A 121,896-nucleotide genomic window follows, 5' to 3' on the forward strand; every position below is an offset into this window, starting at 1 on the left:
TGTTTTGCACTGAACTGTCTAAAAGTTTAATCATCTGATTATTCGACCTCTGATATATTTATCAAACCCCGCTGGAAAATTTCATTCTATTACTTGTAAAACTACTTGTTCAGGCACTCATGGTCAGAGAGTATTGCTAGCTCTACTGGTAGGGAAACTGAGGCACAAGGACCCTAACTGAGATCCCATATGCTCTTGGCACAAGGCAACCAGATCACATGGCAAGAACACAACGTGTTTACTGCAGCAGAAATGCCTGCACAGTTTTCAAGGCCCAAAAGCAATCTAAGGTCTGAGTGTTCAGTTTTGATAGTACTTCTGCTGTGTCATGGCAAATATGCCTTATGCCAAGGGAAGGAGAAAACAGCCCAAACTAAAAGGAAGTGGTGTAGCCATTGCTTTTGTGTAGTAAATTGCTACTCTGGCCATCACGCCATGGAAGTGAGAGACATTTAATGCCATCTTTATTTTGTGATTGCATTTACTATGTGATGAAATACTTTTGGGTTTGTGTCATCACTGTTGTGTTAATTTGGCTGCAGTAATCATTCTCAATTATGGAGTGTAGAGTCATTTCCCAAGACGTGCAAACAGCTTCACGTGAGCTCTTCATATTTTCTGCGGTGGATAATGAATGAGTCAGCATAGTTAACTGCCACAAAAATTAAAAAAATACCAATTGGTTTTAAGTAATATAAATTGTTTTTTAAAAGCTGTTTAAATGATTTTGTTCTTGTTTACACTGGCTGAACATCTCATATGGAGTGTTCAGGGTGTTAATACAAATATGAAACAAGCAATGTGGGTGTGAGTAATGTAAGATTAATTATTATAAAGTTAATAGAATTGAAACCAGTGGAAATAGTGAGCACTGGAATTACATGGTTTAGACTCTAGTTCATCTGACAAATATTAACTCTTTGACTGAGTGCCGATAAAAGTTTCTATACCGACATCTATAGTCACACAAGCAAACCACACAACTTGATAATGAAAAGCATCATCATTTAGCTTTTTATTCCTCTATTAAATAAAACTGCCAATTAGATACCATTTTGCTATGAAGGCTTCTACATATGCTTGTCAATTTTAGTTTAGTGCAGTGATTCTCAAACTTTTTATGCTCAAGGCACACCTTGGAAAATGACAAGTCTTAGGTTTCACTCTTTCTTTTTTTTAACTACAGAAAAAACAATAGAGCAATGTTTGTGTTGCAAAGAACTCAGACCACAAAAAGCCAGAATGTTTTTGACACTATGGATTCCTATTTAAAATTTCTGGGTTTACCTTGTGACTCAGATGTAGGTGTTTGCATAACTAACTGCTAGTATTTTGTGGCACTCTGCATCACCTTTAAAAGGATCTCATGACACCTTGATTGAGAATCAGTGGCTTAGTAGCAGGATGCACATGTAATACAAAACAAAAGCATGCTTTAGGTACTGGTACATCAAGAGAGGAGTATTGTGTAATGGAATCCACTAACACAATTCCTTTTACAGAGCAGGTGAGCGCAGGAAAGTTGGGCTTTGTGAAAGTTTCAGAAAGATCAGGAATTATTTACTGCACCTGGTCTGGTGGCACTTGTATTGATTTGTGACAATATGCAGCTTGTAGAACAGAGTATCCTTTTAAGTGGAATTTCAGCATTTGACATTTTGAGAGGCTAGTTTAATACTTTAAAATCTTCATTGTTTATGATAGTCTGTTACAGGCTTGACATTGCTGAACAGTAGAAAAAACTAAGTTCCTTTTCCCCCTTTATCTATTAACTTTAACTGAAAAGGCTAAGTCCAGAATATGGAAAACAATGAGGGTAGAGAGAAAGTAAGCAGAGTTGGGTGGATCTGGGCAGGAAGAGGGTTGGATGAGGAAAACTAACACTATAGCATGGCGGAAGGAAGGTAGAACCCAGTCTCCATCTGCTGATCTCTCAGCCTTTCCCAGGCTTATCTGCTGTTACTGCTTCAGTTCCCCTAGCGGAGTTGCTGAAAGGCCTTGTCACACCTTACACTGTAAGCCGCACAAATGTTGATCAGTGTTAGTGCTGGCTCAAGTTTGGTCACGCGTTCAGGCCAGCACAGACCTGGAGGACTGAAAGGTAAGAATCCAACCCCCCCATTCCAGGCTTTGCCTCTGCCTGCTGGGGCTCTCTGAGTTCTCCCCTGCCCCTAGAGCTCCCTCCCACCCCTTGGGTTCTCCCCTGTCCCCTTTTTCCCCCCCAGGGTTTCCCCCTATCCTCTTCTTCACTTGTGGCTGCCCCTGCTGCCTGTCCTGGGAAGCAGGCATGGAAGGGTTTGCCTGTCTGGCTGGCAGCTGCTGGTCATCTCTGGGCTGAGCCCACCCAGAGAGCAGCAGTGGAGAGGGCAGCAGCTGGGCAGGCAGGTTAATCCTGACCTCCCTGCTCTCCAAGAGACAGAACGGGCAGCCACAAGTAAGAGGGGAGCAGGGATCTGGGGTGTTGGGGAGGAGGGACAGTGGGCCTGATCCAGGTCAGCGAGGAGGTGTAGCTAGAGTGGCTACACCTTAGTGTAACACAAGCTGGATAACACAGATCAGCCATAATCCTGCCCTGGAGCAGCATAACTTTGAGATTCATAACAAGTGCTAGAAACTAGTTTCAGGAGTTAAGTGCTCCAGGAGCCACCCAAAAGTACCATGTAACAAGGCCCCAAGTGCCTAGTGGAAATGAAGCAGCAATGCTATCTTTCTGGAGGGAGGGACTGGGACCCCTACCCCAGATCCCTGGTTCACAGCTCTGGTCTCATCAACCTCATTTCCCATGCATTAATCATCTTCTCTCTCCAGATCTTTTTTCTTTTTATCTTTAGCCCTGAAAGCTTTTATCTTTGGCCCTGAAAACTTCTCCTGTACCATTCCTACATGCACTGGCTTCGCCCTATGGCCCAGCCTGCTTCTCTGCATTCAGAGAAAATCTGAAGTTATGTTCATCACCTTGCGGTTAGCATTGTCTCATCCCATGGTTTCTTATTTTGTTTTTTGGCCAGAATATCTGCATGTGAGGACTTACAAGTGGCCAGACAGTGGAATGACAAGCTTAAAGATACTGTTTTAATCAAAAATCACTCCCAGCTGACTCTGGTAGATTTGGGGAATTTATGAGCCTATTGACCATCCAGTACTGACAGGTAATATACTGTTCTGCTTTACATAGTCTATCAACATTAGGAAAATAGCATGCTGGTGGCACCATCCCTCCTCAGCTGGTGGTGGAAAGAGTGTCAGTGTGAATGCAGACATTTAATGATTCCTGTGTATCTTCCTGTCCAGGAGAGTTGGACCCAGTCCTTTGAAGGGCACAGCCTAAAAAGACAGAGGAGAGACAAGATACAATAAAGTGATTAGTGGTGAGGGCTCCACAGCTTGTTGTTAAAGACACTTAGCACATCTGGTAAACACCAGATTCCTCCCCAAACATTTAACTCTCATCTTCTTCCCACTAAGCCCTCCCCATGTATCTGAGCTGCTCACTTGAAAGAAATGAGTAGAAAGGAGTTAGTCAGCTGGCTTCTTGGATGTATAGCAAATGAAAGGGGGCCTTCAAGTGGGATTTCAAGGGTCACAGCTTTGTGCTCTGTCTTTAGCACTATTGCGGAGAGCCTGCAATGGATCTGCTATCAGGCAGGATTGAGCATGCGTTTTGCTAACATTTATGTCATTTGGTCTATCCATGCTGGTGCCAGTTTTCAGCACCCTTTGAGGTAGGAGAATGGTCCTGTTGGCAATTCATAGATGCTAGGGTCGGAAAGGACCTCAACAGATCATCGAGTTTGACCCCCTGCCTAGGCAGGAAAGAGTGCCTGGGTCAGATGAAACCTAAATTCTCCTGGGTCCAATTCTCCTGGTCTTCAAGTTAAACTAAGCACCCAAAACTAGACTATATTCCATTACGCAATAATTTTGAAGCAGAAATCAAATAACAAGGTAGCTGAACAATTTAAAAGAAGTTGGCAATAAGGCTCTAAACCATCTTAGGATTCTCTCCTGCTCCCATTGAGATCAACACACAAACTTCCCTGTACTTTAAAAACCAACTGAGCTTCTAAAACATTGCTTCTTCCTCTTCCAAAGAAAAAGAATACACTTGTATGCTATATTGAACTCTTGTACTGTACTTTAAATGCATGAGTACTCCCTTAAGATGACTGAAATCATAGAAATGTTTTTATCACCATGTCCTGCAAAAGATAATAGTCTAGGATGGGGGCAGCAACCTACAGCCCATGGGCCACATCCAGCCTGTGGAGCCAGATGGCCACAAGTCTCTCTCATTGTTTACTTGGACCCTTAGTCCAAGTAAACAATGGCCATTTCTTTCATTGCCATGAAAGAGGCCCAGAAATTATACCTCATATTATCAGTGTGATAAAGTTTCGTAGAGTGTGACAGGGTAGGAAGAAATATAACAGCGTTTCAACCCCGTCCTCCTGTGAGCTCGCTTCAGAGCCTCAACTGATCCACGAGTACATTCAGTTCAAACCGGGCTTCCCATATGTGGCTCAGTCGTTTCCCGAGCTATCTAATGAAATCAATGTGTCCTTAACTGACCAGCGTGATCAGAGGGGGGATGTGGTGTTGACTTTTTCAAACTTTTACTATCCTTTGTACAAAGAGATGCAGAATAAAGGGTGATATGTAAGGAGCAAAATGTATAGGCACCAAAGGCTCAACCTGTGACTGACCAACACTGAACAGTATTAATTTCACTCTTCATTAACAATCTATTCACTGAATACACTGAGGATAAAGTAGGACAGGTCGGAAATGAGAGAACAGTGACCAGCACATTCTCAGTGAAGGCGCCCTGGCCTTCTGGTATGAATTGTTTCATACCAGAAACTGCATGGAGCTTGTGTCCTACGAAAACTAGGACACATTGTTAGGCTTATTTTTCTGCAGGCTCCAATAACATTATTTAAGAAATCTTAGTCTGGGAGGAAGGATAAGGAGAGAGCAGAAGAACGAGAGCTTGACTTCTTTCCAAAGGATGCTGGTGCATTTTTTAAAATTGCATCACTCATACTAATGTTTCTACGTACGCTTAATGGACTTTAGATTGTGTATTGCTGGCTTGTGTAGAGAGACGTGTAATGGAGCAGTCATCCTAAGAATTCAGTTTTAGGCTCCAATCCTACAAATATGCAAGTGTTTAAGCATCCTGCTAAAACTTTAGCTTAAAATAGAAATAAATTCAGAATCTCTGCAAATCATGCTGTTTGCTTACCTGGTGCTTTACTCGGGCAAGTAAAAGGCAAGGCACAGTTTAATTGGTTATTCAGTTTCCTTCCAGGTTTTCATGCAGAGCACACAGCTGCAGGGTTTGAGTTTCACCCAGTGCAGGTAGATATCTGTATGACTATTATTTCATATTACACATACTTGAGTAGCATCAAACAGCTCCTCTGCGGACTGGAGTCCTACTGTGCAAAGCATGTAAAAATCCAGATTAGAGACAACCCCTGCCCTGAATAATCAGAATCCAAATAAACTGTTTCCATGTAATATTTTTAAACTCTCGTGTCATAGCTATCGGTGTTTAGGTTTTGTAAAGCTTTTCTTTTTGTGCACTTCAAGCTGGGAACTCAACAGGCTGAGTAACTGCTCTAACTGGATGGATTTTGTATCTCACCCATCATTATAGGATCTAGTGATAATGTCCAGACCGAGCAAAAGAAACCAGCTGAATGAAGGTGTAATTTGGGGACAAAGAGGGTGTTCTGTCTTGCTAGATACGAAAGGCTATTTTCACGTCGCAGGACCTAGTGGAGTTCACAGCCCCATCTCACCCCAGGTAGCATCGTACCGGGGAAGTTAGAGATAAGAATAGGATTAGGACAGGCCAGCTAGGACGCTACCTAAACCAGTCAGTAGGAAATGCTGACTAAAGGGACGTGCGTTAGGGAGGGATCCAGGTTGCAGCCGTATTGGTCTAAAGGAAAAAGCAATCAGGACTTGTGGTAGACGCGTTATCTTTTACCCAGGAGAACTTTTCCAGTCTTTTCTCCAATGCCCCATGAAGGGTGTTTGTCCCGGAAACCTTGCAATTAAAGATTTTTTTTTTTTTGCAAAAATCTAGCTGGTCTAATAAAAGAGATCAGCTCTACCACCAGTCCTGATTGCTTTGGGGAGGTGAGCACCTTCCCCTGGCCTGAACCCACTCAGGATCCTCTTAGGCTGAGACTTGTAAACTGCTATAAGTGATGGGAAACCGGTTCAAAAATGGACCGCAACAGTTCAGTGAGCATCAACTGCTTTCAAAATGGCTGAAACTAGTTTAAGATCCACTTGGAGGTGGGAGTAATCAGGGACCACTAGTGCCGGCCAGCGCTTCCCGCACTGCACAGTGGCAGTGCTGAGCGATGGGGGTGCGCTGCGGGGACTGAACGGGCCACGCGCTCCCCGCACGTCTGTCAACACCCCCCCCCCGGCGCGCGCGGCGCTGGGGCGCGCGGGGCGTTTCTGGCGGGAAGGAGCGGGCGCAGCGCGGGGGGCGGGGCCAGGCCGGGGGGCGGGGCCACGCGCTGCCCACGTCACTTGTTATGTCTCGGGCGGCGGGTCCGGGCCGCGCTGGGGGAGGAGCGCGCGGCGGTGGCGGCCGCCGGAGCGCGAGCAATCCGGGTCCGGGCGCTGACAGGTCCGGGGCCCCGCGCCGCGACCATGTGGCTGCGGCTGTTCTTCCTGCTGCTGTACTTCCTGGTGCTGTTCGTGCTGGCCCGCGTCTTCGAGGCCGTGGTGTGGTACGAGACTGGCTTCCTGGCCACGCAGCTCGTGGACCCGGTGACCCTGAGCTTCAAGAAGCTTAAGACGATCCTGGAGGGCCGCGGGCTGGGCTATTCGGGGCTGCCCGACAAGAAGGATGTGCGGGAGCTGGTGGAGAAGTCAGGTGAGGGCCCTGGCACCCCCCCCGGGACGGGGACGTCTTCCTCGGGCGGGTTCACCCTCCTTATTCCTCCCCCGGGTCTCACGATGCGCGCGCACCGTAAACTTAACGTTTTAAGCGTCGAAATCGGGGCTGCGTGAGTTCGGCCGGCGGGGTGGTTATGCTTTCCCCGCTGTAAGTGTCCGGACACCGGCGGGGCCGGGTCTGCGGCGAGTCGTAAGGCGACGTCCGAGCGGCGCGTGAATCCGTCACGCGTTCCCTCGGCGGTCCGAAGCGGTTGAGGCCGGCGCGGAAACAGTCATACGGCGACGTGGCACGTGTGTGCATGTGTACGCAGCGTGTCGAGAGTAGAGGCCTTCTCCGTTCGTTAGGCTGGTCGCTAAGTATAAGATTTGGCTGCGGGGCAGGGGAGTGTTTCCGAAACGTTGGCCGGAGTCACGATGGGGCGGCTGAGCGAGAAGGGTTCGGTCTTGCTTGCGCGGCGGGATGGATGCTGGCGGTGGTGTTTTCACGGCGTATCTTTTCGCCCACCCTGCACTTCTCTCTGGACTCCTGGCACAAAAGGTCTGCAAGCGAAGAAGACAAGTGACATGTGAAGCATGAGGAGAAAGGATTATTGTTTATTATTTTTAAATGCCACTTTGCCCTGAACCGAGCAGCTGGCGAGATGCCGGGGCGCGGTGGTTTTACAGAGCGGTACAGGAAGCCTGACCCCGAACACCGGGTAGTTTAGAAGGAGACGTGGAGATGTTCGTGCGAGAGGCTGAGGAAAGAGCGAATGAGGCTGGCACCTTCGAGGGGAGAGGGCGACGTGAGGTGCAGACCAGTAAGGAGATGCTGCCTTGGAACTGGGAGCGTGACACTTGGAAGTTAACGGGGTGGCCTGGATGTTGAGCCAGAAGAGGAGTTCGGAGGTGGGACTGGTGTGGTCAGTCACAGACGGGAAAGATAATCTTAACATCTGCTTTTCAAATGGATTGTCAAGGGGATGTTCGTGTAGGAAAGGAGGAGATTACTGCAGTCAAAATGGGCAGGAAGTGTTGAGCAGAAAGACTTGAATGGATGTTCTGATTTACTTAGTATAAAGAAAAGACCCAATTTTCATATACTTCAACACTAACTCCTTTCCTATGAATAGCTGATACCAGCAGTAATTTGCTTTTTTACTATTTATACCCTTTGTTTACTATCTTTTTTACTTGGTTGGCCTGCATGAAGAAACCCCATTGGTCAGGTTCTCTTTTGCTTCCTGTCACTTTCACTCTTTGGCGCTCATTCACTTTCATGATGTTGTAATATTTGGGTGGCAAACACTGCAGGAAAATGTTTAACTCCAAACAAACTGTTCAATGACTTTTTTTTTTCCAAATGTCATGGCAACACTTCTATTATTAATAAGCTTTGTAACATTTTTACTTAAATGTTTTTGGCCTCCAAATTATGTGATGGTATGTCTTAATAGCTTCTAAAATATCAAGAGTTTCTACTTTGATACTACATTTCTTAAATTCTGTAATAAGTCTTCTTTGGGAAAACATTTTTGAAGGGCAAGTTTCATAGAATAAATGCTATGACATTGTTAGCAATATGGTTTGCAGTCAGACACAATATGTGGAAAGGAAATGAGAGCAAAAGAAACAAGAAATAATTTTACATAAGTTGCCGAAGGAACTCAATTTGTGTTGTTCAGTTTGGAGTGCTTAGGAAATATTTACTGCTTTGTATATAAAAATCAATTTTTATAGTAGAATATTTTTACCTTAGAGTAGCTGTGTGAAATGGCTTTGGATTATTCCATTGTAAGCAAAATTCTAATTTTACAAAAATTGAATGTTATTGATTGGAATTCTTAAACCAGTGTAGATGGACAGGTTTAACAATTTTTGTTTTGAGTGATCTTTTGTAGACTGTAAAACTAAATTTCCTGTGTAGTAAAGGCTAAATCATTGAAAGCAAAATATGTCTTCCATTTTAGTTCTCTGAATTTCAGAAAATATAAGCAGGGATTTATAAAGCGGAGAACACATTCAATTGCTTTTCAATTGGTCCAGTTATATATAGTGAGTATGTCTAACCCAAAGAAGACTACATTTCTTCCCAGGTTGATTGACGACTAAAATGCACATATTTTTAAGTATAACTACATGTAAAATAATTTAGAATAAATTTGAAATTGGTTTTTAAGATGAAATGGTTGAGTTCAGTTTTATAAGATATAATTAACATTTTCACTAACTGACAAGAAAATGGTATTGACACCAGAATATTTTTGATTAACATGAGTTTTACCAGCTGCAGTTTAATTGGTTTTTTTCCCATCCATTCTTCAGGAGACCTCATGGAAGGAGAGCTTTATTCTGCTCTTAAGGAAGAAGAGGCCTCTGAATCCGTTTCAAGTACGAACTTCAGTGGTGAAATGCACTTCTATGAGCTTGTGGAAGACACAAAAGATGGTATCTGGCTGGTACAGGTACGGAAAATGTTTCCATTTTTTTTTTTTTTATCATGGCAGAAACGTGCTTCAGAGGAAAAGCTATTTTTAGAGACCAGTTCACCTGATAGCAGAAGTTAGAGTCTAAGAGTGTGAAGAGACTGTTTCTAATTTAGTGTGATAGGGGAAAATAGCCCAGGAAAATGCACCATGGTAATGGGCACTAGAGGGCTAACCTGGACAACTGCAGACAGGATAGGAAGCGACAAAGTTCCTTCGATCATTAAAATAAAAACCCTTTCTTTCTGTTTCTCTTGGTAAACTGGATACTGTAACATATGATCAGGAAATAATACTCCAGTAAATATTTGTTAGGCGTATGGACTGCCCTGGCACATTGTCAGGTGTTGGAAGGATTTCCTGTTGGATGTAAAGCCTTATATAACACCCCCAACAGGCATAATTAATATCCCAGCTCTTGCTGAGTTCCCCCTGCTGAATCAAGCTGCTGTGTTCAGGTTCCAAGCACTGGGCCCATGTGCTTTTCATGTTCCTTGTTCTGGGCAGGTTCCAACGCCAGCTTTCTCTCTTGGGTTTCATTGGCGCACTTTCTGCACAGTCTCTTTGCACGTTATAGAGATGAGATCTGGGGTCTATTTGGCTTAAACCACCAGGACCAAATGGCATACTCCAGAATTTAAGGAGACTTATGAACTTGGCATACTTCAGAGCTCCCTTTCCTAAAGCTCTCCTCCTGCAGATGCTGACTTAGTACTGCTCCATGGACATGTGCCAGTTGAAGCATGTAACATGGGGATTTTGCACAAGAGGGTCTAAAATTAATTACTTTTGACTTTAGACAGATCAAAAGATGTGCAGAGCCAAATAAAACTATAAAACACCTATCTTCCAGTAGGTGATCCATGGTTTAGCTGCCAGCCTGGACAGAATGGTTTCCTGGTCTGGCTGTCTTCTCTGTCCAGGGTATTTCTAATAGGAGACTATCAAGATTTATTGACCCTCCTTGTTAGCCCTGCATTATGTCTCCTTGGAATTTCCTTCAAAATGCAAACAGAAGGACAGTGAAGAATGCAGACTAGTCTTATAATCAAAATAGAGTTGATAATGATAAAAAAAAATCTATAAAAATTTGTGATCTCAAATGAACACTCATAAATTGTACATTCACAGATTCTCCACAGAGAGACAGCATTTGGAAATTAATTACTTAACCCTGACTAGCCAGGAAACACGCTCATGCTACTGCATACCGAAAAGCCCACTCAGGAACAGTTTAAGAGAATAATGTAGTTGATCATTGTCAATTTGCATTCTGAATTAAATTGCGACATTATTGAACAGACTACTTAATACGTTTAAAAATGTAGCTTGCTTCTTGCTATGGCTGATCAAACAGTAGCATGTGTTAGAAACCTATCATTCAAATGATGCTACTGTTTTTTGACTATTTGCCTGGCTATAGAGTTGATCACAATAACTGCAAAAATTGCTCAATAGATTGTTTGAATTGCAGTGGAATTGACTGAATAATTTATTAACTGAATACTATGTGCCCAGTGTTACAAAATAAAAGCAAGAGAAAGAGAGAGTATTTCAGTTTCATTCTTGGCTTCGCCCTTGATTCATTGATGCATCACTTCCAGAATTATTGTTTCTTCTTATCCTCATCCCCCCTGGGGTCCTCCTTATTTTCTACCCAGCAAGGTGTTCTCTACTTTCCTGGAAGTATTTTCTCAAGTTTCTTCTTTCTTATCCTATTTGTTCCTCCAAAATTTCTTCATACCATGCTTCTCTCTTCTCATAACTTACCTGATTGATTTCTCCTGCCATCTTCCTTCAACTGGCCACTCCCAGCCATAAATACACAAGGCTTGGAAATGTTAGCAAACAATTAATTAGCTAGAGCACTAAACCTAGACACAGACGATAATAAAGCTAGGGAATTCCCTGCCTATGCAAGGGAGAAACTCGCTTCTTTTTCCTTGCCATATCACCACCACCACTTACTGGGGCAGTCTGATAATGGCGGGTGAACTCAGTCGGTTTTGTAGGCATGACTGAGGAGCTTGTGAAGGAAAATACAGTCTTATCTCTACAGGTTTTTTTCCTCAATGAGTCTTTCCTGTGCGTGAATTATAGGATGGGAGAAAGTGCAAAGGGGTTAGTTAGATTCTGCCTGAAGCTTTTGGGTGGCAGTGGCTGGTTAATTTGATTGAAAATTCTACCTTGTGCGAATCAAAGAAAAAGGGGAATATATCCATTATTGTCTTGTACATTCACCCTGTAGGCGGATTTGCTATATTGTGTAGTGTCTGCAAATAAACATATGAAGAAGCTGATCAAAGTCAATACACACAGAAATGCCAGGTGCTTTATGGCTAGGCTCTTTGTTTAAGAGTTTATCGAAAAACAGAGCATCCAAGTTGTCTAGTAATCTGTGCATCCAGATAAGTAATCAGTGCCACTCTATGCAAAAAGTGCCCATTGCTACTGTAAGAAACTTTCTTGGGGGTCTCAGGCAGCATTCCTACCTTGTGCCTCTGCTTCTCACTTGCTACCTACTTTGATGGCATTTTGCCTTTGGCAAATGAGAGGGTCAAGGGGTTATGCATAGAGCTGAGGCCAGTGCTCTTTCCCTTATTGAGTGCTGCATGACATTCCTGCTTTCCCAGACTCTCTGCTACAGGTTTCTAGAACTTCCTTACCTCCAGTGATATACAAATAATTCCAGTATACATATGCTACACCATGACTGCTTACAGGCATAAAAAGCCAAAACAAAACACCACTTTACTTTAAGCTCCATGTGCCCTGGCACTGAGGCCAGCGCATGCCCAGAAGAGGCAGAGCGTTAGTTGGATCCAGCTCGCCCAACATCTGTATAGATCAGGCATTTCAGCGGGGCTTTTATGGCACTTCTATCTAAAGTTGATTCAATCAGCTATTAAATAGAAGTGCCACAAAGCCCTGCTGAAGCGCCCAATCTATACAGATGCTGTGGAGCCGGGTCAAACTAATGCACTGCTGCTTCTGGTAAAGCGGTGGGGGGAGGGGGGTTCCCCCATGTCTGTCAGTGCCCTATGTGGCTTCCAAAAATACAGTAAGGAATTTATATATTAGATTCTTCTTTAAATTACGTTGAATGTCAAACGTGTATAAAAGCAAATCATTCTGGTTAGTAGCAGTAAGATCTGGGCCTAACTACTGTTGTGCCATAAATAGTCAGATGGGCAATGCCATATCAAGTCTTTGACAGTGGCTACCGCTGAATTCGTCTGAGGAAGTTAAGAAATTTGCAGTATACCTGTACAGCACGATAATATGGAAATATCGCCATGGCTTCAGCACGTGATTAGTTCATTCCCTGGTAACAAAAGGACCATCGTTTTCATCCTGTGCAGTGCATTGTTGAACCATTTTATTCCTGTAACATGTTGACATTTCTTCTTATTCTAAGTTGAAGGCATGGCAGGGTGCCACCTTAAAGACTAACTTGTTCAGAGAGGCATAAGCTTTCATAGGCAACAGCTTATTTCATCAGATGTCATGAAGGAACTTGCGGAGAGGTGGGTTATTAAATAGAAAGGAGTAAAGTAATTTAATACAAACAAGGAAAGAGAAAGGAAAGGATGGAGGCTGGGGAGACTGCCAAGAGAGGCAAAGGAGGCTCGAAGAGGTCAAAAGGGAAAAGCAAAGCAGTTAACCAATTGAGGAATGTAAGGGTTATAAAAGCTATCCAGGTATGGAGAAAGAATCCAGAGTCTTTGCTGAGACCATACTGGACACAGTTCAACCTGTGGATGATTTCTTGTTCCATCATTTTGCATTCAAGTTAATTTTTGAAGTTACGGTATTTTGACTTTTGACCTGTCCTTTGAAGTGAACTGAATTGGCAAATTCTCACTCACATACTACCTCACCATTTAATTTAAAGGGTTAGAAACTAAACTCTGTTGCTGAAATCAAACAACTTTATCTACTGTAAGGCCTCTATCTGTACCAACTAATGCTGGAAACCTGTCTGATCTGATCTGCTAAAGAGGATATAATTTGGTTGCCACCTAGCTGGAGGATCATTTGTGAATTCCTATGGGCTGTGGGGATTGGCGTCACTGGTCTGGTAGGTGGCATTCTTCCAGCTGAGTAAGAACCGTAACAGTGTCCCAGTGCATCGTGTCAATAGACGCTGCATTGGAAGTGCTGCCTTGTGCCTAAGACACCATACTGAGTTTGACTGTTCAGTTATTGAAGATCAGCTGCCCTCTTCATAAATAGTATGTACACTAGCATGTGATGTCCTGGCCAAATTAAAATTAGAGAAATTAAGTCCTAGGGTTCCCTTGGCAGTTGCAGCTGAACTCAGTTTTTCCACATCTTTTATATGATACACACCCACGGTATGCACTGGATCAGAGGAACATTTTCAATTTGAATATTTTCAGTTCTAGGTATGTAAATATTTCATGTACTCGCCTATCCCTTCATTTTCCCTAGCGTTTTGTGGTGATGTTACTATTGTGCTCCCTGTTTTTTTTCTGTTTGTTGCTGTTTAAAAGCCTAACAATAAAATGAACAGTGGAACTGACTAGACACAAGAGGTGTCAAAACCAGTAAGGGCAATTCAGCACAGGTAATTTTTATTTAATGTTATAATAATCTCAGAACCTAATGTTACCAGTAACATATATCATCTAAAAGTCTTACTTTTCTATTTAGTGTCTCTTTTTAAACAGAGATGCTATTTCAGTAAAGATGATTAGATGGCAATACTCTGCACTGATCTACAAAATGCTTTACCTTCAATCTTCTAACGACTCAGGTCTCTGTTCATCCTTGATTTAAGTATTGTTTTAATTCAACATGCAGTACAATTTACCCTGTTTGTGATGCACTGAAAGGATTACTTACCATTAAAAATTGTTCAGGTAAATCCTGTTCTAATACCTGTAATAAATATCAACATACACCTAAGTCCCTTTCCTGCATCTTATTGTAATCTTTTTTTGTGCATCAAATGCACAGTAAATTTCTTTATCCTATATCTTTTAACTGCAGGAGTAAACAAAGAAAATGATAAAATAATATCAAGCTGACAAAGGTACTACAGTTAAATTAAAAAGCTGCTCCATCTTCAGGTGTCAACATTTGATCACTATTCTCAAGCCTTGCAGTGTTTGAAGATCTTCTGCTGTGAGCTAGCTTTGAAATTTAACGAGGCCAGATTTTGTTATAATGACCTGCAAAAACCCCCCACTTAAAATAGCTTGAAGGAGACCTGGCTTAAACCCAACAGAAGACATGAAACTTGCAAGTCGAGCTACCATCCTATTGTGCTTGGTAACGGAACAGGGTGTGATCTTTCTGTATTACAGAAGCTGCTCTGGAAAGTAGTAGTGTTTAGTTTTCTCAGATATCTTGACTTCTATCAAACCCTTCACCCACGATAGTTTTTGTGGGCTATTTCATGGAAGTCTTTTTAAAATATCTTTAAGATAAGGTAGTTGGCAAAGCAAGTGACAACTACATCAATAACATAATTTTAGAGAAGCTGTCACAATGTGTAAGCAACTGTTTGAGATGCCTTTGTGTTGGAGGGAGAGAGAGGTGGAAAACTCTTGTTAACATTGTCTGCTTTTCTAGGCATTTATTCACAGATGTTTGGGTCAGAAGGGACCACAGCAGAATGTTGAGTCCAACCCCCTGCCATGGGCAGAAAAGAGTGCTGGGGTCAGACAACCCCAGCCAGATGCCTATCCATCCTTCTCTTAAAAACCCCCCCAAGGTAGGGGAGAGCACCACCTCCCTTGGAAGCCCATTTCAGATTTTGGCAACCCTTACGGCAGGGGTGGGCAAAATGCGGCCCGCGTGCCAGATTTGGCCCGCCAGGCCATTCTGTCCGGGCTGCGGGGCCCTTAAAAAATTTAGAAAATTAATATTTATCTGCCCTTAGCTGTCTATCATGAGGCCCTCGATGGTTTGCCAAAACTCAGTAAGCAGCCCTCCGCCCAAAATAATTGCCCGCCCCTGCCTTACGGTAAAGAAGTTCTTCCTGATGTCTAACCTAAATCTGCTTTCCACCAGTTTGTGGCCATTGTTCCTGATTATTTTAAGGGGTGCCCTGGTCAACAGAGCATCTCCTATTCCTTGCTATCACCCCGCGCCCCCCCCCCCCCCCATGAATTCATAGGTGCCCACAAGATCACCTTCTCTTGCAGAGGCTGAAGAGATCCAGGGTCCTCAATCTCTCCTCGTAGGGCTTTGCCTAACTATTCGAATGACCCTCCTCTGAACCCTCTTGAGGTTGTCCACATACCACTTGAAGTGTGGTGCCCAAAATGACGCAGTACTCCAACTGCGGCCTGACCAGTGCTGCATAAAGGGGGTGCCTTGCTCATCTGCGTGGTATCTGCTCTTAAAAGTCTTGTGTTCCTTTAGTCCTGTAGCCATAACTAACTTAATAGAAGGATTTTGATTCATACCTTTGAGTGTCTTCAGTTGGCCTCATTTGAGAGTTTTCAGTCTAACCCAATGTCAGTGGAGGTGTTATAATGAAAAATCTATTATGCAACTACCTGTCAAAATCAACAAGATTTTGAGGTTATGGGCACTTGAACACATGACACCATTACCATGTACACGTGACACACATGTCACTTTGCATGGCTTAATGGCATCACACTGTACGTGTGCAGGAGTTTTGGGGGTTTTAAATGAGTTTGCATTGTTGCATACTACATCCTGATGTAGTTTAGTTTGCAATGATGTGATGCAGCTATTAGTCAGCTTGCCCTCCGGCTGCGAGAGAGGTGGTGGGTAAGCTCTGGAGAAAAAAAGGATCAGACCCCTTGCTGCTTCTGTCTTCAGCAGACACCTGCTGAAGGCAGAAGCAGCAAGGGACCGGATCCTTTTCTTCTTTTTTTTCAGCAGAGCCTGCCTGCCTCTACCACAGCCAGGGGGCAAGCTGCTACCAGGCTGAGCACCCTCTTAGCTGTGGAGGGCCCTGGTGCTTCCTTCTTCATCAGTGTTACCTGCCCGGGACTGCCCAAGCAGGCTGCTGGTGGGCTGGGTGCTGTCCCAGCTCAGGGTTGGGGAAGAGTTGGATCAGGTCGGGTGCTACCTCTGAGCTGGGGCAGCACCCAGTCTGCTAACAGCCCACCTGCCTGGCCCCAGGGGGTGCCGCCACTGGAGGGAAGGACTGGGGGCCCCTGCAGCTCAGGGGCTGCTTGGCCTGCTGGCAACTTGCCCCCCAGCCATAGGCAGGCTCCAGTGAACAAAAAAGATAGGGCCCCTTACCATAACAGTGATGGAAACCCCTAAATTGAAATGGGTTTCAGTTAAAAACCCACCATTTCAATTTAGGGGGCATAGAATGCAACCCTAAGTACTAAACCCCCATCACGTGTACAAGCGCCCTGTGTTACCATACTGTATGTTTCAACATCAATTGTATCTTACTTTTAAGTACTACCTTTAGACTAGACTTTTCTCTTTTTTTAAAACCATTTAATCAAGAATTCTAAACAGAAAGTATGGAAGCAATTAAGGTCCCAACACTTGCTTTAATTATGTTCTCTTCTTTCACAATTATCGGTTCACTAACCTAGTTTTTTGGTTTTTTTGTAAGTACTTTCAAGGTATTTATTACCTTAGTGTCAGTGCATTTTTTTTTCCATGCATTTGTTTCCACATTTCTCCCAACTTCAGTTGTGAAGTACTGGGACATGGAGGAAAAGTGGGCTGTGCCCAACATTTCATAGAAAGCATGGGGCAGAGCAAGGAACCAAATCCACTGTCTCTTGAGTTCCAAGTCAGTTCCCGACACAGTGGACTATTCTGTACCTCCGAGTCACCCTGTTTCTGTCACCAGTTCCTGTGTGCAAATAATGTCTTCTCTGTTGCATATGCTGATTACAGAGATTTTGACTCTGTAACCTCAGCTAAACCAGCTGCCCTGTATTTGGTGTAGATCACGCACAGAATCTGTAGTATGATACAGGATGTTGATTAGGTCTGTGTTTCTTTACCATGGATCCATTACTGTTACTGCATGAGAGGACCCAATGGGTTGCAAAAACTCTGCTGCACTAACTGCTACTGATGGTATTCTGCAGATTGCTAACAGGCAACAATAAATATCGTTAGGGCACTTACATTTTTTGCCGTGATCAGTAATGCAAACATTTATAAGATTAGCTTCAAGATCAGTCCATTTAGAAATTCTTTCAGTAACTTCCCACCAGTTTCATATTTCCTCTTTTCAGCACATACCATTCTTTTCTGTCATAAATAATAATTTCCTATGTGATACTGCATCACATGCTTTACTAAAGTTCAGAAAAATCTGCCCCATTTCCTTTGTCTAGAAAACAACGCCATGTTGCATCTTACTCCAGTTTGCATTCTGAATCCAATCCAGATTCTTGATTATTCTTTTCTTCAAAACTTGTTCTAAAGCCTTGCATATCTTACGGTCAGGTTAACTGGTCTATGTTTTGCCAGATTAGTTAGCCTTCCTGAAATATAGGAATTACATCAGTTTTACAGTCATAGGGTACAGCCTAAACACCATTTGCAAATCATTTCCAAATGATGGGATGAAGGTTATCCAATCTCTCTGATTTCAGCACATTAAGCTATTTGCATTTTGCTTCCTCAGAGCTCAGGTGTCGTCATTTTTTTGTCTCCATGCCCTCATGCCCATTAGTGATTCCTGCCCATATTCGGTATAATTTGTTCTGGTTTTCAATCAGAACAATCATTTTTACTAACTGAACCATTGGTAAGTTATCTTTAAACTCCACTACATCCTCACAGCACAGGGGCCCTACGTTGGTTCCTCAGAGGCTGGTTCTTCTGCTCAGGATCCTACCAGCTGCTAAGTTTAGGGGGAGTCAGGAAGGAATTTACCCTCTAGATCAGATTGGCTTGGTCTTTGTAGGGGGGGGGGGGTGTTTTTCTCTGCCCCTTGAAGCATGGTCCTGTTTCTTAACCTCTTCTGAGCATATATTAACCAACTACCTCCCTTGACTGTGCCATGTTGTAATGTGTTCTTGATGTTTGTGATTTTGTGCCTTCTGGTTGGTGGGAAGGTTTGAAATGGCAGTTTCTTGAGCAAATGATTGCCTGCAAATATAGGGAACTGGACTCAGTTGCTTAGGAGGCCCCTTCCAGGTCTGTGTTCCACTCCGTCTTTCCTTGTTTTCTTTTTATTTACGTGGCTGAAAACCCTTTTTCAGTATGTTTTAATTTCCTCTGTAAGGATTAACTCAGCTGGACTTCTGGCAGTTCTCTCTTGATTTCTCCATTTCTTGACCTGGAAGACACTGCTTTCTTTGCAAATCTGTCCTTTTGTGCTGTTCTTTGGCAAGCACTCTTCTTATTTTTAATATCCTTCTTGCAGCGACTATTCATCCATTTGGTTTGGGAGCCCTGTCTTAAGTGTTTCCCCAGCATTCCTCATAGTATTACAACCTTTAACTTAATGAAAGCCTAGGCCTCCTCCACATTCAAATCCCTGAGCTTCTCAGTTCAGTTGACTGTAATTTGTCAAACTTTATCCTTTGAAAATTGAAGACTACAGTTAGGAGTTGCCTTTTGTTTCTTTTTCCATTTAATTTAGATTGAATCAACTTTTAGTGATTCAATTCAAGGTTATTTTCTAGGACTCCTTCTGTAAGTATGATAGTGCTTACCAAAGGGGTCCTAGTTTTGGTGCGCTGAACTCCTTAGGCATCAAGGGGAATTTGCTGTGCGAAGGAAGGCCTTTTGGTGTAAGAGTTTTAAAAACAAAGAAAGCAAAGCAAAAGATCCAAGAAGTGTTAGCAAGACTTCATTTTGTAAAGCCATGTTAAATTTTTCTTTAACACAGAAATATTGTTGAGACTCCATCATTCAGAAGGTTTATCTGAGTACAGGTTAGACCAATGCTTTTTTGGCATGGTTTAGGTAGAGATGATTCAGCATGGAGTAGGGGGTTGAATTAAATTAGCTTCTGATGTTACTTTCTGCACCCAGTCTTCTCTCATTTGTCATAGAACCTTAATCATTACTGAATTGTGTTGGTTTACAAACATGAATAAATAACCTTGTCCTTTAGATAAGGTCATTTTATAACTGAGTGCCATTATTTTTAAGTGAAAAGTTAAGCCAGTGCAACAGTCAGATGACACTGAAACCTATGACTGTCCTGAGCTGGGGTCTTATTTTTTTGACAGTCTTAGTGAGTAACTGTTTAGTGCAATATGGAGTGGGAGAAGAGTCAAGTAGTGTTAATACACATTTATGTAATGTTAAAATACATTTCTATACTCTGACAGTGGAGTTTTCTTATGTGGTGGAAGAGTGTTTACGGCCGTTCCATCCTTAATTATATTCCAGCTGTGCTATTGTTTGTTCTTGGTATCTGTACGGTTACTTGGTAAACATGAATGGGGTTCAGTTGTATGACTTTGCTGAGGTGTTAGTTTAATATAAGGCCTGAAATCTAACAAATTGGATTTGCCAGTTTGACAGGTGCTAATAGCTGGCACAGGGATGGAGTTTACTTAGGATACCCCTCTTTAAGTTCAGAAACAAGTAGCTGACTAATTGTAATGCTAGGTTCTTCTCAGGTCAACTCCTACCTTGAATGGTATTTCTAAGGTCAAGAAGTTAGTGCCTTTAACCAATCAGCAGCTTATTAATTTACCAGAAATCATCTGATTTATAGACTTGTAGTAAACACATACCTAGGATCATTGGTGATGCGTAGGGGTTGCACGCGGGTGCACGATCGCTGCTGGCTGCCACTGGTCGGTGCTCACCACCGTCCTCCCCCGCCGCCAACGGCGCTGTGGCTGCCTGTGGGAGCTCCCCGCTTGCTGCCACCATGATTCTGCCGCCGACAGTGCTGCTGCTCTCGCCTGCGGGAGCTTGCCATGCCCCCCCAGCCTCCAGGGGCACGCGGCATTCATGCCTACGATCTTGCAAGTGACTGTTCTCTGGCATAACTGTTAGGCTAGGGACAGACATTCAAAAAGCCTGAGCTTGAACTGATTCAATCTTTGAATTGATTCAGTCTAACCTGCCTAGGTTGAACCGGTTTGCAACCACATAGACATTTTCTCTGGACTGAAGAAATGCAGGCACATGCCTGCAGTGGCTCAGGTTAGAAGCCCGGAGGGCACTAGAGCAGTCCAAATGTCCCTTTTCCAGTGCTGAGCTGAGGAAAGGGTGGCTAGGCCCCTGTAAGACGCTCTGATTAGGGAAAGGTGTAAACCCCCATCCTGCCTGCATCGTCCCAGGCTTTTCCCTGCTCACTGCTCAAGGGGCGGGAGTGTTGCCAGACCCCAGCCTGGACTCTGAGGCAAAGGGGGTGTGTGCAGTGCATGCATCTGTTGGTAATGAGGTTTCAGTCTCCCTCCCTGTTTCTTCATACTGTCTGCAAACCTGACAGGTGAGGGAGCCAGCAGGGGGCTGATAAGCAGCATTTATCAACCTATCAACAAAACAAAAGCCTCTCTCATTAGTTCAAGCTCTTCTTAAACAGCTTTTTCCAAGGAAGGAGCAGAGGAACATTACTAGCTGACCTGTTGATTTAGCTCCATAAAGCCCTAAGCAGACACTGTTCTGTTTGCCTGTCCCAATGAAATGGGAGACACAAACACAGACACCTCTCAGCAGTAGTTAGCATACCACATGCCTAATGTCCATGGGGCTGGGGTTTGTGCTGTGGGAGATGGGGGGGAGGGAAAGGGGGAGTCCTGCTTGAGCAGCAAGGTGGGGGGAGGGTGCAGGAGGAAGCCAGGCAGACGCTGCTGTGCGGAGCTCCAGCTAGGGAGCAAAGGGGCAGGGCCAGCCCTGTTCTCTGGAGCAGACAGCACAGCACAGGGCTGCAAAGCATGTGGGATGCTGGGAGACTCTGGTTTAAGTTAAACCAGGAAGGGGTCTGGGACAGACATTGCATAAACCAGTTTGACCCAGATCAGTTAAGTCTGATACTACATTCAACCAGGTTTATCTTAAACCAGTTTCAGCCATTTTGAATCTGGTTTTTGTGCACTGAACATCTGTTCTGTTACAGGTTTAAACCAGTTTCTAGTCACTTAAACCGGTGTATGTGTAATGTCTGTCCCTAGCCCTGGAGCGTGTTTATGACAAAGGACCCATTTATGTACAACCCTCCCTTACCTTTTAAGTCCTCTTTACTAATGTCTAAGGTAGGGGTGGGCAAAATGCAGCCCACCAGGCCATTCTATCCGGCCCATGGGGCCCCTAAAATATTTAGAAAATTAATATTTATCTGCCCTGGGCTGCCTGTGATGTGGCCCTCGATGGCTTGCCAAAACTCAGTAAGTGGCCCTCCGCCCAAAATAATTGCCCGCCCCTGGTCTAAGGCCTCTTTAAGAGAAGGCTGGATAGGCATCTGGCTGGGGTCACCTGACTCCAGCACTCTTTCCTGCCCAGGGCAGGGGGTCAAACTTGCCTATCTACTGGGGTCCCTTCTGACCCTAGCATCTAAGTTTCTCTAATTTTATCATTTCTAGTAACTCTTCAGGAGTAAGAATGCAAATGTTTCCAGGTGCCTTTCTGGTGTTTGCTTGTTGAAGTGGTTATTAAAGGGGCAAGTTTAAATCACTAGTGATATTTTAAGGGTTTGTTGTTTTTTATCTCATAGGAGAAGGAAGTTCCAGTAACTCAGCAAGCTGTTCCAAAATATTTTAAATTTGCAACTGATCCACCACACGTGTGTTCCTGATTCACTCCCATCTTCTATAGGGGAGCTGGGTGTTAATATTCTTGGCAGCAGTCTTTGTAGCTATGCCAGGATGAAGAGAGAGATTTCACCCATATGTATGTTGTGAGAGATTCTTGGCTACATGTTTCAGTCAAGTTCTATTTAGACAATCATAGCTTCTATTTGTGAGGGATTGTACAACCTCTTAGTTTATCTGGAGTTCCTTGTATAAAATGTCTTACAATTTTAATCTTTCTTGCTACTTTTAGTTTCTAAATGTTCCCTCGATTGGGGTACACAGAAATGGATAACTTTTTCTAGGGGCCAGCTGCTTATTATAGACAATGAAACCTCCGCCATGGACACCTGACAAATGACAGTTTGAAAGTGAAGTCCGGCAAATGCTTTAAAGTGGCAACGAGTCTGCTTGTAGAAGCATGTAAGGCATTTCTAAAATAAGCAGAATGGTGAAACTGCTACAGCTCATTGCTTGACGCATGATTGGTCGGGTCATTCAAAATTACCTGTCAGCAACAGACAAGCATTTTTCTCCTTGTAGACTGTTTGTATATACAATTCAGATGGCAAATGTTTAATACTTTGTACTTGCAGCCCTTTCATCTAAGTTGATCTGACCTCCAAATAAAACATCACTATGAATTATAATTCTCACATGGCAGAGGGGAAGCTGAGGCAGGGACTGATTTACCTAATATCATGGAACGAGTCACTAGCAGTTGAGAGCCATGTTTGTGGCAGTATCTACAGAACATTGTGTCCTTTGCAAGCTGTTGCAAATGGTCATCTTTATGGCTAATCTGGAGAAGAATAATTTAAACTGACCTGGGTCAATTTATTTGGGGAGGCTTTACTTTTTTATGGGGAAGAGGTAAAGTATGATGAACATCGGTGTAGTAAAAAACAACCTTTTTTTTGTACCTTGATTGCATTTTATGGACTTTTTCCCCCCCTAAACCTTCTGTAAAGCATTAGGAGTTTGGTACTTTAGCAACTAATTATTAATAAGCATGTTCTTGATGTGCATTTTTCTTGGCAGTAACCGTAATATTCTTATTATCAATATTACAGCTTCACTTGTCAAATCTAATTTTGCAGCTAGGGATAGACAAAATATTACAACAATACTCTTTATTTTCTCGGGGTGGGGGAACGCAACATTGAGGATAAAAAGGGATCTGTTTGGACACAAGTAAACGTCAGTTCTAGAAGAACAGATGATTTCTGTTTCTGACACTAAAGGTTCTTTCTTCTTTTTAACAATAGGTCATAGCAAATGACAGAAGCCCTCTGGTGGGTAAAGTCCATTGGGAAAAAATGGTGAAGAAAGTGTCAAGGTTTGGCATACGTACGGGCACTTTTAACTGCTCCAGTGATCCCAGGTATATTCTTTAAAGGATTATTTAAGTCCCTAGGATGTCTTAGCACAGTGGTATTCTTGCTGTAAAGCCTTCTGCTGTAAAGTTAGCCATTATAAAGGCTACTGTTTATCTCCATTAAAGTCTGTCCTGGGGTCCCCGTTTTTCACTGGCCCATTTGCAACAGTACTGAGCAAATAACGTGCTGCAGGTAACATCTTATTTTGCTCTCCCTGTCAACCTTGGTTTTAACTTCTTGATTTCCTGTGACTCTGAGCAATATCTGTGGACTTTGTGGGCAACATGGAGCGCAGGACCTGTGGATTACATCCACCGTTAATCACAGTGCATCCATTCCCTTAGCATCCCTACTCTGCCATTGTGGGAGAAAGGAAGAGGATACTGGGGTAGCTGGACCTGTAATCTGATCCAGTATGGGATTTCTAATGTTCTTACAGGTGGAAGAATACTAGTCTGTTAAAAAAGAAAAATCCATTCCATTATGTATGGACATCCATCACCCATAAAAGCATGGCTTCTCAAAGTATCAGAGAAGCATATGTTTAGGCCATGGTAGAATATAATACAGCAATGGAAAGAGACAGCTAAGTGAATATGTTCACTTTTCAGTCATTTCTAAAGTTAATGAAAATTGCACTTGCTTTCATCAAGGTTGATTTATACCTGTTTGAGAAATGTACTGGTCACGAGAATCTTTGGTTTGGTCTGAAAAGGTGGAACGTATGGCTGCAGCATTTTAACTTACTCTGATCCTCGCGAGTAGTATACTGCTGTGAGAGTGCATGCAGGATGTTGTTTCCTCCCAGCCTGAGGAATGTGTGTAGTCCCATATGTAAACAGGAGCACGCCCTTTGACAACATGCTTTCCTGTGGGGAAAATAGGCAGAAAGTAACCACAGCTCCTAAATGTAAAGGATGCTTTTATTTCCATTTACATGCGATCAAAACCCAGACAATTGAAAACAATTGTTACAGCTGCTTCCACAGTAGTGACTTCTGCGCTGTTGTAAAACCAATAAAATCCTTAAGTTGTAGCCACATCGTGTCACAGGCAAACTTGCCTTGAACTCCAGTGACAATGTATCACCTGTGCACGATCATTTTGTAGTCTGAATCCTAAATATCTACAGAGGTATAACATGAATTGCACTAATACATTCTTAGCCTGAATGTGCTTATGCAAACTAACATGTGACTCTTTACTTTTTTTAAACTTGGAGCATCTTAAAATATAGCACATTCCAGAGTATGGAATTCCTAACTAGTCTTCATAACCTACTCAAAAATGGTCTTTTAAATAAAATCTAAATTCATATACAACTGTTTCCAATTATTAGTTTGGATTTTTCTTTGTCTTGCTAAGTGTGAATGCTCATGAATAATTTTCATCAGGACGCTGCTATTTCCCACTAAGAGTACCCAGTGCTGCCATCAATTAAGTCGTCTTCTACTAATGGCATAATATGCCAAGGCTCTTTCCAAAAATAATAATGTTGCCTTTTTGATGGGAGCAATCTTATTTTCTTACTTGGGGAGTTAAAAAAAGATACAAAAAAATGATCCATGTGATAGAAAAAAGATTCTTTGGCTGGTGAATTTATGACTGCTCTTACCCCATTGCATGACTTGTAGTGTTTGGAAAGGGACAGCTTGTTGTCTGACTGTTCATAGCTTGTGTTATATTTGAAGATGGGTCTTGAAAAACTTACCAGACACCTGCTACCTGAAAAACTAAATTAAGTAATAGGAGGAAGTCTCAGAAACAACACTTTGTTCAGACAAGTCCTGCAGATGCTGGAAACAGGAAAGGATCTAGGATTTCTAGAGTGCTGTCATTAGATCCAAACTGGGAGTTCAGCCCCTTTTAATCTGTGACTTCCCAGATATGCGCTTAAAGACCAAATCTCTTGCCTTGTCCCAGCCTGCTGGAAAGTAAAGTCGGATTGTCTCCTACACCTTCAGCCAGAACTTCCTGGCAGATTGCCCCTGCTTTTCTCCCAGTCTGCTGCCAGCATCTTTTTAATTATCTCACTCTTCTGAATGGCTGCAGTTTCTGCCTCCTTGTACTCATGGCTTTGCCAACTAGCCAGAGTGTGAAATTAACATTCTTGTCTGTTTCGTGGCCTCCATAGGGTTTTTAAAAGCAGACCTAAAACAGACTAGAGTCTTGCTAATTTCACTCTGCCACTGCTTGACAAGACTATGAATAACAGAAGCACTGGAGAGGTTAGTCTGCAGACTCAGGAAAGAATTGCTGAAGCAGTTTATGTAGTAAAGGTTATCTTCACAACTGGAAGGGCTAGAAACTTAACAGTGTCTGTAATTAAAGCTTTCCACTGTAATGAATTGAAATCTTGCCATAAGAGCCCTGATCTTTGTATTACCCTGACCCCTGTGAGTATAATAAACTTGTAATTAGCACTCTTCCCTTCCAAGGTTTTACAAATTCATGTCCTTTTAGGCAGCATAGTAGTATATCAGTAGATGCTTGCTTTTTCCATTGATATAGAGTACTCTTGTTTCCCACTGACTTCTCTGAGTTTATTATTAGAGCTGCAAAGCTCTTTCAACCAGGCTTCCATTGAACATCTGAGGATTGGTATTGTAGAAATATGAAAGTGTAATCTTACTTGCTGCTTTCTTTTGTAGATACTGCAAGAGAAGAGGCTGGGTGAGATCCACATTAATTATGTCAGTCCCACAAACCAGCACCTCCAAGGGAAAAGTGATGCTGAAAGAATACAGTGGGCGCAGAATTGAAGTGGAGCACATTTTCAAATGGATCACAGCACATGCAGCTTCTCGCATTAAAACCATCTACAACTCGGAACATTTAAAGGAAGAGTGGAACAAAAGTGACCAGTATCGAGTGAAAATATACCTGTTTGCTAACCTTGACCAGCCTCCAGCATTCTTCTCTGCACTAAGTGTAAAGTTTACTGGAAGAGTTGAGTTTATTTTTGTGAATGTAGAAAACTGGGACAACAAAAGTTATATGGCAGAAATTGGGATCTACAAGACCCCATCTTATGTGCTTAGAACTCCGGAGGGAATTTACAGATATGGGAATAACACTGGTGAATTTATATCTCTGCGTGCCATGGATACATTCTTGCGCTCACTGCAGCCTGAAGTTAATGATTTATTTGTGTTGAGCTTAGTTTTGGTTAATCTGATGGCTTGGATGGACTTGTTTATCACACAGGGTGCTACCATAAAGCGCTTTGTGGTTCTTATTAGCACTTTAGGGACGTATAATTCTTTATTAATTATTTCCTGGCTCCCTGTGTTGGGTTTTTTGCAGCTACCTTACCTAGATAGCTTTTATGAGTATAGTTTAAAACTGTTCAGGTATTCTAATACAACTACTCTGGCTTCATGGGTAAGAGCTGACTGGATGTTCTACTCATCACACCCAGCCCTATTCCTCAGCACTTACCTTGGTCATGGTTTACTAATAGATTACTTTGAGAAAAAAAGAAGACGCAATAACAACAACGACGAAGTCAATGCCAACAATTTGGAATGGCTGTCAAGCCTGTGGGACTGGTATACCAGTTACTTGTTCCACCCCATCGCTTCTTTTCAACAATTCCCCTTCGAATCAGATTGGGATGAAGACCCAGATTTGTTCTTAGAGCGCTTAGCTTTCCCTGATCTCTGGCTTCACCCCCTAATACCCACAGATTATATAAAAAACTTACCCATGTGGAGGTTTAAATGCCTTGGCATCCATTCTGAAGAGGAGATGTTGGAAGCGTCTCCAGAAAGTGAAAGTGACTCTGAGAGCGAAAGCAAAGAGGTCTTCAGTAGTGAAAAGGAAGCCTCTGAGGACGACGAGCTAAACACAGTTCACAATCCCAGTGAAGGAAAGCCTCGGTGCAATGCTGACACCTGCTCATGTGCCAAGAAATATTGTCCTAACGAGCCATATGAAAGGAAAGCTCGGTCATATGGGTCATGTAGCTCTACAGAAAACATGGAGCCAGATTGGTCAGCTTGGCCCTCCAACATGTTGCACTGTACAGAATGCGTTGTATGTCTAGAGAATTTTGAAAATGGATGTCTCCTCATGGGTTTACCATGTGGCCATGTGTTTCATCAGAATTGCATTGTGATGTGGCTAGCTGGGGGGCGACACTGCTGCCCGGTTTGTAGGTGGGCTTCTTATAAGAAAAAGCAGCCATACACACATCAGCAGCCTTTGTCAAATGAGATCCCATCTTAGCTGTGTGCTAATGTCCTTTGTAAGCTTTCAGTATATTACTGCTTGCCTTTTAAATGTTAGTCACTTAAAGATTTTGTGGTTTGGAGTTTTAGTTTAAATGTTAGTGCAGTGAACGAAAATATACATGATGCTAATGTTAATGACAGAATCATTTGGTTGCCTTGTATGTTGAAACTGGATGCATACTTATTGTACAATAATTTTTTTCTTTACAATGTTTGGAAACTTACTGCTGTTTTTTGTAAGCACAAAAATCAAGCCTAAAACAAAAGCATATTCCAGCAAAAGTTTACAAGTTAGAATGTTGGGTGAACATTGGAATTCTAACCCGCGGTAATTGCTTAATTTTAAGTGTTTCTTATTTTAGAGTCTGTTCAGCACACCTCTGTTGAATAATGTATGTTCTATGACAGTACCATTTAAAAACAAATCCTTGAAATAAATTATTTTAAAAGGAGAAGGCTGCAGGTTTGTAATGTTAATTGTTTTGATAAATATCCTCTGTGTATGGTTGCAGATGTCTTGCCAGTTTGATTTATCTGTGAAGACAAATAAAAACGTAATACAATTTTTGTCTCTGTTGTATACGGAAGCAATGCAAAAACCCATTTAGTGCAACTGGTTATCTCATTCCAAACCATTTAAATGATTGTTTCAGGTGTGTGCAAGTCCCATGCATCATTTTTATGGTGTTGCTGGAATTCATTTTATTATTGCAGTGGCTCCCAAAGTATGTTAGGCACTTGCCAAGCAAAGGAAAACAGCATGTCCCTGGCTTGAAGTGTTCTCATTTGTAAGCATTTCTAAGCCCATGTTTTGTGTCTGTGTGCACTTCTGCTTAACCCAGTGATTCTCTGATTTGCTTTACCAACTACTTTGTTAATGGGAAATCTTCCCTTCAACCTGTCTCCCCTTAGGACCTTTCTTCTATGGACAGTCACAAAAAGTATAGAAGCTGTGGAGTTTAGTATAAGTACTGCTATGCCTACAGGGCAGAGTGCTATCCCTTAACAACTAAAGCAGCTTTTATGATACTGTTGTTTAAATACCAAGTTTGAAATGACAAAGTCCAGTCATTTCCTGGGGGAAGAGAGATGGCTGTTTTTAATACCATGAGAAAGTATGTTCTATACCTTTGTGATGCAGAGAACAGATGGAGATATTTGAATGATATTCTTCAAAATCATCTAGCTGAAAATCTAGTATGGAAATTTTTCAGCACAAAAGGTAATTGCTTAGGAAAATTTTATGAGCACGTGTAAAAAGAAGAAAGGGTTAGAATGTAAAGTGTTCTGCAAAGTTTACCTTGTACCTGCCATAATAGATGTTATAAAAGCAAATGACTTGTATTTGTTTTGCTTGTTCTCTGGTTCATAGCCTTATACATAGGATGGTGGCAGTTAAGCAGAGGTGAATGATGGGGAATGTGGATGCAGATCCTTTTGGATGCACTCCATCTCGTTTCCTTCCAAGCACCATTTACAGTGAATTTGGGTGTTCATTAGCTAATGGCTTATTTAATGGTGTTTTTTGTGTAGAAAATCAAATTTATAAAATGGATAAGTTTTAATGCTAGAAAGTAGTTTGCCTGGTGGATAATGCAGATACTAGAATATTTATCGGGGGCAGGGAACCTTTTTTAGTTATGTCTACTTTTTCCTCATTTCTATTCCCAGTCTTCAAACAATAACTGTTATAGTGAGGAACTGATGTCAACAGGGGATGACAGTAACTGTTTTACTTGCTAGGACGTATTTCCTCAGATATTTTCCCCTTCCTCTAGTTCGCACATCTACATATTTGTAATTCTGGCACCGGTCTTGTGGAGGAGTGCCCTGGTTGGGGTAAAGGAGTTACTTTGGCAATTCAGAGCGTTTGTATTTTAATTCCTGATTCAGTAAAGAACTCGGGTTTGTGATTAAGCACAAGGAAGCATCTAAGTCCAGGTGGTTTCAGGACATTCCAAGTTGAACTAGAATAGGGCTGTTGCTCTAAATTGAGGCCTCTGCAACCTGAAAATGGGGGGCCTAGAAACACCTGGGTGAAAATACATAGGAGACTGGCTAGTTTCTTGATCTTATATTAACAAATGTTTTTAGAAGCAGGACATTGGCTGCCGTGGTCCCCCTGCTTTTCCTGTGGCAGGTTAGGGTGTTATGTTGCATCTTGTATCAGGGTTGATGGTAGCTTTATGATGAGTTTAGAGTATTTGTATAGGATGGTTTGGATAGGGATGATCCTGCCTCAGGCAGGGGGTTTGGCCTAGATGATCTCTGGAGGTCTCTTCCAGCCTGACTTTTCTATGGTTCTGGTGTAATGAAAACAATATCAAATTTACTAAATTAGCACTATAAAAGCATATGTCCTTGTACATGGATATCAAGCAAACATGCACTACACTGCAACACAAATAAGAATCTCATGAAACACCACATACCAGTCTGTTTCTGTTTGGTAAATTAAATTAAGCAATTGCTGTTTGAGCAGTTAGGAGGAGAGGCACAGAGGACATAGCTACAGAAATGAAGTTGGATTCATATGATTCATGGTAATGAGATAATGATCCTTTCCTCTGTAGATATCTAGGTTGTGAGTGGTAGCGAAAGTATTTTTTCCATCTGTCTGCTTGCTAGCCTGTGCGAAATAAATTGCTTAAACCAACTTCCTAATCTGCTTCAAACCCACAGCAACTGGCATACTTATGGCAGTCTAAGCGGAGAAACCACTGTAATTTGTAGGTAAAAGGTTTGATTTTGAACTCCTTTTCAAAGTGAATACAAAAGTGATCACTATACTAGTGTTAACTCTTCAAAACCTTTTTGAGTAGTTGTTCTGATAATACATGTGGCATGTACACAATATGTGATGGTGTAGTCTAATAGTTTTATTGCACTGAGTTGGGATGACCTTCATGGCTGCCTCACACTTTCTGCTACTTAGAGTAATGGGCCTGTCACTCTGGTGAAACATCTATTCTACCACCACCATCTCTTCCTTTCCTGTGAACAAGCACTATATAAACGAGTCCAAAAGAGTCTTACCTATTGCCATTCTATTTCATACATAAGGGGGGCAGTTATTACAGCAGTACAACAGCAGCCTGTTATTACAGCAGCCTGTGAGATACGTAGACGCAATTTACCTGCTAAAGTAATGCAACTTTTGGCTATTACAACAAACAGAAAATAGGTTAGTATGATTGACCCGCTTGTGCAAATATTATTTGAGGAAAAAAATGAGAGCTTTACTTCTAATTTAGGTGTCAGAGTGGAGCCCTGGGCATCAGAAAACCCAGGTCCCAGCTCTGCTGTTTGACCTCAAACAAATCATTTTCAACCTTCTGTGCCTCAGTTTTCCTCATAATGGGACCAGTCCTAGCCATGACTCTTAAAGGTCACTGAAGTATCTAGCTGAGAAGTGCTCTGCATTGTTCAATCCAAATTTAAACCTATACAAGAAAGTCAAGGTAGGGTGATGGCTACTATTGTCTCTCCATCCATAAGAACTCTACATGGCTATAGGCTCCCCAAACAATTACTTTTCTTTATCCCAACTCAGTGTGCACACTGTAGCTAAGACCAAATTCTGACGGTGATGTAACCAAAACCAAATCCAGTCAATATCTTGTTAGGAATTTTTAATTTTCTTGGCTGTTCTTAGGTTGAGATTACAAGGATGGCTATAGCACCTCTCAAATAATTTCTGGGGCCTGGAGAGGCCCTGTCTAAAATTCAGCAGCCCCTCCTATAGCCAGCACTGCCTGAAATCTGCAGGGCTGTGTGCTGATCTGCCATGGGGGTTTGTCCCCTAATCATAGCTTTCAAAGATGGCTTTGGAGCAGTTCTACTGTCTACTCCTCGGCCTTCAGTTGAGGAGTATATTGCCCCATGCTTTTATGTGGCATAAAGCAGCTGGAGTATAGTGGAAGATCTTGCTCCATAAGCCTTTCCTAGTCCCAGAGAAAGGAGCCAGACTGCTATCTGCCCTACCTGTATTCCATCAAAAGCATGGCACCAATTCAGCTTGAATTTAAACTGGTGCCGCTTGGCTTATCCCAGGGGACTTGCATCTGTGCAACCAGGGGAATAATTTGATCCATTCTGTTGGAAGGGGGGGAATATAAACTAGTTCCCACACAGCATGATGATATACGGGAGTGTAAATACTGGTATTTTACTTGCTTCCCACAGGTACTTTGTTGTCAAAAGGGAATTTTTGCAAGACTGAATTGACAGGAGTCTGTGTGCAGACATAAACACAGGTGCGGGAGTGTCTTTGGGCAAAAATAACAACACTCCACTCCCTTTAGCTGTGTTATGCTAACTTCCACCTGCATTGAACCTAGTATGATGTCTTTTATGGGAACTGTTATGGTGCTGTGTACACAAGAACGTTTTCTCGTTTCTTTCCATGAGTGGTCCAGTTACTGCTAATAGACTGCATCTGCAACTAAAGACTGTCATAAAAGTAGGCACCACAGGACAATGTCAAACAGTGGTGCAGGGAAGAAGAGGAAGAATTCAGGATTCAACCCTAGTAGGTTTAAAGCCATTATCCAAATTCTAATATTTGCTTGTGGTAAAAGTTCGTGTGTATGATAGATCACTACAAGCACAGAGCTATACTATTTAGGGGGTGGCAGGGTTGTCAACACAATTTTTTTTTTTTACTTTCAATCTGAAAGCTTTTTACTGACAGCCAAGCTCTTTTTTACTGACACACATTTTCACTGATATATGTCTTACTTAATGTAACTCCTGCCCTCCTGCCTGATCCCAGTTAAAAGGGCTGAGTTCAAATTTAGGGATTTGACATCAACCAGAGTAAAAAGGTTTGATTGTAAAACCATAGTAAAAAAGTTTGCAGTATTTTTTTTTCTTGGATTGGTAACCCTGCTTTACTGCACTGATGGTCTTATACTGTGCTCCCCACCTCTGCTGCCAGGGACCCCTTACTCACCCCTACACCCAGATGCCTCTGCCTGCACCAGGTTCCCCCAGCCCATCCCCTAGGCTTATCCCCACCAGCCCTGCTCCCTCTGTCCTAGCACGGACACCAAAAGAAGCCTACCTGTCACTCAGCAGCATTACAGGCAGCTTGGGACACAACAGCAGTAGCACACAGCTGAGAGAATGCTTCCTGCAGGGTGCTGTGCTCCTACTTAAGCACCAGGTAGTGCTGCCATTTTCTCTTTCGGAGCTTTGATGATGATTATTATTTTTTTACTGATTGCTTAAGTCTTTTTACTAACTTTACTGACAGCCATTTTCAGCCTCATTATTTTTTACTGACAGTATATTTACTGACGTCTGGCAACTCTAGGGGTGGGAGAAGATTGGAGGTAGATATTTCTCTGCTCGGGACTAGTAGAATCATAGAAAATGAGGGTGGAAAGGGACCTCAGCAAGTCACCTCAGCCACCCCCCTGCTCCAAGCAGGACCGTCCCCAACGAGCGGGGGCACTTCAGCAGCCAATGTCCCTCTTTTTTGGAACGTCGATATATGCTCAAGGGACCCCAGGTAGAGGACCATGCCCTCCGCTACAAAGGCAGGCAAACCCACCCCCACCCCAGTCCATACCCATCTGACCACGGGGTGATTTTTTTTTTTCTTGACCCCAAATGTGGCACTTGCTTTATTCTTTTTCTATAGTCAAAAAGTGACTGAAAACTAACAGCTGGGTACGTCGGGACTGTGGCCAGGGGCGAAGGCCATGTTTTGCAGCCCCTGGGACGCTTTGTGAGGTCGCAGCTGGGCCTCGCCTGGGTCCCCTTGGCGTGTGTGCAGTGCCCCCATGTGTCCCTCTGGCCCTGGCCTCTCCACAGCCAGGAGAGGGGCTGGGAGGGGACGCCCTAGGCCCCTGTGAGCACCCAGCACAGGACCCTGCCAGCATCTGCAGCAGCCAGGGCATGAAGGGGTTAAACAACCCCCTGCCCCTTTCTGTGACGCTCCCTCTGTGACTGTGTACAACCAGCTGCACTTAAAGGGTTAAATGCCCACTTCGTGCCAGTGCGCATGCGCAGTGCCGCGTCTCGCCCTCCCCTAGCGGCGAGCTCAAGAAGCGTCCGGCGTTATTTCTTTCCCCACCCAGCGGACTGCGCACGCGCTGCAGCGGCCACGTGACCCTCGGGCGGAAGGAAGGAAGGGAAGGGAAAGGAAGGGTAGGGCCGCGAACCTCCCCGCCCTTTGCTGACGTAGTGGAGGAGGGGACGGAAACCCGGAAGGACCAGAACACGCAGGGCGGCCATGGGCCTGTTCGGGAAGACCCCGGAGAAGCCGCCCAAGGAGCTGGTAATAGCGGGGGGCGGCCGTTGGCATGGCGACGGGCTAGGCCGCAGCCAGGCCCGCGGGGGGTCGGCCGGGGCGCGGGCCCCACGAGAGGCTCCGGTGGTGCTGGCAGGTGGGCCGGGCAGGTGCGAGGGCGCCGGGCGGGTGATGCTGGCCAGGAACTTCCCCTGTGGCACCCCCACGGCTGGAGGGTGTGAGCAGCCCGCAGGCCCCGAGGCGGAGCTGGTAAATCTCCAGCAACTTGTTGAACGCGGGCCTGGTGCGGGGAGTGTCGGGGGCAGCGGAGGAAAGCGCGTCGGACGGGGCGAGAGAAGAGAATCCTCCCTGGAAGGTGCCCTGATTCGCGCCCCATTGAGGGCCAGCCCTGGGCGCAGGTCGTTGGACTCGGTGGGGCAACCGTTGAAGAAGACGCAGCAGAAAGTCTCCTACGAGAGCAGCTCGTCCCCATGGCTGGTCGCTTTCACAGCTCGCCGCTCACCTGCCAGGACAACTTCTTGGCACCCCTCCTCGTGTGCCGGGCGTCGCGGCACCCGGAGCCGTGGGCCAGAGCGGAGCTAGACTTGCGGTCGGATGAAAGCGCGGGAGCGCGGCCGTCCCCAGAGCTCTTCCCGCTTCTGCCTGGACTGCAGGCGGGAGGGGGGTGTGGGTCGGTGGCAAAGCACCTCTCCAGCGCTGGTGCCCCTCTCCTGCTCCCCGAGGTCCCGTAACCATCGGGAAGCTGTGGTGGAAGGGGTGGGAGAGGGTTGTTTCTGCTTTCCCACAGCCGGGAAGTGACTCGCAGTGACTGACGCACACGCCAGGGGCTGAGAGGGCGGTCGAGTGAGGAGCTCGTGACCAATTTATTTGTTCCCCGCGGAGGTGGGGGGCTTTGGGTAGGAATGACTACGGGACCATGTTGCGTACCAACCTAAGGGATTTGGTTTTCTGCCTAGAACAGGGGTCGGCAACGTTTTTGGCTGGAGTGCCGAAAACCCCCACAATGCTTACCTTGGAAAGTGCCGGTCTACAAAGTGTGCAGCAGATTTTTTGTTTTTCGAAGGATTGTGTCAATCAGGAGCATGTTGACATGTAATTTTGGCTTTGTCCACATGCAGATGAAGGACCAGTTTCATTTAATATGTGGAGGGGTTTTTTACCTGACAGAAGTAAACTGATACTTCAGGTCAAGTAGCCTTTTACTAAGTGGCTCTAAATAGAAATAGGGATCTGTACATAAACCTAACACTGAGTTCATTGAAATTGGCTAAAAAAAAATCTCAGATAAAAGTGGCGGCATTTTGTGCGTAGAAGAGGTCTTTCTTGATCCATTCCCCTTCCTGCAGGGACCCATTGCAGTATGAACCAGTTTTTAATCCAGCCTGTCTCCTCTTCTTTCATACGATGTCAGAGACCAACTTCCAAATCTGAGCCATTGTCTGGTGTTATCGCGCAATGTGTGGACTCCATCTGCCCCATCCGGGCATTTGTAATCGCAGCTTTTGACTGCGTGCTGTGCTGTTGGGCACTGCATTCGCACAGGGAGCTGTCCAGGATGTTCATCTTGTGAAGTGTTGTTTTGAAGCATCCATATTCAGATCTCAATCTGTTCAGCTTGACCCGTGATAATTTTTCCAATCCAGCCTTTCATTTGCTTACATAAAAAGACATTGTTGACTCTACGTCCATCTAAACTCTTTGAATCTCGGTATACAAGTTTCCTGTCTGCTTTGGTTGTAAGTCTGAGTTCAGAGAGAAACAACACCACTGTGGAAGGCGGTGTTCAACTTAATGATTAGTACCAATTGATTTTTTTTTTCCATGCCAACCCTATGTTCCAGTGCCTAAAATAGCCTAACTAGGGAGCACTTGTTAAATTAGTAAATATGATGTGAAATTACAAGGATAATATTGCTATTGCTGCTATTAGTTACCTAAGACAGGACACCGAGTTTTATGCCTGTTCCATTTGCTTGACAGTACAATTTACAGCCATCTGTGTGATTTCTTTTTAAATCATCTTTAGATCACCAGAGACAAGTATCGCCTGTGAAGTCAAGCCCCCGTAGGAGTCAACTCCTTTCCTCCCATAGTAGTGGCCTGGGATCCTGCTCTTCTTGGGGACAGCTACCCACCCCCACTACTAGCTAGCCACCACACTATATCTGTTTGCATGAGTAGGCCTAGGATTTTTTGTCTCTTTACTGCCACTTGCACATTTTATAAAGTAATGAAATGCAGTCCATGTTCTACAGCTTGGAAACAAAGGTGCATAAAGATCAAGTGACTTACTGAGAGTCTGATGGCAAATCTGTGGCTGAGCTGGAAACAGAACCCAGGCCCCCTTCATCGCTGTCTTCACCTAATCATGAGGCCAGTGTTAACCAGCAGAGGAGACGGAGCTGAGAAGTAGCAGATTCAGCTTTGACGTGACTATTGCTATGGTCCCACCATGCTATCTTAGACAGTAGCATGAATGAGATTTAAGTAGAGCTGCCCTGATATATCGGTCCGTGTCGTATCGGCAGTGCTAAAAGGAAAATTGATGTTATTGGCAATTGGCTTTTTTTGCCAATGTGGCTGATAACGTCACCAATAAATGTGACGTGCGTGCACATGGCCACAGCATGCATGCAACCAGGAATGTAATCCGGCAGTTCAGAGAGCAGTGTCTGGCCAGTAAAGCCTGGGGGCCGCAGATCGAGGCCCCCATGGTGAGGGAGGGAGCGTGGGGGCAGGTGCTGCCCAGGCGGGGCAGGGGGTGGGGCAGAGCCATAGGTGGCTTCTCTGTGGGAGGGGGGGAGGGGGGCAGCTCCCGCTGCTGTGCACACCCTGGGGGAGGCACGTGGGGGGGGGTATGTGCCCCCTGGATTTGTGTGTGGGGCAACGGTGGGCTGCAGGCTGGGTTGGGGGCTGCACCGACCTCTTCCTGGTAGGGGGCCTGAGCCAGGGCTGTATTTGGGGCAGGCAGTGGTGGCACTGGGAGGGGGGACCATGGGGTGTGCTGTGGCCACCCCAAAATTCCTCGTAGTCCCCCCTCCCAGTACTGCTGCCTACCCTGAGCACAGCCCCAGCCCAGCCTCCCTGCCAGGAAGAGGCCAGCCCAGCCCCTGGCCCCGAGCCTGCAGCAGGCAGCCCCCTGTGCATAAATCCAGGGGGCACATGGCCCTTATGCCTCTGCCTGGGGTGTGTGCAGTAGCAGGAGCTGCCCACAGCTCTGTCCTGTCCCCTGCCCTGCCCTGCCCCTGTCTCTGCCCCACTCCCTCCCTCACTGTGGGGGCCTCAATCTGCCCCCCCATGCCTTTTTGCCCCTCCCCTCAGCAGACTTACCAGCTGGACGCTGCTCTCCAAGCTGCCGGGCTGCACCTTGGCAATCGGATCAGTATCGGCCAATATGGCTAGTTTATAAGTGACCATTAGTATCAACCAAAAAAATATTTATTGGTGCACCCGTAGATATAAGACTTGTTTCCATAGTAGAGGTTTAATTATAGTTAATTTTGGGCCAGCTGGAAAATAGGTTTGTATGTATAAATCTGAGCATTCAATTCATGGTAGCTTGTTTCAGGATGTAAGTATTGGAATAAATACTTGTGGAGTGCCCAGACAAGTAGCTAGATTAGCTGGCTGCTGTTAGTTGACAGTCCATTAACTGGAGTTAAAAATAATAATAGTAATAATAATTCTAACATGGACTTGCCTGAGGGGGAGTAGACAGCCTTCTAAACATCTGCTTACCAAGCTGAGGCTTGTGCTCAGGCTCACATCTCACCCCAGCAATTTTTTGTAGTGCTGTGCTTGCCTGGTTCTCTACAGAAAAATAAAGAAAACTAACCCTGGAAAGTAGAGGTGCACCAATACATCGTTCCCATACCGTATCGGCACTGATATAAGGAAAATTGACATTATCAGCAATCGGCATTTTTGACTGATGTGGCCAGTAGTGTCACCAATAAATGCCGCGTGCATGCATGCAGCTGCTGGGCAGCACACAGATGGCCCAGAGTGCTGAAGATGGGATCAGGACACCTGCATGGTAGGGGCATCTGCAAATGTGGTGCAGGGAGGCACTTGCAAGGTGGGCTGCCCAGGGGTTCATGGCTTGCACTGGTACGGCCCACACAGCATGCAGCCCTCTCTGGTGTGACCTGTGCATCCTGTGGCCCCCAGCTGCTTAGTTAACATTGGCAGTCAAGGATGATTGTCTTGTCTGTGGATCTGTGTGTGGCTGACAAGGCCAATACGGGATCGACAGGTTCTATTGCAACTCGGGCACGTGTTTCCATGCGGGGTGGATGGCTCTGTATTCTTGATTAGGTCTGCGGCACACTGTTTCTTCCACTCCCACTTTTTTGTGTCCTGTTGTCATTGTGAGGTTTCAGAGTACTGAGATCCTTGAAGTAGGGTCTTCCTCCATTTGGGGCGGTCCTGGGTGATAGCTTCTCATGAGTTGATGCTGATGATGCATTTTTTCAAGTTTTTGAAGCGCTTTGTCTGCCCTCCTCTTGAGCACACACTTTGTCTGAGCTGGGAGACTAGAACTAGCTTTGGGAATCGGAGTCGGACATCTGAACAACATGGCTGGTCCAGCAAAGTTGATATTGATGCTCATGGTGTTTGCTTGTGAAAGGACACTAATGTTGATGTGTTTGTTTGTTGGCTGCTTAGTGGGACAGCCCTGGATTTAAAAATCTCTAGGGAGTGTGTCCTTGAACGAATGCCAGTGTCGGAAGCAGTGGAACAACTATTGAAGAAGATATGGCAGGAAGTTGCCTGCGAGAGCAGATCATCCCCATTGCTGATCACTTCCAGCAGAAAATGTGGAATGCTGCTAGAAATATTTCTTCCAGTCTTGGTTTTGCTGCTCTGGCTTTCTCTACACTTATCTTACTGCCCATAAAGGTTATACTGTTGCTTAAGAGAAGGAAAAATATAAGCAGGGAGCATTCATTAAATTGGGGTTTTTTATTTAAAGCCTGTAACTGAAAACTGCTAAATTTCTCTGAAAATCCTGCTAAACTATCTGAGCTTCCACATACATGAATCTCCCTTCCTCTTTCCTCTTCCAGATGCACATTTTCAATTTGTTCCAGTGCTGCAGGTTTCATAAACAGTAGCTTGTTTTTGTTTGATAGGTCTTATGTGGTGCTGGCCACTGAAGAGCACCAGGCCCATTAGCTTCGGTGGCTGTCAAAGGCCTGATTCTGATGTTTTCACTCCATGAGCAATACTTTCTATGGGACTGGTCGAAACACATCCCATTGCGCTTGCTCCACTAAAATTGTTTTCTGCAACTCCATGCTTGGTTATCGGAATAAGTTCCATTTGGATAAGTACAGATCTGCTGCACTTGCACATCAGAGCAGTTGTTCCATTCTGTGGGCCAACTGGAACCCCTTTCCAGGTCTGGATGTATTATATACATACAGATGTGTATATCCTCTAAACTGGACAGAGTAGTTGTCTTGGAGTTCCTGCATGGCATGTGGCGCATGTACATAACTCTGTCAGAGGCTTGTTTCCTAGGGGCAGGGGTGCCATGTCTTTCTAAAGAGCTTATTTTGTGAATATGCTTTAAAAACCTACCTACAAAGCTCACTTCTTAAAAATGGGTCAGTTCAATGATATCTGCTTTCTTTTCTTTTTTTAGGTAAACGAATGGTCACTGAAGATGAGGAAAGAAATGAGAGTGATAGACAGACAGATTCGAGGTTCGTATTTTCACATCTTTTCCCTTTCTCTATCAGTTCCTATGAAAATGCCAGAAAAGCACCCTTGAACTTCTCAGGAACGTTAATCTATACATTCTAGATATAGAAATGAAAAATTGGATGAAAAGTCTAAACCTGCTCTTAGGATCAGATACAGGCTTGGTGTAAGCATTTGAAACCCCTCTGGAAGTCTGTATGGGGATGATGTTTCAGAAGTACTTAAGTCTCATACACTTTCAATGCAGGTACCGCTCCTAAATCCCATTTGGTAAAGTGACTTGAGTTTTAGGGCCTAAGTTGCTTGGCACTTCTGAAAACTTTAGTTTAGGTCAAACTATCCAGGAACCTCAGCTATGTAAGTCACATTTTAGGTGAAGGAAGCGTGCACTAGTGTACAGCAAATATAAAAATCAAGTGTAATTTACCTGTCATTTGAGGCAGGAAGTGGCAAACAGGAGGGTGTAAGATAAGGACCAAGGTCTTGCTTCCAGTAATCCAGGGGAATTTTGTATTGGTTTCAGTGGGTGCAGCATTAGGCCCTCTGTATAGTCAAGGAAGGGAAAGGTGCTTGGTCTTGAACCGTGCCATTATGTTTTCTGATTTGTTTCTTTCTCTCCACCTTCCCAGCAGCTGGAAAGTGGCAGAACTGAGCTGTTCACCAGGGTTTTCTCTGGGGCCATGTTGGCAGAGGACTTTCTGTATTGGCTTTTGGTTACTGGATATTTGTTTTTATCTGCCCGGTTCCTATTTAATCTCTTGGCAAGTCCAGATGTGTGCGCGTGTGCAGTTTGTGGTGCCTCAGAGCTGTTTGAGGCACTGCAGACTGCACACGGTGCACTTGCACCCATTCACCATACTGCAAATTAGCAGTACGGTGTCAAAATTTAACACTAGATCCCAGTGTCGAAAAAAAAACTGCCACCAAAAAAAGCAGCATAGTACACATGGCAGCAGTGTGCAGTGTCAGAAATGGAGCCTGGCTGTCCAGAGCCATGCTCTGACTGCTGGCCAAGCTCCGTACAGCCAGAGCAGTGCCGCTGCTATCCTGGGACACCCCCAGGACCCCCGGTAGGGCTGCTGGGGCAAAGGAGTTGACCCCAACCTTTTACCCCACCCAGTACAATTTGGCAGGCACCAGAGCGTGCATGCAGGGGTGTGCCCTGGGGCAAAAAGCAGTAGGGCAAATATGTGCTGCTACTATTCATGCTGTGGGAAATGTGCGCACTTGTCTGGATGTGCCCTCTGTGTCCATCTGTAAAATGGGGACAAAGTCTGTGTACCTTAAAGGAGCGCTGAGACTTTCTTATGTTCATAAAGTGCTTTGACTTCCACTTGTATCGGATGCTATTCTTAAACTTAAACAAGTATGTCAGACAAGAGACTAATCCTATCTGCAAATTTTACGTTAGAGTTTATGCATGTTACAAGAGCAAACTGGGTACATCATTGTTCTTGGTGACCACATTTACAAAGCTTGATTTCATCTCAGTTTTAGAAGGGTTTTAGTATTTCACTCAATGTAGCAGTAAGGGATTAGTCTACATAGCAGACAGATTGATGCAAGAAGATCACTGTCAGAACTTTTTTTTTTTTAAATGTCATTTTAAAGTATACAGCCTTGCCTTGTGTATGTTGAATCCAGGTAAGTAAGGTTGCTTGGGATATAATCATGGACATGTCTACCTCTCAGAAGCTCCAGCTGGAATGCAGCAAAATGACAGGCCTGTAAGATGCATGCATTTTATACACTTATCAATGCAGCAGCTTACTGCTAGGAAGCCAATATAGTATGTCATTCAAAGTGTCTTCCTTCAGGCCCTCATTCTGGGTCAGACTTAGCCTCTTGAGGGGACTGCATTCAGAGTACATTGCTGTTTTATGTAAGAACTGGGCCCCATCCATCATTTTCTGTTGACATGCCATGCTAATTGTGTCTGGATATAGCAGCCATTGACCCAACATTTTACTGGGTGTACTTGAGTCACTAGAACAGTTGGCTTCAGATTCCAGTGTACTAATATCCTGTTTCATGCCATCTGTTACTGGATTGTTCTTGTTTTGATGATGCTTTTTGTTTGGTGTGATTTGCTTTTGATAACCAGAATGTTGTTTCAAATTTTCCTGCATGTTCAGATAAATGGAATGCGTCCTATTCTGACTGTGAGGATATTCATTAATGTAGGAGCAGTGTAGGACTTAGTCCTGCCAAGAACATTTTAACCAAAGAGCTTGAATTTCCAGTGCCCAAGAGTTGCAACACAATCCCTTTTAACAGTCCGTTCAGGCATGCAAGGCACAGCTCTGTCCTCAAACCAGCAGCCATGGAAGAGCTACCAGTGAACTGTCTTCGGCTTACTGGTGGGCTTTTAGTATCGCCTTCCAAAGACTGAGTTCACCACTTCTGTGGCACTCTCCCTTCTTGCGATTGCTAGCAGTCTCTTGTGTAACAACATTGTCCATATATAAAAGCTGTCAGTTGCCAGATCATGGCAGCTTGTTGTGTATGAAAATATACAGGACTGTGCTGAATCTGGAAAACATGTGTCAGACTTCAGCAACAAAACCATTTAAATTGTTAGCTCCTGAGCAGAATGTGCTCAGCTCAGTCAGTGTTTCTTCATTGTTTAAAGCCAATGACTAGCTGGCAGGAAAAAAGAATATTTAATTTTCTTAGTATCTTGCCTTCTAGCACCTCAGTTCCGTCTTAAAAATGCAAGCTAAGCCTTTCGATGCAACTGTGAATAAGGACACCTGTCTCCCAACAGACTGGGGAAACAGGCATGAGGAAAGTTAGTTTTATCGGACTGGAAGAAACCTCCAGGGCTGTCCAACACCCTGCATGATACAGGATCTGCTGTTCCTAAGCAGCAGTTTCTGTTGTCCTACTGTTCTGTTCTACTCCTTTGGATCTTCTCCAGTTTCTCAGCATCCCTAAAATGGCATGCCCAGAACTGGACGCAGTAAGATCTCCCCAGTGCTGAATAGTCGGTCACCTTGTTTATGTAGCAAACCACTGGCACAGCTCCATGGGAAACCTGGGAATAAGATCTGTCTCTTCTGATCATCCTTTTACACTTATTATAATTCATCTTCCCTTATAGTGAAGAAAATTTATACAGTTAGATTCTCTTTGCCTTTAGACCAGATGAGTTATACCTACTGTAAAAATAGAGACCTATTGGTGCTCCTGGCCTCCTAAAAGGTCAATGAGGAAGGCTTTGTGTAAAATGGATTCATCTTGGCATTTCCTGCACAATATAGGGGACTTGTCTTCACTACCTTAAACACTCTTATGGGCACCTAGAGTCCCTGCCCCAGTGTCCTAGAAAGTACAGTCATTTATGCTATCTAGACAGCTCCCAGCCACTTATAAGCATGTATTCCTTGTGGCTAACAGGATGAAAACAACACTAAGCCAGACATTTCTGAAGGAGATTATTCGTTTTTGAAGAGAGAATGCTTTCGGTCCCTGTGGATTGGCTGAGCCTGATGTCTTAGAACATCTCTCATCAAATGACATTTGGAGAATGACTCACCCGAAGTAAAAGATTCATTAACTCCCACGCGAGAATCTGCATTGATGGCTCCGTTCCAGCGGAGCCTGTGCCAAAAGTGCAGAACCCGATTTTGATGGATGGATTGTCACAGTCTGCCAGCTCCAGACTCCCATCAGGGTAAAATTCTTCCCCTCTGTAAAGCAAGGAGCTTGTTGCAACACTAGAAATCACAAGAAACATTTGTTTTGAACTTAGTTTTTTCGCAGGGGATTTCACTGAATCCTCTTTGCTGCAGTATGTGCTTAGACCTTCAAACAGATGTAAGGATTCAGCGTATGCAGGCTCTTGTAAGCTAGTTTTTCAGCCATTCTCCTGGAATGGACACATTGCTGGGTCAGGACAACAGAGCTGCACCAGCTTATCCCCTTGTTCTTTCTTGTGCATGTCTCAACGTGTGACTCTCTTCTTTGAGCGCACTGTTTATGGCGTGTTTTCTTGTTGTGCATAGTTACAGTTATCTCCTCACCTCGTTTAAATCTTCTGTACATTTTACTTAAGTCAGATCCTTTCCTTTAAAAAGGAGAGGCCTTGCTTTATGTCAGAAAGCTTGTGAATTCCACTGTATCTCGATTCCAAAATACAATGATTGGGATCTATTTAGTCCAGTTTTCGTTCCATGTCGTACATGTACTTCCTCACGTACAGTACATTTGCATCAAAGACTGGGTGCGAAGCTAGAGACCGAATCAGGTTTGAGGCAGCCACTCACACTTGCCTCCAATCAATCAATCAATCATTTGATGGTTCCAGAGTAGAGGCCTTCCTAGATAATACCATGTTGTCCCTGACTCCTTTGAGAGTGATTTCTAAATGCAAAAAAGTCAGTGTACCAGCTGCAAAATAATATTGCTTCCAAGACCTTGACACATGATGTGTGGACATCAGTGTAAACTGACTTGCACCAATGGGGGGAAAAAAGGTAGACACAGAGTATATTCCTTATTAGAATCCATTGCTGAATTATCTAAGGGGGAATAAACACCAGTATTGGCATTATATGTCTTCAGTTATCCCAAGTTAGTCATTTGTTCAATGCAGCTAGGCTATTACCTCCCCAAGTCCGGTAATCAATGTTGTAACGGTGTCAACTGCAGCAGCAACTCTGGGATAATTGGTCATCTGTTTGCTCTGGGTCCCGTGTTATCTGATGTCAGTGACACCGGTGTGAATATATTGTGTGTCTGGGTCCCAAGCTCTGTTAAATTGTGATGAAACTGTATAACCTGGAAGCCAGATGCAAATATTAATTACTTAATGAACTATATATAACAAAAAAGTGAAGGATTGTTCTGCAAGATGGAGCGAAGAGTTTGGTTAGTATCTGCAGAGTGTGCTGAGACACTGGACCTTGTGTTTACAGGTGCATATGGGGTCTAAATCAAGGGTGGGCAATTATTTTGGGGGCAGGGCCGCTTACTGAGTTTTGGCAAGCCATCGAGGGCCGCATGACAGGCAGCCAGGGTAGGTAACTATTATTTTCTAAAATTTTTTTAAGGGGTCCTGCGGGCCAGATAGAATGGCCTGGCAGGCCACATGTGGCCCATGGGCTGCATTTTGCCCACCGCGGTCTAAATATACAGGTGATTTCAGCTTCCTTGAACGAGAGGAGCAGGGTGGATCTGTAATAGGCACCTTGGGCAGCTTTAGGCATCTTTATGTCCTCACCTCTCATCATAGTGTCTGAGTATCTTCGACAAATGCCTTGCATAATCCACAAACTAATTGGAAGGAAGCAAATATCAGGGGTTTTTATAAATTCTTAGATTGTAAGGCCAGAAGGGACCCCGGGAGATCATCGGGTCCAGCCCCCTGCACCAAGCAGGAAAGACAACTGGGGGTCCGAGGACCCCAGCAAGGTGACTGTCTAGTCTCCTTTTGAAGATTTCCAGGGTAAGCGATTGCACCAGGTCTGGAGGAAGCCTATCCCTGACTGTGAAGAAGTTTTTCCCTAATGTTGAGCCTGAATCGGTCTTCCAGGAGTTTGTGGAATATATTATAGTAAAGATGCTAATGGGAGTGACAGAGTTATTGTGAGAGAAGTGTGTCGGCAGGTGGATTTAGCATTTAGTTTTGAATGCCTGAAGCTGGCAGCCATCTACTTCACCCAGCAGTGAGTTCCTTGCTGGCTGTCCAGCTCCTGGCTTTCTTCTCCTATGGTTGTTGATCTCTTTGGCAGCCTTTTCTTTCTTTTTTTTTTTTTTTCACCCTGTGGAGTGAAGCAGTTGTGCGACGTCATCACAAAAGGCTGATCTCCTAGGAAGCTGGGGCCAGTACTACATGAGGGCTTTGGAAATCAGGAAAACAACCTGAACCTGGAGTGCGAGAGGAAGCCAGAGCAAAGACTGGTGAACTGGAGTGATAAATTCCTGGCAATCTATGTTAATTTAAGAAGGCCAGCTATGGTCTCAGAACCAGATTTAGCTTTCTTTAGGACAGTGGTTCTCAACTTCATTGGATTTGAGGCACCCCTCCATAATGATTTTGAATCGAGTGATATTGAAACTTAAAAACTATTTTATATATTGCAGTGCTTGCCTTCTTGCAGAGGGGCTGGGCAGCGCAGATGGGGGATCAGTCAGGCAAGGACAGGCGTGAGCCAGCACTTATCTGCTTATCTCCTCACACCTTCTGGCACCCCAGGGTGACACAACACCCTGGTTGAGAATCATGGTTTTGGGACAGCTGACTGTAATTGGTAAATATGGAGAGCTTTAGTAACTGAGCCTTGATGCCCAGAATCCCTGGATCTATCTGGATACAATCCTGTGGCTGGCTATAGACAGAAATGAGCGTTCTTTGCTAGCACAGCTGTTTGGGGACCTGAATTACCATGCCGTGCCTTAGCAAGCAGCAGGTCTTCAAAAGAGTTTGGCAGTGATTTTCTTTGGGTGGGAGTTGTAATGGAGGAGGCAAGTATTTTCAAAATGCTCTTTCTTAGCAGAATCATTTCTGCCTTTTCAGGTGGGAGCTGATCTTAGCCAAGTACTGATGGTGTGACTGACTGACTGCAAGGGAAATTATAGAGTTGGAAGTTGTACATAGATTTCACTCTTGGAACTTAAGTAACTATTCTGTTGGCAGTGCATGAGCCAAACATATATCAATGGCTGGCTTGATTCTTTAATGGGGGCTGGTATTGGAGTGGAAAGTGCTGTTATATTAACTTTGAAAGTGGATGCTTCACTGAATAACAAGCATCTACTCCAAAACTTTAGGAATTCCTGACTGTTGTCCATGTTTGCTTTTATTCTGATCCAGATATCCAGAGAGAAGAGGAGAAGGTGAAGCGATCAATAAAAGATGCTGCCAAAAAGGGTCAAAAAGACGTGTGCGTAGTTTTGGCCAAAGAGATGATCCGTGCTCGGAAGGCTGTGAGCAAACTCTATGCGTCCAAAGCACATATGAACTCTGTTCTCATGGGGATGAAGAACCAGCTTGGTGAGAACATCTTTTTGAACCCCAGTGAAATTACTGTTCCTTAGGCTAACTGCAGAGGTTAGGCTTGACACGCATGGAAGAACAGGGACCAAACTCTGCCAGAATTTGGGAAAAGGTTGTATATTTGGATCCATGTCTACTTGACTCCGAGCCTCAAAACCATATTTATACTTGAATCACCTGCTCTGCGATGGAGTTTTTTCTCTAGTGATGCTCAGTAGTTTTCATACCTGGCATGAATACCATTAATACTGAATGCCCCTATATCCCTGTACCACTCTGCAATAAGAACTTGTTGAAGTTCTGCCATGGTCAGTTCTGGCAGGGTCTGTGGACAAGGTTTACTTCATTCAGAAGAGTTTCCTGCATCTTATAAATAACTGTGTTTGAAGCAAGTCATGTGGACTGTAGTGCTTGAGGGAGGATATGATTTTATTATATAAAATTAGGGAGCAGAGGAAGAATTTTTCCACTTTGAACCTGGACTGATCACTTATTTCATGCCACCCCTCTGCTTGGGCCCTCTCTCTCCCCTACCCCCTTCTTTGCCCAAACCCTTGCTGTCCATATTCAAATCTGTCTTGAGTATGCTTTCTGCAAGGTCTTTGATCACTCTCCATATTCCAGCTCCAGTAGCAATGAAGAAAAAAGGGATCTAGGGAAGCCTCATAAGGGGCTGCCTGATGAGAGGAGCTCTGCAATGCAGATATCTTTCTTTTTTTTTTTCCATTCGATAAACCTCCTTTGGTCCACACAGAACCATAGGATCATGACTCATCAGAGCTGTTTGTCTGGTCTGCCTGTGTCAGTCCCACAGGAGAGGAAAAGAGAAATGGAAGCGTAGAGAAAAGCAGAGTCAAGGACAGGACGGGTATACAAGCAGCCTGCAGTAAGAATGGCTGATCAGTGACCGAGGAAACCAGAGGGGCAAAGTTGAACTGCAGGAAAAGGACTGGGGTAGGGAACCATGACTCCCCCAGATATTGGCTGACAGTCTGTGAGAAGAGTTGAACCAGGAAGTGTGACTGCATAGTGGGGCCTGGGAGACAGCATCAGAAGTCAAAAAAGCAACATAAGGTGCAGACAGAAGTGGCAATTTTCTCTTGGTCTGGCCCCCTGAAAGCGCTCTACAGCCATGACCAAACAGAAGTGCGCAGCTGCAGAGCACTTTAAAAGGACCCAATCCAGTGCTGGAGGATGGTGCAGGTAGATTGGAGCCCCCCACCTCAGGAGCTCTAATCCACCCATTCCCCTGACTCTAGCACACCTGGGGAACCCCCAGAACAAGCTCCCTCCCATCCAGACACAGCACCAGAGCTGGGAGAGGAGGGGTGGAGCTAGGGTAGAGACCCTGCAGAAACACAGCCTCTTCAAATTGAAGCAATCCTCCAACAGCTAATGTCTTTTGGCTCGGAAGGATCTGTCTTAACTCATGGCACTTTCTGCAGAGCATCGTGAGTTTAGACCAGGGAGCTGCACTTCTGTCTGCACCTATATATGCTGATGCAGTTGCTGACTGCTCTGGATGTCTGGCTTGTACACAGGATAATGGCTTTACTTGCATTTTAAATTCTTCAGAGTGCTTTGTCTAGAGTGGATGCTAATGGATGTTTGTATTTGAGAGTGAGATTGCTGTGGGGTATGGGACGGTTTGGCTACCAGGTTAGTAAAGCAAACCTTGGAGTCAGTTTCAGAACGTGCAATTTTAATATTTATTTTATCTGTTCAAGTACCATAGTGAATTGATCTGAACTGTCAGTGTGGTAAATCAGGAGACTAAAATCAGTCAATGCGTCATGGTATAGAGGGACTTTAAATTTTTCACTTGGGACAAAATTAAAGGCAATCTTTGCTGCAGCATTGCTACAGATACTTTTTTCCTGGTGCTAATAGGAATATTATAGCCAACACTTTATCATCAAAGGAGTAAAAAAAGGAAGTTGGGATTCATGGCTGGTACTTGTGTTAGATTGCTTTTGGTTTGAACAGCCCTTGAGTGTCAATGAAACCAAGATTTGTACCATTACTGTAGTATCTTAGTAATCTGGGCTAACATTAAATGCATTTATATGGTATGAACAGTAGTACATGCAGTACGCTGGCCTCTCTATAGAGGATTGTCACTTCTTCACTCATATTAGCATTACCTCTTAAAGTTGAGGTCTCGCAACAATTTTTCATTCAGGATTTGACATTCAAGCAACTCAAAGTACCAGTAAAGAAATGCACTTGAGGTGCTTCAGAGAAGCTATATGTTGTGGTGGGTAGTTAAATTAGCCACCACAAAGAACACCAATAAAGCCACCGTAGACTGCAAGCTGGTCCAGCTTCTTGTTGAAAAAGTAGGTAATTGCCAATCATTTGGTTCAGTAATAACTTTCTGTAGCAGAGGTCAGGCTGGCCTGACTTCCTTGCAAAGGGTCGCAGTGACCGCCGTAGGACTTCTGAGTCTCCCAGAACGTCAGACTTTAGAGACAACTTCACAAGAAATCAAGACAGCTGATTTTTGTGAGCAGTCAGGTCCCATGGAGATGTTGCAGGGCTCACTACCTGCATGGAAGCCTCAATAAGGCTTCCCACAAGCAGGAGCTGGGCTTTATGCCCTCTTCCTCTGAAGTAGGTACCAGCGGGGTCGAATCTGTCCTGCCACAGCCTTGGTAGTAGCTTTTGGGGAAACTTGTCAGTGGTGCTCATCATCTCAGCGGTACTTCAATAGAAATTATTTAGGTCTTTCAGAAATGGGTGAGGGCAGGAGCTGCATCTCCTCCCTCTACAGCAGCCAACCTTAAGCATGAAGATGATTGAGTAAACAGGCATTTAATTTCTTAAGAGTTACTTTGATTCCAAAGGGAGAGGGATTTGTACAGATGACTTGTGTTCTGCCAGAGGTAGGCCTCATTAAGAAGTTTTTCATGTTTTCTCTTCCAGCTGTTCTCAGAGTCGCAGGCTCATTACAGAAGAGCACGGAAGTCATGAAAGCCATGCAGAATCTAATAAAAATCCCTGAAATTCAGGCCACAATGAGAGAATTATCCAAAGAAATGATGAAGGTAAGATCTATAAGGCAAGTGATAAACTTCAATAACAACTGAGAAGTTTCAAAGGAGTGGCCAGCCCACAAGTGACACCAGTAGCCTGTGTGTGTGGCACACAGCAGACTGGGGAGGGAGCAGGGAAATGGGGTGGGGGGCTGAAAGTAGGGCAACAGATCAGACATAGGAAGGGGATTGGAGCAGCACCCGGGGAGGGCAGGAGGTTGGCCGCCTCTGTTCTAGCATCTAGACACTGCAAACACGTGGGAAGGCTGCCTGGGCCTCAGAGCTTATGTTGTAGATAGGGGAGACAGTAGAAGAGAAGAGGAGGCATGGTGGTGAAACTGGCTGGGAATTTTTCATGTGTTAAATTTTTGCAAATGATTGTGTCAGTTTATCAGAAACAGACACTTTGCAGGAAGGTCCCTGTGTGGGCAAAGCTCTACTGAGGGAAGTGGCTCGGGTCTGGAATGAGATCTCTGCTGGAGGAATGGCCTGATGTCTACCCTAGCATAGCTGATAGTCCAGAGGTTGGGAACCCACTTGGGTTGTAGGGGCCAGGTTCTAGTCTGTGAGATGAATCGGGCAGGCTTTGAGCCTTTGTCTCTCACATATTGGGTATGTGCTCTAATTACTGGGCTGCTGGGTGTTTTTGGGCAGTGTGTGCCTCCTCCTGATGTACAGTGGGAAACTTTCTAAAATTCTCAGCTGTGTGTGGGGTGAGAAAACCATCGTCTTCCTTTACTGCCATTACAGGGAGACTGTGGTTAAAGGAAAAGATTTGAAGCAGTTCTTTTCCTGTGTTCATACTTCAGACTTCACTGTTCAGAACACGGTTGCACAATGCCATGCCCAAGCGATCTTATCTTTTCTTTTCTTCTTTTCCTAAACCATTTGACTTTGTGTTGTACTTAGAACAGTTTTGCAGTTTGGGTCACAAACCCTAAAAGGGGTTTATAATTTATACTTACACATTTCTCTTGTTCCCTGTGGAATTAGTAATACACAAAGAAAATCTCTGAGACTCTCATAAATGAAACAGTAACATACAGCGTAGGTTCTGAAAGGTTTCGGTGCTGTCAGTTAAGAGGTAAATATTATTAATTGTTCAGTAGTACAGCTAACAGTAGGTGCATGTTTGAGTAATACAGTGAATGACTTCAGTTTACCTCATCTTCTGCCCTTTGGTTGTCCTTTGTCCCACTGGTATAAGGACAAACCTTGTTTTTTTGGCAGGGGAAACTCTTGAGAGCTGGGTGCATGTTTAAAGTAACAAAAGAAACAAGCTCTGCTATGTGCTAACCTCATGGGGAACTCTGGAAATCATAAGCGATTGTGAGTGTGGATGGTGCAAGAGGACAGTGCCCTTGCTCTAGCAGGCTGCTTTAGGGAGCAAAGCTTAAGTTCCCCAGTGTGTCTGACTGCCATAGACCTACTCTGGAGCCAGGAGAGTAACTCAGCTTTCTTGAGGGTCCTGTTCTCCAACTGGGCTTGACTAATTCCCAGAAATGAACATACTGCTCCTGTTACTCTGCAGGCAGGTATAATAGAGGAGATGTTAGAGGACACCTTTGAAAGTATGGAAGACCAAGAGGAAATGGAAGAGGAGGCAGAGATGGAAATTGATAAAATCCTGTTTGAGATCACAGCTGGTAAGTGTATGCGCTTTGTGTGTGTGGGTCCAAAATAGCACATAGATGCCTGAAGTGGTAGAAGGTAGGTGCCAAAGTCTCCATGAGCAGTCAACAAAAGCAGTTTTTCTGCGTAGATGCTCCCTTGCCAACCCCTGCCCCCTGTATCCACCTGCTAGTTGCTTAGTGCCAAAAGTTCTGCTACCAGGCATGTCCAGAGGTACCACCAGCTATTTGGGATTGACCGTGCAGCTAGGAATGCAGCACTCATGGGGCCGGAGGGTGTCAAAATGGAGCCTGATGCTGTAGGCCAACAATGCAGACGTGTCCCTGGGAAGATTCTGAATTGTATTAAGCAGGGACCAAAACCCACAACTAGCAACCTTTCCTAGTGACGTGGCCTTCATCAGGGCTGTGCAGGCAGGCTCACGTTTGTTTATGCTCTGTGCATCTTTCCTTTTGCACAGGCCCAGGTGCAGCAGGTATATGGGGGTGGCATCATCCCAGCCTAACCTGTAGTCTGGTTAGTGCACTCTCTCTGAAGAGCCTGGTTTGAGGGCCCTTAAAAGCTGAGGGCCTAGAACCGAGGTCACCCATTTCCTGGGCATGTGCTGTAACCCTTAGGCTATTACATAAAAGGCATGTGCCTCCATCCTCTCTGCAGCCAAGTCATTTCCTCTCTGTCACTTTTCTTTTTTGATGTTTAGAAAACTACTCTGAATCTCATCCTCCCACAAGTACTTGGCTCAGGGCTGGGGTAGATTTTGGAGGCCAGGAGAGAGAGGGCTTCATATATGTTCTTCTAAGGAATAGTAAACCTGGGCAGGCCGTAGGCCCCCTAATGACCAGGTGTATATGGTCAGTAGGAAGTGGCTGTTTCAGTGGCATGCTCTTACCTCCTCGCTCTAGGACAGGGGTGTCCAACCTTTTTTAATGTGGGGCCAGCGAGCCATATTCAAAGATGTCACAGGAAGTAGTATCATATCAGGAAGTGATGTTATGTGACCTTTGACACCATTGAAGTTACAGGGGTTGACATGGCATGCATGCCCGGGTTGACACGGTGCTGCAGGAGCTGCTTGGCTACAACCGGGTTGACCTGGTGCTGAGAAGCCGTGGGGCCAGGCCGGGGTTAACCTGTAACCTGGGGCCTGCTTGGCCTGCCAGTGCCACGCTGATTGACATGGTGCTGCAGGACCTGCCTGGGCAGAACCAGGTAGGCACCGGCCAGGAAAAGCAGCATGCAGCCAAAGCCGGCTTCTCGTGTGCTGCTGGGGACGGGACGAGGCCGGCCAGGTCTGCACCGGCCAGCTGAAGTGGCGGCAGAGCCGTGTGTCGCTCAGGACGGGATGAGCCTGCTCCGGTCAGTGCTGTGTGCCTTGGGACTGACCAGTGCAGGCTTGTCTGGTCCCGAGCGGCACGTGGCTCTGCTGCCACTTCTGCTGCCCGGTGCAGACCCAGCCAGACTCCTCCTCCTATCCTCAGCAGCACATGAGAAGCGGCCCCCTCGGGGCCTCGCGACAGGGCCGGAGAGCTGCAGCGCCCGGGGGGAGACTGGCCGGAGGAGCAGGCATCGCCTTGCTGTGGAGATGGGCAGGGCAGGCTTGAAGCGGGCAGGTGATGAGGCAGGCATGGGTCAGCAGTGCCAGAGGCTGCTGCTTGGCTTCCTGCGTGGGGCTGCTCCCCCGGGCCCTGCGAGGGTAAGCAGCTCCCATCCCCTGGCTGCTGGCTGGGGCCTGCGGGCCAACCCTGCCTGCCTTGCCACAGCCCCACGTGCTGCCACCACAGCTCCACGCTCCGTGCCCCCACCACCTCTGCAGCTCCGCGCCACCGCCACGGGCCAGGTAAAATGGCTTGGCGGGCTGCATGTTGGATAAGCCTGCTCTAGGAGGTCCATACGCAGTTATCACTGGCTGACTGCACATTTTATAGGTACAAAAGTAACTTCTCAAGCAGCTGTTACCTACTCCATACATGCAGATGAGCAACTGCGACCACACACTCAAAGCTTCCTTCTCTGGCTTGTTTGCAGGGGCCTTGGGTAAAGCACCAAGTAAAGTTACAGATGCTCTTCCAGAACCTGAACCCATGGGTGCTGCTGCCGCTGTTGCTGTTGATGAGGAGGAAGATATCGAAGCAATGCAGTCACGTTTGGCTACGCTCCGGAGCTAGATTCCCGTGTACAGACTGACTTTTGGTTTGCTCCGGAATGTTCTATCCACGTACAGCTTCGTATGTGAAAGTACCTTCTGTAATATACTTTTTTTTCCCCCCTGGGTTTGTATTCTATAAGAAATTATTTTTACCATTTTTCTGTTGAACCTGTGAGAGGGTGTGGGGAAATGGAAGTGGGACTGTGATGTCTTGTCTTGTATGATTTTCAAGAGAGAAAAACCCTGAAATATGTTCTTTGCATTAAGTAGGATCTTCACCCTAACCAAGCACTTTCATTGGCTTAAATCTGCTGCCTGAACAACTTGATTTTATCAAGTCTGTACATTTTTTTTTTCCTGAAACACTACAAATGCATTTATTAAAATGTGTGCTTTTAATCCTTGCCTCTCTTGAGTCTGCTTTGACCTTGCATTGCTGTTTTAAAGAGCATGCTGTGTCCTGTTTTGTTAAAGCTGGGAAAAATTGTCCAGAAAGAAAAGTCTAGTTTCCTTACAAGATCATTCCACCAAGGCTCACCAAGCATTTTATCCTAATCCTAAACTAATCCTTCCAGCATCCCAGCAGTCATGCTGATTACATTGTAGCTAGCCCTGCTGCAGAGAATGAGGAAAACAAGAGGTGGTTGGGTGTATAGCCATAGAAGCAGTCTCTCCCCTTCACACTGTTTAAAGTTTGCAGTGCTGTCCCCTCCTCCCAGAGCCCTCTCCAGTAACCCTCTTCCAGATCCAGGACTACGAGCCTGGGTAGGTCACAGGGGGAGCTATCTAGACACAGACGGTAAAAGCTCTCATGGCACTAGACTGGGGAGCTATTTGTCTTCCTTGTTCATGAATGGTTGTCAATGTTCCTCCTAGCTGTAAGGACTCAGTCTTTCCCCACCAGGTGCCATGACTTCAGCAGGAAGTAAGGACAGTGGCTAAAAAAAAATAGGAGTTGGGCTGTCCAATTTATGATTCCCACCATTTAAAGTTGCTCAGCTACAAGTAGCCCAGGCCAGTCAGTACTCCAAATGCAGGGCATAAAAGGTTGAGACAAGTTTCCTCTATTCAAGATGTAGTGATGTTAGCTGGTCTGCCTTAGCAATAGCCTGCTCGCTAGCATACCTCACATTAGGCATGATCCTTTGGGATAGGTTGTTCATGGCCACTGCACTTGTCCATCGGAAACCATGCATTCAGCCCCCTACTGCGCTCTCTGTCCTCATGCCTTCTACTCACTTAATGGATGTAGGGCATCCCTAGAACATCTCTCAGCTCTGGAAAGAGCATGGTTACTGTAGCCATAGTTTTCTTCAAGTGCTTGTGCACATGTACGCCCCAAAGGATTCCAGACACGAGGCAGGTGATAGAAGTTTACCTGTCCAAGGGAGGAGAGCCCTGCCAAGATCAGCTCCAACTCTCAGTGCTGCTCATTGGGTTTATCAGATGCTCTCCATCTCCACAAGCAAGAGCTGTACAACCCTCAAGAAAGAGAGAACCTTGTGGTGTTTTTGAGAGGATCTAAAAGACAAGTGCCCAAATGCTTGCAATTAAATTTTTTTTTGCAAAAAATCTAGCTGGTCTAATAAAAGATATCACCTCTGCATTCTGATGCATACATAAGGGTGTTTGAAGACTAATATAGCTTTTCACCCTGTCTGGAAGTCACTGTAGACAGCTTGGTACTTCTGAGGTAAAAGTGGGGTGCAATCCAAAACTTTCTTCTCTAAAAGTTGGCTTGGGAAAGACAAATAAATACCAGTAGCTGTAATCACTTGGCTGGGAGCAAGGGGCAGGGGGGGGGAAATCAGATTACTGGGGGCCAGAAGGTCTCATGGCTAGCTTGCTGCTACAGGAGAATGTGCTGGAACACCTACAGTTTCTTCCACTCACTTAACAGATGTTGTTTAAAAAAAAGCCCAACATTGAGAGCTCAAGAAAGAGAAAGCCCTGTCTGGAGAGAGTCATTCCCATTAGTTCCAACTTGCCAAATAGAAAATGCATAATTTTTAACTCTTTCTCCATACCGAGGATGCCTGATGCAAAAAAAAAATGCACTAAAAACTAGAAGTGATCTAGGGCAGAATAGGAAATTCAGCTCCCTCTAGAAGGCAAAGACCACAGAGCCAGCACTGGAGTAAGAGGCTTTGGTCTCTCGATTCAAGTAAAGCAGCCAAATGAACTCCAGTTAAAATCAAGACTATATACGAGTGAGGTAATATTGCAGTTGGTTCCCTAGAGACTTTAGTTCAAAGCTCTTTTCCTTTGAAGAATGCTGAGTAGCAGTTTCTACCATGGAAAACCCTGTGTGCCTACAATGGTTTGAAGTTCAAAATCACATGGGAGTCACATTGCAGAGAGGCTGAGAAAGGAACAATCTTTGAATTCTACGTAGGAGGTGTATGGAGACCCTTCCACTATTAGGAGCCAAGAATCAGAGACGGCTACAAACACTCGTCTACGCTGGGACATCAACATTTCAAATGGAGGCATTTTTACTGAAAAGGGCATTTAACATTTAGAAATTTAAATATATTTAACTAACAATGGTTAATCCCCATTCCATGTTAATATACAATAGCTCAATGCTAGTTCTACATTAATGTAAAACTTAAGTGTACTGAGAATACAGTTCTTAAGTGTAAGTTGGTTATGAAATCAAACAGCTTCATACTTCTTTCTAGTGCCCCTCCCCTCCCTCCCAACATAAATTTTAAAACCAAGTTTGATCTTTACAGTATATCTTGACTGATTAACATTGTTCAAACATAAATCTGGAATAGTCTCCAACATAAATTCTATAGAGGTATTTTTGTACAGTTTGGAGAGTAGCTCCATATAAAGTTCTATTGCAACTGAGCATTCACAGTCTGTCACAGTCCGCAAATATTTCTACATATACATCTCTCGGGTTTGTAAACATTAGAAGAATACACAGAACAAAGTACCGCGATCTGCTGGTACTGCTGAAAGGAAGATGAGGTAACATTCATATCATCTCAGTCCACAGAGGTCCTGATGGAGTAGTTGAAAACAGCTGCCAGTTTCATAGTGCATGGTTAAGGCTTGTCACTTTATGGCCTACTGAGGCTGGATTCATTAGCTCTCAGTATCCCGACTGCATCCTTAACAGCGTGGTATATGACATTCTTCACCTAGCAGGAAAAAAGAGAGTCAGTTTTAAAACTGCAGAGATGATCTATATCAATTTGAAAAATTCCAGCCATTTAGAGTCCTTGAGAGAGTAAAAGTGTTCTCTTCCCCCCACATGGCTTCCACCTGCTCAATGGTTCCACTGACTAAATTCAGAGAAATTCACTTAACATTACCCCAAATAATGGAGATACCCAAGTGTTAAAAGCCAAGTGGCCCCCAAGCCTATCATTATATGCAAGAGTGGTGTGAGAGCTAGTTGGTAGTTCAGGGAAGTTGTAGTCTGTTAGAGCAAAACAAAGATATGTGGCAAAAAGTGCCAAAACCATTTAAAAGAATTTAAGAGGTTTATTATAAAACATTTACTAAAGTTACAGGTAATTGCCACTAGGTTCATTCTTCAAACCGTGGTCACTTACAAAATTGACTGAAGCATGAAACACAGGAGTTTTAATCCTCCTTTAGGTGCAACCCAAATACTGCATGGCTATTGACAATCAACCAGATTAAGAAGTTACTTAACCAATTAAAAAAAAGAAAAGAAAAGAAAAGCAGGAGGGGGCAAAGGGGAAAGGTTACCTGCAGTTTATCTTCATGGTTCGTATGTGTATGGGACAGATATCTGAATTCCTGAGTGAGCCAGAAGCAATGTTTGACATGTTCTGGAGAAACGAAGTCTTCGGCTACTTTAATACAACTGTACAGATTATGAACCTGAGAGAGAACAGAGAGCTATTAGCCATGTGCGAAGCCTATGAAGACAGCAAATCTGAAAGTGCCATTTGTCCTTGCCTGATGAGGAGCTCCTGCTGGAATGAAAACTACGTCTCCCAGAAACTGTACGATAGCCCAGCCTTGAACTCCATACTCTTGATGAAGACGTTTCCTCAGAGATCGGTCCAAGTACCAACTCTGGTCATGAATAGGATCATGATCTACAGGATTCTCTTGACCTTGTTCTTCCGAGACCTGAAAAGGACAGTGACCCGCCCAAAAGATGTTATGCACTGTATCAAATATCCATTTGTTATATTATGAACGCACCCCTAAGCCAGACAATGGAACAATACCCAAAACCGTTTGAATCAACAATGCTTGTACAACTACAATGCAAGGTAGGACTCCTTCCATCACGCTTGCAGATTTCTAAACACAACAACATAGCTTTATAGGCATGCCTGTTCCCACAGGCTAGTTAACTAATCAAAAATAAAAAGATTCCACACTTGACTAATTGATCTTCCCACCCTCCTGTGAATTCTACAATTCTCCCCAGTTAACAACTGAGAAGTAGAAGTAGAGGAATTAACTGGATTTGCCTGGGGCAGAGGCAACCCATGTTGGAAACAGGACTGCAATTTGATAATGCTATAGCTCAGTACAGTGCATGGCTCCTTGTCTTGTCATACAAATGTTTAAAGAAGGGTGGATAGATGAACCTTGAAAATGCTCATTTAAGTCAGAACTTGAAAACTTTGTTACTGTTAACCTTCCACACTGATTTAGTATCCTGATTTGCCATTACTGCTTAAACGTAGCTGGTGTACTGTACTCCTCTCGACTTTCAGGAACTATTCTACCTTTTGCCTTTAAAACTTTCTGTGGACTTAGTTTATCCTGCCATGTGGGTCTGGTCTCCAATTCCCCGTCCCCTCACCCCCAAAGCCACTCCAACAATCCATCTACCAATAACTTATTTTCTACTCCTTCAGACATTTCAAAGTTTCTAGGGTCAGAAGGGACCTGCTCAGATCATCAAGTCTGACCCCCTGCCCTGGGCAGGGACGAGTGCTGGGATCATAATACCCCAGCCAGATATCTATCCAACCTAGTCGCTCTTGACACCCCTTTGCTTCCTGTGACATTGGATGTGTTCTATACATTTAAGGCCAAAAGTAGGCATCGTGACAATTTAGTCTGATTTCCTACAAAACTCTGGCCATTAGCATGGTGCGACTTTCTCCAGGTCTAGTAGCTCTGGTTGAATGAGAGCATTTCTTTTTAAATGACAATTTTCATTTAAAGGTTCCCAGTGATGCCAAATTTCCCACAACCCTGGTTGAATTGTTTCAGTGGTTGAATTTAAAAGTAAATCAGAAAAATGCCAAAAAGATAGAAACTTTATATTTTTTTTAATGTTATTTCCAAACTTCCCCCTTCTCCCCTTAAAAATGTTCTGAAGCCAGACATCACTGGGGTTCTCACACCACTGAAATTCTGGCTGATCCCAGACAGATTTCAAAACCTGCCTGGTTCCTCGCACCCTGCGTACCAGGTTCTCTGCTGCCCGCCTGACCAGCTTCAAGTCAAGAGACTCAGACTTCTAGAGCCTGCAGCTTCAGCTGCCTGCTAGAGGGGACTGCCCTGAAGCAGGAGCTTGAGTCCCTTTCAAGGAGAAATCTAAACTATTTGGGTTTGGTTCTCAGGTGGAAAGAAGCAGGATTTTGACATGCAGAAGTCTTCCATAGGACAGAATTCCCCCCCTCCCCCCACTTCTGGGCTCCTCAATGAAAATTATGCCTTAACTGTAGAGCTTTCGTCTCTGGATCTTGTTATGCTGTTGCCTGCTCGACTGGAGAGCACTCTTACCAAGAGTGTTCCCCACGTTGATATGTGTGCACCAATTCAGTTACTCCTTAACCTTCTTTGATCAACTAAAAAAGTGGGAATTTCAAAGAGCTCATGCTTTCCAGTTTTTCACCCTTCCGTGGCTCTTCTCTGTACCCTCCCCAGTCTTTTCACATCCTTCCTGAAGTGCTAACACCAGAATAGAGAGTAGCACCAGAGCATTTCAACCAGGCCCAAATGCAGAGCTACAACAACCCCAATAACTCTTAGTTGGTTTTCTCCTTTATTCATACAAAAAGAGAACCCAGGGACCTTCAGACCAGTTACCCTCACCCTCAATACCTGGAAAGCTACTGAAGCATATTATAAAAGAAATCCATTTGCAAGCGCTTGAAGCAAAGGCTGATCATGAGCAGCCCACATGGATTTACTAAGAACAAGTTGTACCAAATAAGACTTGGTCTCCTTTGACAAAATAAATTACTTGGGTCGATGAAGAGAGTGCAGTAGATATAGTGCATCTGAGCTTCAGCAAGGCTTTTGACAAAGTCCCACACAATCTCCTCATAAACGAATCAGAGAAACGTGAGCTGGACAAGTCTACTATAAGGCAGATAAACAACCTGGCTCAATAGCAAAGTGCAATTATAGACAGATCCATGTCAAAATGGCAGGTTTCAAGTCGAGTCCCCCAGGGTTCTCTCCAGTGCTGTTCAATACGTGTATTAATTATTTAGATGCCAGAATAGATTGCTTCTTGAGCACACTGACAGACAACGTGGAACTGGGAAGGGCTGTGAACATGCTGGAAGACAGAAGTTCAATTCAGAAGGATCTTGACAGACTGGAGAGCTAGGCTGGAGCTAACAGGATGAAGTTTAATGCTGACAAATGCAAGGTGCTGAACTTCAGAAAGAATAAATCAAAAAAATACAAATCCGCAGTAGGTGCCACGTGGCTGGATGGCAGCACTATAGAGAAGGATCTAGGAGTTATGGTTGATACAGTTTCATATTGAGTCTGCAAGTGTTATGTAGCTGTAAAAAAGGCAAATGCCAGTTTTGGGATGTATTAACAGAAGTATGAAGTGCAAGACATGGGAGGTGATAATGCCTCTTTACTGTAGATAAGGCCTAACCAGTGCCAAGTATTGTGCACAACTTTGGACTCCACATTTTTAAAAGGATGTGGAGAAGTTAAAGAGGGTCCATAGGTGGGTGACAAAAAATGATAAAGGGTGTGGAAGGCACATGAGATGTCGAACTGCTTTTCCACAAGCTGAACATGCCTAAGAGGGAGCACGATGACAATCTTCAAATATCTGAAGGGCTGCCATAAAGAGGGAAAGCACCTTTAAGCTCTTGCTGCAGAGAATAGGACAGGGGCCAATAGCTTGAAACTGCAGCAAAGTAGGTTTAGACTGGATATCAGGAAAAACTTCTTCCCTGTTAGAACAGCGAGGCAGTGGAATAGACTGCCTAGCAAAGTTGTAGCATCTCCATCACAGGATGCGTCCAAGTGGAGGTTGGACAAGCAATGATCTACGAGTGGCTATGCCTATGCTCTACGATGGGCATCTTCTGGGTTTTGTTGTTTGCTGCCTGGAGCTGGTAAGGAATTTTCCCCCTCCTGCTGCTAAGTGTCAGGGGGTGGGGGTTTTACCTTCCTCAGAGGCACTGGGTGTTGGCTGCAGCCAGGGATGTGCCAATGCTCCTGCTGGGACAAACTTGGAAGTTCCTGGCTAGAGAGGGTCTGCTCAGGGTCAGCCCAAATGCCATAACTGGGATCAGGAAGGAACTTTATCCCATGGTCAGATTGGTACAGACTGGGATTTTTGCTTTCCTCCTTAGTGGGAGGTATGGCCATCTTCCTTGGATCTCTCAAGCATATTTTAACAACCTTTACAGCAGGAGGACATTGGCCACTGTTGTCCCTATACCTTTTCCTATGGCAGGTCAAGGTGTTACATCCTGTGGTTGTGTCAGGGTTCACTATAGTTTTGCTAATATGTTAGACAATGAATTTGTATAGAATAGCTTGGATAGGAATTATCCAGCCTCAGGGAGCAAATTGGACTAGATGATCTAGGGGCGATGAGATTCTGGTTCCTGTTCCTGCCTGGGGCAGGGGGTCGGACTCAATGATCTGTTTAGGTCCTTTCTGACCCTAAGTACTACGATACTGTGACCTCTGGGGGTCCTCCTTCCAGCTCTACTTTCCTACGATAAGGTTTTCATTAGCCCTAAGTACTGCACAGCAGAAGCTCATGTTTAGAACTTTATCCACAAGCGCTTTCCAGCATTGTTACTTGTCCTCCAGCCTACAAACATAAGAACACAAAACTGGAAAATGCTCCTCCTCCCAAAGTCATCATACAACCCCCTGCATCTGCAGGTAATCAATTGTCCAGAAGAGTCCACAAGAACATTCACTTCAAACTCATTGGTACACCACACCCACAAATCAACATATTGTGCACGTGTGCAGCATTTATAAATTAAAAAAAAAAAAAAAAAAAATCTACATGGCTCTAAAGAGAAGATAATGCTTTCCCAATGCAGTAGCAGAAAATTAGTATGGAGTAAAGAATGTAGGCCATATATAGCCTAGGTGCATTATTGTACTTTTAGCTGTGTTGAAATTCTGCATTTCCAGCAACAGACTCATTGCTCAATGGAACATTTATCTGACCTTTTTCAGCAATTCCCGGATCTTCTCTGTATCTTTGGCGGCATAAATGTGCCACAGAGCTCCAGGTTTCTCTCGGCTTTCAGTAAAGCGCTTAATTGTCAATTCATCCGAGTCACCGTCTTGTATGGTTTTAAGCACTTCTGTCAGAGATGAGAGAGACAGCCAGAATAGACACTTACCACAAGGACTCTGCTTCCTGCCACACACGACCCCAATGAACAAAAGTTTTACCTTCTTCCTGATTAACCTGCCCTCGGGGTATGCCCACATAAACCATAACATTGGCTGCATCCGAGACATCTAAATGGAGGTTTGTTGTGCCATATTTTCTATCTTCTGGAGTTATTAAACCTGAAAAATTGAAGCAAATAAAACAGATCGGTGAGTCAAGAAAGAAGCATGCACTACAGAAAGCAGCACTATTTGAAAAGCCAGGGTAGGCATTTAGAGTACATTTAACCTGAGTGAAGCATTACAAAAAGGTTTCCAGTGCCCTGACTGAAGTGTTGACCCACTACTGACTTATAAAATGCAGTTTCAGAATTGGCTTACAGCCTACCACATTGTAGCTGTTTGCATTCACAGCTAACTTTGCTATGGCATACAGAAGTCAGGCACAAGATGTGCCAGGACAGTGTTTCTACACTTATGTAGCCAGGGGAAATTCACTAAGCTCAGCCAAACAAGCCACAGCTGCTTCATGCAGGAGTAATGCCACATCTGCAAGGTATCATGCGCTGATTAATTAGCATAGCAGAAAGTTGACTGATGCAGTCACTCAGCAGTGCTAATTAGCCTGCCCACAGTGCCTTGTGGAGTCACTGCTTCCAAATTAAAAGGCTGCCTTGCCTGCAGAAGTTGCAGTGTGCTTCAGAGCTGCTGCTAGACATGATAAATTCCCTGTATAGCTGAGACCTGTGATAATTCAGACTGGTCTAATTCTCAGGCAATCCCTGTTCACGCTGCATAAGGCAGTTGAACTATCAACAATCATATTAAAAATAAATAAGAGTTAAGCATCCAACAGAAGCATGCTTGTAAAATAAACTTTTCTATTCTTCAAGCTGCTGCACGCACATGGGTGAAGATCAGAAAAGATTTCAGGGAGAGTTAAAAGGAAGATATGGATCAAAGAAAGATCCTGAAAGACGGAGGAGAAGTAGCACAGAGCTGTGGGACAGTAACAAAGTACATAAATAAGATATTGGAAGTGCAGCAGACTGAGTTCATGGATTACAGGACAAGTGTTACTAGCTTAAATGCAAGACAATAGAAGATCTACATGAAGCATATTCAACTATTTCTGAGAACCGCTGGGGCTCACAACCAAACAATTAATTCCCTTGGTCAGTTCACCAAGATCACAAAGGTGCTACATCAGTGGCTCCCAACCTCTTTTTGCTGTGACCCTAAATCCAGGTCGCGACTCCTGCCCCTGACTCACTCATGCCTGGTGATGCCAGCAGAGCCCAGGCCGGGCTGGGATTGCGGCGGGCAGCGGCAGCGTGAGTCACATGGACCATACACCGGGAGAGCCCCGCAGGCAGGAGGGATGGAGTGAGGACCAGACCCCAGCAACCCTGATTTGGGTTGTGCCCCGAGGTTGGGAGCCACTGCTCTACATAATTTTGAAGGTAGTACTTACTAGAACACACAGTAAGTGCAGGCTACAGAATTAAAAAAAATATATATATTACTTACCATATGCATTGTACATTTTAGGACCCAAATCTGGTCGAACAAAATAGTTAGGAAGTCTCGAGGCAAGGTTGAGTTTGCCACCCCTTCTAGTGTATTCTGGCAGTGGAATGTTAGTCATCAAGTCATCAAATCTGCAACAGAACAAATACAATTCATGCTAAATAACAATATGGAAAGCCAAAGGCCAAATAAAGAGGGAAAGAAAATGTTTACTGTAATCAAAGTCTTGCATTACCACGTACATAAGCACGGAGACCGCTCCGATGCGCCAGAATTCTTTATTAATTGAGTCTGCTTGAGCGTGGCAATCGCTGCTCCCCAGCAGCCTCCTGCATCTCCTGTATCAGCATCCCCATGCTCCTTGAACAAGCTTTAGTTGAAATGCCCCACTGCCATTTTTAAGTGCAGGGACACTGATGCAGGAGATGTGGCGATGCTTTAAATTAGAGTGGCTCTTGGAGCTGCTCTAATTAAAGCACCACCCTCCCCACCTCTGGGAGGAGCATGTAAAAGTGCCCAGTTATCCGTGTCTAACAATGAAAGAAAAGTACAAACAAGACATGAGAATGAGACAGATGTAATAGCTGGATTTAGTACATGAATTGTTCTACTGAAATATGCTGAAACCTCTCATGTCAACTATTTGTCCAATTTTCTAAACGCATGTAATTTTAGTAAAGACTTCTCAAATTTAACCCAGTTTAGGTTTGTCAAAACAAAACTTTAAGGAACAAGCTGTGTTTTAGACTAAAGGTTATCACCCAGCTGTACCAAGAGTTGAGATCATTTGAGAACTCATTCAAGAAGCTCACGGCATACTTGCGAAACTTGCTTCTCACACCCAGCCATCTCACAGAAACAAGGAAGTTGTTCACTATTCAAAGCTGAAGTGCATGTTTCAAAATGGACAGCATTTAAGTACTCTTATTTGGCTGACGTGCCAAATACACGTAGTTACTGCCCATCGCCCCAGTCCTCCATACGTTCAAAGTTCATACCGAGAGGGCATCATGTCTCTGAAGTCTTCACCTGGAGGCCAGTCCTTCAGCTTCAACACCATTGGCTCTCCTTCTTCCGTCTTAAGGCGACCTAACATTAAGAGTTGACAGTATCAGTTTCTGCAATTTGTAAGTCTTATACTAAAAATGGTTTCTTAAACCCTACCAGCTGCAATTTAGCTTCAAGAAATCAATGCCAACTGCAGCTTTACCAACAGCCTCTCAGTCTGCTTGGCTAAAGAACTGGTTAGAAATTAATAATTCAGTACCCTGTGCTGGAGTTTCTTACCCCCACTCTGTTCCTGCCCTCTCAAGAATAAGCATTTTAAGAAGGATCTCTCCAGATGGGGGCAGAGGAGGAACTGGTGGACAGGTAACAGGAATATGCTAAGGCCAAAAACACAGTTCTCCTGGGAAGTATTTCTGTTCTATTTGAAGTAACCTCTTTGCCACTTGTCAAGCAAGCAACATAACCCTCCAGAAGATGGCATAAGGAGCTCCAGTTAATCCAGATTTGCATAACTACCCTCCCAAGGCAAACCGACCAGGGGAGCAGAGAAGCAAATAGGACAGTTTGCAAGCAGTTCGCAGGTCAGTTTGCCACCCCTCTCTTTGAAGGTGAGCCTGAAAGGTAAGATCCTTTTTTAAAAGGTAATTAGGACTAACCTACAGTTATTTTAGCAGCTAAAATTCAGCAGCTAGACCAAGACTTAAGCCCCTTGTTTAACCAGAGTCCAGAGCAAGAGGGAGCTTGCTTGGAAACTCTTTCATTCCTTCACTGTATGCTTGCTGAGCGGAAAGAGGCTGCGGGGAAAAAGGAACCCTTCAGATGAGGGAACAGCAAACAGGTCAGCTACAGAGGAGTTTGCTAGAGAAGATCTGCTTGGAAAGAGAAGCAAGAAGTAAGAGGCAACACATTAAAAGACCCAGAGAGTCATGGCAATCCCAGACCCACTAACACTTCCAGCTCTTTCTCTGCTTCAAACTGTGAGGTGTCTGTCCAGACAGGACTACATGCCATTGAGGCTTCCACCCAGGTCCTGCTCTGGTGCTGTGCAGACTGCGGCTTGCCAATTCCTTTCCGCGTCAGGCAGGTGGGGGAGTGCCTACAATGCGAGCAGTGCCTTCTTGTCCCTCAGAGAGAAGACAAGAGAGTTATAGGAGGAGGTAGCAAGGCTCTGAAGCATCCTCCACCATGACAACTTCATCAATTCCATGCTGGAGGAAACCTCTAGGACTGTGGAGGATGGACTGCCAGAGGTGGTGCTAGAAAAGGAAGAGGGCATGGGCTCCCAGGAAGGGGGAGCTGGAAGCAAGTAGTAGTCACCCCCACATACAGTGCTTTGCCCAGAGAACAGATATGGAGTGCTAGCAGCAGAGGAGGAGGAGTGCATTCCAGTGGTGGAAGAGAGCAGGCCAGGAATCCTCAAGGTGGGGAGGATCGAGACCACTACTCCAAAGATGAAACGATGGAGGGATCCACCTGGTGGCCTGACCTGTTGTCTAGAGAGGTCTGCTGCCTGCCTGGATCCGAGATGTCATGGAAGGACCACCAAGACTCGTCCAACACTGACTACTACCCCATGCTGCTCATCCATGTGGGCACCAATGATACTGCCAGGGATGACCCTGAGCAGATGAAGAGCAACTCCAAGGCTCTGGGTGCAAGGATGAAGGGGAGGGGGACAGGTGTTTTCCTCAATCCTTCCAGTCAAGGGGAAGGACCCTCATCCTGCAAATCAACACATGGCTGCTCAGGTGGTGTCCCCAGCAGGGATTTGGCTTCTTCAACCATGGGATGTTGTTCCAAGGATTGCTAGGAAGAGATGGGATCCACCTGATGAAGAGAGGGAAGAGCATCTTTGCAGACAGGCTCGCTAACCTAGTGAGGAAGGATTTACACAAGGTTCGCAGGGGGATGGAGAACAAAGCTCTGAGGCAAGTGGGGGAGTGGAGAAAGCAGAAGCAGGAGGGGACTACAAGGGAGACTTCATTCTTCCTGATAAAGTAGGGCAATTGGCTAGTCACCTCAGGTGCCTGTACACAAAGGCACAGAGCCTGTGAAACAAGCAGGAAGAATTGGAAGTCCTTGTGCAGTCGAGGAACTATGACGTGATTGGAATAAAGAGACTTGGTGGCAGCTCGTGTGACTGGAGCAGGGGAGAAGAGAAAGAGGAGTTGCACTGTATGTAAAAGAGCTGTGTGATTGCTCAGAGCTCCAGTATGAAACCTGGAGATAACCCAGAGACTTTCAACAGGCCTAAGGTTAGAGGGGACAACAAGGCTGGTGTTGTGGTGGGTGTGTGCTATAGTCCACCAGACCAGGAGGCTGAGGTAGAGGAGGCTTTCTTCAGACAAACAGCAAAACTTCCCAATGACAGGCCCTGGTTCTCATGGGGGACTTCAATCACTCTGACATCTACTGGGAGGACAATGCAGCAGTGCACAGGCAATCCAAGAAGTTTTTGGAGAGTATTGGGGACAACTTCCTGCTGCAAGTGTTGGAGACATTAACTAGGAGCCATGCTCTTCTTGACCTACTGTTCACAAACAGGGAAGAACTAGTGAGGGATACAGAAGCAGATGGCAAGTTGGGCAGCAGTGACTATAAGATGACCGAGTTCAGGATCCTGACAAAAAGAAGAAAGGAGAGCAGCAGAGTATGGACCCTGGACTTCAGAAAAGTAGACCGACTCCCTCAGGGGAGTTGGTGAACAAATTAAGAGGCTGTGATGTGGATGACTGCACAGTCCGGTGGGTGGCGAATTGGCTAGAGGGTCGCACCCAAAGAGTCGTGGTAGATGGGTCGGTCTCGACCTGGAAGGGTGTGGGCAGTGGGGTCCCGCAGGGTTCGGTCCTTGGACCGATACTCTTTAATGTCTTCATCAGCGACTTGGACGTGGGAGTGAAATGTACTCTGTCCAAGTTTGCAGATGACACGAAGCTATGGGGAGAAGTGGACACGCTGGAGGGCAGGGAACAGCTGCAGGCAGACCTGGATAGGCTGGACAAGTGGGCAGAAAACAACAGGATGCAGTTCAACAAGGAGAAATGCAAAGTGCTGCACCTAGGGAGGAAAAATGTCCAGCACACCTACAGCCTAGGGAATGACCTGCTGGGTGGCACGGAGGTGGAAAGGGATCTTGGAGTCCTAGTGGACTCCAAGATGAACATGAGCCGGCAGTGTGACGAAGCCATCAGAAAAGCCAATGGCACTTTATCGTGCATCAGCAGATGCATGACAAATAGGTCCAGGGAGGTGATACTTCCCCTCTATCGGGCGCTGGTCAGACCGCAGTTGGAGTACTGCGTGCAATTCTGGGCGCCACACTTCAAGAAGGATGCAGATAATCTGGAGAGGGTCCAGAGAAGGGCAACTCGTATGGTCAAGGGCCTGCAGACCAAGCCCTACGAGGAGAGACTAGAGAAACTGGACCTTTTCAGCCTCCGCAAGAGAAGGTTGAGAGGCGACCTTGTGGCTGCCTATAAGTTCATCACGGGGGCACAGAAGGGGATTGGTGAGGATTTATTCACCAAGGCGCCCCCGGGGGTTACAAGAAACAATGGCCACAAGCTAGCAGGAGAGCAGATTTAGACTGGACATTAGGAAGAACTTCTTCACAGTTCGAGTGGCCAAGGTCTGGAACAGGCTCCCAAGGGAGGTGGTGCTCTCCCCTACCCTGGGGGTCTTCAAGAGGAGGTTAGACGAGTATCTAGCTGGGGTCATTTAGACCCAGTACTCTTTCCTGCTTATGCAGGGGGTCGGACTTGATGATTTATTGAGGTCCCTTCCGACCCTAACATCTATGAATCTATGAGTTATGGGAGGCCAGTCCAAAGGGGAGAGGAGTCCAGGAAACCTGGCTGTATTTTAAAGAAACCTTACTGAAGACAAAGGAAGAAACCATCCCGACGTGCAGGAAGACTAGCGAATGTGGCAAGCGACTAGATTGGCTTAGCAGAGAACTCTTTGGTGAGCTTAAACATGAAAAGGAAGCTTACAAGAAGTGGAAGCTTGGAGAAACTAGGGAGAAGTATAAAAATACTGCTTGGGCATGCAGGGATGAAATCAGGAAAGCCAAAGTGCAATTGGAGTTGCAGCTAGCAATGGATGTGAAGGGTAACAAGAAGAGTTTCTACAAGTGTCAGCAACAAGAGGAAAGTCAGGGAAAGCGTGGGTCCCTTACTGAATGGGGGAGGCAACCTAGCGACAGATACAAAGAAAAGGCTGAAGTGCTCAATGTCTTTTTCACCCGTCTTCACAGGCAAGGTCAGCTCCCGGACTACTGCACCAGGAAGCAGAGTTTGGGGAGGAGGTGAGCAGCTCTCAGTGGTGAAAGAACAGGTTAGGGACTGTTTAAAAAAGCTGAACTTGTACAAGTCCACGGGACTGGATGCAATGTATCTATGGGTGCTGAGGGTGTTGGCTGATGTGACTGCAGAGCTGCTGGCCATTATCTTTGAAAACTCATGGCAAATCAGGGGAGGTCACAGATGGTTGGAAAAGGGCAAACATAGTGACCATCTTTAAGATAGGGAAAAGGCAGGATCCAGGGGATGATAGACCGGTCAGTCTCACCTCAGTCCCCAGAAAAATCATTGAGCAGGTCTTGGCTCTGTGGATGCCGAGAAAGCCAGTGGATATACTATATCTTGACTTCAAGAAGACTTTTGGTACCGTCTCCCACAGCATTCTTGCAAGCAAGATGAGGAAGTATGGTTTAGATGAATGAACTGTAAGGTGGAAAGAAAGCTGGCTGGATTGCCAGGATCCACAGGTAGTAGTCAATGGCTCAATGTCTAGTTGGCAGCTGGTATCAAGCAGAGTGCCCCAGGAGTCAGTCCTGGGGCTGGTTTTGCTCTATATCTTCATTAATGATCTGGAAGATGGGATGGAGTGCACCCTCAGCAAGTTCGCAGATGACATCAAGCTGGTAGGTGTAGCAGATATGCAGTACGGTAGGGCTAGGATTCAGAGTGACCTAGACAAATCGGAGGATTAGACCAAAAGAAATTTCATGAGGTTCAAGAAGGACAAGTTCAAAGTCCTGCACTTAGGATGGAAGAATCCCGTGCACCGGGACAGGCTGGGGACTGACTGGCTAAGCAGCAGCTCTGCAGAAGAGGACCTGGGGGTTACAGTGGACAATAAGATGGGTATCAGTCAACAGTGTGCCAAGAAGGCTAACGGCATACTGGCTGCATTAGTAGGACCATTGCCAGCAGATCGAGGGAAGTGCTTATTCTGCTCTATCCTGCACTGCTGAGGCCACATCTGGAGTACTGTGTCCAGTTTTGGGTCCCCCACTACAGCAAGGATGTGGACAAGTTGGAGAGAGTCCAGCAGAGGGCAATTAAAATGATTAGGGGACTGGGGCACACGACTTATGAGGAGAGGCTGAGGGAACTGCGTTTATTTGGTCTGTAGAAAAGAAGACTGAGGGGGGATTTGATAGCAGCCTTCATCTACTTGGGGTGGAGGGTTCAAAAGAAGATGGAGATGGACTCTTCCTAGTGGTGACAGATGACAGAACAAGGAGCAATGGTCTCAAGTTGCAGCAAGGGAAGTTGAGGTTGGGTATTAGGAAAAACCTCTCACCAAGAGATGGTGGGAAGCACTGGAACAGGTTACCTAGAAAGGTGGTGGAATCTCCATCTTTGGAGGTTAAGACCTGGCTCAACAAAGCCCTGGCTGGGATGATCTAGTTGGGGATGCTTTGAGCTGGGGATTGAACTAGATGACCTCCTGGAGGTCCCTTCCAACCCTCATTTTCTACAATAACATCAGCTCTAGGGACCAAGCTGAGGGAGCTGCATGCAGAGCATTTTAGTTCTCGTATAGCAAACAGAGCTCTGGGGCACTGACGCCCCACTGGCATTTAACACCAGCCTAATCCACTTTGTGCGCCAAACAGAACTACATTCCCTTTGCACTGGTCCCTAGGGCAGGTCTACACCACTAGTACAAAGCTAGCGATTACTGGACTGACACTGGACACAATATGTCTCCTCTGCACTCACCGTCTCCCAACAAACTCGAGGCAGTATAAGTGATTTACTGGCACATGCACAGCACCCACATTAAGCTCTCCAGAGAGGCAGAGCTTGCTGGAATGCCCTCAGTGCTACACTACTTCTGAAATATAAGGTACAGCACTCCATACAGCCATAATGGAGTGCTTCAGACATGGCCTTTATAAAAAAACAAAACAAAACCCCAACAATGTCACTGGCTTTCTGAACAGTATCAGTCTTTGCCTAGACAGCACAGCAGATCTTCAGAGCTCTCCTGACACCTGGTGTTCAGAGTCCAGTATCTGCTACAGCAAATAGATACCTCCTTTGCAGGAGGTACTTTCTAAATACTGATAGATCTGGACTGGCCAGTTCTACCTTGTCAGCGCTTACACATGTTGCATTTCAGGTTCTACTCAACTGGTTGGGCAAACAACAAAAGGATGGTTTCATTAAGCTAGGGGAGCGCCCCAACTTCCTCAAAGCGCTTACCCGGAACCTCTCTCTGGGCTAGTCTAAAGACACCAGAATACAAAATTGTTTAATGACACCTTTCCATCCTAGCACACAAGCTGAGGACTGGGAAGGAAAAAAAAAAAAAAAAAAAATCACATCAGTGCACTTTGCTATGGAAAACCTTCCTAGCAGTTCCAAGCCAGCCAGAGCAGATAACAAAATCATACGTTCACAGAAAATGAGGGTTGGCAGGGACCTCCGGAGGTCATCTAGTCCAGTGATTCTCAACCTTTTTGTACCAGGACCCACCTGTAAACATCAATGGCCAGTCCCAATCCAGTGCCCCTCACTCCCGACCTGCTGCCCCCAGCGTATGGGGCAGTGGGTGGGTGTGTGGGGCATGGGAGGGCCCCAAGCAGCCCCCTGCAGGCTGAAACTCTGCCAGCCTGCAAGGGAAAAGCCAGTTTCCCACATCTTTCTCCTTTAAAAGAAAACCCATTTTTAAAGTTTGTTCATGACCCTTTCATATATTCCTGCGACCCATGGGTTGAAAAACCCTGATCTAGTTTATCCCACCACAAGTAAAGGGTCCAGACACATACATTTATACCAGTGTAATCTATTTTTGTACCAGCATAAAATGTGGAGCAGACATGGGACACCCAGCACTTCACCACTGGTAAATCACTATTCTAGCATAAAAATGTTACCCACTGGAAGAATCAGGAAGAACTATACGCTAGTGTTTGGGCCATGTGTCTTCAACTTGAGTCTGTCATTCCACAGCCCATTCTCAATGCCAACAGGTTACTGCCAGCTCCGCCATCCAGTAGCAAGGTGCTCTGGATAGCTGTGTGTCTACAGGAAACAAACTACTATCGAGTTTACAACAGCAAACTGACCAATGTAAGTTGGTTTTATTCTTTCACCCAAAGCCTGCCAGTACAGATTAAAGCCAGCAGCAAAAATGGAAGTGCCTGTTCATCATGCTGTTAGCCAGTAGCACAACTACAGGTAGGTGAGTAGGGTACAAGTCCCTGGGCACTAAAGAGGAGGGGGAAGAGATACCAAAATAGAGGCAGAGGGTCTGGCAGTCACCATAAAGGAACCCACATGGGGCTGGTACCAGCTTACTTCCAGGAGAAGCCACTGCTGCAGGGGGAGGTGGCAATGGTGTGGCCAGCTGTGGCAGTGTGATAAATTAAGCCTAATTGTCTCCTTTTCCTTTTGCTGCCAGATTTTGGGCAATTAGCAAAACACACTGCCCGGTATAAATGCCAGTGATGCTACCCCCTGCAGGAGTGGCTTGCCCTGGATACCAGGTCCATCAGTCATGCCTCTGCTTTTAGTACCCTCTATCCAACACAATAGCAAAGAAGTGAACTCATACTGCATACTTTGAATGTCTTCAAATCCATCCCAGAAGTCCCCTACTGTAGCTCCTGTGATAATTTCATTGGTTCTGCAGTTAACCAGATCTACTTCCTGCTGGCCAAATTCCTTTCTGAAGGACTCTGGTTTCCACAGCTCCGGGTTCAATTTGTGATGCACTCCAGACACCATTACAGGCTATTAAAAAAATAAGTAAGCATTAAAGGAAAATTAAAAATATTCTTTGTAAAGAGGCTTTCTGATTTTTAAAACTACATACAGATTTAGGCAAAGCTTCAGAGTATAGGAGTTATGACAACAAATGCTAGACTGTCAAATTTAATCTGGAAAAAAGGGTATTTTTTCTTTTAGGGTGATAAATTGTTATCTTCTGTCAATTTTTTCCCTGGACACTGGTATTTTTAGAGTACAAGTGAGTAGGCTTTGCTTAATTAGGTTGCTGTGCTAGAATTACGTAGCATGTTCCTGTTTTCAGGGGTGTTGTTCACTTCCAAGAGAGAGAAATTTAAATACTGTGCTGATTTAAGGTGACACTCCATGCTGGAGGGAAACAGAGAAGACACCAGTAGCAACATCTTAATTCACTCCTATGTTGCCTCAGAAGACAAAAGCAGCAAATGTTTCAAAATACATTTAGACTCTTCCAAAGAAAAGAGTATTCCGTGAGACAAGATGGTCACAGGGCAATGTCTGAGAGCCTCCCTGCAGAGCAACCAGTTTTTCAAAAGTGAGACCAAAGAGGTTCAGACTCCCAGACTTCTCAGTCTGTGGCAAGTATTTTAGTATATAATCCACTCCCCAGTAACATGCACGTAACATTAAAAGGAACTGCTGTAGTTGCTTATAAGCAATGGTACAAAGCCTCGTGATGGACAGCCAACATCTGGTCTAGGAAACCAAAATCACAATAGGGGCCACCAATCTATTTCAATAAGATTTATCCATTAAAATATCCTGTGCATTTTATTTTGATACATGAACTAAATTCTAAAGATCAAGGCATTTCATATTACTCAATGTATTTAACAGCCATATGACAGAGACAGTTAGGGATTATTATACCCACAATGCTTTCTGACAAAGCAGCATACCACCCATTGAATTACTAAACAGAAAGGGTGAAGGGAAATACCAGTCGCTGCCAGATGTTCAGCCTTGGTTCTGAGAAGCTGTAGGCTCTATGACTAGAAACTATTTCCTAAAGATCTTTCTGGTGACTAGTGCTCAGAGACCAGTGATTATATTATTATAAAACCTAGGCAGGCAATACTACCCCTCTCACCAGAAGACGATCAAAGCCAGTCAGAAATAGGAACAAGATGGCTGCTTATAGAGGTTTTTAACACGCCCCTCCTCCCCCCAGGTTTACTGGAAGAAACAGCACATTACTTCGACCTGGCTCTGCAACATCTGTATAGATCGGGCACTTCAGCAGGGCTTTTTGGTGCTTCAATCAGCTGTTAGATACGAATGCCAAAAAATCCCCACTAAAGCACCCAATTATACAGATGTTGGGCAAGTCGGATCCAACTAATGCAATACCTCTTCTAGGCATGTGCTAGGCTCAACACAGAGGCACACCAAGTTTAAAGTAAAGCACTGGGTTTTTTTAATGTCTGTAAGCAGCCAACGTGTATAAGACATTACCTGCCCCTGCTTCCAGCATTCCCTGAAAACGTTCCAGTTGCTCTCGTTGTTGGGATCTTGGAGACACAGCAAGCGGTTATCACATAACCAATAGTGGGGAGTATCAAAGCCCATTATGGTAGGCTTTATAGTCAATCCTTGAGGCTTCTTAGGCACATCTGTAACTGTTCTATTTTGCACCAAAGATGCAAAAATATCATCAAGGACCTTGGGTGTATTCTTGAGGCCATTCTCAGTCTGAATTTAGTAAGAGAAAGGAAAAGATGTTAACATTTGCCTCAGTGCTGTCTTGCCACTTGTCAAGATGCTGTTTGGTCTGCAAAACATGTAACACTGCAGTTGTGTTTTTGCCAACACATTTTTTACTTTCCAACCTTATCCCCTAAGCCAAGAGTTATACTTTGGGTAGGGAGCAGAATATTCTTCTCTCAAAAGAATCCTAGGGCTGGAATGGTCCTCAAGGGTCATTTGCATTGGGGTGGAAGGTTCGACTAAGATGTGCTATTCCTAAACCTTCCCAATACAGCTTAGTTTTCCTCTACAGTATTTTAGCATAAGTAAAATTTGGCTCTTAGTTCCACTTGGGCAAAGCTGCAGAAGTCCATGAGGCATGGCATCTAGCAAGGATTTATTTCTATTATGGCATGGAAGTCAGTGAGGTTTCACTGGTGAAGCCCAGGGAGCTTTCAATCCACTATTTCAAAAGTAAGTATATTACACACACTTTATACCTACATACATGAAGTTGAGCAGCCTACAATCCATGCTCTTTACTCAAGGAGATTGCCCTCAAGAGGAAGCCAACTCAGATCCAGTTGAGGGTTCCTTTGGAAAGCTCTCAGACACTGCCTGAATGCACATTAATCAGTGAATGGGCTGCATCTCTCAGCTAGGGGCCGTCTAGAAGCACTGCATGGCTCAAAGTCCTTTACAAAGCAAGGATTAATGGCAGCGTGTGCCACTGGCTGTACTCCAGAAAGGCTGCAATGGGGGCCTGCAGTGTGAATGCATCTGACAGATAAATGTGATTTCTCCAACTAAATTATCTTTTCCTTGTTTATTCTCCTTGTTTATTTGCTGTGGCACATGCCTTGTGAGATTAGATCAGCACAGCTGGGACAAAGTGGAACATCTGGCTTCACAACTACAAGAAAAGTAAAGTAATGCCAAAGCCCTGGGATACCTTTCCTCCGGAGGAGTTCAGTAGGTTCCGCAGGAAACCTGTGTTGTTGTTGCTCATGGGAGTCAATATTGCACTGTTGAACGTCTGCAAGGCTGTTGTTGGCTTTGCAAATGTGGGGATGGACTGAAGAGGTTTGTGTTCATTCTTTAAGGCAGAAGGTAGGACTTTTTCTGAAAAAGGGAAAAAGCCTCCACTGAAACAAGGATTGTTGTTTGAACCCGTGCAACTATGTGCCAGAATCTGAAGCCCTGTATTTAATATAAAGGTAAACATATGCACCTTAAAAAGGTAGCCAGTTTCTTATATACTCTGTTGCCAAATTACAATACAGCTAGGTTCAATGCAAGATACTACCGCTTAAGCAATTTTTTTTAAAAGTGCTAGTTAGTGTATAAAATAGAAACGAGTTCACTATTAACACCAGCAGATAGTCTTCCCATTACCAAAAGCCCAGGCTAGTAAAACAACATGACACTTAATAGATTTGCAAAATTGACTGTGCTTCTGATCACTAAGATATGGCTGGCCAACTGGCAGCCCACAGGCAATATGCAGTCCACAAGGGGTTAAGTTTTGCCTCTACATCCCCTCCTCCCTTACCCCCTAGGCTCCCACTTGGCCTTCTCCATGACTGCACTAGCAGCTAAGGTTTCTAGGTTTCCCCTTCCTTCCCTACTTCCCACTCCTGCCCCTGTCCCAGAGGGCAAGGCAGCATGGCACAGCTCCCAGTTCTAGGGCAACCCAGGGCTCATGATGGTAGGCCACTTATTCTCAACCAGAGTACTGTGGCACCCTGGGGTGCCACTAGATCTTTTGAAGAAGTTTGACAGAAAGAATTTAGCACAGGCTCAGGTTTGTTCCTACCTGACTGAACCCCCAGCCCCTCTGCAAAGAGGTAAGCACTGTATTACATAAATTGGTTTTTGAAATTGGGTGCCACTCAGTTCACAAACTTACAGAGTAACTTGAGTCTAAAGGTGCCCTGAGTTCATAAAAGGTTGAGATTTGTATTTCCTGGGGAAGGAGGGATAAGGAAGGAAAAGCTATTCTCTTCCTCAAAGCTGCAATTCATGTACTGTGCCAGATTAAGTAAATTTAAAAAAAAAACTTGATTAAATTGCTCCTGCTGGATGGCTGTAGCCCTAGAGCATATAGTTTTCTGAAGTGTCCAAGAAAAAATGTTTTTGAAAATGCCCAGAAGACCTAGAAGTCTAAATCACATTTCCAAAAACTGACTTGAGTAAAATTTTCAAGATATGCCTAAGCAATAAAGACACTTCCACAGGACAATGGGTTGTTAGTTAGGGCCTGTCCTGTGAAACCCTTACCCCAGTAAGTAGGGACAGCTTTAGTAAATCCTGCCGGTAGGACTAACTAGATCATTAAATACTGATAGTAATGCAAGGCTTTTGTTTTTCACAACCTTACCTTTGTTTTCTTTATTCACATTTCCACTTGTTAAGCCAGCCAGCCAATTTAAGGAAGAAGTATTAACTGAAGAGACTAGTTTACTTCCAACCATTGGTTTTATAGGAGAATCACAGCTAGTACCTAGTGGGCCTACGACAAAATTATGCAGATGGGTGGATTTTTCTCCAGGTACTAAATTCTGCAAAACAAAGTGAAGACTTATATTAAAAGAGACATCCTCCTTTAGGAAGGAAGGGGGAGGAACCCACATGCAGCAGCACAATTACAGCTCCCAATTCTTTTGCAAGGAAAAATACAAAAAACGCCCCCCCCCCCCCCCCCCCGCCCCAATTCAGTTCACAAAACCCCCAGAACACCCATACTTCACCTTTTATGAAACACCTGATTTCTACTGAAGACCAATCTATTACCTTTAATCTTTTTTAGCAACTATTTTAGGCTACTATGAATTCCAAAAAAGGTACTGGTTTGCAGATTTCAGTCATTCATAAATGGATGCTATATTTACTTTTAGTTAAAGAAAACAGCATTCATGTTCACTAAAAGTTTAGTCTGGTTACTGTAAACAAAAGGCACTCAACTACCACCAACAGCCAATTTTTCCTGTCATGGCCATTAAGACTAAAATTAGCTACACTGCCTTATATTATTCTTTTCTTAATTTTTAGAATCCTCAAGGCAAACAGGTTTTTCATTTTCTAGGAATTTCACATGAATTCTGCTTTCAAGAATTCTGAACCATTTATTCCTTTTTGCATGCCAGTCTTCTGTCATTAATGAGGGTACAGATAAAGGTAACTTGAACCGTTCCAAAAATGTCACCGATTAGCTGACCAGGTCTGGGGGAAGTGGAGAGGATGACAACACATGTGGTTTCATTTGGGGATGGGGAGGGTGGAACTGGGTACTTTGGGACTTCCCAGTCTCAACCTGGGGCTTAGAAAAGACTTTCCTTGGAAATCTGTTCAAGTACCTTGCAATGCCACAGAGATATGTGCATGCAGGGTGCAACCTGCAGGGCAGGGCTGGCTGCAAGAGTGCAGCACAGAAGGCAAGGAACAATTAAAGCTATTTGCAGACATGAAAAACTAGCATTTTAAACTTGATGCACTCCTGCAGCAAGCCCAGAGTATACCCAGAAAAGGCAGTGTATTAGATGGATCCAGCTCACCCAACATCTGTATAGACCAGGCACTTTAGTGGGACTTTTCTGGCACTTTTATCTAATAGCCAGTTGACTCAGCTTTAGATAAAAGTGCTGAAAAGCCCCGCTGAAGCGCCTGGTCTATACAGACACTGCGGAGCTGGGTTGAAATAACATGCTGCTTCTTTCAGTAAAGCTTGGGGTTTGTTTGGGGGTTTTTTTTAGAACTCCGCAAGCAGCCTAACAGGCTATTCCACTTCACATTGGCTGCCAATTCCATGCTCATTCTCTTCTATGAAATGTGCATTATACAACAGCTTTGTTCAAGCCCCCCACAGGTGTTAACAGGCACAATCATCCACCCAGCACAAGAGGGGGCCACAAAGCCCCCCTTCCCCCTGGCTACTCCCTCTTCCAATTAAGCCTGGGGACCCCCCCCCCCCCAACAGGGAAGTGAAAATGCCACAGAGGCTTTTTGCTTCCCCACCCCTACAGACTGTGGTCTCTGTGGGCAATAGATCTTTGGGCAACAGAGTCCTGGCTGCATCCCAGAGCAGCCCTACTGTCCTGCATAGGTTTTGGAATGGGGGGGTTGGGGGGTAGTGAGGAGCAGTGCAGTTTGGGATACCTAATGTCTGGTCAATCATCCAGGTATGTAATGTTCTGTGTCTGCACATAAAAGAACTGGTTCAAGGACTGGCTCAAAACAATATCAGATTTTCCTGGTGTGATTTTGAAACATTCCAGGAAAGGTAAACTGGTCTGAAGTAGCGTGCATGTCTAGACTCTTGGGGTTTAAAGTGCAACACTGAGAATGTTCCAAATACATCTGTCCATACACTGAGGGAAGCTGAACTAGGAAAAGTATACATGCATAAGCCAAAACTGCCAAGCAGGATTTTCAGAAGTGGTCAGTATTGGTCTAAACTCCACTCGGTACAGAAATCAACCACTGTCTTCAATGGGGCAGCATTAGGCCAACACACAGCACTTTTGCAGTCTTGCCCATATTTTACAGAAGATAGTAAAAAAAAAAAAAAATCGTAAGAAGTCAGAAGCAGTACCTGTTTTGTATCCTCCTTTAAGGTCGGCTTTGATAGTGCCTTGAACTGTTTATTTGCACAAGGACAATTTGCTTTTATTCCCCATTTTGTTCTTACAGAGTGGACAATGTCACCAACGTCATAGAGAGCTAAAATGAGAAATCATTAATGAACTCATAGCTAGAGTAAGTGTAAACGATATTAAGAATTCAACTATATTGCATATGCCACAATTCAAAGATAAAGAAGAAACAAGCATTTGCAGAACAGATTTATTTGCATAGCTCTAGTTTTACAACTTCTATTTAAACTATCAAAGAAACACTAACATGCCAACTGGAGTCATCTGTATAAAATGCAAGATGAAAATTGTACAGCCAGACTGCAAATATGCTTTTTGACCATTTACCAGCCTGTATTACTCAAATCGCAACATTATTCAAGTATCTATTAAAGACCAAACCCAATGCTCATGAAGTCTAACTTCCCAGGCATTGAATCAGGCCCTATAATTTGCAAACAAACAGAAAGCTTAGTATTCTTGCACACACTTCCATAAATAATTACAATACCTTTTCCAGGAATTATCTGTGTAGGCATTAGACTCTCTGGTTCATGCAACTGACCCTTCACACATTTAAACCAGTTGAATGTCTCAGATACACCATCTGAAAGCAAATTAACATTTTGACTGACTGTCTAATAAGAAAAAACCCAAACACACACATCTACCCCAAACCAACACCCCCATTTCTTCTTTCAACAAAATACAGATTACACATTTACAAAATGATTTCCAGCAAGTCCCTTCTTCCATTAAACTCAACTGTTCAAAACACAAGTTTTCGTTAAAGAGAAAAGTGTTACCTTGGTGTAAGCTTTTCTTTTTCATCCGATAACAATCCACGCATACTACAAAACCACACTTGGGACAAACCCAGTGAAGGTTGAAAATTGTTGTGTCACAGACATCACACATTTCTCGAACCCCATGGACAGCACGCTTCCAGGCTACCTGCTCTGAGGTAAGTGATAGTACAAATATAAGTTAGTATGTTAGACATAATGGAATAGTTGTCTATAGTTTAGTTACTGTGACCATGCTTGATTTCAGTAGTGCAACACACGCTAGCACTGTCATATCAAGTGGCAATCAATGGATCCACGGTCTTAATTTCCTATCCGTGTCTAGCTTATTATACTTGTACATAAGTGACCTGAAAAAGAAAGGTCCAGGATAGGAATGACTAGCACTTGTCAAACTTTCTCACATCCCTCAGGAAGAATTCATAAGCCCACAACTAGGTTTAAAACAGCTTGAGTTTTCAACACGCACAATAAATATTTAGCAAAACAAGCGATTTGTGAAGCTAGTTCCAAAAGAACGACAACAACTTTCAATCACATCATTTCATCACATTCTGCATGCACCTCAAACTGGGGAGTTTTAAACCATTGCCAACAGAGGCTTAAGAATCAATACGAAGTTCGGTTTTGTGTCTCAACCTGGAAGGTCAGGTTTCTGTAGTTACTGCTGGAATCGATACCAGAAGTCTCATCAATTGCAAAAGGTGCAGGATAACGCCGTGATCATATAGAGCTTAGATAAGACCCTCAAAGAGTCCAAACAGGACCTGCTTCAGAAACTGAAAATACACCTTAAGTCCAAATCCATGCTAGTTTTAGAACACAAATAAATCCTAGAGAGGCCGATTAGTACAGAGAGGACAAGCACAGCTGTTAAGAGTACCAAATATATGGTGATGACATCCATATATAAAACATACAAGAGAAGCCAGGCAACCAACCATCCTCTCACACCTCTCACTACACAAAAGTAACTACAGGGGGAAGAACCCCCCTGTGCGCGCACACAGTTTAACTGTAATTCTACCCTGAAGAGCTACCGTGTAGAAACTAATGGAGCCCCTTATTTTTGTTTTTTCAAACTGAAAAGCATGCTGATGGTGCAATACAAATATTTCCAGGATAGGTTATCGCTTAAACTCTTTTCATTGCTGCACCTCCCAGGAGGTCATAGCAGTGAACCCGACTGAAACGTAACTATTTTATGAGGACTTGATCCTGCCCCGCTGAGGTCAAGTAGCCAGCATGGAACTCAATAAGCAAGATTCAGACTTGATGCATGAGAAAAGGACACCACTCCATTCACCTGTGCTGGTCCAGCATGGCTATTCATCACTAAGTTGGAAAGCCTGACTGATTATACACAGGCAACAGATAAATATAGAGCATGGAAAGCATCTTTTACCTTCTGCACTTCTAGCCTCTCTCTGGAACAGGAGGGGTTGCCAGACCAATTCAGAGGAAGAGTACAGAAACCATTTTGTTTCTTTTCAGCAAAGGGAATTTAGAACGCCTGAATGATGATTAGGGTTCATAAATACTGTATAGTTGCACCCGTAAGGCTAGTAGTACTGCTTCCCTCCACTGAGAATTAAAGTATTAAGTCTCACTAGCAAAACCAGTCACACAATCCCTTTCCATGAAGGATGGAAAGACTTATTTTATAAGTCCTTTATTTCCTTTTACAAAAGAGTTATTCTTACTGTGTGGTTCTATAGTAGACATGAACTCCTTTTCAGATATCACCAGCTGGCAGAAGTGGTCTCCAATGTTGGCTAAAACATACTTTGCAGTGTCCAGATCTAGACCCATAACGTTTTTTGCCAGTGGCAGCCACAAGCCAATAGCCTCGGGGTCGTATTTGTTGGGAGTTAAGAAACCTGCTTCACGTAACAACCCATGTTTATTAAACTGAAGCCTGGAGAAGGGGAAGACAATCAGATGCTCTATTAGTTCATTTCCATTCATTTTGATCAGCATGTTAATTTGTGTGTTCATGTTAATCAACAACGCTAAGCAGTTCAATGATTACTATTAATCAGTATCAACTGCTCACTACTATAACAGTTTAGTGTAATTAAACCCTGCTAGTTTGGAAAGAAATACAGAACGTTAGTTTTTGCTTGGATCTTAAAAATCAAAACCAACAGGTCTCAAATATGTTTGCAAAAATATGACCCTTTAAGGCTGTAGGAAACAAAGACTGTTTATTGTACTAAGTGCCAGAATTTGTACACTGTTAACTCAAACTTAAACAAAATAGAATATTCCTAAACTAATTAAACGTAATCACAACTTGCATTGAAAGAAGCCCAATAGAAATGATTAACCCTTACTTTCCAACTTATACTTTATTCAGATTTTCCTGTAGGAAGTTCAGAATAAATGCTGTTAAAACTACCAACAAAAAAGAAAATCAGACTGCTTATTTTGAAACAATTTATACACCCCATATATGAAATAGTTCAAGATAGCTGCTTCTGAAGTAAAGTGACAATTTCCAATGCAGGTTTTGTACAATGGAGGAAATGCTTGCCCTCCAGTCCCTGGCGAAGAAAGCTTTACCTATGAATTAAACACTTTTCCATAGCACCATGATATTTTTCTATGTGTGCAGAAAGACTGCACAAGACCTCTTTTGCAAAGGTCTACTTGACAAGACTTCTAAAACAACTGATATTATTGGCAAGACAAGCTAGCATTGTTTGATTTTTTTTACCACAATCTCACATGAGACAAGTAACGTTGCAACATATTAAAAAGCTGCCCTTCAGACATAAAACCACAAGTTAAAAAACATTGCTCTTAAAGTCCTTTGCTTTTATGTTACCCTTTTCCCTTGCTTCCTCTTTCTGTTGCCCCTTCCCTGTAGCTGTCAGGGCTGTATTTCTGCCACTACATGTCCAGAAAAAGTCAATACTTTGTAACATAGTGGGAGAATCCTCCATCCCAAGGTTTCCCCGAGATCTCCTGACAAAGGGTGTTTGTGCCCGAAGGCTTACAAAGAACTTTTTCCAACCATTTAGTTGGTCTAATAAAAGATATCACACCTACCCAAAGATCCTTGCCTGCCTGTCCTTAGACCAACACAGCTACAACCAACAACCGTGCAAGATCAGCCCTAGTCTCATAAAACCCATTTGCAGAACATCATCATACACATACATGAAAACTCAACTCACCTCCTGAAGTGAAAGAATCTGCAGAAGACAGTGGAGTCCCTTTGCTCTTTGTTTTTCCGGTAGCTGTCCAGGCGACATTCCCGGCACTTATGCAAGTGAGGTGCAATGTTATTGCAGGAACCATCCTGTAAAAATGCTTCCCCACTCTGCTGTAGCTTCTTAACTTTACTGGCATCTGCCAAAATTGACTTGCGAACAATTACTGCAGGAAAAGCAGGTGCAGATTGTGAATCCAAATGACTAAAAAAAATGCATTCGATCACACGCTTGCCTGCCTTATGCATTTCTGCTAAATTCTCTACTTGAGTTGAAAAAAATCAAATATTTTACACTGCATTTCATAGATTCATAGAAGCTAGGGTTGGAAGGGACCTCAACAGAGAGAGTCCAAGAGTTGATCAAAGAGCATAAGCTTCTTCAGAAGAGTTATTGGCAGTGTTAGAGCCTCACTTTTTCTACAGCTATATGATTCGCCCCTTCCTGAATAACTAAGCCCCAGGATGTCAGACTTTTTTTTTTTTAAAGTGTACTTAACTGCATGAAATGTTAATTAAAGCACCACCTGCCAATTTCAGTCTGAAAATGCCTCTTAGCCATATGAGCCAGCTAATTTCTGTTACTGCCCTCCCGCACCTTGCCACCAACACACACACACACACACACACACACACACACACACCTTCAGATACTACGATTCAGCATTTTGCTGCAAAGCAGCCTAGAAGAACTTGTTTCCACAGAATTTAGTAGTATTGCTGCAGAATTTGGTTCCCACTGTGTTATGGAGGATCTAAGTCTATTATATATATATCTTATGTCTATTCTAACTTTTGCAACCCTTCTTCCCAATCTTATTTCTTATGCGTACAAAAAGAGTTGTGTTCCAGTTACGAATACAAGTCTGTGGTGACAAGCTTTTTTCCTACAGACATGCAGATACAGCTTTACTCAATTTCTAGATTGTGTTATTTAAAATAATTGTTGGGATCCCTAATCTTATTATTTAATCTTCTCTTCCAAAAATGAAAGAGACATTTAGTTAAGAAGTCAAACAAAAATTGCTGTCATGTAATTCATTATCCAGGAAGCACATTTTTCTGAAAGGTCTAATTTTAAATATTAGACATCTATGCTGATACCTAAGCTTAGACATACTTACTATTATCCTGGACTTTACTGGCGATTCCACTCGAAATCCCTTCATTTTCATTTCTCTCGTACAGAAATTCACTACAGTTTCCTTTAATTGAGGAACATACAGATGAAGAATTTTCTGCCTGGCTTGCTTTGCAACTGTTCTGCAATTTAACTCCAGACTCAGTAAAAGGGGCAGAATGGGCATCCGATGTTGAGGGATTACAATCAAAAAATTTCTGAAGTTCAGAAGTTCCACTGGTTCTTGACGTTGACCTGGAAGAGCTATTAAGATGCTGTGTTGGTTTTACAGAAACACACTCCTTTGGGGCATTTGTCATTGGACTGACAAAGGGTTCACATTTGCTTTTCAAGTCACTTGGTTTGCTATTGTGAGAGTCGGTCAAAGATGGAGATTCTGGGTTCGTCAAAGCGGTATAGATACCATTCTGATCAGTGAGATTTTTAGTTTGTTCTTTAGACAGAAGCTCTGTGTGAAAGGCAGTTGGATCTTCTTTTGGCATTTTAACACTAGTATTAACACTGGAAGGATGTGCTTCTGGTAGACTCTGTCTGCAGATGCTGAAATGTACAATATGCAATATTAAAGATAGTAAGATATCCAAAAAAGTCAAACCAATGAGTTCATCAGCCATCTTAAGCTACTATATTTTCCTCCCAAAAAGAATCGCACAATGCCCAAAACAGCTGCTGAAAATTGTAATGCAAAGTACATTCAAGAAATATGATAAGAACAATTTCTGCCAGATATGGACACAAGTGAAAGATCTGCACCTGACCCTCCTGGAGCAGAACAAGCAGGCTCAGCTCCCTAGCTGCTGCTGCTACCCAGTTTCTACAAGGAAAGATCTTTTTCTCTTCATTCTGCCTTTCAAAAATAAAGTGTGTATTATAACCCAAGGTATGGTCTAAGTGAGAAAATATGGTATCCTTTGGAACCAAGTTTAAGGGCTAAAGAGAAATTTAAATCATGGATTTTAGTAGAGCTAAACAAACAAACAAAAATGCCCCTGAGAATTCAAAAGTTGCACATAGGACACGGCTTTAAACACACAAACAGGGAAGGCAACTGCAGGCACAACAGTTGAGTTCTCTCTAACACTGTCACAGTGTGAAGGAGCTGCATACACAGAGGAACTAACCAAATCCAACAAATGCTTTAGCAGTTATTGAGCTCAATGCATAGTACAGGTATATTGCGTTAAACAACTAAATGGTACTGCAGGATCAAGTTTACAAAGGAGAGCGTGCGCTCCAGATAAAATGTGCTAACTGAGCAGAATGTAAGACTACCAGTACCATAAACTTAGCATGATTTTCAGATTTTAACTCTCCATCTCTGTTCTCATGCTAGAGAACTAAACAGAAAGCTTCTTGAGCAAGTTTGCAGATGACACAAAACAGGGAAGGACTGTGAGCACATTGGAGGACTGGAGCACAATCCTGTGAGTACACTGGAGGACTAGAGCACAAGGATCTCAACAGATTGGAAAGCTGGGCTGAAGCTAACCAGGTGAAGTTCAGTGCTGACAAATGCAAGTTGCTACGCCTTGGGAAGAATAATTAAAAATACAAGCACAAAATGGGTGACAACTTGCTGGATGGCAGCACTATGGATATGGGCAACTGGTACATCCTGATCCTGGGGACCAATCACTGACCATGGGAGAGGGGTAGTTCCCCCAGCAGCTGATCACAAACTGGAAGTGCCACTGGCGCTTCTCTCGACACCACCACATTCTCAGGAGGAGCACCGACCGTCGCCCCCGGCCAGCGAGCCCTAATCTCAGGGGGGGCACATGTCGCCTATGACTATGGTGAAGGATCTAGGAGTCTTGGTAAATCAGACTCAATACGAGTCTGCAGCTGCATCACACTGCACAAAAGACAAATGTGATTTTGGGGTGCATCAACAGAAGCATTAGGTGCAAGACAAAAGAGGCGACAGTGCCTCTCTACTCATCGCTGGTTAGACCTCATCTTGAGTACTGCCAAGAGTGTGTAGTTTTGGGTTCTGCATTTGTAAAAGGGACACAGAAAAGTTAAGAAAGGATCCAGAAGCAGGTGACAAGAATGAGAGATCTTGGAAGTCAAATCATACAAGGAGGGGCCAAAGCAGCCAAGACTATTCAGGTTGTGGAAAAGGCACTTAAGAGGGGTCATGATAGTAATCTTCAAATACTTGAAAGGGCTGCCATAAAAAAAAGAGGGAAAGCACCTTTTCTCTTATGCTGCAGAAAACAGGGCATGGACCAGTGGCTTGAAGTTGCAGGAAATAGGTTTAGATTGGGTGTCAGAAACAAAGTCTTCACTGTTAGAACAATGAGGCAGTGGAACAGACTGCCATGGGAAACTGTGGACTCATCACTGGAGGTGTTCAGGAAGAGGTCGGACAGGAATTGGTCAGGGATGACCTGGGTATAGTTATTCCTATTTCTACTATGGAAATTTCCTATGTTTCTGGGCTTTGCTGGCTGCCACATGGGGCTGGAAGAGAACCCCCACCAGCCTGCTGCTATGCCCATCAGGGGTTTTTAAAGCCTCTCTCAGAGGCACTGGGTGTTGGTTGCAACCAAGGCTGAGCAAATTGAGTGGGGTGTGCCAATTCTCTTGCTGAGACTTAAATCTGGAGGTTTCTGAATAGAAGGTTTTGCCCCTTCACTCGGGGTCAGACTGATCACCACATTTGGGGTCAGGAAGGAATTTTATCCTATGATCAGATTGGGTTTTTATGTTCCTCTGTAGAAGGGTCACAGCCCTCTTCCTTGTATCTTTCCAACATATACTGACAACCTTTACAGTAGCAGGACATTGGCTGCTGTAATTCTCCTTCTTGCTAGATTTACCTGTGGCAGATTAGGGTGTTATTCATAGACGGTAAGACCGGAACAGATCTTGGAAGATCATCTGGTTCAGCCCCCTGCACCTAGCAGGAAAGATAACTGCAGGTCAGGTGACCCCAGCAAGGTGACTGTCTAGTCTCCTCTTGAAGATTTCCAGGGTAGGTGATTGCACCACGTCTGGAGGGATCTTAATCCACAGTCTGGACACCCTGACTGTGAAGAAGTTTTTCCCAATTTTGAGCCTGAATCAATCTTCCAAGAGTTTGTGGCCATTACTCCTAGTTTTCCCCTTAGGTGCTCTAGTGAACAGTTGCTCACCGAGTCCTTCATGTACTCCCCTAATGTAGCAGTAAGCTGCTACTAGATCCCCTCTCAGTCTTCAGCCTGAAAAAAGAAGATTCCCAGATCCCTCATGCTTTCCTCATCTGGCTTGCCATGTAAGACTCTGATCATACAGGTGGCTCTTCTCTGGACTCTCTCAAGCTTGTCCACATCCTTGTTAAAGTGTGGTGCCCAGAACCGGATGCAGTACTCCAGTTGTGGTCTCACCAGTGTTGAGTACAGCAGAAGAATCACTTGCTTGGTTTTGCTGGAGATGCATCAATTGATGCATGCCACAGTATTTTTTGCCCTACTGGCTACAGCATCCCACTGCCAGCTCACATTCATACTGTGGTCTATTCTTACCCCCCAGGTCCCTTTCATTTGTGGTGCTAGTCAGTTTGGTGCCACCAAGCCTGTAGGCGTGTTGGAGGGGGTGCTTGTCCCAAGGTGGAGCACTTTACATTTCTTGACATTGAACTTCATCAGGTTCCAGTCCTCCCAACGCGCTACCCCGTATAGGTCCGCCCGTATCTGTAACCTAACTTCAAGCATGACCACGCTTCCCCATAACTTGGTGTCGTCCATGAACTTAGTCAGTGAGCTCTTCAGCCCAACAATGTGGATGTGATGTCAGGGGTGACTGTAGTTTTGTTAAGAAGTTACACAATAGATTTGTATAGGATGGCTTGGATAGCAAGGATCCTGCTTCAGGCAGGGGGTTGGATTAGATGACCTCAGGAGGTCCCTTTCAGCCCTACTTCTCTATGATTCTGTGCACAGCTCATAATAATATCCAAATCACTTTCACATGCCTACGTTGGCCCTTCGTAGTATCAGGAATAAGATATTGCTTTAAATTGGAAAAAAGTAGATTATGACCAAATACACTCAGAGAAAAAGTAGTCCAATTAAAGCAATTTAAGTTTACTACAACTTGGGAATGTAGCTATCAACCTTCTGTGGCACAAGCAGCCCAGGACACCTGTATGAAACCTGTTCCACTGCATTACAAAGGAGAGTCTTGTGGTTCAAGGCCCAGCCCGAGTCAGAAAATCAGAACTCTGATTCAGGCTCTGTCATAGGCTTCCTATGTGAACTTGGGCAATTCAAGCCTTTTCCTATAACTTTATTCCCTTATTCATTAAAAGAAACGAAAAGAGAAGCTTTGATCAAAATTTAAAACAAACAAACAAACAAACCCTTTCGTATAATGGTAGGCTATAGAAGGTGTTGTCAAACTGGTTTATTAAAGCCAGTCTTGTTCTTACAAACATTTAAATACCAAAGAGCTATAAACAGTTATTCCACCAGAGATTAAAAAAATAATTACATCCACAATCTCTTATTTAAAGTGCCCTTGCCTTTCCTATAGCTTGACAATTTCAAAAATCAACGGCATCCCACGCACCAAACTTCCCCATACATGGGACTACCAAACCCTCACCCCATAGCATACCTCCTTCTCTTTAGAAGATGCTTTGAACCCCTGAAAAAAAAATTCTAACTACATACTGAAATCTTTTATAAAAAAAGTTTTAATCCTCAGAACATATACAAACATATTTTCTCCATCTTTAAAAAAAAAGATGTATGGAAGCATGAAGAGAATTAAGATATCCCCCCCAACCCAAGCCAGGATTACACCCAGTCAAAGGAACGAGGCGAGACTATAACCTGAAGTAATTATATATTCATTCCAATTAACAATATAGTAATATATTTTCCTTATCCACAAAGAATGCAAAAAAATTACCATCATTTCTAAAATCTGCCCCTCCCCCCGGCCATCTCTCCAATAACCTCCAGTCAACAGAAGACAAGTATTATATTCCATAAACAGCAGAATAGAATAATCGATCACCGCTTGCTTACCCCTGAGGAGTTTCTGCACCAAGATTGGGAGGCGAGTTAGCCGGCTGAGGCATGCCTTGGTGCCTCAGGCCTTTACTAACAGGAGTTGCAGGTGTACATCCCAGCAGTGCTTCACCAAACACTGTTGGTACCGACTGCACATGGCCCTGACCAGGAGATTCCTAGAAAGGATCAAGAGATACAAACATTTAGTCTCAGCAGGAAAAAAAAAAAAGTTTCCTAAATTCTTCCATGACTACTTAAAGCTATCCAATATACATAGTTACACACTGATTTTTCATAATTGCAACAGGCTCCAGTAAGCTATTCTTTCTGTTCATGAGGGAAATAGAAAAACCTCAAAACAAGCATCAGTTTCCCCAGAATATGAAAATTTGGTTTCAGACTCCTGAGCGGATTTGAGGAAAGTGAACACATTAGAAGGAACACGGAAAGGAGATTAGAAAAATCTTGTGATCTTAGTTAACTGCGGCCCACAAACCACAACAGGCTGCTCCCCTGAAAAACCATGGACTATGAAGGTCAAAAACAAGATTTAGAACTTATCTGGAAATCTAAATTTGTGCAGAAAATCCCCTGGAAAGTAGATCCAGTAGCAGTAGGTTATTTTACCTGTTTATATAAGAGAACTTCCATATCAATCTAAACATGGAACTGCCTGTAGTATAAAACCCCTATAGTAGCCTAGACATAGTTATCTGTACCTAGTTATGAAGGCAGCAGCTTTATAGCTACTACTGGTTCAAAACACAGACTCTTGCCTGTTTATCAGAGGAGGCTGGACAGATATTTGGCTGGGGTGATATGATCCCGGCACCCGTTCCTGCCCGGGGCAGGGGGTCGGACCCGATAATCTGTTTAGGTCCCTTCCGACCCTAAGTACTATGATACTATGATCAAAACCTTCCAAGGACACTGATCTTTTTAATTAGTTCCCTGCAGAATAATGGGTCAAATCCGGTGTCCGTATCCTTCCTTCAATGCATTTCACTAGAACTAACCAAATTACTGCTTTATGCTTTAGAATCCAGTCTGTCAAGACTGATATATGGTTTGACAAGATATGATACTAAACTAAAACAAAGGAGCTGCTGAACTTCAAAATTTAAGCAAATGTTCACAGAAAATGGCCTCCAAATCTTAAACACAAAAATCCAAAAAACCAAACCCACCACAAGGGCTGAAGGTGCTTAGAACTGCTCTCCAAAAACAAGAAAAAGCGAAAAATCCTGTTCTTTGATTTACTCATCTACATTCTCACTAACATCTCATTTAAAAATACATTTGTTTCAGGTTTTCCTGACTAGATAGAAAAAAAAAGTTGGTTTGCCATACCTAAACATCTCCTGAAAAAGTTTACAAAATACCTCGAGGAGTCTGAACAGCTGATGTATTCCTCTATGTCCTACATTTAAAGATATTTCTATCATGATGCAACTATTATACTTTTATGACTTATCCATGTCAAAAAGTATAAACCAGAACAAATTAGTTGATACTAAGTCCCTCTATGGACAGTCATATGCCACATTAAGACAATTTTTGTGCAGATTAACCGCTCAAAATGTATCTTTACCACAAAATAAAGAATATCCACAGAGAAAGCACAAAAGCAGTTACTCCAGGCTAATTCCCATCTGATAAGCCATTAAAATTTTCTAATGTGACACCTAATCATTAGAGTTAAATAGCTGTTCTAGTGCAGGACTCATCAACAGAAGTACAATGCTAAGGCAATAGCTCTCACATCATCTTCCTTATTTCTTGACAAAAAAATAAATCTCTCCGGTCCAAGATCCTGAAACTAATTACATACACTATTTGAAATGCTGTTCTTTAACTAAGCCACTTTCTCCACTTTGAATTCCATATTTAAGTCACCCAGAAGAACTTCCTTTGACTTTTACTAGACAGCTTTCCTGAATTTAAGCCACAGACTGACTCTGAAATGGAAAAATTAGGATTGCTACCAGATTTCTTCTGTTTGCAGGGAAGAAACAACATACAGTATCTATTAAAGATGCTACTGTCTGGTAGCATTAGTCCCCAAGGCAAGTAGGTAGGCACCGTTACAGGATAACTATTTTATTCCCCTTCTTCCTAGATTTCTTTTTAGCTAGATAAACCATACCCTTCCTTAAAATCTCTCTAAACAAGCAGCTAACAAGGGAAGAGTATACCCTGGAAGTAAAAAAAAAACCCCTATGATCACCTATGACTGTAGCTTCTTTTATGACAAAGTGATCTCAACCAAGCTCTTTTTCCACTTAATGACTGAAAGAAAGACTGCTACTCCCATGGCTAAACTAGCACTGAATAAATAACCAGAGAAAAATCTATATTCCGTATAACCAACTATGTTACCTAATGCTCCTTAACGTTTAAATGACAATGCTCTAATGTTTTGTTTTGTTATTTAAAAGGACAGAATTACCTTAAGACAAGATTTTGTTTGTTTGGCACCAACACTTCCTTTTTTCTCAGATGATTTTCTTTTCAGACCCCTATTTCTTTTGGACGTATCTGAAACAGAAATCAATAAAGTTATAGCCTTGTTTTCCATACCGAAATATTATATATAGTTAGAGGCTAATAGATGAGATCTTACCACACTTTCCATCATCTCCATGTATAATTTCAACATGAATCAGTTCTGGATCAAGTGTTTTTAAAGCTGGCATCTTAAAGAAAGAATGGAGTAATCTATTTATAAAAGTTAATATACAAAAAAAATGCTTTTCAAAAACTTCTAAGAGATGTTCTAGATCCAAATGCCTACAGTCTCTGCAATTTAGGAGAAACAGAAGCATTTTTTAAGTTTAGGGAAAAAAATATTGTAATACTCCAATTATGGAGAAATTTATATTTTTGAACCTTTCAGGTTCAAAATACCTAACTTTATGGAACCGAAGTCAAAGTTTCAGAGATGACTAAAGCCTGCATTCCTTCAAAGTTTGATAATGTGCATTTTTAGAAGGCATCCTCAGAAATAACCAGCTGCCTCTACTACTGTACCAGTAGTAGAGATTCTAAAATAATGGGTTTGACCTACTTTTTCCTTAATCTAGAAGGGACATTTCAATACTCTGCTCCTCTACTTGTGCCATAAATTATTTGCTACCAACATAAAATATTCTGTATCTATTGGAATGAAGTGTTAGATCTATCATTCCAGCTGGGTAGATATGCAAGAACAAAACTACTACTAGGTACAAGGTGGGTCCCATTCCTTCCCCACCGCCCCACCACTCCAGCCTTTGCTACCCACATTGGATCAATTGCTGCTTACCTCCTCACAGTTGACTTCCAGCGTTCTTTTAGTCGAATTACCATTTACAACTGTTGCTGTGAACCACTGAGTAGATGGTTTCAAACTATAGATTCTTATTTTTGAACCAATTATGTTCTTGCCACCTTAAGAAAAAAAGAGGGGGTTCAGAGAGTGGGACATGCTCTATGGCAGCAGTGTCAAAGACATGGTTTCAGGGTGGATTCAGCCTACAGAGCCCTTCCATACAGTCTACAGGCTACCAAAAGTTGTGGGGTCAGGGAGGGGCCTGCTGCAGAATTTGGGGCTGCCAGTCCCAGATGGACATGGCAAGCAGTGGCAGCCCCATCCACTCTGTAGCTGCTGGACCCCCCGCCACCTACCCAGACCCCTTGCCACCACCTCCACAGATCCAGCCTGGGAGCAGCCCCAAGTCTGGCTCTGGCTGGGGGGTGAGTTTGACCTGCCCTCCCGCTCCATGGTGACTTGTTATTTTCCCCATGTATTCTTGCTGCCTAGCCAGCAAGACTGTATACCAGAAATCAAGTGAACAACACTTGAAAATAGTGAGCAAAGTAACATGATGAAACTTTCACATATCCACTACGATACCAGCCAAGAAGGTAGTGCCATAACTCTGAGAAGGGAGTTAGACAACAATACCTCTGCATTCGGAGTACTGCCCACCTACTGGAACAGTCCCCTGGGGTTCTCTGGCTGCCACCACTTACATCAGGGGCCAAGGTGACTGAGAATTTAACAGACCTAGAAATGGATCCCTGCGTGTTACATTTGTGGGGTTTTTCCTGTTTTCAAGGACTCCCATGTCACTTAACTTCACTGTATCACTTCTTATCCAGAAGTCACATATTTATCTATACAAAATAGGACTTGTAGGAACCAGTATTGAAGATTGCTGGAGAGCCTTACTATCAGCAAATTTTAACTCTACCAAAAACGGCTCTCCAAAGCGTTTCTACTTAGTCATGGAATTGCGTAGAAAAAGGGTTTAAAAGTAGTGTGCATTTGAAGTCAGGCACATAAATAGATAAGCAGCTTGATTTCTAGATGTACTGTACCAAGCAAACAAGAAGCTCTCACTGAATTCAATAGATATTGCTCAGCCACTTCTAGGAGAAAAAAAAGTGAGGCTATATTTGGTCCCCATGTTTAAAGACCGCTGAGGGAGGAGAGGAGGGGAGGGGAGGGGAGGGGAGGGGTCCTGATCTAGTCTCTATATTACTGCATATTTTAGTGTTTCATTTAAATTGTGTCAGTGCCCCAGCAATCTAAAACAAAAAAGACAAAACAAAACCCCACTGTGTTGGGAATGGGCAGCAGAACAGACAACCATTCAGGGAAGCGTAGAGAAGGAAATCAAAAAGGGAATTTTCTAGCTTATGACAATATTTCTGTGGATATCAGCAAAGAGCAACTCCCAGTATCTTTCCACCAGAGGGTGGTCTTGTACCTTGCAACAAATGGCTTTCATCTTGGCATTTCATTTTGAAAGCTTGAATTTCTTCATTAATATTCTGGTCCTCCGTAAAAGGAAGCTTTGAACTGTCCACATCCTATTAAAGATGAAAGTATTTGGTCAAAAAAAAGAGTTGTTCTTTAGAGCACTAAATGTTTGACACAATTACTTTTCAAACAAAAGCACTGTCAGTCTCCAAAGACTGGCAACAATGTACATGAAACCTGATGGATATTACTCCCTACTTGGATACATCTGCTTCATAGATTTGTGCTCTAAATACAACGACTTCTCATATAAAACTAACACTTCTGACCATTTGAAGAAAAAACTCCAGAACTACTCTGGCATTATTCTACAAATAATCTGCATTTCGCTTTATTTTTTTGTTTCAGACTCTTTCCTTATCAAAAGATTACAGAGTTTAACTGAACCACCAATTTTCCCCTTGTTCATTTTTGTAACGTGTATGGGTCTAAAACTATAACAAACTTGCAAAAGCTTGTATATGAACATTTGTGAAAGACAGCTTCACCAGGGATCCTGGTTCTCTCTGGAAAAAAAAAAAAAAAAAAAAATCAGAAATTTTCTGATTTAAAGTAAATAAACCCCTCCCTCCCCCCCAAATCCACATTTTTCCGTGATTAAGATGAAACACCACTTATATAGATATATAAGTGGCGTTTCATTTTAATCATGGAAAAATGTGGCTGGGGGGGGAGGGGGGGGGTTAAAAATCAGAAATTTTCTAATTTTTTTTTTCTTCAAAGAGACCCAGGGATCCCTGGTTATCACCTCAAATCTCACCTGAACCAATGCCAGTAAATTGCAGGTGAAGCATAGAGGGCAAAGGGCCTTTCTAAAAAAAAAATAAAATAAAAATATGGGGTTACAATTTTGTTTCACTACTGTACAACTCAGTGGTACATGGGAGACGGTTTAAGATCAACTTGGCTCTGAAAACCTCTGGCTTTGGAAGTGAAGAATCTTCTTACAACGTGTACTTGTTTATTAGACAAGGCCCTTCCCTGTACTATTTTAAAACTACTCAGCTTCAATCAGGACTACTAATGCCACAATAGGATAAACTACAGGGTATAATTCCCAAACATCTATGTAAAAATCCCATGGGAACCTTTGCTAGAGTGGTATAAAAACATGACACTAACAGACAAGGTTCCTTGGGTGAATTTGATATCTTTTATTAGACCAACCCAAATGGTTGGAGAATAGTTATTAAGCAAGCTTTCGGGTTCAAAAACCCTTCGTCAGGCTAAGGAAGCCGCAGCAGTTGGTGTGTGCTCTTCCTGGATGGGATGACAAGTAAAGAAGCCAGGGGCTGGGCTGGGCTGGGGAGTCAGTTGCCAGGCAGATTGTAATGTATCAAAAATCCAATGTCTATGTTTAGTCCCTGATCTCTAGTATCCAGCAGGTTGATGAAATGGAGCTCATAGGCTCGTCTCTGGGATGTGTTGTGTAAATTTCCCTTGAGGATCAGGACTGAGAGATTGGAGAGAGAGTGGCCCTTCCGTGAGAAATGTGCCCCCACCGGTAATTGAGTGTTTCTGTCTTTGATGGATTCCCGGTGTGCGTTCATTCTGGGGTGCAGTTGTTGTCTGGTCTCTCCTACATATCATCCATCAGGGCATTTGGTGCATTGGATGAGATATATTACATTTCTGGAGGTGCAGCTGTAAGATCCTGGGATGCTGATGGCTCTGTTGTGGGGTGTAGTAATAGTGGGGGTGGTGGGGATGTGGGGGCAGGTTTTACATTTCTTGTCACGGCACGGTCTGGATCCTTTTGGGGTGTTCTGGGCTTGAGGAAGTTTGCTTCTGGTGATGAGGTTGGCGAGGTTCGGTGCTTGTCTGAAGGCTAGGATGGGTGGCTCTGGGAAGATCTTTTTAAGAATAGGGTCTCTTTCTAGTATGGGTTGCAATTTTTTGAGGATTTTCCGTACAGGTTCAAGGGATGGGTGATAGGTCATAACCAGCGGTGTGCGATTTGTGGGTATTTTTCTTCTGTACTGCAGCAGTTCTTCACGTGGCATCCAGGTGGCTCTTTCAAACGTGCGATCTACCTCTCTGAAGGAGTGTCCTTGCTGGGTGAAAGCCTTTTTAAGATTGGTGAGGTGGCGATCCCGGGTGTTCTCTTCAGTACAGATGCGGTGGCATCTGAGGGCTGGGCTGTATATCACAGCTTTTTTGGTGTGTTTCGGGTGATTGCTGGTTCTGTGCAGATATGTATGTTGGTCTGTGGGTTTCTTGTATACTGTGGTCTGTATTTTACCCTTCTGGATACTGATCATTGTGTCTAAAAAGGAGATGCTGGTGCTGGAGTATTCTAAAGAAAGTTGGATGGAGGGATGGTGACTGTTGAATTTCTGGTGGAACTCAATCAGAGATTCCAGGTTCTCACTCCAAAATGATGAAGATGTCATCGATATATCGTAAGTACAGCAAGGGTTTGATGGTGCAGTTCTTGAGGAAATCTTCTTCCAGATGGCTCATAAAAAGGTTGGCATACTGTGGGGCCATTTTAGTGCCCATAGCTGTTCCCATCATCTGGAGGAAGTGTTGATTATTAAAAGTGAAATTGTTGTGTGTGAGGATGAAGTGTATAAACTCAGTGATATCTTTGGGTCTGTATTCTGGGTTGTAATCTTGTTCCTGTAGATATATAAGGCAGGCATGGATGCCATCCTGGTGTGGGATGTTGGTGTATAGGCTGGTAACGTCCATGGTGGCTAGGAGTGTGTTGCTGGGAAGGTGGTCTATGTTTTTAAGTTTTCATAGCAAGTCTGTGGTGTCTTGGACAAAACTTGCTCTGTGGGTGACAAGCGGTTTTAGGATGGATTCAAAAAAACCTGGTATTTCCTCAGTTAGGGTCCCATGGTTGGATATGATAGGTCTGCCAGGGTTCCTTTGTTTGTGGATTTTAGGGAGCATGTAAAAAGTCCCTGGGTTAGGTAGCGGGGGGATCAAGGTCTGTAGTTTTTCTTGTAATCTTGGTGGAAATGATTTGATGGTATTGTTGAGTTTTTTGGTGAAAAAGGGGAGTAGGATCTTCTTGTAGTTCTTTGTAGTAGGTGGTGTCAGAGAGCTGTAGTATACCTCATCCAATGCACCAAATGCCCTGATGGAAGATATGTAGGAGAGACCAGACAACAACTGCGCACCAGAATGAACGCACACCGGAAATCCATCAAAGACAGAAACACCCAATTACCGGTGGGGGCACATATCTCACAGAAGGGCCACTCTCTCTCCAATCTCTCAGTCCTGATCCTCAAGGGAAATTTACACAACACATCCCAGAGACGAGCCTATGAGCTCCATTTCATCAACCTGCTGGATACTAGAGATCAGGGACTAAACATAGACATTGGATTTTTGATACATTACAATCTGCCTGGCAGCTGACTCCCCAGCCCAGCCCAGCCCAGCCCCTGGCTTCTTCACTTGTCATCCCATCCAGGAAGAGCACACACCCACTGCTGCAGCTTCCTTAGCCTGACAAAGGGTTTTTGACCCGAAAGCTTGCTTAATAACTATTCTCCAACCATTTGGGTTGGTCTAATAAAAGATATCAAATTCACCCAAGGAACCTTGTCTGCCTATATCCTTAGACCAACACGGCTACAACCTAAACCCCTGACACTAACAGCTAATTCTGTTACATTCTATTCTTCACCCCTTCCTATCTTGAACTGTTGTGAATAATTTCTGTTTAATAGTAGGAATCATCATCTATCCTCCACTCCATACATGCACCACTCCTTTCTTGCTAATCTGGTGGTGATTATTTCCATAAATCAGAGGACCAATGGTTCTCCATTTTACCAGCACAACTACAGTTCACCAGCCAGGGAACCAGGAGACTTATAAATTATATTCACACCAAGCATTTTCTAATGGTTGTGCACTGAGCTATCATCTGCAGGTTTTTTAATAGCGATTTTTATAAGATACCCAAGCACCATACTAGAAAACAATTTTTCAAAACTACAGCAATGTGGATCTGCTTCAAGGTTTTACTTATGTAAGGTTTCAGCAGTGAATACCCTAGACAAATAAAACTAGATTTTTCCCTAAACCTCTATGAGCTATTCCAAAATAAGGTTACCTGAAAAAGATCTTTAGAAAGAAACATGCATTTCTCTTCTCCAAGAAAGCGTACAGAAACTGTGGATCCCAAGCCAGCTTTGTCCAATAAGGATTCATAAATCTAGAAAACAAGAGAAGCTTGTTTAGTTTTCTTCCCTGCTTCTTCGCCCTTTTCTCCTTTATTCAAAATTCAGGCTAAAATACTTGTCAAATTCATGAACCATTACGACACTTTTACTTGTTTGAATATCAACTTTACCGACATTAGCACATCTCAGAAAGATGTTTTGAAATTTAATACCACTAGTTAAGAAGTTATTAGTGCATTCAAAATGTTAAATAATTCAAGTTGAGGTGACAGTTCTTGCTAGTCTTGTTTTAAAATAACTATATACTAAGTATTTCATAAATAGTTCATGTTCAAAGATTTTCACAGATATTAGGCAAAAAACTCTGCAAGGCAGACTGCAGTACTGTATTTTAAGACATTTTCTGTATGAAGTGAGCTTTTACAAAGTATTTTATCTGCAGCCATATCACCAGAGAAGGCCACCATCTCATTACCTTTATTAAAGAGACAACACTGACTTACAACACAATGGCAGAACGGTAATTCAAGAACACTAGTACTAGACAGATGGCAGGTGCGTGGCACCCTACTAACTTGTTCAGGGAGGCATAAGCCTCCCACTAGCACTAGAATGAGACAATTCCTCATCATTTGCAGTTTATAATGGACTAATAACTTAAATTTGTATTTAGTTTTCCAAGGAAGTACATTTAAGGACACATACAAAAAAGTCATGCTGGGAATTCTCTTGTCAAAAATTTGGGCATGCACACACATATGTAGAATTAAGTTACGAGTCCTAGGTGTTTTCAAATTAAGATATTAAAGGTGCAGACAATACCTTTACACCATCACAAATCAGCCTTTCGACTTATACTGGTGTAGAGAGGACATAAAACATACCACTATGAAGTAGAGCAGTGGGGGAAGCAACTTTTTTGGCTGACATGCCACAGATTAAGCCCCTTCTCCTCCCCAATTACCACTTCTAGCCCCCTGCCCTGCCTGATCCATCACTGCTCTCTGTTTCCTGCCCCATGCTCTCTGCCTGATCTGTTGCTCTGTTTCCTGCTCCCTGCCCTATCACCTGCTGTGCTGCCTGCCCCCTCCATTATCTGCTGCATGCCATACACACAAGGCTGCCTGTGCTACTTTGGGCCACCCCTGGAGTACAGCAACTTCCAGTCGCCTCTTGAAAAAAAATCAGGTACAACTAAAACATAGGTTAAGTTACCCAAGTCATATGTTCACAGCTTTAGTCCATTTCATCCTGGGGTACTCTTTGCTGAGGAAACAAGCTATTACTGGCTCCCAGTTACCTAGTGGCCCTTATTAAAGGTAATAATTTGGGACAGCCAATCAGCTCCTTGTAGGAATTATGAAATGTAACCTAATTAGGCAACAGATGATAGCATGTTGTATCATCACAAACAGAAGCATGACAATCTGCCTGGAATCCATGGTCACACACGCACACAATGTTAATGTTGGCAGGATGGATGAAGTGAGAAGAACAGATGTGCTAATGTAGGTAAAAAGGTAAGTCAATAATAACAAGGAGATTGAAAGCGGGGAGGGAAGTCTAGGTATTTGGCTCCAGGAGAAAGGTCAGCAGGATTAACAAAGAAAGAGGAGTTTATGCCTTGGGAATAACAAGATAGGTGTTTGGAACTTTCCAGCTAGATACAATGAAACGAGAGAGGGGGGCTTTGCTAGTACAAGTTAGATCTGCTCGTATCAGCAAGGATGAGATGGCTAGAATCTACCAGCCTACCTGTAAATATTCTGGAATAAATGCTTGTAATTAATTACTGTGTGGGTGAGGTCATTAATAACATTGCTATCCAGTATGTAGTTTATATAGTATTTTGGAGCATTCATTCACAAGATTCATTTGAAGTAAATGTGTAACATTTTAGCTGAATTATCAATGTGGTTAAATTCTAATTTTCCCTTTCAGCTAACAGCATAATTGACAGTTTAAAAAAAAATCAACCTGATTTATGTTACGCTAATGTTATCATGTCTGCCCCACAAACAACTTTTGGTAGCCATCCACAGCAACCAGCATACTATGGAGGAAGCCGCTCTGGCCCCTGGGACAGCCTGTGCATTTTGCATTAAAGAGTTATTGGATAAAACAGTATTAGGACTAGGAAACAGAACTCAAGGGCTGTGTCCAGATGAGCGCAGATATGTGGTACATGGCACCAGACGTGTAAAAAAGGGAGTGCTGCCTATGTGTGTGCTGCTCTGCTTCCCACCCCCCTGAAGGTTTTTTTGACCCCTGGATATCCAGGGGTCAAAAAAAAAAAACAAACAAAAAACAAAAAACAACAAAACAAAACAACAACACCACCATGGAAAAAAAATAAAAGCAGAGCAGTGCATACATGGGCAATGTATGCCGCTCAAAAGCAGAGCTGGGCTGCCCAGAGCTGCGCAATGGCTGCTGGCCAGGCTCTATCCAGCAGAACCACTGCTGATGCAGCCCCAGGAGACTCCCAGAACCCCAGATAAGTCTGCTGAGGCCGGCACAGTGCTGACCCCAGCTGCTCCTACCCCACCCAGGGTAACTTGCCACGTGCCAAAGCACAGGTGGCACAGGCGTTCCCTGAGTACAAGCATCAGCTGCACAAGGTGGGCCACTGCTACTTGTCCCCAGGGAACCAAACATTCAAGATCGTCTGGACGCGCCCAAGGAAGCACCTCTCTCATAAGGCAAGAAACAAGTTCCTCTAGTTTGCTCTCCAGCCCCACATCTTACATTCTTGGCTGGCCATTGCCCAGGTTCAACAGAAGGGGTAGAGGGTTCCCTCAGTCTAGCCAGCCAATAGCCTGGGGGCTAGGGCATTTTTTTGGCAAGTGGAAGATGCAAATTCAAATCCCAGGAGCAGAAACAGTTTGACATAGCTTCACTCCCAAACCAGTTTTGGGAACAAGTGTCTTTGTATGAAGGGATACATGGCATCCCCTCATTTAAAAGTGGCATACACTGCCTCCAATAACAGCATATTAGACCCTGCCCTACCATGGCTGCACATGGGATTCAACAAAAAAACAGAACCACATTGGCAAAGTTGGGTTCTGGGTCGTTTCAATACATCTATTCTACATTTAGAGAATGTGTCTTCAAAGCAATATATTTTAGATTTTGTTGGGCCATTGACTGTAGCCAAGTTAAAAGCCTTTAGGAGTTCTCTAGCCCACAAAACAAGCAAATAGGAAACAGTGCCTTAAAAGATTATCATGCAAAAAAAAGTCAATCAAGTCAATTGGATACTTGCCATTGCAGGCCACTGCACTGCAGGTGTAGAGGCAACTTGAGATTTCCGTTCAGCCAGTACCAACTTCTGCTCAACTAGAAACCCTTTCATTTTCGGGTTGTATACCTCTATCCACCTTCTCCTCTCCCATGACTCACCATCAAATTCCACACACACCTGAAGAAGGAAAGGGGAAAAGAACACATTAAGCAGCTGCTAAAATACAAACACTGTGCAAACCAAATAAATGTCTTCTATACAATCTCATGGATGTGTCGCACAAGGATGAAGACAAGAGGCCAGTGTGAACAGTCAAACATATTAAAAGAATTGCTTTCCAAAAATTAAATTTCAAGTGCTAATCATTACAGCACCCAATAACTGTATTGTCTCACAATTAAACTATCACTATAAAATGACTGGACTATAGCTTTTAACTAAATTTAAAAAATTCTAACCCCATCAATAATATGCAATATATTTAAATTGGAAGAGTTTTATCTCAAATTTACCTGCTTCTCTCTCTCTCTCTAAAGGGCCAGACTCTAGTAGAAAAAGTGTGCATGTTCAGAACTCCACTATCACTCCTGAGCAGAGTATAAAACAATTTTGCATTAAAACAGAAGAGAGCAGTAGACTTAGTTATTTTTATACTAAGCCACAATATCACAAGATCTTCACTTGCTATTTTTACAGCACTCAAGTGTACCAGCTGCTTTAGAGAAACAAAGAGATCAGAGTCCCTGAAGAGCTTAATTTCACTTTTCCCAAAAGAAGAGCCAGAAAAAAGGAGCTACAGTCAATATGTACAGTGTGAAGTGAGACTGAACGTTTTTTGACCATTTTGTTAGGTGCATATCGTCAGGACTTGGTGACTCAAAAAACACCCAGAAAGCTGCATTTTTGACAGGTTATTTTATTTTGCCCAAATAAGGAAAGCATCGCCATTAAGCTTGATAAACTGGTTTTGGAATTCCTTTGAAAGTGATATGGAAAAGGCAAAAAAATTAAGTATGATACGAAATGCAACCTCCAAGACCTGTCTGTATCTACGTGCATTAAAGATGACCCTTGGTAGATCAGATGTTTTTAATGTATTAAGATGAAACTTTGGAATCTTTTTAAAAAGACACTCAAATATAGATTATCTATATCTTAGAAGAAACCCCCTTCAACAGTGAGCTCCAAGCTTTTTAAATAGATCACCTTTGGCATTTTAAAGCAACCCAAGATCTACCGTGCACCATCACTGCCACCCCCCCCAGCAGGTAAGTCTGTGCAGAGAAGGGGGGAGCAGATCAAGGTAGAGGAAGAAAAAATTATTTGGGGGTGTGCCTCCCCAGCAGGTAAGTCCCACCCAGCCAGGGCCCCACTCAACTTACACCTGCTTCTGCCTCTGCAGCACAGTCCCTCAACACGGGGCCTTGATCTAGCCCCTGTCCCTTCCCTCCCACATGGACTGACCTGCTAGGCTGGGGCGCGCGCATGTGCGTGCATGCATGCAGGCACTCAGCCCCCCACCCCAGCCTTGGATCAACTCCAAGAGGCTCTGAGATCTAATGGTAGATCGAGATCCGCTGGTTGGTGAACACAGCCCTACAACATGCAACCCAAACACTTCGGTACTGTAGTAACAGGCAGATCACAGATGTAAACAAAAAATGAAACAGTTTCATCTCATTAACCAACTTCAGCAAATTACAAATTTAGCAGAAAACTATGTTGTTTTCTTTTACTTGAAAAGGCAACAGTATATCCAAAGGAACATTTTAAAAACTTTGAAGTGTGATATCAACAAGGGTCACGAAAAACACATTCAGGTAGGGTTGACAATTTTATACTTGATCTTACTCAAAAGGAACTTGGAGTAATAGACTAAAAGGAGAATCAAACATATTACATGAGACTAAATACTCTACACACCATCATACAAGCTTTGCTTTCTCTTTTTGGTTCTCCAGAACATTACCCTTTTGCAACAACTTTCCTTTGTTAGTTAGGAACAGAAACATTATATATGAAACAGCCTTTGTTGCTCCAATTATCTTTTGCCATCTTGGCAACTTCTTTTATGTTAATACTGGAGAATGCATTAAAGAAGCTCTTCTAGCAGAGCCGTAACCAGGTACAGGGCTCACACCAAAGCCCTACAAAGTTCCCAGCAGCACCTCCTCCTCTGCCTTTTTAGTATTAGAGAGTGCTCCATGTGGACAACACCATAAACAGTTTCTCCTCCCCGTGCCATGTAAGGCTTTGATGCCGCCCATAACATGCCATGTATGGATGAGACTCCACCCCACCATACTATATATGGTTACAATACCGCCCTCTCAAAGTTAAACTTCATCCGAAGTCAGAAAGTTTACACACTAACCACAAATAAGCTAATAAAACCCACTTGGTACCTCCTTAATAAGAAAAGGAACTCTGATTATTATCAGTGAGTTTCCCCACTAAAAAGGTCAAGGAAAAAAACAACACTGTGATTTTAGAAAGAAAATGGCAACAAGAATTTTACCTTGAAATATAGCAGCCACCAACATGAACAAATACCAAACATAACAAAATCCCCTTTCTACCACAAAGGCCCACCTTTGGCACATACTTCATGTAGGGCTCACAGATCAGGGAAGACTTGCTGGTGGCCCATTGGCAAGTCACATGTTACTAACTCCTCCTCGTTTCCCCCTAATACATTGTGAGTCATCTAAAAATCTCACTGGCTGCTAGATGACATCCCTACTGCAACTGCAACAAAGCAGATGGAAGTATTTTGTTTCAAGCTGTCTTTTAATACAATCACAATTAATAGGTCCATATTGCAAAACCCAAGAAGCCATAGTCTGATGCATTAAGCCACGGTCGTTTAAAACAGGGTCAATACCTATTATGCCATGCCACACACGAAGATAACAGAGGTATTGCAATAGCAGCCCCTGTTTTCACCCTGTCAGCACTGGAAGGTCCTCTACTCCTTTGATTTTCTACACAAAAACAAATTGTGAACACAAGACCTGTCCCCACGCCTAGGGAGCGGGCTGCAACACAGCCGATCTGCTCACCTTGCAACTCGAGCAACATTTGTTGCAGAGACAGATACACGCATACTTGCAGCTTCTTGGAAACATCCCAGCAGACCCGAAGCCTCCGACACCAGCGTGTATATTGCCACCCACATGGATTATGTTTATTCATAATATTTCCTGGTTCACTGACCTCCCCCACCAAAAAAAACCCATAACAAAACAAAACAAAAATCACCATCTGACTAAGAAACATCATGCTCGCCCTTCCAGACAATTCCCACCCACCTTCAGGTCCTGCTTGGAAACATCCGTGTGCGAAACCGCTCGGATCCTGCCCGATTTCCACGGCCACTCGGACACAGGCGAAGTTTCCCAGGAGCCGCTCTTCTCCTCCTCCTCCTCCCCCTCCTCCGACAGGCTGAGGAACCTCTTGCCCACCAGCAAGGGCCAGCTCCCCTGCAGCCCCAGCGTCATTTTAGCTCATGGGGGTGCCTGCAGCTCTTCAGGACGGGAAGGAACAAAGGTGCTGGGGGGAGAAAACAGGAACAAACTTCACCCGACTGCTGCAAACCAGATCACACTGGAGTGGGGGGGTGGGGGAGGTTGCTGGGGGGAAGGGGGGGGTCTGCTAGGGGAGGGGGGGAGGGAAGCGGGTATGGAGGGAAGTTTGCATGAAGAAACAGAGCCCAAGGGGCCGCCCTCAGATCCCTGCATGGAGTTCTGCCCCCACCCCAGGCCTGCAGCCTCCTCCCCACCTCGCACAGCCCTAGCCCGGCAGCGCCAGCAGCAAACCCCAGCGCCTACTACTGCTGCTGCTGCTGTCCCACACACGCCCCCTCATTCACACCCCCCACCCTCCGCCTCCCCCTGCGCTCATTGGCTCGCCCCGGGAAAAGGGGCAGGGCCCGCGAGCAGCCGCTGCCTCTCATTGGTCGCGGGGCGGAGCCAACCTCGGGGGTGGCTTGTCAGTGAAGTACTGTTGAGAAGAGATGCTTCCGCGGGGAGCAGAGAAAAGAGTCCCGGGACTCGCTCGCACTTAGGAAGAGCCGAGGACGAGACCGAGCCTGGAAACGGAAGGGTTGTCGCTTACGACATCCGTGCGGCCTTTTTTTAATTTTTGAGGGGACAAGTTAAAGGGAATGAGTAAGGGATGGCGGAGGGATCTCTGGTGGAGGCAGAAGGCGTGAAGGGGCCCCTTATACGTGCGGTTCGCGGCGTACTCAGATATAGGAGGGGGGAAGGGGTAGCACCTGCAGGACTGTCTGCGCAGGCGCACATTGGTGGGACGCACCTGCGGGGGAGCGTTGGGGGCTGTGTGCGCGTGCGCGCAGAGGGAAGGGCGTGGCACCTGCTGTTGGCATTCGCTGCGCATGTGCAGTAGAGGGAATGATGTTGCCAGGGCCTGGGGAGACATGGAAGCGAGGCTGTGGCTTTGCAGAGGCCACCATCTTGTTTAGCAGCCTGGCAGGTTGCAAAGGATAAGGTAGGGTGCGGCCAGGGTCTTGTGCTGGACGACTGGCTTACACCCATGGAGACATCTAGGCTCTCTGATTTTTTAAGCCAGCATGGCGAGATAGATGGGGACATCCGTAAGCACCCAGCATGTTGCACTTTTCATGAATCAGTGGGACGGACACGCGCATCCCGTGCCTTGGGAAAGGGGTCCTGTGGTTGGAGATGCCTTCGACTTTGGAGAAACCCCAAGCAAAAGGGAATTGCACGATACAACCAAGTTGTCACGTTTCAGAGGCAACCAACGGCTTACCCTGCATAGATGAGCTAGTCGTGGCTTTTACCATTATGAAAAGGCACGCCGTAGCACTTAGCAGCCAACGGAGTAAAGTACTCAGTTCGGCGTACACTTATAACAAATATTTCTGTTCCACAAAACTGAGGATTTGGCTAAGTCTCATTCAGTGCTATGAGGCAGTCTGACTGCAATTCAAGGTAACATGGACACCCATCTGGCCAGCTTCTGCTTTTCCAAAGTAGGGTGTCAAGTGAGACGTGTAATGGAAAATGGCAAAAGAAGTGCCCAGGATAGGAAACCTCTCATGTTTCCTTCCAGCTAGAGAAGAAGCAGATAACAAACCACAGTCCATACCTTTACCAGCATGCGTCCCGATAGAAAGGAGTACTCAAGATGGTTCATGCTTCTGTTGCCCCCAGAAGTCCACCTCAGCGCCAGGGAGTCTGCCACACTGTCGTTACCCATTAAACATTGCCACCATTTGTTTGGTTTCTTTTGCTTCCATTTCAGAGACACCATCTTCACTTGTGCTGGCTGCTTCACCTTCTGCCTCAAGCTTTTTCCACCCATTCACTTCACAGCTTCCCTTCTGATCCTTCTTCAGCCATTATCCCCTTTCAACAAAGGAACAAAAACATTAGTATATATAATCTGTATAATCTCACAACCAAAACAATCATCCCCAAACTTTTAACGAACTTCAGCAGCAATATCAACCAGTATTCTGTAGCATCTTCATTCAAAGAAAAATGCAATATCTGACCAACGTTGATGGCATACATGGAAATTACAGTGGACTTCTCCCTGAGAATTAAATCACAACTGTAGCTATATTATGGGAATGCTAATTAATTACATCAAAAGAAAGCAAAAAAAAAGGCTTACTTAGAAAGAGTATTAAATTCCATTTGGCACATAGGACCTTCAATTGCTACAATCAATAGCAAAGCATGACAGAAACTTAAATCTGCATTCCAATCCACCAAATGTCTTGTATTATGATAGAACCTGGAAGCCCTAATTATGGGGCTCCATTATGCTAATTTTTTTGGTATAATGAGTACCTTCCCCCTCACACAGCCCTTGCCTGTGTGAGTTTGTGAGTAATCTAAGACATGAGGCAACAAATGAAAACAAAGACTGATGGGAAACAAGGAGACAGTATCAGTCAGTGTGGTCATACATACCAATAGTCTGTAATTTTTTTGTAGACATTGTCAGGGGATGACGTGAAATAGAACAGTGAAGAGGTTTTGAGGATGCTATGGAGAGCTATTCCTTCATGTGAGGGCACAAAGAAAGCACAAAAGTGCTATTTTGAAAAATTTGATGAGTGTGCCATGGAGGCTAGCATCATGGACTGATTGAAGATGACAGAATCAGAAAAGTAGGGTGGAAGGGACCACATCAACCCCATGCTCAAAGCAGGACCATCCCCAACTAGATCATCCCAGTCAGGGCTTTGTCAAGGTAGGCCTTAAAAACATCCAAGAAAGGAGATTCCACCACCTCTCTAGGCAACCTGTTCCAGTGCTTCACCACCCTCCAAGTGAGAGAGTTTTTTCCAATAGCCAACCTAAACTTCCCTTGCTACAACTTGAGACCATTGTTCCTTGTTTTGTCATCTGCCACCACTGAGAACAGTTTAGCTCTAGTTGATTTCTCCATACTAAATGAGAGATAATAGGTTGGAAACTGGCCATGAATGTCCCTGAAAGTGAAAGCAAACTGTTTATGATTCATATGAAAGAGTAAGAAGGGGTCAGTGAAGGGATGATAGGAGAGTGTCATGATCACAGGGATGATCTAAGAAAATGAACTTTGCAGTAGCATTTTCAAAGGATTTGAATAGGGAAAGATTGTCAAGAGCAGAGAAAAGGAAGTTGCAATTATTAGAACACAAAAAAATGAAAGTCTGGACAAAAACAAAACAACACAACAGAAAAAAACTCCCTCAAACTTTAAACATCCAGAGGTGATCATCACTGCTGATGCATAGTGGGAAGTGCACTTACGGTTTCACTACTGGCTCAGTGATCAGCCATGGAGGAACCCCCACCTCCCCCACTGGTGATCTGGTACCCACCCCCTCCCCAATTCAGGAGGCACCAGTCACCCATAGTGATCACCATGAAAAGGGAAGATAGGCATATGAAATCTAACGGATGGAGGCTGAAGCTAGATGGTTTCAGACTAGAGATAAGGCACATGATTTTTATAGTGAAGAGAAATAATGTTAAAGCATTTCCCTAAGGGATGTGATAGATTCCCCATCATATGGGTTGGGGACAGAAGTTACACAAACTGTTTTAAGTTATCAGAAACTGGTTTAAACCTGTAACAAAATAGAAGTTCAGTGCACATAGACCAGTTTCAAAATGGCTGAAACTGGTTTAAGATAAACCTGGCTGAATGTAGTATCAGACTTAACTGATTTGGGTCAAACTGGTTTATGAAACTTCTGTCCCAGCCCTTCCTGGTTTAAGTTAAATCAGAGTCCGCCAGCATCCCAACATGCTTTCCAGCCCTGGGCTGGACTGTGCTGTCTGCTCTAGCAGGGAAGGGACTTCCTCCCCCCCACCAGCCCCAAACAAATCCTGGCTGGGGCTGGGGGTACGGTTAAATCCCTCTTCCCCTGGCTAAACCCCGCTTCCCCTGCATACAGAACTGCCCTGCCCTGCTAAACTTACTGAAAGTTACTGCTGTCTGTGACTGTGGACTACAAGTTCCAGAGGCACCTGGAAGCAAGAAGAAGTGATGATCAACTCTGCAGAGTCCTGTTACTGTGATTCTGGACCAAAAATCCCAGAGACCTTGGGGGCAGCAGGAAGAGGAAGTGAATACACATCCCTTGCTGTCTGTGTGCCAGAGAGCCATGCTGTAGCACCCCCTGACTTTTGGCCTGAGCCACTGCAGGCATGTGGCTGAATTTCCTGAATCAAAAGTAAAGGTGTGTCCAGTTGTTTCTCAATTTAATCGCTGCATCTTGGACTACTAACCTGCAAAAACTGAATCGATTTAGCCTCAAGCCTTTTGACTGTCTGGAATTAGCCCTGAAGACTAAATCAAGATTGAATTTCTTTCTAAAATCACCTAGCTAAACTAGAAGTTACAATTTTGATGTGCTTGGTGAAATCCTGTGGTCTATGACATGTAGGAAATCTGACAAGAGCTCATCCCAGCCTCTTAAGACTTCACAATGTATTATGTAATAGTGGATTGTAATCTCAGATCAACCTTTTTCAACATATACTTAATCCATCACCTATTTTGGAGCAGTCTCAAAACCCAGTATTTTTACTAAACAGTTTAATGAAAAGATAAAATGGTTAATATTTTGTTTGCCTGGTTATACGCTTGCTAATTCAGATGGCCTCCAAAGGAATTTACATCTACTTGAAGTATTTCCTTGCATCTGTTCTATGTATCAATAATGTAAAAGGAAATATGTAATTTTAGAAAAATGTTTGGTGGTCTGGAAATTTATTCACCCACAGATGACACAAATATATGCCTCATTAAACTGTGTTAAGGAGCTTCTGAATGCCTGTATATAAGCATTAGAAAAACAGAACTTATGCTGGCTTTTGCAGCTCATAGGAATTGCTAGATATATATAACCCTCTGATAAAACTACAGAATTGTACATTTCAACCTTTTCTACTAACAGAAAGGCATTTGGTGCACGCTTTTTGTATAGCGAAACTACACATATTCAAGCATTCCTGAAGCAAAAACTGCTGAACAGACCTGAAATGAATCTGCCTTTTAATCATTATATAATAAGTTACAGTAAGCTGGTGGCATTGTCTCCACCATAGACATTCTCTTCATGACTGCAGCTAGCACTGAAGATCAAAGAGGTTGTACAGGTGAACAGAAATTTGATATAAAAAAGTATGTGCTGTCGAAGGTTTTTCCCCAAACATCCCTTTTTCCTAAACTTGTTGCCTAAAAGTTCTGCATTCAGGAATATAAAGTATCTAACCATGCACACGCACACACACACAACAAACATTGATTGTGTTGATACCACTTGAATGCAATGATCCATTTAGCCACCTACATTTGAAAATTGGGCTTCCTATGTGAATGAATAATTGATATCACTAATCAGTCAGTGTGCAAAATAGGAACTTTCTACACAGAACAGCAACAGGTAACTAGCATTAAATGTGAAAGGAGAACTATTTCTAGTATAAATAAATGGGCATGGGTCTCTAAAAAGGACTCTGACCTTGCAACCTCAAAGGAACCTACCAGTTCGAATACAATCAAGAGAATGGTCTTAATGGTGAACACTAGATACTGTAGTTACTATTTTGCTTGTATTATCATAGTGCCTAGAAGTGCTAGTTATGGTCAGGACCCTGTAGTACTGAGTTCTGTAAGAATACAAAATTAAAAAACCAACACTTCATCCCTTCATAGTGAAGGAGTAAATCAAAAAGCAGTGGAAACATAATAAAAGTTGAAAGTATGCACACAATCAGACTACTCAGAGCTCAGTCTTACTAACCAACGGTCTGGTCATGGGAAGTACTGAGTACCTTCAGTTCCCACTGAAATCACCAGTACTCAGTGGTTCATGAAAACAGGCAGGAGAGGAGAAGAGAGGGACCCCTGGAAAAAAATTCCCATGGATTTATTACTCAGTGGCAAAATATCACAGTTTTGAACTCACCCGCTCAGCCTGACTTCATTAGCAAATCTTATTGCAAATGGCTCCAATCCTATGGTGAAAAAGAATAATGATAGAAAGGACCTGTATTTTGTAGCAGTCTTCCAAGATACTCTCTTGTTCAAACAGTCAAGGGACCACCTAAGAAATTATATAGCGAGGTGGCACATTTGCACAGCTGATTCAGATCAGCTCTGCATATTAGGGGACTTGTTGCCTACTCTTCTCCCTTTACTGGCTCATTTGTTTGCCAGCTTCTAAAAAAAGAAGTTTATAGCTTGCAAGAGTTGATGTCTTTCATTTAATTAAGTTATACTTCTCCCATTTCCTGAGCAAGTCAAAGAACGGTAAGGAGAGCTCAGCTTCATTATTGTTAATGTTTATTATATTTATATGTGAATTACAGTAGAGTGCTTAAAGAAGAAATTTTACACTTGAAGGGAAATCACACCTAGCAAAATGGAATTCCAAACTAGCTTTTTCCCATTGCTGTCAAAATACATTTCAGGGTTTCTGCCTTGCTTTTCTTTTACCTGCTTTCAGGGGGTGCAATGGACTTACTAGCTATCAGACCTAAAATGAGATAGTTGTGGGAGGAGACTTTAGAAAAAAAAATTCAAATGAGTTTGCTTCCCCCTTTAAAGTTATCTTAAGTCAAATTGGAGTTTACAGACAAAATCCAGAAAAAAACATACCCCCCTGCCCCCAAAAAAGAAGAATAATCTTAAGCAAACCTGGGATACTAGATATGGTCAATTTGATACTGGTTTTGGTTTTAAACATAACCTGTCACTTAAAAAAAAAAATCCATTAAAAATGCACTTATACTATTGGTTAAGCATTCAAATGAATCATAATATGACATTACAACTGAACTGGTTCACTGAAAAAAATTAGTATCATTATGTAAACAATTAAAGACTTGGGGAATCCAATGCCCAGACAGCAGGAATGCCTTATTAACATTATCTGTCTGCCAGCAGGAACAACTAGAGCCTGAGCAAAGATGTTTCCTACTTTTTTCAATTTCTTTATTTAATTAACCGAGGTAAAATTGTTCTTCGTTAATTAATTTTACCTGAAAAAGACTCGGGACAAACTGAAAAGGTGCCATATTATTAGTATCTTGCTGCTTAGTCGTGTCCAATTTCCCTTGCTGTTTTAAAATAACATAATCTGGAGTTGGCAAATGCTGGTAAATCATCAGGTCCGTTCCCCTGCAGGGCTAGGTTTGCTTCTCGGAGAGCATTATCAAATGCTTTGTTATCCATTCTAATTTTAAACAAATATGTTTAGCTGATTAAATTTCTTCATGCTAGACAGAGACTCTTCTTCTCTTTAGTAGACTGCAGACTTTTTCTAACCTTTGGGAACTCCTTGGCTGGACATTTTCAAGAGGAGGTTGGATAAGCATCAGACAGGGATGCTTTAGGAATGGCATTCCTACACGAGTGCAGGAGGTTGGACCAAATGATGCTTGAGATCTCTTACAACTTTATAATTCTATTATTCTCATTCCAATCTGTGTTTTTCAATGTGCTGTCTCGCATAGTCGATACATAAGACAAGGAGACTTGTAAGAAAATCTTAAATATCTGAAATGAATAAAGTACTTTTGTAAATTAGATACATACAGCTCTGGGATCACAGTGACAGGATTTCATTAGCTGTTACTTTCTTGTAATATCACATCTTGGTTGCAGTACAGGAGAACTTAACAAATTTTCACTAAAGATTTGCATGACCTGCTGGAAATACTGAATATTACAAAACCTGCAAAAGTGAAAGAAGCTATTAGGTCTATAGCTTTTACTGTTAGCTCCCTGGCTCAATCCCACCAAGGACAAATCTTCACTAGTAGAGCCCATTACATTGGAAACTCGTTTTCAATTCACTATTCATCTACTTGCTCCATTGCACTTTACTGTCCATACCATGGTTTAGAGCAAAAGGTATTATACGGGGAGCACTGTTATTTTGGGGGTTAGTAACATTTAGTGAGCTATCACCATATTTCAAGATGAGAGCAAGGTGTTTTGGAAATTGAGCATGGAGACTTCTTTAGGAGCAGAATATGAGAATTGATGAGTTTTCCCCTTCCTTGAGAAATTCTTAGAGTATTGACTTAGGAGACAAATGCCTGATAATACTTTGGTCAGCTCCAGTAAGAGCCTGAGACTGCAAGATAGCTCTGTGTGTTTTGCCACTGACTTGCTGTGTGTCCATAGGCATCCCATTTAACTTCACTGCACCTCAGTTTCTCCACCTGTGAAACGGGGGTAACAGTAGCTTTCTTGTGAGGAACAATACATGTTACCCAGTAAAACATTTTCGAATCCCTGGATTTTCCTATTATTGTGTAAGCTGTATTTGGTCCCTATCCACAAGAAACTTGAATGTTCCCCACTAATGTCTTTGAAACACATTTTATTGAGAGATAGAAAGAAATGGGCCACCTGTTTCAATAACATGGACAATAAAAGGGGAAAAATGCAAGTCTGTGGGGAATATAGATTTGGATAATGCATATTCCAAGGCAACCTGAGAAACAGTAACCTTTCATGTAGACATTTAGAAGTAATCTATGTTTAAATTGGCTGACTCCTCCAAAGCCCAGAAAAAAACAATAGGTAGGTTGGACTTCTCAACAGATTCACAAGAGGGGCCAAAATTCAGTAACAGCCAGGAAAATAAGTATAGCTGATTGGTTAGCTGATCGTTAAGCTTTCTTCAGCCTCACCCCTCCTGTGTGACTAGGGGTGCTGTTTTCTCTCTCCCTGACCTCTCCCAGTGCAGCAAGAAATAAAATGCTGGCGAGAGGGTTCGAGAGGGTGTCTGTACTGCAGCAGGGCAGTATGTCTGCAACTGCTGCCTCTTTCCACCTTTCATGAAGCTCCCTCAGTTGGATGCATTTCATTGAAACTAAACATTTTTCTCTCTAAGCATCCCTCTTCATAGTGTTCAAGTGCCAATGACACCAAACTTTCGGGCAAAGCATCCGCACCAGAAGACAGGAGGGCGATCCAGGCTGACCTGGACAGGCTCAGCAAATGGGCAGACGAGAACCTGATGGTGTTTAACACCAAAAAATGCAAGGCTCTCTCAACCCTAGGAGGAAAAACCTGCAGCACCCTTATAGACTCGGCAGCGCTATGCTGGCTAGTACTACAGAAGAAAGAGACTTGGGGGTCATCATTGACCACAAGATGAACATGAGCCTTCAGTGTGATGCTGCAGCTAGTAAAGTGACCAAAACGCTGGCTTGCATCCATAGATGCTTCTTAAGCAAATCCCGGGACGTCATTCTCCCCTTGTACTCGGCCTTAGTGAGGCCTCAGCTGGAGTACTGCGTCCAGTTTTGGGCCCCACAGTTAAAAAAGGATGTGGAGAAGCTTGAGAGGGTGCAGAGGAGAGCCACGTGCATGATCAGAGGTCAGGAAAATAGACCTTATGACAACAGGCTGAGATCTATGAGGCTCTTTAGCCTGGAAAAGTGCAGGCTCAGGGGATCTGATGGCCACCTGTAAGTTTATCAGGGGTGACCACCAGTATCTGGGGGAATGTTTGTTCACCAGAGCGCCCCAAGGGATGATGAGGTTGAACAGTTATAAACTTCTGCAAAACTGTTTCAGGCTGGACATAAGGAAGAATTTCTTTACTGTCCGAGCCCCCAAGGTCTGGAACAGCCTGCCATAGGAGGTGGTTCAAGCACCTACATTGAACACCTTCAAGAGTAAATTGGATGCTTATCTTGCTGGGATCCTATGTCCCCAGCTGGCTTCCTGCCCGGTCCCTTCCAGCCCTAATGTCTATGAAGTCTATGAAGGGTTTGGCCCACAAACATGAAGGAAAAATGCTGTCTTTCTTTTACAATCTCCATATACAAATTGTAAATTTCTTCTGCCTGAAGTTTCCAAATTTCCTTAAAAGTCTACAAGAGTGAGAGAAGAGAACAGGAGCTACACTAATAATATAAATAAGCAGTTGTCAGAGTTTTAAAGTAGGGTATGCTATAACTAATAACCCCGGAGAATCGGATCTTATTATGTAGCCAAACTATTTCGTCAAAGAACTTCAAGGAATCAAGGGTGAAAACTCTTTAAGTATTATTTATACAGACAAAACATTTTTGAAAAAAATCTTATGTCAGATCTCCAAGTGCTGTGACACTAATTTGGCTTACAGTAAGATTTAACACATTTTAGTCAACAAACAGGGCTGAAACCTTGCTATCTTGTCATATTGATAAGTTTTGCTACAGCCCCTTCCAGTTGGGGATCTCAAAACTATGTTGACAAACATGAATGAATTTAGCCTTGCAGCAGCCTGTATAGTTGATTAATATTTTATTTATTCCAAATTAGAGTTAAGGAAACTAGGAAACAGCAGGGTTCAATCATGTGCACGTTAACGCAATGACTCATAACTACATAGGTTCATGTCATTTTACCTCTTTGTGTTTCCCTTTCTCTCTGTTAACCACAGAAACTTCCCCACACTTGTAAAGTACCTTTTACTCTTCAGGGAAGTGTTATATAAATACAATATAGTAGTATCCTCATCAAAGGCTAATCCTTCTGCTAATCTAATGTTCACCTCGTAGATGTGTTAAATATGTCTATATAGATAGATTAACAAAATGATATTATAAGGATTAACTCTGAATGGCCAAAGCTGCCCATTATGTGTGTTTCGCATAATCATTACAAAGGCCTTGCAAAATCCCCTTGCTCGTGGCATACAGGAAGCATTCTAAGATGCATGCCCACAACCACTGCAGGATCCAAATTGTCATGTAAAAAACAATGTCTTGCCCTTATGGTCACCAAGAGGAGATGCCAAGTGCTGATGCAGTGCTCTCTGCCTAGCTCCCCAGACAGACTGTTCCAGTGCTTCTTTTATTACTCTAGGCTTGGAAAGCTGCAGCAATGTGACAACTGGCTACAGTCTTGCCAATGAGTCCACACTGCTGATGTGGAGAGCAGGTCTACACTGCAGCTGTAGCCATAGCTCATGCAGATAAGCCAGTTTTAAACTAATCAATTAGCTCAGGTACTGCTAAAATTGTAGTTATAACAACATGAACTGTCAAACCTTCCCTCAACCTTGGAGAGAGACCCAAGTGGCTAGTCTGCCTTGAGTTCAATTACCAGCATCACAGTTGGCTGGGGGTGCCTGTATGAATTGCGGTCACAGCATTGACAGCAGAGTGGATACACCATTACCATCAAGGGATCAGCAGGGAAAGTCCATTTCATTTGGATTGGAAAATCTCTGGGCAGTAGTGGGCTGTAAAGTGATCCTTTAGGGAGGAGGACTCCAAGGGAGTCTGAAGGAGGGGTAGAATATCAGGGATCACATGGATTCATAGATGTTAGGCTTGGAAGGGACCTCAAAGGATCATCAAGTCCAACCCCCTGCCAGTGGCAGGAAAAAGTGCTAGGGTCAGATGACCCCAGCCAGGTGCTTGTCCAGTTTCCTCTTGAGACTCCCAGGGTAAGGGAGGTCCTCCTCCCTTGCAAGCCTGTTCCAGATTCTGGTAACCCTTACCATGGAGAAGTTCTTTCTGATGTCCAGCCTAAATCTGCTCTCTATCAGCTTATTCCCGGTTATTCCAAGGGGTGCTCGGGTAAACAGAGCATCTCTTGTTGGCTGCTATGTTGGCTAGCACTAGGGAAGAAAGAAAGAGTCTTGGGGGTCATCATTGACCACAAGATGAACATGAGCCTGCAGTGCGATGCTGCAGCTAGTAAAGCGACCAAAACGCTGGCTTGCATCCATAGATGCTTCTCAAGCAAATCCCGGGATGTCATTCTCCCCTTGTACTCGGCCTTAGTGAGGCCACAGCTGGAGTACTGCGTCCAGTTTTGGGCTCCACAATTCAAAAAGGATGTGGAGAAGCTTGAGAGAGTCCAGAGAAGAGCCACGTGCATGATCAGAGGTCAGGGAAGCAGACCCTACGATAACAGGCTGAGAGCCCTGGGGCTCTTTAGCCTGGAAAAGCACAGGCTCAGGGGTGATCTGATGGCCACCTATAAGTTTATCAGGGGTGACCACCAGTATGTGGGGGGACGTTTGTTCACCAGAGTGCCCCAAGGGATGATGACTAGGTCGAATGGTCATAAACTACTACAAGACCGTTTCAGGCTGGACAGGAAGAATTTCTTTACTGTCCGAGCCCCCAAGGTCTGGAACAGCCTGCCACCGGAGGTGGTTCAAGCACCTACATTGAACACCTTCAAGAGCAAACTGCATGCTTATCTTGCTGGGATCCTATGACCCCAGCTGACTTCCTGCCCTTTGGGCAGGGCGCTGGACTCGATGATCTTCTGAGGTCCCTTCCAGCCCTAATGTCTATGAAATCTGTGAAATCTTATTTCCTGCTGCCCCCACCTGGTGAATTTGTATACTGCTACAAGATCCCTTCTCAGCCTTCTCTTGCAGAGGCTGGAAAGGTCCAGCTCCCTTAGCCTTTCCTCATAGGGCCTTCCCTGCAGGCCTCTAGCCATATGAGTGGCCCTCCTCTGGACTCTCTCAAAGTTGTCCACATCCTCCTTGAATAGTGGTGCTAAGAATTGGACTCAGTACTCTAGCTGCGGCCTGACCAGTGCCGCATAGATAGGGAGTATCACCTCCCTGGACCTGTTCGTAATGCACCTACTAATGCATGACAAAGTGCGGTTAGCTCTGCTAATTACTTCATCACATTGACAACTCATATTCATCTTGGAGTCAACAATGACTCCGAGATCTCTTTCTGCTGCTGTGCTGCTGAGAAGGTCATCCCCTAGCCTATAGGTGTGCTGATGATTCCCTCTCCCTAGGTGCAGCATCTTGTACCTGTCCTTGTTGAACTTCATCCTGTCGTTCTCTACCCACTTTTTCCAACCTGTCCAGGTCTGCCTGGATTCAGTTTCTTCCCATCAGTGTTTGCTTCACCCCATAGTTTGGTGTCATCTGAAAATTTGGGCAGAGTGCTATCCACACCTTCATCCAGGTCACTGATGAAGATCTTGAACAGCACTGGCCCAAGGACTGAGCCCTGGGGGAGCCCACTGCCCACATCTTTCCAGGTCGATACTGACCTGTCCACCACCACTCTCTAGGTAAGACCCTTAAGCCAATTTGTCATTCACATGACTATGTAATTGTCTATGGCTCAGCTGTTCAATCTGTTTATAAGAATAAGATGGGATACTGTGTTGAAGGCCTTCTTAAAGTCCAAGTAGATGACATCTACCTCAGCTCCTGCATCTAAGCTTATAGTGACCTGGTCATAGAAAGAAACAAGGTTAGTCAGGCAGGCTCTACCTGGTATGAACACATGCTGGTTGCCCTTCAGCATTATATTACCTGCTGGACTCCTACAGAAGTGATCCTTGATAATTTTTTCAAGAGTTTTCCCAAGGATAGAGGTGAGACTAACTGGTCTGTAGTTACCCGGATCCTCCTTCCTCCCCTTCTTGAAAATAGGGACCAAACTGGCCCTTTTCCAGTCCTCTGGGACCTCACCTGAGCACCATGAGTGCTCCAACACTCGTGCCAGTGGCTCTGCTATGACACTGGCCAATTCCTTCCGCACGCTTGAATGGAGCTCATCCGGTCCTGCTGATTTAAATGTATCCAGCCCCTACAAGTGTCTCTTTACTAGGTCGGCGCAGACAGTTGGTGGGCTGGTGTTTCTCCTGCTTCTGTCAGTAATGCATTTGGGAGATTTGTCTAGATCAGAGTTCAAGAATACAGAGGCAAAAAACTCAGTGAAGAGCTCTGCTTTGTCCCTCCTATCTGTCACCAACTGCCCTTGTGTATCCTGTAGGGGTCCTATGCTGCCCTGCGCCTTCTTTTTGCTCCCTGTATACCTGAAGAAGGACTTGTTGTTGTCCTTAATTTTTGTTGCCAGCCTGAGCTCTAATGCTGCTTTAGCCTTCCTCCCTGATTCCCTGCAAGTGCGAGCCAAGGAGGTATACTCCTCCTTGGTAGCTACCCTCTGCTTCCACAGCCTGTATGCCCCTTTTTTTGCCCTTTAGGCTTTCCTGGATTTCCCTATTTAGCCAGGAGGGTTTCTTGGCCCGTTTGCCCTCTTTTCTATGCAGTGGGATTGCCTCCTGTGCCCGAAGGATTGCTTCCTTGAGGAATGACCACCCTTCCTGGACCCCCATTTTGTCAATGCTCTTGAGCTTTAATGCCCTACTAACTGATCTCCTGAGCACACTGAAGCCAGCCTTTCTGAAGTCTAGCACTTCTGCCCTGCTGGTTACTTTTCCCACCCTTCGCCGAATAGTGAATTCAGTCAACTGATGGTCACTATATGCCCTAGGTTGTCTTGTACCTGCAGATTCCCCCACCAGATCCCCCCCCATAGCCAGCACCAAGTCCAGCAAGGTGTTTCCCCTAGTGGGGTTGTATACCTCCTGCATTAGGTGAAGGTCCTGCACGCAGGTTAAAAACCTACATGAACGGTCAGATTTGGCTGACTGCTTCTCCCAGCAGATGTCAGGGTAGTTTAGGTCAGCCCATGACAACCATGAATGCTATGCTGTGCAGGTGAGGAGGAGTCTTTGTTGTCTTTGGAATCATAGAAAATTAGGGTTGGAAGGGACCTCAGGATGCCATGTCATGTAGTCCAACCCCCAACTCAAAGCAGGATCATCCCAGCCAAGCCTTTGTCTACCCAGGTCTTAAAGACCTCTAAGGATAGAGATTCCCCAACCTCTCTGGGTAACCTCCTCCAGTGTTTTACTACCCTCCTAGTGAGAAGATTCTTCCTAATATCCAACCTAAACTTCCCATGCTGCAGCTTGAAAACATTGCTCCTTGTTCTGTCATCTGCCACCACTGAGAATAGTCCAGTGACATCCTCTTTTGAACCCTACTTCAGGTAGTTGAAGACTGCTATTACATCCCCTCTGTCTTCTCTTCTCTAGATGAAATAAGCTCAGTTCCCTCAGCCTTCCTCATAAGTCATGTCCCCCAGCCCCTGAACCATTTTTGTTGCCCACCACTGGACTGTCTCCAATTGGTCCACATACTTTCTGTTGTGGGCGCAAGGGGGGGCAAAACAGAACACAGTATTCCAGATTCGGCCTCACCAGTGCTGAATAAAGGGGAAGAATCGCTTCCTTTGATCTACTGGCAACACACCTACCAATTCAGTCCACGATGCTGTTAGCCTTCTTGGCAACAAGGGCACACTGCTGATGGATATCCATCTTATTGTCCACTGTACCCCCCAGGTATTTTTTTGCAGAGCTGCTGCCCAGCCAGTCACCCCCAGCCTGTACCGGTGCATGGGATTCTTCCGTCCTAAGTGCAGGACTTTGCACTTGTCCTTGTTGAACCTCATGAGATTCCTTTTGGCCCAATCCTCCAATTTGTTGAGGTCACTCAGAATCCTAGCCCTGCTCTCCAGCATCTCTACTATGCCCCAACCCCAGGTTGGTGTCATCTGCAAACTTGCTGAGGGTGCACTCTATGCCATCTTCCAGGTCATTGATAAAGATATTGAACAAAGCTGGCCCCAAGACCAACCCCTGGGGCACTCGGCTTGATGCTGACTGCCAGCTAGACATCAAGCCATTGATTTACTACCCTCTGAGCCCGATGGTCCAGCCAGTTTTCTACCCACCTTACAGTCCATTCACCCAGCCCATACTTCCTTGGCTTGCCTGCGAGAATGTTGTGGGTGGCTGTATCAAAAGCCTCACAGAAGTCCATTTATACCACATCCATTGGTCTTCCTGCATTCACGGAGTCCGTCATCTTATCATAGAAGGCAGTCAGGCTGGTCAGGCATGACTTGCCCTTGGTGAATCCATGCTGACTGTTCCTAATCTTCTCCTCCAAGTGCTTAGAAATGGATTCCTTGAGAATCTGCTCCATGATTTCTCCAGGGACTGAAGGGAGGCTGACTGGTCTGTAGTTCCCTGGATCCTCCTTTTTCCCTTTCTTAAATATGTCCAGTTTTTCTAACTAGTCCCTAACCTGTTCTTTCACAACTGTTGGCTGCTCACCTCCTCCCCAAAAGGTGCAGTAGTCTGGAAGCTGACTTTGCCTGTGAAGACTGAGGTGAAAAAGGCATTGAATACTTCAGCCTTTTCTGCATCCTCTGGTACTAGGTTGCCTCCCCTATTCAGTAAGGGACCCACACTTACCCTGATCTTCCTCTTGTTACTGACATACTTGTAGAAACCCTTTTGGTTACCTCCTCCCCCCCCCCCCCCACACACACACACCCCCTCTCTTGCCAGCTGCAACTCCAATTGTGCCTTCCTGACTTTATTCCTGCATGTCTGAGCAATACTCTATAATTCTTCCTAGTTGTCTGTCCAAGCTTCCACTTCTTATAAGCTTCCTTTTTGTGACTTAGCAGGGAACTTTTCAGTAAACTAAGCCAAGCTGGTCTTCTGCCATACTTGCTAGACTTCCTGTTCATGGGGGTGGCTTGTTCCTGCACTCTCAGTAAGGCTTCTTTAAAATACAGCCAGCTCTCCTGGATTCATGAATGATGTGTGCCTCCAGTGACTGGGGGGGCATGGTGGTGGCAGCAGGGCAGCAGTAAGTGGGAGCTCCCACAGATGCCGCCGGTGCTGTTGGTGGTGGGGGAGAGATGCGGGGAGAGCCAACCAGGGGTTGGCAACCACCCACAGATGCTGAGGGGGTGCACGTGCACCCACTATGTTGCCCCTGCCTGGAATCCTCACTCCCACAGACTGGCTTCCCAGGGGATCCTACCCATGAGTTCCCTGAGTGAGTCGAAGTCTGCTTTTTCTGAAGTCCAGGGTCCTTACTCTGGGTGCAGGGTGCACTGTGTAGCGCAAGAAGGCAGGGGATCAGCTCCTTTGCTTTTAGGACTGGGAGGGGTGGGTGGCAGTCTCACTTCTGAAAGTCCTCTTGTAAGCATAGGACTGTGTCTAGAGATCTGAACACGCTTGCAGTGAGAGTGTTGTGTTACTTGGGAGTACCAGTGAGCAATGCCTAAGGACAGTTTCTTTCCTGGATGCATAAGAGCAGCTAGTTTTCTTGTGTTCCCATGTTCCTTATGCAGTATTGTACCTTAGAGTTGTCACATTTTCCTGGTATGTTTTTTAAAAAAATGACTATTAGTACCT

At 44.0% G+C, this 121,896-nt stretch overlaps 2 protein-coding genes across 6 annotated transcripts; one reads left to right on the forward strand and one right to left on the reverse strand.

The window, feature by feature from the left end:
* The first annotated feature begins 1,751 nt into the window (after positions 1-1,751).
* Positions 1,752-53,878, forward strand: LOC102574531 (charged multivesicular body protein 3). Of its 5 annotated transcripts, XM_006271497.4 has the most exons (7): positions 6,599-6,904; positions 9,232-9,371; positions 39,608-39,668; positions 46,484-46,663; positions 49,592-49,713; positions 51,233-51,347; positions 53,359-53,878. In XM_006271497.4, exons 1-7 carry the CDS (start codon positions 6,679-6,681, stop codon positions 53,496-53,498), a joined length of 984 nt encoding a protein of 327 aa, XP_006271559.1. In that variant the 5' UTR covers positions 6,599-6,678; the 3' UTR covers positions 53,499-53,878. The 5 variants fall into 5 exon arrangements, with proteins under 5 accessions (XP_059577439.1, XP_019333910.1, XP_006271556.1 ...); XM_006271496.4 differs by lacking the exons at positions 6,599-6,904; positions 9,232-9,371 and adding an exon at positions 33,835-33,984; XM_059721456.1 differs by lacking the exons at positions 6,599-6,904; positions 39,608-39,668; positions 46,484-46,663; ... (1 more) ...; positions 51,233-51,347; positions 53,359-53,878 and adding exons at positions 1,752-2,101; positions 3,009-3,149; positions 23,353-23,468; positions 26,115-28,261.
* Positions 53,879-55,952: 2,074 nt separating this feature from the next.
* KDM3A (lysine demethylase 3A) lies at positions 55,953-105,175 on the reverse strand. Its single transcript, XM_006271493.4, has 26 exons — positions 105,113-105,175; positions 104,643-104,883; positions 101,353-101,508; positions 98,015-98,116; positions 93,884-93,986; positions 92,434-92,558; positions 91,753-91,825; positions 91,579-91,667; positions 89,145-89,305; positions 84,110-84,666; positions 82,951-83,152; positions 81,472-81,686; positions 79,769-79,921; positions 79,474-79,569; positions 78,923-79,050; positions 76,712-76,892; positions 75,284-75,453; positions 74,101-74,337; positions 72,459-72,630; positions 64,591-64,681; positions 63,593-63,723; positions 62,123-62,242; positions 61,892-62,031; positions 57,425-57,601; positions 57,212-57,346; positions 55,953-56,634 (listed from the first exon to the last, which is right to left on the reverse strand). The coding sequence occupies exons 2-26, from the start codon at positions 104,829-104,831 to the stop codon at positions 56,554-56,556; spliced, it is 3,984 nt and encodes a 1,327-aa protein (XP_006271555.3). The 5' UTR covers positions 104,832-104,883; positions 105,113-105,175; the 3' UTR covers positions 55,953-56,553.
* Positions 105,176-121,896: the final 16,721 nt, after the last annotated feature.

This window comes from Alligator mississippiensis, chromosome 2, assembly GCF_030867095.1.
Source record: "Alligator mississippiensis isolate rAllMis1 chromosome 2, rAllMis1, whole genome shotgun sequence".
Classification (NCBI taxonomy): domain Eukaryota; kingdom Metazoa; phylum Chordata; order Crocodylia; family Alligatoridae; genus Alligator; species Alligator mississippiensis.

What these genes read in the sequence shown, in the direction of transcription:
- LOC102574531 (XM_006271494.4), top strand. Translation starts at nt 6,679, where the DNA reads ATGTGGCTGCGGCTGTTCTTCCTGCTGCTGTACTTCCTGGTGCTGTTC. An exon ending in ATGGTATCTGGCTGGTACAG is followed by an intron (nt 9,372 to 23,352) that starts GTACGGAAAATG and finishes TTTTAACAATAG; the next exon opens with GTCATAGCAAATGACAGAAG. An exon ending in AACTGCTCCAGTGATCCCAG is followed by an intron (nt 23,469 to 26,114) that starts GTATATTCTTTA and finishes TTTCTTTTGTAG; the next exon opens with ATACTGCAAGAGAAGAGGCT.
- KDM3A (XM_006271493.4), bottom strand. Translation starts at nt 104,831, where the DNA reads ATGACGCTGGGGCTGCAGGGGAGCTGGCCCTTGCTGGTGGGCAAGAGG. An exon ending in TGGAGATGATGGAAAGTGTG is followed by an intron (nt 91,668 to 91,752) that starts GTAAGATCTCAT and finishes TTTCTGTTTCAG; the next exon opens with ATACGTCCAAAAGAAATAGG. An exon ending in AGATTCTTTCACTTCAGGAG is followed by an intron (nt 81,687 to 82,950) that starts GTGAGTTGAGTT and finishes CCCCTTCTCCAG; the next exon opens with GCTTCAGTTTAATAAACATG.